Source organism: Rhinoraja longicauda, chromosome 24 (assembly GCF_053455715.1).
Source record: "Rhinoraja longicauda isolate Sanriku21f chromosome 24, sRhiLon1.1, whole genome shotgun sequence".
Classification (NCBI taxonomy): domain Eukaryota; kingdom Metazoa; phylum Chordata; class Chondrichthyes; order Rajiformes; family Arhynchobatidae; genus Rhinoraja; species Rhinoraja longicauda.
Window position 1 is genome coordinate 36,041,263 of NC_135976.1, and position 124,343 is coordinate 36,165,605.

Sequence of the window (124,343 nt, forward strand, 5' to 3'; positions counted from 1 at the left end):
AGGTTGGTTAAGGCGGACTGAGCGAAGGTGTTGAGCGAAACGATCACCGAGCCTGCGCTTGGTTTCGCCGATGTAAAGAAGTTGATATCTAGAGCAGCGGATACAATAGATGAGGTTGGAGGAGGTGCAGGTGAACCTCTGTCTCACCTGGAAAGACTGTTTGGGTCCTTGGATGGAGTTGAGGGGGAGGTAAAGGGACAGATGTTGTTTATGCATCTCCTGCGGTTGCAGGGGAAAGTGCCCGGGGATGGGGTGGTTTGGGTAGGAAAGGACGAGTGGACCAGGGAGTTACGGACGGACCCATCTCTGTGGAACGCAGAAAGGGGAGGATGGGAAGATGTGGCCAGTAGTGGGGTCCCGTTGGAGGTGACGGAAATGTTGGAGGATGATTTGTTGGATACGCTGGCTGATGGGGTGGAAGGTGAGAACGAGGGGGATTCTGTCCTTGTTACGAATGGGGGGAGGGGGAGCAAGAGCGGAGCTGCGGGATATAGAAGAGGCCCTTGTTAGAGCCTCATCTTTAATGGAAGAGGGGAAGTCCCGTTTCCTGAAGAATGAGGAATAGATCGGGTAGATACACAGAGTCTCTTGCCTAGAATAGGGGAACCGAGAACCAGAGGACATAGATTTAAGGTGAAAGGGAAAAGACTTAATAGGAATCTAAGAGGTAAGTTTTTCACACCAAGGCTGGTGGGTGTATGGAACCAGCTGCCAGAGGAGGTAGTTGAAGCAGTGACTATTGCAACGTTTAAGAAACAATTAGACATGTACATGGATAGGACAGTTTTAGAATGATATGGTCCAAATGCAGACCGGTGGGACTGGTGTAGATGGGACATGTTGGTCGGCATGGGCATGTTGGGCTGAAGGGCCTATTACCATGTTGAATGACTCAATGATTCATATAATTTAATTTTACATCAAAGGAAATAAATCAAAGGAGATCAAATTACATATGTAATATTAAAAAAATGGAATTTAATAAATAATGTAAATTAAAATAAACCCTTTTCAGTATGAGGGAAATAGAATCGTAGAGCTGTACATCACTTCGACCTACCTGGCTCATGCTTACCAAGTTCATCCTGGGCTAGTCCGATTTGTCTGCATTTGGCCAATAGCCTTCTCGTCCATATATCTGCCCAAATATCTTTTTGGCATATAGTTGTGAAATACAAAATGGAACTTGAAGGGAGACTGTGATTGCATACTTAAAAGATGATATTTGTTTGTTTCTTCTTTTCTTGAAGGTGACTGTTCCTCCCCTCCAGCATTGCGACATGGGTCCTTATCGGATGCACACATTACAAAGACCAGTTTTTCTCCGAATACAAGAGTACGTTATGTATGTTATCCAGGTTACCTTTTCAAACAAGGAACTCCACCATTTATTCTCTGCAGAGCTGATTCAACCTGGTCAAAACTCCAAGCAATTTGTATACGTGAGTTCTCAGAGTAATTTTATTCCGTTATGATTTGTCCCAAGCAAGTAATGGACTACAATCTGGTTGTTTGGGTAGATGTTTAGTCATCTCTGGATGTTTATTCTTGCATGCCATTTTAAGTGAAGGGTTTTGCAAATGATTCAGCACAAGATTTGATCAGTTTACAAGAGAACTTTCAACATGAGCAGCAGAAGTGTTTATTGTCAGATGCACACGTCTAGTGAGGTACAAGTACAATGAACATTTTGCTTGCAGCAACTCAAAGGCACATGGACTCTGTCACATATAAAAACATAAATTATACATGAATTATAAAACAAGTCCATGCTTGTTCTGTTTTTGACATAGGATTAGAGTTGTGCATGTTAGTTCAAGAGCCTGATGGTTGTCGAAAAGTAACAATTCCTGAATCTGGTGGTGTGTGACTTCAAGTATCTGTACCTCCTACCCAATGGCAGTAGTGAGAAGAGTGCACGGCAGGATGCTGCTTTCTTGAGGCAGTGCCATATGTAGATGCTTTTGATGGAAGCGTTGGGGTAAAGAGGGGAATGTGGCCCTGATGGACCGGGCCGAGTTCATGGGAATCGCTCATAAGATTTAGAATCATAGCATTGTAAATGTGGAAACAAGCCCTTTGGCCAAACTCGTGCATGCTGACCAAGATGTTTGCTAGATATCGTCTCATTTGTCAATTCCATATTTATTTTAAACTTTTCTATCAATGCATCTGTATTGTTAGGATTTGACTGCTAAATTATTCTAGATAAATGCGCTTATAAAGTCAAATGTTAGAATTGTAATTATGTTGGGAAAATATTTACAGTGCATGCTTTTTGGCAGATTTCATTCCATCTGCATTCCTATCATTACAGAAAATTAGTAATCCAGCTAGGATTTTGAACCTCAACTATTAATTTGTCTTTAGAATGCATTCATCTGATTCTGTGTAGAAACAAGGAACTGCAGATGCTAGTTTACAAAAAAGGACACAAAGTGCTCTAGTAACTCTCGGGATAATGTGGCTAGGTGATATTTCAGGTCAGGAGCCTTATTCAGACTTATTGTAGTCAGTCTGAACTCAATCTACGATCAGTCTGAAGAAGGGTCCTGACCAGAAATGTCATCTGTCCATGTTCTCCAGGGATGCTGCCCTAGTTAGGGTTTCCAGATGAAACGGAAATTGGTGGAATTGTGGGTAGTGAGGAAGGTTGTCAAAGGATATAGCAGCATAAAGTTGATTGGAAATTTGGAGTGAGAAATGGAAGATGGAGTTCAATTGGACAAGTGTGAGGTGTTGAATTTTGGGGAGGATCAAATGTAAGAGGGAAGCATACAGTAAATGGCAGGACCCTTGGGAGCATTGATGTACAGAGGGATCTTGGCATGCAGGTCCATAGGTCCCAAACACAACGAGACAGTGGTAAACAAAGCACATCTGCCCTTATTGGTTAAAGCATTGTGGAAAAATTGGAAAGTCACATTGCAACTGTATAAAACTATTGCCGGTTTGGATGTTACTCCTTTATCATTTCTCTCTTATTCTCTCTGTCTAGTGAAGAGTTGTGGTAGTCCTGGAGAGCTTCTAAATGGGTATTACAAGGCAAACTCTATTACTTTTGGAAGTAAAGCTAATTTTTATTGCAACTCAGGGTGAGTAATTAATGTATAAATGGCTGAAATGGTTAATTATTAAAATGAACAAACATCATTTTTATGCCCTGTACTACGCTTAAGGAATCTTAGTATGATTTAATACAGATCCCTTGTTTTTGTATTCCGTACCTATATTAACAGAGCTAAAGACCCCATTTTTTATTAATTTTAAGCTTTGTCCCAGTGTGGAAATGTCAAATACTAGTTGGCATTGCATTAAGGTGAGAGGGGCAAAAGAGTTTTCAAAAGGAATAACTCCAGCATTTTGTGATACCTTCGATTTGTACCAGTATCTGCAATTATTTTCCTACACTTTCAAAAGGAATATATTTTTTCACAGAGGGGTGGGTGCCTGGAATGCGCTCCCAGTGTTCGTGGTGGAGGCAGATACGATAGTGAAATTTAAGAGCTTTTTAGATAGGCACATGGATCAGCAGGGAATGGAGGGATATGCAGCACATGCAGGCAGAAATTAGTTTAACTTTCCATCATGTCCAGCTTCAAGTTTCTGGGCACTCACATTTCGGAGGACCTAACATGGTCCAATAACACTGCTGCGCTGGTCAAGAAGGCACAGCAACGACTGTTCTACCTAAGAACACTAAAAAGTCTGGTCTACCCCAACAGCTGCTGACGACCTTCTACCGCTGCACCATAGAGAGCATCCTAGACACATGGCATCCCTGTGTGGTATCTCAGCTGCACGGAGGCAGAGAGGAAAGCTCTTCAGCGGGTAGTCCATAGAGCTCAGAGGACCATCGGAACACAGCTACCAGCCTTGGAGGGCATTTACAACACATGATGCCTCAGAAAAGCCACCAGCATCCACAAAGACTCCTCACACCCCTACAACAGTCTGTTCGAACTTCTACCATCAGGCAGACGATACAAGGCCTTCTAAGCCCGCACCTCCAGACTCAGGAATAGCTTCATCCCCAGGGCCATAGCTGCTATGAACCGGTCCTGCTGAGCCGGATGGTCACATCGCACAGTCAACCGGCACAGATCTCATTGCACTTTATTCTGTTTTAAAACTGTTCTAATTTGTTTCATTGGGTTGTTTAAATTAATACTGACTAGCTAAATAATTTATTGCATCGTATGGGAGGCGCATACCCAATCTCGTTGAACCTCCGTACAATGTCAATAAAGATATATTGTATTGTATTATATTGTATTGTATGTTTAGCACGGACATTGCTGGCCGAAGGGCCTGTTTTGTGCTGCATTGTTATGTGTTGAATGAGGTGCAGAGAAGAGAAGTCTGGGGATTAGCATGTAACAATCTTTAAAGGGACATTTTATATACTTCTCAGGTCTCTCCTCAGCGTCCAGCGTTTCACAGAAAACAGTCCAAGTCTGTCCAACCTCTCCCTGTAGCTAATAGACTCTAATCCAGGCAGCATTCTGATAAACTCTTCTGCACCCTCTCCAAAGCCCGCACGTCCTTCCTGTAATGGGACCACCACATAGTACTCCAAATACGGCATAACCAAAGTCCAATAAAGCTGCATCGTGACTTCCTGACACTTGTACACAATGCCTCGACTGATGAAGGCAAGCATACCGTACACCTTCTTTACCACTTTGTCAACTTGTGTTGCCACTTTCAAGGAACCTTGGATCTCAAGATCTCTCTGTATATAAACGCTATTAAGGGTTTTGCCATTAACTGTATACTTTTGTGTTAAACCCCTTGCATTTAATGTCCCAAAGTGCAACCTCTTACCCCTGAAGTTGTACAATGCCTTCTTATGTCTTCCTTATGTATTCCTTTCTTTAGTCCTCATTCTATTAGTCCCTATTTTCTCATGAAGTCGCTATCAACTTCCTCAATTTTTACTACATTTCTGGGTTTCATTTAACAAATATTACAAGAATAACGGCAGATGTGTCTGGTGGCAAAATAAATCTGTTGGAGGAATTCAGTGGATCAACTGTGGAGGCAAAGAGACATTTGCCATAGTCTCGTGTTGGCACCCTACATCAGGACTTATGAAATGTCAAGACATGAAATGTGGATCATTCCTTTGCCCCTACAGGTGTTGGTTGACGGGCAGAGTTCATCAAGGAAGTTGTTGCTTTGCTTGAGGTTTGTTGATCTGAAGTTCTTAGTGCCCCAATATCAATGACTGTTCTTGATTAAAGTTTTTTTCCTTCTTCTTTAAGATTGACTAAGTTTTCCATATTCTAATCTGACTGGAGATACATGAACACCACCCGTGCCTTACCATGACAATAAGATATAGGAGCAGAATTAGGCCATTCAGCCAATCGAGTCTACTCCGCCATTCAATCATGGCTGATCTATTTTTTCTTTACAACCTCATTCGCCTGCCTTCTCTTCATAACCCCTGATACCTGTACTAATCAAGAATTTATCAATCTCTGCTTTAGAACTACCCAATGGCTTGGCCTCCACAGCCGTCTGTGACAGTGAATTCCACAGATTCACCACCCTCTGGCTAAAGAAATTCCATCTCAACTCCAGGAGCCTCCTTAAAATCTGAAATACTAGAGAATTAACTGCCCAGAGACCTTTGAGTTTGAATATGCACAGAATAATTCCTCAACTATCTAGCTTCCTTATGTTTATCATATAGCAGTGCGATTAGACTAATCTAGTTAATTTTGATGAACTGTTTCTTAATATCATGGAAACAAGTCAGGAAAGGGATCATGTACATTTTGTATTATGTCAACCAATATCTAAATCACATAACCAACGAACATGCTCAGATAAACCAAACCTTGAAGAATCCGGGGCAAAACTGGACAAAATTTAAAACTTTAATTAATTGTAGAGAAACCGAAATCTTGAATAGTGAAATTAAACCAAATCCTAAACCTGCAAGTCAATACAAAAATCATATAATAAATGTGTGACAGAAATCATATAAAATCACTTGCAGTTATTAGAGGTGCTACCTATATTTATCCAGATTCTTTTGCCATTCAGTTTTATTCTAGTTTTCAACGGTGGATTATTTCCTTTATACAGGTACAAGATGGTTGGTAGGTCATACCGCGTTTGTGGTGTTTCTGGTTGGAACGGCCAGGTGCCAACATGTGATGGTAAGATTACGTTCAGTTTTAGTTTGAGGAATGAATATTTTATGGCAAGTGATTAACTTTGCTGATGAAAAAAGATTATATTTTAGTTGTTCTCTACTGGATTGTCTCTGGTATTACACATCATAAGGCACAGAAGGTGGGCATTAAATCCGTCAGCAGTCTGCAGAAAAATCTATTCAGTCTGGTTCCCAACTCTTTGGCTGTGACACTGCAAGTTATTTTTCTCGTGTGCCTATCTGATTCCTTTATTTTCCATATCCTGAACATTCTTTTCAGCAGTTTGAATCAGCAACAGCATAATGAAAAAATACATTTGCAGTGCTGTCAAATAAAATGAATCAAAATGTGACACCAATGTCTTGTAAACAATATATGTAGGAAAATACTGCAGATGCTTGTTTAAACCGAAGATAGACATAAAATGTTGGAGTAAATCAGCGGGACAGACAACCTCTGGAGAGAAGGAATGGCTCTGAAGAAGGGTCTCGACCCGAAATGTCACCCATTCCTTCTCTCCAGAGATCCTGCCAGTCCCGCTGAGTTACTCCAGCTTTTTGTGTCCATCTTCTTGTAAACAACATTATGTTATATCTTAATGCTTGGTTTAACAAAAAGATAGGTTTCCAAGAGCATCTTGAAGGTGAGAGAGGCTGAGAAAGTGAGGCTGTTCTTTAGGCCCCCCTCGGTCATGGCTGACCATGGGTGATGCATCCTAGTTGGCTGCTTGCTCCACACCTCGGCTAGAGCAGTGTCGCTTGTGGCTGAAGAGACCAAAGCGGGAGTGACAGTCTCTGTCGCAAAGGTCACATTTGTGTGTGGTCTCTGGTCTGTTGAATTTGCTGCGCTCCTTTCTGCAACCCGCTTGTCTGCCGCTGTGTTCATCAGATTCTCTTCCCCTGTTTTGAGCTGTTGGTTCAGGGTACCTCTCCACCTCTTACGGTCAGCTGCAAGGCTCTTCCAGGACTCCACATCGATGTTGAGCGCCTTCAAATCTCTCTTGCAGACATCCTTGTAATGTAGCTGGAGGCGGCCGATGGTTCTCCTCCCAGATGTCAGCTCTCCATAGAGGATGTCTTTTGGAATACGGCCATCCTCCATGCGGTGGACATGGCCCAGCCACCACAGCCTGCGCTGCCTGAGTTGAGTGGGCATACTCGGAAGGCCAGCGCCAGACAGAATCTTGGCGTGGGACACTCTGTCTTGCCAGGAAATACCCAGGATACGGCGGATGCTTCTAAGGTAGAAGGTGTTGAGTCTTCTCTCCAGTCTGGCATATATAGTCCATGTCTCACTGCTGTACAGCAGCGTGCTGTTGACACAGGCGTTGTAGGCTGCTATCTTTGTCTTCACTGTCAGCTTTGGGTTGGTCCACACTCGAGTTGTGAGGCGAGCGGGAGTTGTAGCTGCCTTCCCGATTCTCTTGTCAATCTCTGTGTCCAAGGAGGTTGTCGGTGATGGTGGAGCCAAGGTATGTGAACTGATGGACGGCATCGAGTTCGTAACCGTCGATGGTGATGACAGGCGGTGCCTCTGTAGCCTGCCCCAGGACGTTCGTCTTCTTCAGGCTGATGGTCAGCCAGAAGTCCTTGCAGATAGAAGCGATCCATCAGTGACTGTAGTTCCTGCTGGGTGTGGGACACAACTGCTGCGCCATGGGCGAACAACATGTCCCTGATGAGAGCTTCACGTACGTTTGTCTTGGCTCTGAGGCGGGTGAGGTTGAAGAGCCTGCCGTCTGATCTAGTACGCAGGTAGATCCCTTCTGTTGCGGTGCCGAAGGCATGTTTCAGGAGCAGAGCAAAGAAAATCCTAAAGAGTGTGGGAGCAAGGACGCAGCCTTGTTTGACGCCACTGCGGATGTCGAAGGGCTCCGAGAAGCTGCCATTGAACTGCACTGTCCCCTTCGAGTTGATGTGGAAGGATTCTATCACGCTCTGCAGTTTTGGTGGGCAGCCAATCTTTGGGAGAGCCTTGAATAGGCCATCTCTGTTGACGAAGTTGAACGCCTTGGTAAGGTCAATGAAAGCAATACACAGCTGAGTTTCCCACTTCCCTGTTGCAGAGTCTCCAGGACGCGAGGTGCCGAGTTCTTTCTCAAAAGCCTCTGCAAACTGTTGCACGAGGTGTGGATGGGGCATCTTGCTGACATCGATGCGGGGGTTCACCTGCTTCTTGGTAGAACCTCTTTGTTTGCAGCCTGATCTTGCAACACACCAAGGAGTGGTCTGTGTTGCAGTCCGCACTGTGGTAGGAGCGTGTATGCAGAACGTTCTTGAGGGCGGCACGTCTGACTAGGATCAGATCCAGTTGATGCCAATGCTTTGAGCGCGGGTGTCTCCAGGAAACCTTGTGCTGGGACTTTGTCTGGAAGTACAAGTTGGCGATGCACAGGTCATGGTAAGTGCACAGCTCAAGCAGTCGCTGTCCGTTCTCATTCATTTTGCCCACACCAAACTGCCCAAGGCAGGAAGACTACGACGCCCACTCTGGCGTTGAAGTCGCCCAAGAGAACAAGTTCTTCCTTGCTGGGGATGCTGATGATGATGGATGCGAGGTTCTCGTAGAACTCGTCCTTTGTGTCTGATGTGGAGGACAGTGCCGGGGCATACACGCTGACAAGGATGACTGGGCCTGCAGTGGTGTTGAGGCGGAGAGTCAGGAGTCGCTCTGAGCCATTTCTGCCTGGTTCCACCGTGTTCAGCAGGCTGTTCCTTACTGCGAAGCCTACTCCGTGCTCTCTGGGCTCGTCAGAGTCCTTCCCCTGCCAGTAGAACGTGTAGTCCTTCTCCTTCAGTGAGCCCGAGTCTGCTAGCCTTGTTTCCTGAAGGGTGGCTATGTCTACGTTGAGTCTCTTGAGCTCGTTGTTTATGACAGCTGTTTTCCTGGAATCGCTGATCATTGTCCAGACATTCCAAGTTCCCAATTTTAGAGCTGATCTCTTTTGATGTGTTCTTTTGTTGGCAGGTATGATGGTTGCGATCTGCTGTTTGGATGGTTCCTAATCCCTGTGCACCCAATGAGGATAGCAGACCGTGATGGGACAGCACCTTATTGGTTGGGGGCTGCCCAGCTTGAGGCGGGCGGTAGCTGTCCAGTGAGATCCGAAAATCTCTCCCAGCGTCGGGAGCAACCCCTGGCACTTTGCTTTACGCCAATCTAGCGATGACTTGTAACCGGTAACTCTTGCTCCCCGTGTTGTGTCGACGCCACAGGCGAAGCTGGAGTGTCCACTCCAGGTTGTAGGTGTAGGTTTGCAGTGATGTGTGGGTCGGATGCAAGCCTGGGCGATGTCATATGAAGGACAGGCTGTTACTGATACTGCACGTCCCCCTCTCCACATCGCTGATCGATCCAAAGGAACAGCAGAGCTGTTACAGTTTGGCACCAGCGCCGTCGCAGGAGCTGCCAGAACCAGGTTGTAGACAACGACCAACTGCCTTAGGGACTCCGACTCCTGATTTTTCTTGAGGTTTACTCCTGGAGCCTTTTCCATGACTGGATATGGCCACAAGGCCTGTGGTTCTGGAGCCTGGGATATTGGCATTTATGGTCATAGTCAGAAACATCTTTGTGGATTAAATTCAGATATCAAAGAAACACAGATACATCAGGGATATTGCCTTTCAGTATAACATACTCCTTTTGATAGTGGACTTTTGCAGGTCTTTTGGGATTTGTACAATAATGCCACACTTTATTGTGTTGCACTGTTTTGGATCGGCAGCATTTTGTGTAACTGAATTTAGAGATATTTAGTTTAGAGATATAGTGCAAAAACAAGCCCTTCAGCCTACCGAGTCCACGCCAACCAGTGATCCCTGTACACTAGTACTATCCCACACACTAAGGACCATTTACAATTTTACTAACCAATTAAGCTACAAACATGTACGTCTTTGGAATGTGTGAGTAAACCAGAGAAGCTGGAGAAAGTCCAAGCAGGTCAAGGGGGAATTGTGCAAGCTCTGCAGACTGAACTTGAATGATTTTCTTTTAGTCACGAAGATAAAGTTTTGCTCTGACAATCTATTTAGAGTTTTAAGTGGATTTTGTTTATGCGCAGCTGTCAAATGCCCTGACCTTCCAGTGACTGTGAATGGATTTACTCCAAGTGGCCAAGGAGAGTTCTGGGAGTATGGAATGATTGCAGAATATCGATGTAAAGCTGATTACTCATTGATTGGTTCAAGAGTGCGTGTTTGCCAAGCAAATGGACATTGGGATCACAAAGCACCAACCTGCCAAAGTAAGTAGATATAGCAGGCATGTGAATTTTCTGCATTACTGCGAATTTCCGCGTCTTTTAAATCTATTTTCCGTGCTTTTTGCATGATGTCCGCGTTTTTCACTGAACCAAGAGTGCCAGAAAATCAGTGGTGGAACTGTAATGTGTAAATATTAAATTTAAGTGCAAGATTACATAACTAAATTAATTAAGACAGGGTTAAAATATAAAACACAGTAGAAAAGCCAGTTACCACCTTTTTGCGCTGATTATCAATTAATGTGCAAATTTACTTCAAAATGTTATTAGTGTACAGTGACATATTCACATTATTTTGTAATGTCTGATTTTACTTTGAAATGCACTAAAAGAGGCTTGAAACTGGTAATTTTGTGTACATTTTCAAAATGTTTCCAATTTCTCGACCCCCGTTTGGCTCTTAGTTCTTTTCCTCTTTTTTTTACCTCACTCACATGCCTGATATAGGAGGAATATTAATTTCAGGGTATAAGGTGGAGATTACTAGATGGAAAAAAATGATACAAAATGCTGGAGTAACTCAGCGGGTCAGGCAGCATCCCTGGAGAACATGGATAGGTGACGTTTCACAGAGTGCTGGAGTAACTCAGCGGGTCAGGCAGCATCTCTGGAGAACATGGATAGGTGACGTTTCACGGAGTGCTGGAGTAACAGCGGGGTGAGGCAGCATGTCTGGAGAACATGGATAGGTTACGTTTTGGGTCGAGACTCTTCAGACTAGATGGAATGTCTGATAGACTGGAAGGAAGATTTAGTTAATGGACAAATGAATTTCATAAGGGGACAAAAGTGTATAAAATCATTAGAGGAATAGATCGGGTAGATGCACAGAGTCTCTTGCCCAGAGTAGATGAATCGAGGACCAGAGGACAAAGGTTTAGGTGAAGGAGGGGAAAAGATTTAATAGGAATCTTAGGGGTGACTTTTTCACACAAAGGATGGTGGGTGTGTGGAACAAGCTGCCAGAGGAGGTAGTTGAGGCTGGGGCAATCCCAACATTTAAGAAACAGTTGGACAGGTACATGGATAGGACAGGAAGTGGCGGCGCCTAACGGCTGCGGCTCGCTAGCAGTCTGTTCGTCTTTTTTCCTTTTTTTTTGTTGTGTGTCGGTGTTGGGATGGGTTTTTTTTTTTTTTGGTTGTGTATGTGTGGGGGTTGGTGGTGGTGTGGGTGGGTGGGGGAAACCTTTCTCTTTTAGGTCTCTTCCTCACGGCACGGGGTGCGGCTCGGCCGCGGGGCCTAACATCGCCCGGCGCGGCTCGGCCGCTGGACTTTTCATTGCTGGTGCGGCTCGGCCGCGGGACTTAACAGTGCCCGGTGCGGCTTGGCCGCGGGGCCTTCCATCGCCCGGTGCGGCTCGGCCGCGGGGCCTAACATCGCTGGTGCGGCTCGGCCGCTGGACTTAACAGTGCCCGGACCGCGGGGCCTAACATCGCCCGGCGCGGCTCGGCCGCGGGACTTTTCATCGCTGGTGCGGCTCGGCCGCTGGACTTAACATCGCCCGGTGCGGCTCGGCCGCTGGACTTAACATCGCCCGGTGCGGCTCGGCCGCGGGACTTAGCTGCGCACGGCTCTGTCGCGGGGCCTTCCACCGCCCGGTTCGGCTGCGAGACGTTTCAGCGCCCGGTGCGACTCGGTCGCGGGGACTGTGCGGGTCGGTCGGGGACGAGCTGTCTGTCCGTGGGCATGGGGAAGAGAGTGGAAGTTTTGTTGCCTCCATCACAGTGAGGGGGTGTTTGGAGTCACTGTGATGGACGTTATGTGTTGGGGTCATGTGTCTTGTGTTCTTTTTTGTGTGTGACTGCTATGTAGTTTCGTTCGGTACCTTGGTACCGAATGACAAATAAAGCTCTGTTGAACTGTTGAACTGTTTAGACGGTTATGGACCAAGAGCAGGCAGGTGCGATTAGTGTAGCTGGGGGCAAGTTAGGCCGAAGGGCCTGTTTCCACATTGTATCTTTCTATGAATCTATGATAACAATAGATTAAAAAGAGATGATTTTGGCAGACCTGACATCTTTGCTGTTGCTCAATAAAAAAAAATAAAGAATGAAATTGTTAAATATGCACAAGGTTTTGTGGTGTTGGCCAAAAATTAAGTTTGTTGGTCGTGAAATATAATCTTTCCTTGATTTCCATTTGTGATGATATTGAATGTACCTCTTCTAGAATACCAAGGCTGTCAAGACTTTAACCCCTATCTCCTATAAATATCTGTTAGTACCCCGCTATCAGGAGATCAAACTGTTTAAATACTTACCGCCTTAAAGTCTCTCTTTCTTGATGGGTGTAGCGTCAATAATCACTATTTCCAACAATAGGTCCCCCTTCCCAAAAAGGAAGATATATCTCAAGCTAACAAAACAGTTTAGTGACAAATATATTTTTTAAATGAGGCATGTTTAATTACGAGGAATAATTTCTATAAAGGTTATCATTTACTTGTTTGAAGGTTATAATTTATAACAGATTCCCAAGACCAAGTACTATTCTTACCTGACTAGAAAACAGACATTTAATATTTAATGAAGTCTATGGCCATTATTTTATTATCTTTATAATCTTTCTACGAGTCTTTGTTGTTCTCTCTGTTTTATGAGCACTTACAATGGCTGTAAAATATTTCTTGCTTGTGTTTGCGGTGTCTAATGCAATGCTTATTAGTTGTTAGGTGTGAAAGTCCTGCAATACCCAAATATGCACGGATAATTGGAGGATTTGGACAATTGTTCAAATTCGGCGAACAAATCACCTACAGATGCAATGTAGGATATGTAATGATTGGACAGGCTACAATTCATTGCACTGTAAATGGTTTTAAGCCATCACTACCTTCATGCCAAAGTGGTGAGTAACCATTTACCATAAGTTATTTTAAGAAAAAGACCATTGCTTTGTTCATGTTTGATCACAATGTTTAAATATTGAATGGTTTATGTGTTTTCTTAGTTTAGCATAGAGATACAGCACGGAAACAGGCTCATCCCCACCGAGTCCACACCGTCCAGAGATCCCCACACACTTACACTATCCTACCCTACACACAGACAGCACCCATAGTCTAGATCAAACTCAAATCCACGTCTTTGACGCTGTAAGGCAACTGTGCAGCCCAAGTTAATGTCTGTATATTGACTTTGTTCTTGTCTAGGAAAATAACTGCAGATGCTGGTACAAATCAAAGATATTTATTCACAAAATGCTGGAGTAACTCAGCAGGTCAGGCAGCATCTCAGGAGAGAACGAATGGGTGACGTTTCAGGCCGAGACCCTTCTTCAGACTGATGTCAAAGGGACGAGATATAGGTGGAGACAGGAAGATAGAGGGAGAACTGGGAAGGGGAGGGGAAGAGAGGGACAGAGGAACTATCTAAAGTTGGAGAAGTCAATGTTCATACCACTGGGCTGCAAGCTGCCCAAGCGAAATATGAGGTGCTGTTCCTCCAGTTTCTGGTGGGCCTCACTATGGCACTGGAGGAGGCCCATGACAGAAAGGTCAGACTGGAAGTGGGAGGGGGAGTTGAAGTGCTCAGCCACCGGGAGATGAGGTTGGTTAAGGCAGACTGAGCGAAGGTGTTGAGCGAAACGATTGCCGAGCCTGCGTTTGGTTTCGCCGATTTAAAGAAGTTGACATCTAGAGCAGCGGATGCAATAGATGAGGTTGGAGGAAGTGCAGGTGAACCTCTGTCTCACCTGGAAAGACTGTTTGGGTCAATAGACAATAGGTGCAGGAGTGGGCCATTCAGCCCTTCGAGCCAGCACCGCCATTCAATGCGATCATGGCTGATCACTCTCAATCAGTACCCCGTTCCTGCCTTCTCCCCATACCCACTCACTCCGCTATCCTTAAGAGCTCTATCCAGCTCTCTTGAAAGCATCCAACGAACTGGCCTCCACTGCCTTCTGAGGCAGAGAATTCCACACCTTCACCACTCTCTGACTGAAAAAGTTCTTCCTCATCTCCGTTCTAAATGGCCTACCCCTTATTCTTAAACTGTGGCCCCTTGTTCTGGACTCCCGCAACATTGGGAACATGTTTCCTGCCTCTAATGTGTCCAATCCCCTAATTATCTTATATGGGTGGAGTTGAGGCGGGAGGTAAAAGGACAGGTGTTGCATCTCCTGCGGTTGCAGGGGAAAGTGCCCGGGGATGGGGTGGTTTGGGTAGGAAGGGACGAGTGGACCAGGGAGTTATGGAGGGAACGGTTTCTGCGGAACGCAGAAAGGGGAGGGGATGGGCCAGTGGTGGGGTCCCGTTGGAGGTGATGGAAATGTTGGAGGATGATTTGTTGGGTACGCTGGCTGATGGGATGGAAGGTGAGAACGAGGGGATTCTGTCCTTGTTATGAATGGGGGGAGGGGGAGCAAGAGTAGAGCTGTGGGATATAGAGGATGCCCTGGTGAGAGCCTCATCTATAATGGGAGAGGGGAAGCCCCGTTTCCTGAAGAATTAGGACATCTCTGATGCCCTAGTGTGAAACACCTCATCCCGGGCGCAGATGCGGCGTAGACGGAGGAATTGGGAGTAGGGGATAGACATTTTGCAGGAGACAGGGTGGGAAGAAGTGTAGTCTAGATAGCTGTGCGAATCAGTGGGTTTATAGTAGATGTCAGTCACTAGTCTATCTCCTGTGATGGAGATGGTGAGGTCCAGAAACGGTAGGGAGATGTCGGAGATAGTCCAAGTATATTTAAGAGCAGGATGGAAATTGGTAATGAAGTGTATGAAGTCAGTGAGCTCTGCATGGGTACAAGAGGTAGCACCAATGCAGTCGTCAATGTAGCGGAGGTAAAGTTCCGGAACAGGGATTGTTCGACTTACCCGACAAAGAGGCAGGCGTAGCTAGAGCCCATGCGAGTGCCCATAGCTACGCCTCTGGTTTGGAGGAAGTGGGAGGAGTCAAGGGAGAAGTTGTTAAGGGTAAGAACCAGCTCTGCTAGGCGGAGGAGAGTGTTAGTAGATGGGGATTGGCTGGTTCTACGGTCGAGGAAGAAACGGAGGGCTTCAAGACCATCCTTGTGGGGGATGGAAGTGTAGAGTGACTGGACATCCATGGTAAAGATGAGGGAGTGGGGGCCTGGAAACCGGAAGTTATCGAGGAAATGGAGAGCACATGAGGTGTCTTGGACGTAGGTGGGGAGGGATTTGACCAGGGGGGATAGGATGGAGTCGAAGTAGGTGGAAATAAGTTCGGTGGGATATGAACAGGCAGAAACAATGGGTCTGCCGGGACAGTTCTGTTTATGGATTTTAGGTAGGAGGTAAAATCGGGCCATGCGGGGCTGGGGAATGATACGTTTGGAGGCATTAGAGGGTAGAGCGCCGGAAATGGTGAGGTCAGTGATGGTGCTGATGATTAAGGTCTGGTGTTCGTCGGTGGGGTCATGGTCCAAGGATAAGTAAGAGGAGGTGTCTGAGAGTTGTCGTCAGGCCTCGGTCCAGTGTGGTCATGGGGTTTATGCAGTGATGTAAATATGAGACACAGCTGAAAATCAAGAGATTCAAGAGAGAATTAGATATAGCCCTTAGAGCTAATAAAATCAAGGAATATGGAGAGAAAGCAGGAACAGGGTGCTGATTTTGGATGATCAACCATGATCATATTGAATGGCGGTGCTTGCTCGAAGGGCCGAATGACCTACTCTTGCACCTATTTTCTATGTTTCTATGAACAATTCTTATTTTGACAGGAACATTTAATATATTTTGAAATCGGAAAGTTGATTTCTACAACACCATTCCTACCTTGCATTGCAGATTGTGCCGTTGTTGAAAATTGTCATGAACTGCAGATAGTCCCATACTAGATTATTAGAAGAACTGTTTGGTGTTAATGGTTCCTTTTATGCTTACATTTCCCTTTCAATGTTAAGTAATTTATATTCTCTCTTTTACAGAATCTGAGGTTGTTGTTTCAACTGCAGGTCCCACTCCTGGTAAGTAACTGCATTTATCAAACTATATGAAGAAAACTGCTATGTGTTTGATTGTACTTATGTCAGATATGATTTGCCTGAATAGCACAGAGAGCAAAGTCTATCATTATATGTCGGTAAATGTGGCGATAATATACCAATACCGAATTTTTACATTAACTTCAGGACATCATGAGAAATTCAAGATAATTATTTAGGTAGACCTAAAAAGCTGGAGTAACTCAGCAGTTAAATAGATCAGCCATGATTAAATGGCGGAGTAGACTTTATGGGCTGAATGGCCTAATTCTACTATCCCTTATGATCCTATGGGTCAGACAGCATATCTGGTAAAAAGGAATAGGTGATGTTTCGGGTCGGGACCCTTTTTCAGACAGGTTTTATGAAAAGGATCCCACATTTATTGGACTTTGAGGAAGTAGCGAATGCTGTGCATAAAGAGGAACCAGTCGATGTTCTACGTTTAGATTTCCGGAAGGTCTTTGAAAAGGTGTGTGGCATCCAACACCATTGTGGAAAATAAAAGTTCTTTGTACAGAAGGTAGTATGTAGTATGAAGTTACTCCTGCATTTTGTGTCTATCTTCGGTTTAAACCAGCATCGGCAGTTTCTTCCTACACAGGTAGTATATTGGCATGGGTAGAAGATTGATTGACTAATAGGAAACAGAGATTAGGCATAAAATGATTTTTTTCCTGGTTGGCAAAAATGTGGTTAGTGGTGTGTCACAAGACATAGTACTGGGGCCACAACGTTTTATAGTTTATATAAATGACTAGAACCGAAGCAGAGGCGTCTGGTCCCTGCATGGTAGATGATCGGCTGGATCACGTCGGGGTCACCAATATGGCGAGTCTGGAGGCTTGTACTGTTCACATCGAAGTTCTCTTCCCATTGACTGGTTTTGGGCGCCAAAACCACCACGTGACCTTGCTGGCCAATCCAAGGGTTCGACTCTCAGGACCAATCCCTATGGTCGCTACAATAGGCCATTTTGGACTGAGATGAGGAAAAACTTTTTCACCTGGTCTGCATGTGTCCCTGTGTCGGGGAGACCGCATTGCCATTGTACCTGTGTTGTAGTCCGTGCCCTATGAACAGAATAGTCAGACAACCGAATTCGTATAACCTCTTTATTCTACTCACCCAGGTGGGAGAGAGTCTAGAAACCGGAGCGTTTAGAAACACTCAGGAAGCTAGTGTAGTCTCTCTCCCCGAATGCTAACAATTACACATATTTATACCCAAAATACATTTCCTGTTGCTACCATATATGGCAAGTTTTACAATGTCCTATAAATCTTTATGTCCCCTTTAGGACCCCCCCATGTCCTCCGTGTCCTGTGTGACCTACATGTCCTCGGTATTCCCAGGACCAAAGAACAGTCGATATGACCAAATGTTCCCCTTAACCATCAAAGGATGGTCAACCATCAAAGCCTTAAAGCCAGTTGCCCATATCAAAGGATGCACTTAGCCATAAACCGTGCCTCTGTGCTGTCAACAGGATGTCCTGGCAACATAATCGAGCTGGAGCTTTTACACCTTTTTTACACCCCTGCAATAAAACCCATATGGCCAAATGTTAGAATGTTTAACCCCTTACACCTGTACCTCACCTTGGTCTTGGATGGAGCTGTTCTCAAACCAAGCTGTGATGCAAACCCAAAAAATGCTTTCTATGGCGCATCTATAGAAGTTGTTGGAGGCCTTCTAAGAAAGTAGAATAATTAATTCCATATAATTCAGCTGCAATGTTCAGCAATTGATTTATCAATGATGCTAAGCATTGTGTTAAGAGTTCATGGTGTGAACAATCAACTCAATAGTACTTGTTTAATCCTCAGACAAAGGTGGTTCAGTTGGAACAAGTGTTGGTGAGTATAAAGAACTTGCCTGTACAACTTTTCTTTCCAAGAGTAAAAATTGATTAAACTGGAATACTTACTGAAACATCATCTGATTTTTTTTTAAAGTAATTGGAAAGAATTCTACATTCACTACATTTTTAGATGTGTGAATGACTCACTGAGTTAGAGTTATTTAAAAGTTGCACGTGGCTTTTTTTGTAAACTAGCATCTACAGTTTCATGTGTGCACATCTATCTCCATCATCGCACGAGTATAGAAGTTGGAGTTTTTGTAAGACATTGGTGAAATTGCATTTAGAATATTGTGTTCAGTTCTGGGCACCATGTTATAGGAAAGATGTTGTCAAGCTGGAAAGGGTGCAGAGATGATTTACGAGGATGTTGCCAGGACGAGAGAGTCTAAGTTATAGGGAGAGGTTGATTTGGCTGGGATTCTATTCCTTGGAGCGCAGGAGGATGAGACAATAGACAATAGGTGCAGGAGGAGGCCATTTCGCCCTTCGAGCCAGCACCGCCATTCAATGTGATCATGGCTGATCATTCTCAATCAGTACCCCGTTCCTGCCTTCTCCCCATACCCCCTGACTCCGCTATCCCTAAGAGCTGTATCTAGCTCTCTCTTGAATGCATTCAGAGAATTGGCCTCCAGTGCCCTCTGAGGCAGAGAATTCCACAGATTCACAACTCTCTGACTGAAAAAGTTTTTCCTCATCTCAGTTCTAAATGGCCTACCCCTTATTCTTAAACTGTGGCCCCTTGTTCTGGACTCCCCCAACATTGGGAACATGTTTCCTGCCTCTAACGTGTCCAACAATGACACTATCCTACACACACACTGGGGACAATTTACACCTATATACTAAGTCAATTAACCTACAAACCTGTACCTCTTTGGAATGTGCGAGGAAACCGAAGATCTCGGAGAAAACCCACTCGTTCGGTTCGCGTGGTGAATGTACAAACTCCGTACAGACAGCACCCATAGTCAGGATCAAAGCTGGGTCTCTGGCGCTGTAAGTGCTGTAAAGCAGCAACTCTACCACTGTGCCGCCCCTATTCTATTACTTTGTTAAAACTCTCCATCACATTAGTTAGTTGTACAGTATTTGCCTTTATCAGATCGGCATTCACATTCCCTCAGTAGATAGACCAAAATTGTGGAGTAAATGCGAGTCAAGCAGCATCTCTGGAGAGAAGGAATGGGTGACGTTTCGGGTCGAGACCCTTCCCTCTGTAGTACCCACATTCAAGTGGCTGCTAATTGACCCCTGGGTTATTGTTTCTGAATGTTTTCTCACCACCGAGGTTAACCAAACTGGCCGCTAATTTCACTTCTCCAGTACTCAGTAAGTACAAAAGTTCAGAAACCTATTGCTAGTACCTCTGCAACTTCAACCTCAGCCTGGAGCCTGTGGTACATCCTATCCGGTCAGGGTAATTTATTTAGTCTTTTAAGTAGAGCCATCCTTTCGAATTTATCCCCATTATCAATTTTTAATTAATGTGGCATCTCAACCGAAGGCATCTCCTTTGACAAAATGTGCAAGTAAATTGTTACCTTGTGGAAACTAACATCTTAAAGGTACCCACCTTGGAATTAGTTTGGTATCTTAACATTTAGTTTAGTTTAGAGATACAGCGCAGAAACAGGCTCTTTGGCCCATCGTACATTAACATTATCCTACACACACACTAGGGATCATTTACACATACACCAAGCTAATTAACCTACTTACCTGTATGTCTTTGGTGTGTGGAAGGAAACGAAGATCTCGGAAAAAACCACACGGTCACGGCGAGAACGTACAAAATGCGTAAGGGCATTCACCCGGGTTTACGGTGCTGCAAGCGCTGTAAGGCAACAACTCTACTGCTGTGCCACCGTGCCGTTAAATTATTGTTCATTCTGTATTGCCCTTTAGAAGGTGGTGGTAAGTAATTTTATTTCAATTGTTAAGGTGTATTCGGTAGGAAGTTCCACGATTTAAACCCTAATAGCATGTTGCATGCATTAGAGAGCTGCTAAATGTTACTCAGTTTTCATAAGAAAACTCAGCCTAACCATTTCTTTCTTCTTGTTTCAGCACCAAACAGTGAGGCAGGAAGGAATGTTGGTATGTGGAAAAACAGGCCACATCATCTTCTTTACGCATCAATAAATATTTGTTGCAGTAGTGCAGGACATTAATGAGACCACATCTTGTATGCAGTTTTCGTCTCCTTATCTAAAGAAGGATGTTCTTGCTGTTGAATGAGATCAGAAAAGGTCCAGTGGACTAATTCCCCATAGGAGGACTGACATATGAAGAAGCTTCTATTCACTAGAGGTTGGGGGAATCTCATAGAACACCACAAATTCTATCAGGACAAGACAGATTAGATGCAAGATGGATGGATGGATGTCCTCCAGGATTACAGTCAATGAAATGCCATTTATATGACAGATAAATGCCATATAAGACTGAAATGAGAAATACGATATCAGAGGGTGATTGAAGAGCTTGATATGTTTTTGGAGTTAGGTTCACCAAGGGATATAAGGGAGAAAGTTGGAGCAGGATTCTCCAATTGGAGCTCTTATATTCTGGCACCTGCTCTTGTCACCTCCCTTCCCAGCCAGAACAATGATCCTCATTTCTTTGCCTTCCACCCTACCCTCCGTGTCCGATTGATCGTCCACTAATTTTCACCACCACGATGAGATTCTGCCCTCAACAAAACCTGCATCCTCATCTTTCAGAGATCGGCAGCTCCAGAAACCATCTCAGGGTCAGTTTCCCATGCAACGGAGAGACCATCCATGTGAATGAGTCCTGAGTCCTTCCACCATTTTTTATTTCTGTTTTGGATTTCAAGCATCTGCACTTATTTGCTTTAAATACATTTTTGATATCTGACAAGTTTGGAATCAATGTGTGGGAAGGAACTGCAGATGTCGGTTTTAACATGCTGGAGTAACTCAGAGGGACAGGCAGCATCTCTTGAGGGAAGGAATGGGTGATGTTCGGATCGAGACCCTTCTTCAGACTGGTTCAGACCCGAAACGTCACCCATTCCTTCTCTCCAGAGATGCTGCTTATCCGCTGAGTTACTCCAGCATTTTGTGTCTAACTTTGGAATCAAATTGTAAAACAGAAATATATTTGTCAGTTGTTTCTTTAGTAATTATGTTTCAAATAAGCAAGGTAAGTACACAAGTCTTTATTGTAGATGGTGTTGGGTGTTAGCATTTATTAAGTACTTAGACTCATGGTTTTGTGTTACTAGCACAGGTTTAAATTGTATTCTAGTTAATGTCTGTTAAATAAAGACAACAATTATTGATTCAAAATATTTCCAGTTAAGATGATTCAGTGTAAAGGGTGTAAAATCCCTTCATTGTGAGATAAATCCCCAATGAAAATGCAGATATATTACATCCAATGGTTCCCCTTTATCCTCTCTGGCAATTACATTCTCAAAGAACAGTTGGATTTGTCAAGCACAGTATCACTTCCATAAAAAAAGAACAGAACTCGGCAGGTCCAGCAGTATCTGTGAACGTAGACAACATTGTAAATTGAGACCCCTTCAAGATTGAGAGAGGGCAGGTGAGATTGACAGTGTGATGTAGGGGTTAGGTGAAACCAGGCGAGGGCAGAGGAAACTAGAGTGGAGAAGGGATGGGAGAAATGAACAAAGTGAAGAGATAACTAGATGGACAAGCAAAATGTAATAAACAAAGGACTACAGATGCCGGTTTATACCAAAGATGGACACAAAGTGCTGGAATAACTCAGAAAAACGGGAGAAATCGGGGCCGGCATCAGATAAACTCAGGGAAGATTGAGCCAATTAGTTTAGATTCCCTGGACTTTGAAAAATAAGAGGAAACTTAGTAGGTGGCTATAAAATTCCTCCAGAACCCACAGTCCTCTAGGACGACACAGTGGTGCAGCAGTAGGGTTGCTACCTTACAGCGCCAGAGACCCAGATTCGATCCTGACTGTGGGTGCTGCCTGTATGGGGTTTGTACATTCTCCATGTGACCGTGTGGGTTTTCTCTAGCTGCTTCGGTTTCCTCCTACTCTCCAAATATGTACAGATGTGTAAATTAATTGGCTTCTGTAAATTGTCCCTTGTGTGCAGGGTAGAACTAGTGTATGGGTGATCGCTGCTCAGCGTGAACTCGATGGACCAAAGGGTTGTTTCCCCATTGTATCTCTAAAAACTAAGAAAAAGACCTGATAAATTAGATGCAGAGCATTAGGAATGGCTGGAGATCTGGAACCAGGATACAGCGTATGCCACATCTCTGGAGAGATGGAATAGGTGACTTCGGGTCAAGACCCCTCTTCAGACTGACTCAGTGTAGAAGGGTCTCGACCCGAAGCCTCACCCATTCCTTCTCTCCAGAGATGCTGCCTGTCCCACTGAGTTACTCCAGCATTTTGCATCTATCTTCGGTGTAAACTAGCATCTGTAGTTCCTTCCTGCATGCAGGTTTTGCCATTTGGAACTATCAGGAGAAATGTATTCACCCGAGAGGGCTGATCCTGTGGAAGTCTCTACCCTGCGGCAGTGAAGGCCAAGTCATTAAATATATTGAAGGAGGAGGAGGATACTTTTCTTAATGCTGATGAGATCGGGGATATGGGTGAAGGTGGGAATCAGTGACTGAAATGGATGATCAGATGATCATGATGAATGACAGATCAGTTCTAAATTCCCCTCTCCTGTTCTATTTTATATACGTCCATGCATTTATCATCCTCGTATGTGTTGTCCACCTAAATACTGGCAAAGCTGTTATTATTATGTACTCAGAATTAACTTAACTTTCATGTTTCGCTCCTGTAGGTCAATGGTATGGACTGCTCATCATCTTGGGTAAGAACTTTCAGATAGTAATGTGTTGTATTTTATGGGCGGCACAGTGGCAGAGCGGTATTGCCTTACAGAGACCCGGGTTCGATTCTGACTATGGGTGCTGTCTGTATGGAGTTTGTATATTCTCCCTGTGATGCGTTTGGCTTTCTCCGGGTGCTCTGGTTTCCTCCCACACTCGAAAGATATACAGGTTTTGTAGGTTAATCAGCTTCTGCAATTAGAATTCAAATTTACCACCATCTGAGCTTTGACAGCTGAATAGTTGGTTCTGATTTTATGGACCCTTGTTCAGTAGTCTCAGCAGAGGACCTAGCCTCTCTCAATCTATCTGGTCAAATTTTTAAATCGTTTAAAATCTCTAAATAAAGATAATCTTTTAATCTGTAGACATGAGGAACTGCAGATGGTAGTTTATGGAAAAAAAGCCACCCAGTGCTGGAATAGCTCAGTGGGTCAAACACCATCTTTAGAGAACATGGAGAGGTGGTGTTTTGGGTCGGGACCCTTCTGCAGTCTGAAGAAGGGTCCCAACCTCGAATAGTCTGAAGTGTGGTTCCGAACCGAAACGTCACCTATCCACAAAAAAAGAGACACAGTGCTGGAGTAACTCAGTAGGTCGGGCAACGTCTGAACATGTGTGGGTGACGTTTCGGCATCCTTTCAGGCTATTTTATGTTGGGACCCTTCTTCAGATTGGAAAAGGGGATGGACCGAACTGCCAGCTATCCATGTTCTCCAGAGCTGCTGTCTGACCTGCTGAGTTACTCCAGCACTTTGCGAGGAGGAATGTCTTTAGTTAGAGGGTAGTAAATCTGTAGAACCCATTGCCACAAAAGGCTGTGACAGCCAAGTCAGTGGATATTTTTAAGGCAGAGATAGACAAATTCTTGATTGGAACAGGTCTCAAGGGTTATGGGGAGAAGATAGGAAAATGGGATTAGGAGACATAAAATGTTATTCATCTTTAGTATTACTTTTATATCCCCTGCATTTTTTAATATTCTCTTTTGCTGATCTGTGAGTTCATGAGAGGATGCAGGTGGTATTTGAGTGCAAAGATAAAATAAGAGAGAAAGTCAGTCATACAGCATGGAAACAGGCCATTTGGCCCAACATGCCCATGCCGACCAACTGCCCCATCATCACTAGTCCCACCTGCCTGCTTTTGGCCCATATCCCTCTAAACCTCAGTATTCCTCAGCAGTCATTAAATTTACATGCTGTTGATCTGTAAAATAAATGAACATTGCGTATTTGAGTTCGTTTCTGTATCTTTGATATGTTTTTGGGGAAGAAATGCTTTTTAATTTAGTTTTAATCAACAAAAGTTTAAGTAATATTTTTATGTTCATTTAGTATATTTAAACACATGATGAATTATGAGGCCTGGCACCATCTGATTCTGGACTGCTCTGAAACACGCTGTTCTGTGCTGGAACTCGGCTGATTGTCTCCTGACATTACATTGAAGAAACGGGTACATTTTCAGATGAAGAATATCAAGGTTTTTTTTCCTACAGAAATTAAATATTTTGCCTTGAATTATATGTAGAAGCTAATATATTTTGTTTGAATTTTTCCATTTTTAAGTGTCATTGTGTAGACTGGAAATCACACATGAACATTGCCATAGCCAGTAATTTTCCACTTCACTATTAAGTATGAATCTGGCCCAATCAAGCTCTGTATGCTACTTCCTTCTGTTTCAAATATAAAGGACTTTTTTCTATATGAAAGTTGTGAATAATGTGGAAATATTTACTTATTCTTAATCTTGGACAGGTTGCACATGTTGTTTCCCTTCTCCCATTTTAACTGTAGTTTGCAATGCTATATTACAACGTTGCAGTGAACACCACTATCCTCAGTCAGTGGAATTATTGTCTATTAAACAATCCTCTCATTCTGCTTCTTCATGGGACCACTGTTATACAGCAGCTCATCAGGTGCTTATAAAAAATGAATAGCGTGGAAAACTTTCAAGCCTACTTAAGATGTAACTGATACAAGAATTTCCAGTGCAGCTGGTTTGACAGAAATATTAGTATGATTTCATTGTGTTTCTCAGTGAATGTAACCAGCTTCAAACATCAGATTATAAAGTGGAAATGGAATAATTATAAATGTATGAGGTTTTTTTTCAGTCAAACAGCACTTGTTTCTTTAAACTTTGTTTCTGAACTAATAATCTGAATGGCCCAACATTGCTGCTTTCCTCTGGACACATCTGGGAATATAAACACATTTTGTAAATAGACAATAGACAATAGGTGCAGGAGGAGGCCATTCAGCCCTTCGAGCCAGCACCGCCATTCAATGTGATCATGGCTGATCATTCTCAATCAGTACCCCGTTCCTGCCTTCTCCCCATACCCCCTGACTCCGCTATCCTTAAGAGCTCTATCCAGCTCTCTCTTGACTGCATTGAAATTAATTAGTCAGACCAGTAGCATGTCCTCTTGTGCTTTTGTAGTATTTTTCAGTTTAATATACTGTACTTATTTGCTGATTTCATGACCCAGATCAGCAAACTTGAACATTGATGCAGTTTTATGTTGCAACTAGACCAAGTGGGACCCGTTGGGCCCAAACCTCTCCTGCATTGGTGCAGCACTCTCTCCTCCTCCCTCCCCTCTCCCTCCCCCCTTCCCTCCCCCCCCCTCCTCCCTCCACCCCCTCCCCCCCACTCCATCCCCATCAACCCTCTTATCCTCTGTCCTCTCCCCTCCCTCGGAGATAAATTTAAACATTAAAATGTGAAAAACTTTTAAAATATAATGCCGATTTCAATGAAACTTCTCTCATTAGCACCAAAGGGACGACGGTGAGTCAGGTGGGCCTAAAATTGTTGCGCTATCGTGTACCGTTTTGGCTGTAGTTCAGGAACAAACAAACAAACAATAGTTTTAGTATATAGATAGATGATGACTTTAAAATATAAGCATTATATACTGCTTGTTATGTCTTTTATTCTATAAACCAGCATTCCGTTGATCTCACAATGGAAAATTGTCAACTTTGTAGTTAGGAGATTTATCAATGATTCAATGATACTTTATTGTCACATGTACCTAGGCACAGTGAAATGCTTTGTTTTGCATTCAATCTGATAAAATCACACAGCGGACCTCACCTAAGTAGTACACAAGAGTCGCCACGTTTCTGATGCCGACAAAGTTACAAATAAGTTAATCGAACAGTCTTATCTTCTGCTCGTAGCAGTGAAGCGGGCCTGCCACAGCATGTAGCAGCAGGCCAGCCACAGCATGTAGCAGCAGGCCAGCCACAGCATGTAGCAGCAGGCCAGCCCCCGCTAGGTCCCCTTTCGATATCAAGAGTCAAGAGGGTTTTATTGTCATATCTCCCAGATTGACCAATGAAATTCTTACTTGCAGAGTAATTGATTCCCCCACTGGCAGTCCCCTTCAATCTCGCCCCCCCCCTCCGCCAGGCCCCCCTCGATAAATCAACTTTGTATGTGTGCAAACTATTAAAGTAACAGGATTCATTCTTTTCTAAATGTCACAAAGGTGAAATAAAAATCGCAGAAATCTGAAATAACACAGAAAATAAAAGACTCAGCAGGCCAGATAGCATTGGTGGAGAGAAAAGTAGCGTGAATGTTTCAGGTCAACTTTAATCAGACATTCAAGAGAGAGCTAGATAGAGCTCTTAAGGATAGCGGAGTCATGGGGTATGGGGAGAAGGCAGGAACGGGGTACTGATTGAGAATGATCAGCCATGATCACATTGAATGGTGGTGCTGGCTCAAAGGGCCGAATGGCCTACTCCTGCACCTATTGTCTATTGATGCCCAAAACATTTATGTACCTAAATTAAAAACTCTGAAATATGACTTTTTAAAATATAAAAACTTTAAAAATGTGTCGGAAGGAACTGCAGACGCTGGTTTAAATCGAAGATAGACACAAAATTCTGGAGTAACTCAGCGGGACAGGCAGCATCTCTGGAGAGAAGGAATGGAGTGACGTTTTGGGTCGAGACCCTTCTTCAGACTGAAAGTCACGAGTAAGGGAAATGAGAGATATAAGTTTACATTTATTATTGTCACGTGTACAGAGATCTCCCCCACTCACCTGGATCTACTTGCTAATTAATTCTTTATCCCTTTAGACTGGCTATCTCCCCCTCTACACTCTCATGCCTGACGCAGGGTTTCGAGCTGGAAGGTTGACTGCCCTTTTGCTCCACAGAAGGTAGACACAGAATGCTGGAGTAACTCAGCGGGTCAGGTAGCATCTCAGGAGAGAAGCAATGGGTGACGTTTCGGGTCGAGTCCCTTCTTCAGACTAAAGGGTCTTGACCCGAAATATCACTCATTCCTTCTCTCCTGAGATGCTGCCTGACTCGCTGAGTTACTCCAGAATTTTGTGTCTACCTTCGATTTGAACCAGCATCTGCAGTTATTTTCCTGCACTCTTTGTTCCAGATGCTGGCTGACCCACTGAGTTACTTCAGCACTTTGTGTCTATCTTCACTGCCCCCTGCTGATTTAGTACCATAACCAGTTGAGGCAGCAGGGTGTAGGAAGGAACTGCAGCTGCTGGTTTACAACGAAGATAGACACAAAAATGCTGGAGTAACACAGCGGGACAGGCAGTATCTCTGGATATAAGGAATGGCTTCCTTCCATCCATTCTTTTGCTCCAGAGATGCTGCCTGTCTCGCTGAGTTACTCCAGCATTTTGTGTTTATCTGAGGCAGCAGGGTGGTATACTGCATAATTTAACTTCTCCAATTCTGACTGGGATGTTTCAGGTCGGGACCCTTAGAAACATAGAAAATAGGTGCAGGAGAAGGCCATTCGGCCCTTCGAGCCAGCACCGCCATTCAATATGATCATGGATGAACATCAAAAATCAGTACCCTGTATCAGTATCGCTTCTTCAGGAGGGGAATTAGTAAGGGAATTGTGGACGCAGCCCAGACCATCACACAAACCAACCACCCCTCTATTGACTTCACTTATACCTCACGCTGCCTTGCCAAGGCCAGCAGCATAATCAAGGACGAGTCGCACCCCGGCCACTCCCTCTTCTCCCCTCTCCCGTCGGGCAAGAGGTACAAAATTGTAAAAACGCACTGTAATTATTTTTGTGCACAACCCGCAGGCATTGCCACTTTCATTTCACTGCACATCGAGTATGTGTATGTGACTAATAAATTTGACTTGACTTGACCTCCAGATTCAGGAACAGTTTCTTCCCAGCTGGAGCGCTGGCCCCGCCCACCCTGCAGCGCGCCAGGATCAAACATGGCGGCGCCCAGGTATGGCCCCGTCCAGCAATGCGCACGCGTAGCCGGCGCCCCTTCCGCCCGCCGCGGGTGTATAACTGGCTCCACGCTTGACAGTCATTTCCGGCTGAGGACATGGCGGCGCCGACGCTGCTGCTGATGGCGACGATGGTGGCGGCGGGCTGGGGCCGCGCGGCGGGTGAGGGAGCGCGCGGCGGGGCTTTTGGGAGTGCGCGGCGGGGGGGGGTGGTAGCCGTTATCGGGGGCGCGAGAACGCGAAGCTGGATGTGAGGGGGGTTAAGGGGGCGCGCCTTGGGGCAGGGTGGGGCGAGACGCGGAGGCGCGCTTTGTGGTGGCGGGGGCGCGCCTTGGGGCAGGGTGGGGCGCGGGGGCGCGCTTCCAGGGTTGCGAGTGTGTATCGTGGGGGGTGAATGTTAGTTGTGGGCGCTGCTGTGCTGAGGTACAGTGAACCACTGTGCATGGCCCATGTACCCATGCCATGGGTGCACCAGGGAGTGGCAGTCGTGGGCGCTGCTGTGCTGAGGTACAGTGAACCACTGTGTATGGCCCATGTACCCATGCCATGGGTGCACCAGGGAGTGGCAGTCGTGGGCGCTGCTGTGCTGAGGTACAGTGAACCACTGCATGGCCCATGTACCCATGCCATGGGTGCACCAGGGAGTGGCAGTCGTGGGCGCTGCTGTGCTGAGGTACAGTGAACCACTGTGCATGGCCCATGTACCCATGCCATGAGTGCACCAGGGAGTGGCAGTTGTGGGCGCTGCTTTTCTGCTTTCTCCTGCACAACTATCAACAGCTGGGCAACATCGTGCAGGTTTTGCTCGCGTGGGTACTGGTTGGAGAAGGGTTATTTAGATTTTTATGTGGGCAAGTTTGGTGAGATTATCCATGTTCAAGTTGTCGAGCTGTGACTTGAAGAGTGACAACGTTGATGCACATCTTGCGGTGTTGGGAAGGATGTTCCACTCTGGGATAGTTAGTCCATGGATATAGTAACTAGGTAGCTATTTTTGTTTGTTCTAATTCTGGTATAAATGAAGGCATCACAAAATGCTGCAATAACTCAGCAGGTCAGGCAGCATCTTTGGAGAAAAGGAATGTGTGAACACAAAATGCTGGAGTAACTCAGCAGGACCGTCTTGTACATTTCTGGGTATAGGAATGAATGAAGTGAGATATGTTACTGGGGATGATGCCATGAGTCGCTTTACCGAGGTACAGTAAACCACCCTGTATGAGTACACCAGGGAGTGGCAGTTGGGTGCGCTGCTGTATTGAGGTACAGTAAACCACTGCATGGGTACATCAGGGAGTGCAGAGGAGAACACAGAGCATAGACAGTGTGAATGCACAGAGCCTCTCGCCCAGTGTAAGGGAACAAGTACCAGGGGACTGGGTTGGAGATGGGGGGGGGGGGGGGGGGGGTGAGAGGATTTAACAGGAACCTGAGGGGTAACCTTTTCTGCACATGGTGATGGGTGTATCGAATGAGCTGGCAGAGGAGGTAGTTGAGGCAGGGACTAACATAATTTAAAATACACTTGGACAGATACATGGGTAGGAAGTGTCTATTTCTGCGCTGAGACTCTTGAGAGTGTAGAATATGTTGTGGCTGCATATTGTTAATATAGAATATCTTTGTTACAGTGAAAGTGAAGTGTAGATGGGAGGACAGGGAGATGCTGGTCTGTGTGGACTGGATGTGTGTGTGATCAACACTGCAATTTCTAACAGCCTTGGGCAGAGCTGTTGCCAAACTAATTTGTGATGGATCTCGATAGGTTGCATCTGTAGTAATTGGAGACCTGCTAAATACAGATAAATGGCAGATGGTCTACTGACTGGTTCAGCAACTCGAATGCCCAGGGATAAGGAGATTATAGAGAGTGGTGGACACTGCCCGGTCCATCACAGATGCTGAGCTTCCCACCGATGAAAGCATCTACAGGAGGCATTGCTGCCTACCGACAATCTGTTGTGGTAGACGCCTGCCGGCAGGCCGTGGGGTTACCGGAGTGGAGGTGGAGCCCGCGGAGAACCTGAGGCCAGAGCCTGTGGCTTGGGCCCAGGCTGGAGCCACGGAGGCGTCTGGAGAGAACCTAACGGCGATAGTGGGGAGACTTGTTGCGGCAGTCGGTGATGGTGACAACCGACGGACGAGGACGGACACATGGAATGAGGCTGCCTCTGCCGGGGGAAGGAACGTAGGAAATAGGTGCCGCAGTAGGCCATCCGGCCCTTCGAGCCAGCACTGCCATTCAATATGATGGCCGATCATCCAAAATCAGTATCCCGTTCCTGCTTTTTTCCCATATCAATAGACAATAGACAATAGACAATAGGTGCAGGAGTAGGCCATTCAGCCCTTCGAGCCAGCACCGCCATTCAATGCGATCATGGCTGATCACTATCAATCAGTACCCCGTTCCTGCCTTCTCCCCATACCCCCTCACTCCGCTATCCTTAAGAGCTCTATCCAGCTCTCTCTTGAAAGCATCCAACGAACTGGCCTCCACTGCCTTCTGAGACAGAGAATTCCACACCTTCACCACCCTCTGACTGAAAAAGTTCTTCCTCATTCCGTTAACACAAAGAGCTATATCTAACTCAGTCTGCTAGACTTTTCGGGTCGGGACACTTCTTCAGACTACCTATTGTCTTATTACAACTTATAAAACTTTAAAGGCATTTTCAGTACTTTGTGTAATTCTCATTGCCGTCAGGGTGTGGAGGCTTTGTGGAGCATATAAACAATGGTAATGTTTAAGATGCTTTTAGATAAGTACATAGAATGGAGGGAAATGAATCACATACCGATGGAAGAGAGAGATTTAACTGACACATGTTTGGCACAGGCGTTGTGGGCGGAAGGGCCAGTTCCTGTGCTGTACTGTTCTACGTTCCTGTACTCTCTCTGTTTGAGATCCGTCCCACTACGGTGACGTCATGCTTTGGCAGCACAGATTAAACAGTCTCACCCGTTGCAAAGTTCCAGTGCCTGTTGTGACACAGTCTTCCTGTTCTGGTCTTGCCTTGTGACATTTGGGCTGCCTCTGCCATCTTAGTTTTAGTTCTCACTGAACACGGTGACGAAACTGTCCTGCTCTTTGGTTTTTAAGTTCCTGAATTCTGTAATATGTGTCCCTTTTTGACTGACGTTGTTAAGTCATTTTGATGTTAAACACAAACTGCGAGACGCACTCAGTGAAGCCAGGCACAAAATGCTGGAGTAAGGCAGGTACCATGGTCCCAATGTTGGGGAGTCCAGAACCAGGGGCCACAGTTTAAGAATGAGGGGTAGGCCGTTTAGAATGGAGATGAGGAAAATCTTTTTCAGTCCAAGAGTTGTAAATCTGTGGAATTCTCTGCCTCAGAAGGCAGTGGAGGCCAATTCTCTGGATGCTTTCAAGAGAGAGCTAGATAGAGCTCTTAAAGATAGCAGAGTCAGGGGGTATGGGGAGAAGGAAGGAACGGGGTACTTATTGATTGTGAATGATCAGCCATGATCACATTGAATGGTGGTGCTGGCTCAAAGGGCCGAACGGCCTACTCCTGCACCTATTGTCTATAACTCAGCGGGTCAGGCAGCATCTCTGGAGAACATGGATAGGTGACGTTTCACAGAGTGCTGGAGTAACTCAGCTGGACAGGCAGCATCTCTGGAGAAAAGGAATGGGTGACGTTTTGGGTCAAGACCCTTCTTCAGACCTCGGTCAGGCAGCAACTGTGAAAGCCAAGGGATAAGTATCGGGTCGAGACCCTACCTTGGGACAGGCAGCTTTTGGGCATCTTGTACATGCCCTTGCACCATGACCCTGTCAACAAACCCAAGGCCACTGCCTCCCTGACACATCACAGAACCCATCACAAGGAACTACAGATGCTGTAATCTTGAGTAAAATGCAAAGTGCTGGAGGAACTCTGCAGGTCAGACAGTACCTTTGGTGGGAATGAGCAGGTCATGTTTTGGGTTGGGATCTTGTTTAAGACTGCTGTAATCATTCTTCAGACTTTGTGGTGGAGGCCACCAGGAGATTTCCTCTCCAACCTGCTGGTGCCCCAACCTCTGCACAGTCCATTCCCTCTCGTGCCCAATATCCACCGGCAGTGCTGGGGGGCCCAAAGCGTCTGCTCCCTCTTGCTCCACTGAAGTTATCTCCTTCAGTCCTGATGCAGGGCACCGAACCTGAAATGTTGTCTATTCCTCAGCTCTAGATGCTGCCTTACCTGCTAAGTTCTTCCACTGGTTTGCGTTTTGCTCCAAATTACAGCATCTGCAGTCCCTTGTGTCTCCACTTTGCTGATAACAATTTGATTTGAGTAAATTAGTCTACACTTGTAAATATTTACTTTCTTGCAACTGAAAGGATATCTGTTCAGCCCATGAGTCTAAGGCCACTGGGCCGATTCTCCCCTCAGTTTCATCAAAACTTTGAGGCATTGGAACATTTTCAAGATGTCAATGTTTTTTGCACATTGATCATTTTTTTCTACCTTTCTATTAATCCTTTTTGATTAAGGCAGAGGTAGCTAGATTCTTGATCAGTACAGGTGTCAGGGGTTATGGGGAGAATGGGGTTAGGAGGGAAAGATAGATTAGCCAAGATGGAATGGCAGAGTACACTCGATGGGCTGAATGGCCTAATTCTGCCCCTATCACTTATGAACTTTCCCTGAGCCAGACTTGTTCAGCAGGGTATTAGCTGGCCTTGAAACTTGCACTGCCTCCTGTCTGGACTGATGTGAGGAAGGGTTGTCCTCACCTGTTAAAGCTTGCCCATGCTCTGGAATAAACACCGTCCAACACTGATGCTCATAGTAAAGACACAACTTTATTACGCTAGCAGGAGTGGGAGAGTCACTGCAAGTATGGTCACACACTTGCAGCTCCTCGTGGCCCCCCTCAATTATATTGTGCACAGGCAGTATTTTTATACACAAGTAGTTCAGCACATTTCTTGTTTGACTGTGAGATTTTGCAAAACCACCTGTTATTCATTAGCTAGCAACCCTCTCCAGTCACATACACATTAACACTTTAATCCCCATCCTCCACACACCTATACTGCCTGCTGAATACAACTCACAGTTGATCTGCAGAAGCCTTTCAGTTGCGTGCAATAGACCACCGAACTGCTTGGAGAGAAAGTCTTGATATCTGCTGACAGAAAGTCATAGACAATAGGTGCAGGAGGAGGCCATGCGGCCCTTCGAGCCAGCACCACCATTCAATGTGATCATGGCTGATCATTCTCAATCAGTACCCCGTTCCTGCCTTCTCCCCATACCCCCTGACTCCGCTATCCTTAAGAGCTCTATCTAGCTCTCTCTTGAATGCATTCAGAGAATTGGCCTCCACTGCCTTCTGAGGCAGAGAATTCCACAGATTCGCAACTAAACGGCATACTCCTTATTCTTAAACTGTGGCCCCTGGTTCTGGACTCCCCCAACATTGGGAACATGTTTCCTGCCTCTAACGTGTCCAACCCCTTAATAATCTTATACGTTTCGATAAGATCTCCTCTCATCCTTCTAAATTCCAGTGTATATAAGCCTAGTCGCTCCAGTCTTTCAACATATGACGGTCCCGCCATTCCGGGAATTAACCTAGTAAACCTACGCTGCACGCCCTCAATAGCAAGAATATCCTTCCTCAAATTTGGAGACCAAAACTGCACACAGTACTCCAGGTGCGGTCTCTTGGTGTGTGCTGTGGGCCAGTGTTCAAGTCCTTTGTCCTATGTATGTACAGAGAAGTACATGGGGCAACACAATGATGCCGTGGTAAAATTCCTGCCTCACAGCACCAGAGACCCAGGTTCAATCCTGACTATAGGTGCTGTCTGACAGAATTTGTACATTCTATGCGTGGTTTTCTAAGGGTGCTCTTGTTTCCTCCCACATTCCAAAGACATTCGGTTTGTAGGCAGTGCCTGGTGTGGATGCTCTCCATGGTGGGGAGGGCTGTGGCCCTGATGGACCGGGCTAAGTCCACCACTGTCCGCAGCATATTGCGCTCCTGAGCAATGGAACTGCCACACCAGGCTGCGATACAACCAGGCAGGGTACTTTCTGCAGTACGTCGGTAAAACATGTGCGCAGGTAGGAGCTCCCACTCCAGAGGGTTGAGTGTACAAGTTCAGTCTGACAGTATAGGAGGGATGTGGTAGCTATAGAGAGGGAGCAAAAGAGACACGTTGGAATGTTGCCCGAAATGGAGGACTGTATTTCTTTAGGTTAGATTGGGAAGGCTTGATATTTTTTAACATTGGAATATTGGAGGCTGAGAGGCTGACCTTTCTAGAGGCATATAAAATTACGAGTGGCATGGATAGGGTAGATAGTATTTGCTGGAGTAGGGCTCTGAAATGAGACGGTGTAGAGTGATGGTGATTGGGGGCGTGGCTGCGTTCTGCAGCTGCGGCTCACCGGCAGTCTCTCTGTCTTTTTTTTGTTTTTGTCTTTGTTATCTTTTAAATGTTTCTTTTGATTTATTTTTAACTCTGTATATGTGGGGGGTGGGGGAAACCTTTTTTTCCAATCTCCTCAACGGAGATGCGACCTTTACCGTGTTGTGTCTCCGTTCGTGCTACGGCCTAACACCGTGGAGTCGGCGGCCTCCAGCTGGGATCGACCTTGAAGACTCCGGTCGCAGGGCCTGGACTTACCATCTCGGAGGCTTCGGCCGTGGGCCCTGCAGACCGCAACATCGGGAGCTCGCAGGTCCCTGGCTGGCGACCGGTTTTTGGGAGCTCCAGCCGTAGCAGCTTCGACTGCCCCAGAGTGCGAGGTTTGATTGACCCGCTCGCAGGCCCCTCATCGCCCTGCGTGGCCTGGCCGCGGCACTTTCCATCGCCCGGTGGGGGCTCGGGACCTTCATCGGCCTGCTCGGCTCGGCCCTGGGACTTTCCATCGCCCGGTGGGGGCTTCAAAAGTCGGGAGCCTCGATCGCCTCGTGGCACCACGGGAGAGGAATGAGGAGGAGATAAGACTTTTCTTTGCTTTCCATCACAGTGAGGGTGTGCCTGGAGCAATCACTGTGATGGCTGTTTGTGTTAAAAATTGTAATTGTGTGTCTTATGTTCTTTATTGTCTGCTGCCGGACCCTGACGTGAGAGGACGCTGGCGCTATTTGTTCGCCGCTTTTCCGTCAGGATAGTTTGTCTGTTTGTTTTTATGTCTTGACTGTTTTTGTAAAGCGTCTTTGAGCATTTGGAAAAGCGCTATAAAAAATAAATGTTTATTATTATTATTGGGGAGAGCTCAGATCTGAGCGGCATGTTTTCCATGTGGGAGTTTGTGAAATGAGCTGTCAGGTGAGGTCAGACACAAGGCTGGAGTAACTCAGTGGGTCAGGCAGCATCTCTGGAGAAAAGGAATAGGTGCCGTTTCGTGTTGAGACCCTTCTTCACCCAGATGAGGTGGTGGAGGTAGGTACAATTTCAACATTTAAAAGGCATTTGGTTCGGAAAGGCACCGAGGGATACAGGGCTAATGCCTAGATGGTCATCAGGGATGTCATGGGTGAAGTGGACCGAATGCAGCATTTCTGTTCTGTCTGATTCCGTAACTCATTGAGGACCAGGGTCCCATCTCTCGGAGCATCACAGGGGATGGGGAATATTGCCTGCTACTAGTTTCACAATGAGGATTGGAAGGTCCAGTGATTGCTCATATCCCATTGAAGAGTGAAAAGAGAAACTTGCTCCTGTGTTGCAGTATTTGTTGTTTTTCTGTGAACCTTGGTCTGAGGATCTGGTCATTGATTTTTGTGTTTGTTGAGGTCTGTTGCCTCTTGGCCACTGTGGTTCGGGTAGTCTGTTCTGTTTTGTTTACCTTTCCGCAGTTAGTTTCTACCTGTTGTCTGTCTTAGAATTCCCATCTGAATCAGTAGCCATTGGGGTGCAATGGTGGGCAGGCTTGTGTACCCCAATCCCAAATTAGCCTCCCATTCCCACTTTTGCTCCAGGTTACAGGATCTGTGATCTCTCATGTCATCAACTTAAGTCTTCCAGGCATGAATTTACTGTGACGAATGATTAAATGGACTTGTTTTCTTTTTGTTAAGGTGACTGTAGTGAGCCTCCAGCCTTGGAAAATGGCATGCTGGGGGATAAATATATTTTACTGACTGCGTTTCCAAGTGGAATGACGGTGGTTTACCGGTGCATCCCAGGTTTCCTTTTCGCCCCAGGACACGGGAATTCCATTACTTGTAACGACAACGCCTGGACACCATTGCAGGCCCAGTGTAAGAGTAAGTACTCTGTGATATTGCAGGCTGAGTGTAAGAGTAAGTACTCTGTGATATTGCAGGCTGAGTGTAAGAGTAAGTACTCTGTGATATTGCAGGCTGAGTGTAAGAGTAAGTACTCTGTGATATTGCAGGCTGAGTGTAAGAGTAAGTACTCTGTGATATTGCAGGCTGAGTGTAAGAGTAAGTACTCTGTGATATTGCAGGCCCAGTGTAAGAGTAAGTACTCTGTGATATTTCCCTCTCCTTGCAGCCCCATCACCTCCAGGAATGAGTAGGTAGGAACGGCAGGTGCTGGTTTACGCCGAAGATATACACAAAATGCTGGAGTAACTCAGAGGGACAGGCAGCATCCCTGAAGAGTCGACCCGAAATGTCACCCATACCTTCTCTCCAGAGATACTGCCTGTCTCGCTGAGTTGCTCCACCATCTTATGTATCTCCAGAAATGAAGTTAGTTATATGGGTGTGAGGAACTCCTCTGCACAGATCTCCAATGAGTTCCCAACCCTGACAGAAACGTGAAGACCTGCTGATCTAACTTTAGTTCTGTTTATAAGGGACAGGAGCAGAAATAAGCTATTGGGTCCATCAAGTCTACTCCGCCATTCAATCATGGCTGATCTATCTTTCCCTCTTAACCCCATTCTCCTGCCTTCTCCCCATAACACCTGACGCCTGTGCTAATCAAGAATCTATTCACCTCTGCCTTAAAAAATATTCAATGACTTCCACAGATTCAACACCCTCTGACTAAAAACAATCCTCCTCTTCTCCTTCCTAAAGAAACGCCTTTTTATTCTGAGGCAATAACCTCTGGTCCTAGACTCTCCCATTAGTGGAAACATCCTCTCCACATCCATTCTATCCAGACCTTTCACTATTCGGTAAGTTTCAATGAGGTCCCACCTCATCCTTCTGAACTCCAGCGAGTACAGGTCCAGTGCTGTCAAACGCTCATCATTAGTCAGAAATTGCTGCTCAAGTTCCTCCACACCTAATTCTGGGCCAGGTGCCTGCATTTACAATATCAACAGATTACTGATGCTTAAGGCACCACTCTCATACCTGCTATGTTTAAGTCTTCGGTGCGTTTACTTGCTCAACTTTGAAAATAAACTGTAGTTAGAATAATTTGCCCATTTATTATTTTTCTTGCTTTTCTTTCAATTAATTAGATTGGGAGAGTTTATTTTTTGATTGAAAGATACAGCTTGGAAACGGGGCCTTCAGCCCATCGAGCCCATTGATCACCCGTTCGCACGAGTTCCATGTTATCCCTTTTTTTAAAATTGCAAACTCTCCATGCTAGGGGCGATTTACAGAGGGCCGATTAACCTACAAACCTGCGTGTTTGGGATGTGGGAAGAAACCACGCAAGCTCCGTGCAGACAGCACCTGAGGCCAGGGTTGAACTGCTGTGAGGCAGCGGCTCTATCGGGAGCCTTGAGGAGTTGTAATATTCCTACCCTTTTATTTTATACAGTAAAGACGTGTGGGAGTCCAGGGGAAATTCTGAATGGGAAATTCACGAGCACCGGTAATGATTTTGGAAGTACAGTTACATTTTCTTGTGATAGAGGGTGAGTATTCACGTATTTGTTTAATAGAAAAGTGGTTTTGTTCATTTTAATTTCCAAGTAGTTATAGCAGTGTGCCTTGCCATTATCAGGCACTTGTTAAAGAGATGGTCTTAATGTGTGGCTGGGGTGAAACATAGACAATAGGTGCAGGAGTAGGCCCTTCAGCCCTTCGAGCCAGTACCGACATTCAATATGATCATGGCTGATCATCCACAATCAGTACCCCATTCCTGCTTTCTCCCCATATCCCTTGATTCCGTTAGCCCTAAGAGCTAAATTTAACTCTCTTGATTACATCAAGTCCTGAGGGATATGATGCTGGAGGCTCAAAAAAGATGTGCAATAATCTTCCAGTCATTTCTACATGCAGGAATGTGCCACAGAACTGGAGAACGGGAGCATCTTGGGGGACGTGCTCCCATCAGGAAGCTGGTAGACTAACTTGTCAGCATGCCTGTGGTTATTAATCTCTTGTGTCGGAAGGAACTACAGATGCTCAGCCCCCTGCTCTACTCGCGACTATATAGCCAGACACAGTGCGAACTCCGTCCTCAAGTTTGCCGACGACACCGCCGTTGTTGGACGAATTCCAGATGGCGATGAGTCGGAGTAGAGACGTGAGGTCGATCGACAGAGCAAATGGTGCCAGCACAACAACCCGGCGCTCAATGTCAGTAAGACCAAGGAAGTGATTGTGGACTTTGGATGAGAAAGGATAAGGACCCACAGTGCTGTTTATGGTGGAGAGAGTCCAAAGCCTCAAATTCCTGGCCGTGCACATTTCTGAAGATCTTTCCTGGCCCAGCACACTGATGCAATTATAAAGAAAGCCCATCCACGCTACTACTTCCTGAGAAGATTACGGAGGTTATGTATGTCAGAGAGGATTCTTTTGAACTTCTACAGGTGTACAGGAGAGAGCATATTGACTGGTTGCGTCACGGCCTGGTTTGGCAACTTGAATGCCCAGGAGCGCAGAAGACAGCAAAAAGTTGTGAAAACTGCTCAGTTCATCACAGGTTCTGACCTCCCCACCATCGAAGGGATTTACCGGAGTCGCTGCCTCAAAAAGGCAGCCAGGATCATCGGAGACCCACACCACCGTGGCCACACACTCATTTCTCCCCTGCCATCGGGAAGAAGGTACAGGAGTCTGAAAGCTGTAACGTCCAGGTTCAGGAACAACTTCTTTCCTACAGCCGTTAGGCTATTAAACACTACAACCTCGAATAAACTCTGAACTACATAAGCTATTATTGCACTATTATTGTTTGACTGTTTTTTTGTGTATGCGTGCGTGTGGAAACACTGAACTTTTTTCTCATTTATTATATCATTTACCATTTACATATTCTGTTGTGCGGCTGCAAGTAAGAGTTTCATTTTGTGTCTTTTTTATTAATCTCTTGATGGCTAAACTGGATAGGCCTATCACATGGTCTTTTAAATTTTGAATAATGAGTTAGCATTTAATTGATACCAATATTATCCTTGATCAGACTTTGCTGGCTTTACCTTGCACAAAATGTATTCCCTTATGTATCTATACACTAAATGGCTCGATTGTAATCATGTATTGTCTTTCCGCTGACTGGATAGCACGCAACAAAACCGAGGTATACGCGACTAAAATAAACCTGCTGTTCTGACAAGCTGAATGCTGTGCACTGACTCTTGCCTTTTAAGGCAATAGTGCAGTTCTTGTTTATTCATTTTTCCATCTCCATTTAGACTTTTCTTTAGAGGTTAGATACGCTGCGCGGAAACAAGCCCTTCGGCCGACCGAAATCCGCTGCGACCAGCGATCACCCCGTACACTAGCACCATCCTACACACTAGGGTAAATTTACAATTTACAGAAGCCAATTAACCTACAAACCTGTATGTCTTTGGAGAGAGGGAGGAAACGAGCACCCGGAGAAAACCCAAGTGGTCACAGGGAGACATTCAAACTCCGTACAGACAGCACCCGTCGTCAGGATCAAACCCGGATCTCTGGTGCTGTGAGGCAGAAACTACCGCTGCGCCACCCTTGCATGTTTGCCAATAGAGCGTACTGATGCAGTATTGGATCTTTATGGTACAGAAGCAATACATATTTGAAAATATATGGAAATGGGTAACGCTAGGACTGCTTGTTCCCTGTTAGAAAAATTCTGTAGATTTATGTTGAAATATTAGATCATAGTTGCAAAATCCTGAATACTTGTGTGACTTTAAGCTTGTATGAATGTTTTCTTTGTGTTGCCTTTTTAGATACCAGATTGTGGGTAAGAACACCCGGCGATGTGTGGTTGATGGGTGGAGTGGCCAGGTACCAACCTGTGAAGGTAAGGCTCTTTTTGCTGTCTTTTCCTTATGGCTGCTTTCATTTCTACTTTTGGATTTTCTCTGGAGTGCTCAATATTCTGTTACCAGCTGCCTTAGTTTTTCATGTTCTACTCTGTACGGATTCTCCTTTAGGGTAGACAGTCAGAACCTTTTCCCCTTTGAGAGAGTCTAGGACCAGAAGTCAACCTCCGGATTAAAGGGTACTCTTGTAAAAAGGAGATGAGGAGGAACTTCTTTAGTCAGAGGGCAGTTGGGCTGTGGAGGCCAAGTCAGTTGAAAATTTTAAGACAGAGATAGACAAGTTCTTGATTAGATCGGTGTCGAGGTATACGGGGAGAAGGCAGGAAAATGGGATTAGGAGGCAGAGTTCATTCATGATTGAATGGCGGATTAGACTCCATGGGCCGAATAGCCTAATTCTACTATAACGTGTGAAATGTCAGACTAGAGGGCATAGTTTTAGGGTGAGAGGGGCGAAGTTTAAGGGAGATGTGTGAAACAAGTTTTTGTTTTACTTGGAATGGTGGGGGCCTGGGACATGCTGATGGGATGGTGGTGTTTAAAAAACTTTTGTATAGACCATTGTACACGCAGGGAATAGGGTATGGATCAAATGTGGGCAATCGTCTTAAATGGCCTTTTGCTTTCTGCTGTTTGAGTGTAATTGACTTTGTACATCAGGCTATTGTCTTGAATGTGGGAGGAAACCGGAGCTCCTGGGGAAAACCCACGCCAGTCACTGGGAGAACGTACAAACTTCGTACAGGCAGCACCCGTAGTCAGGATTGAACCCAGCGCTGTGCGCTAGCAACTCTACCTCTGCACCGCTGTGCTGCCCAAATTCCCTTCTGTGTTCTGTTGGACTGTGGTTCCTAGTGCGTCCTTGAAACTCCTTGATAATTGAGTTGGGAAAACAAATTGTTAGGTAATTCTCAATTCCCTTCCTGGTTCCCAAACCATCAGGCACTGGCTCACTGCCAGTGGATCTTTGTAGATTAGGAGTGGGGCACTGGATATTGGTGGGCCCTTTTCACATTTCTATCCAAAGGCGTAGATTCCAACTGAGTTTTTGAGATGAGATCCTGAGCTCCCCACACTCATTGTTTCGTGGAGAATGAGAACATTTCGAGCTGGAGTGGTCACCTGGATTGACTGAGAGGAAGTTACCCAGATTGTTTGTGTTCTCTGCCTGTCTGTCCCTGCATCTTGGTTTTGGTCAGATTGAGTTCCTGGTTGGTGATAGGTGATTGGACTTGGTCAACACTGGTTGCATGTGCAGGGGAGAGGAGGAGATTGTGTAGGAAAGAACTACAGATGCTGGTTTAAATCGAAGATAAACACAAACTGTTGGAGTAACTCAGCGGGAAGGGCAGCATCTCTGGAGAGAAGGAATGGATAACATTTTGGGTCGAAACCCTTCTTCAGACTGAAATTGGCTGGGTTCCATGGAGCTGCTTTGCCATACACTGTCAGTAAGCTGATGCATATTTTAATCATGAAGTTAATGCTGATCAGTTGTGGACATTAATGAAAATGCTTCTCTTGCCAGCTGTAAAGTGCCTTGAAGTTCCAGCCCTTGAGAATGGGAAGTCGTCAAGCCTAAGTGGAGCAGACTTCTGGGAGTATGGAATGTCGGTTGACTTTTTGTGCAATGGTGGCTATTCATTGATTGGTGCAAGCACCATCACTTGTGAAGCAACTGGAGACTGGAGCGGAGCGCCTCCGGTGTGCAAAGGTATGTTTTTCCTAGAGCAAAGTGTGTTTTAACTGGCCCTTATAACACATTTAATATTTCAAGTTCACACTTCTGCACACAGTCGGACTCTATGACTCTATTTCGTTAAAAACAAAAAGTGCTGGAGGAACTCAGTGGGTCAGGCAGCATCTGTGGAGAAGGGACAATATTATGGGCCGTGAAAGTCTGAAAACCATCATACAATTTTATTAACAGAACTGACTGTACCGAAGTGTCAACTTGAAATATTCCATGTGCTATAAGCGCTAGTAAAAACACATGTTTAATGATTTTATAATGTATAAAATTAGTACGTTTGTTTACATCTTATAACAATAGTCCCCTTTTTTTAGTTTCTTGTAAATCTAACATACCTCAAAACACGTCTTTCCCCAAACTGCTATTTGTTTTATTTTTGAATAAATCAGTCAAGTGTCACATGTCTTGAAGCAGAACGATGGAATTCTTATTTGTAGCAGCACAAATAAAATGTAAACATAGTACTTTGTAAAGCCCATAATAAACACCAAAATAAATATCTTAGGAAGGAACTGCAGATGCTGATTTACACTGAAGATAGACACAAAATGCAGGAGTAACTCAGCAGGACAGGCAGCATCTCTGGAGAGAAGGAATGGGTGACGTTTCGGGTCGGGGCCCTTCTTCAGACTGAGAGTCAGGGGAGAGGGAGACACAGATATGGAAGGGTAAGGTGTGAAAATGGGACATCAAAGGGCACGGAGATCAAGGAAAATGTAGAATAGATCATTGTTAGCGAGGGGAAGGTTTCAACTAAACATATCGAGAAAAAAATTAATTAGGAAGACAGACTGGTCGGGGGACTGGGATGGAGAGACAGGGAAAGCAAAGGTTACTTGAAGTTGCAGAAGTCGATATTCACACCACTAGATGTGAGCTTTGTCTCCTTACATGTCTCGTTTTCATAACTTACCCTTCCATTTCTGTCTCCCTCTCCCCTGACTCTCAGCCTGAAGGAGGGTCTCGACCCGAAACGTCACTCATTCCTTCTATTCAAAGGTGCTGCTTGTCCTGCAGTTAATCCTGAATTTTGTGTCTATCTTCAAAATAATAGTATATATTTGTATATGTATATGTACCCACACGCGCGCGTGTAAGATGGACACAAAATGCTGGAGTAACTCAGAGGATATATATATTATATAACACAAAATGCTGGAGTAACTCAGCCGGTCAAGCAGCATCTCAGGAGGGAAGGAATGGGTGACGTTTCGGGTCAAGACCCTTCTTCAGACTGAAGAAAGGTCTCGACCCGAAACGTCACCCATTCCTTCTCTCCTGAGATGCTGCCTGACCTGCTAAGTTACTCCAGCATTTTGTGAAATAAATACCTTCGATTTGTACCAGCATCTGGAGTTATTTTCTTACACTATATATTATATATATATCACACACAAAAAAATAAGCAATAGTGCAATATCAAACATCATGCCTTATCTATATAGTTTTGAGCCTGTTTGGAGGTTGTAGGTTTAATAGCTTGTTGGTTACATCGATACATAGACAATAGGTGCAGGAGTAGCTCATTCAGCCCTTCAAGCCAGCACTGCCATTCAATGTGATCATGGCTGATCATCCACAATCAGTACCCCGTGCCTGCCTTCTCCCCATATCCCTTGATTCTGTTAGCCCAATAAGCTAAATCTAACTCTCTCTTGAAAACATCCAGTGAATTAGCCTCCACTGCCTTCTGAGGCAGAGAATTCCACAGATTCACAAATCTCTGTGTGAAAAAGTTTTTCCTCATCTCTATTCTAAATGGCCTGCCCCTAATTCTTAGGTTGTGGGGGTAGAAATACTGTTAAAGATGGAGATCTCTCTGAGATAAAAACAGAAAATACCCAAATGCCCAGCAAGTCAGGTGGCATCAGAGAGAACACCAGCATTTCAGGTTGATGAATTGGAAAGGATTAGAGATAAACTGGCTACAGAAGGGAGGGTTGGGGGTGAGGGAGATGGTGGAGGAAGGGCAATTGGCAAGGGATTTGGGCTGAATGCAAGGAAGAATAAGTGATTCTAAAGCAAAATAACACACGTTGGATATTGGAAGTGCTAGAGATATTCTTCTGGTCAGACAGCAATAACTGGCTGGCATTCATAGTCTGAGATTGAGGCAGTGGCTCGTGTCGATCCCTTCGATGGTGTGGAGGTCTGTACCTGTGGTGGACTGGCAATGTTCACCGCTTTTTACAATCTTTTGTGTAGTTGTGGCTGGCTTAAGATATGTTGCCCACCAGAAATATGAACAGCAAATGCTGGAAAACTGGGGAAAAAACGCTGGAAACACCCAGCCAATCATGCATCGATGGAAAGAAATCATTTTCAGACGTGTGATGTGTTGTTCTACCGTCTGCTCATGTGGCAACGTGGGGAAAATGAGACTATTCCTCCTCGTCCAATTTTGCGTGGTTGAACTGTGAAAGATGTAGAGAGACAAGACCCACCATAACGCTTCACATTAGCTGGACTGAGTCTGCACTTGCAGTTGGGACTCGGAAAATATCATTTGCTGCTCTTTGAACTGTTTTAGTTTAGTTCAATATTTATGTGTATTGAAGTATTTTGGCTACAAAATTAATTAAAAAAAACGTAACTTTCTATTCTTCTTTTAATACTGTCGTAAATGGGTCTGCCTGCATTTGAATGCTTTAAGATGCTCAGTATAACAAATGTTTGTTTCTTTATCAGTTGTAAAATGTTCGAATCCCAAGGTTCCTGAGAATGGCCGGATGATAGGAGGATTTGCTGATTCATATCCGTACGGTCATGAAATCACCTACCGCTGTAATGATGGTTATGTGATATTCGGCGAGAGTGTCATTAAATGTAACGAGAATAGTGAATTTGTACCCTCACTGCCCACCTGCAAACGAGGTGAGTGGACCATTCCTACACTAGAGGATGGAGTTGGATCTACATTGGTAGGCAATTCCGAATAAACATTGTGTTTACATGCTTTACTCTTCACTCCTAGAAATGCTTTCTATTGTGAGAAATACTGGTCATGTTATCAAATAACATCTGTCATTGCCATGGTTTATGGATGCATTAAAAGGGAGTGTGGGGGAGGGAAATGCAGCGTCAGAAATCCATAATGCATGCATGGAGAAAGAAATGGTCAATGTTTCGGGTTGCTGATCAGGATTCAGAAATGCTTACTGATGGAAGACGGTTCCGTGGAAGGGTGGTATTCAGGCTGGAAGTCTGTGGTGTTCTGCAGGGACCTGTGTTTGATTGTGAAACATATAAATAACTTCTACATAAATGTAGATGAGTTGGTTAGTAAGTTTGCAGATGATACACAAATTGCTGGATGTTGCAGATTGTGAGGAAGGCTGTCAAAGTATACAGCGGGAAGATAAATGGCACATGGTTTTCGGGCTGAGCAGTGTGAGGTGTGGCAGAACAATTAATGGCAAGACCCTTAGACAGTGTCAATGTGCAGAGGGATCTTGGAGTCCAGGTCCAGAACTCCCTGAAAGTGGCAGCACAAGTAGAAACTTGTAAAGAAGGCCTATGGTCTGCTTGCTCTCCGAGTCAGGGCATTGACTGCAAGGAAATCATAATGTAGCTTTATAGGACTTTGGTCAGGCCACATTTGGAGTGTTGCATGCGATTCTGGTTGCCCCATTGCAAGAAGGATGTGGAGGCTTTGGAAAGGGTGCAGAGAGGTTTATAAGAATGATGCCTAATTTATGGAGTGGACAGCCTTGGACTGCTTTCTCTGGAATGCCAGTGGTTGTGGGGAGACCTGATTAATTAAAGTATATAAAATTGAGAGGAATAGATCGGGTAGACAGTCAGACCCTTTATCTCAGGAGGGGAAAATGCTACAGCTTTAAAGAGAGAATAGCAAAGTTTAAAGTGTGGAGCAAGTTTGTTTTACACAGAGAAGGTGTGTGCTGCTGGGGGTGGCGGTGGAGGCAGATGCAATCGTGGTGTTTAAGGGACTCTGATAGGCACATGGATACGTGGAGAATGAAGTGATGACATGGATGACTTGCAGGCAGATAAGAGTTGGTCTTGGCATCATTGCATCATTTAAAGGACATTTGGACAGGTACATGGATAGGAAAGGTTTAGAGGGATATGTGCCAAGAGTGGGCAGGTGGGACGGGCTTAGATGGGGCATCTTGGTAAGCATGTGCGTTAGGTCGAAGGGCCTTTTCCATGTTGTATGACTATTGTGGGCTGAGGGGCGTGTTCCTGAACCGAACTGTTACACGTTATTAAAATGTAAGCAATGCTATGCCACGGGGTCCTGTGTGGCATTCTCAGCTGTTTACATTTTGTATAAATGTTTTGGCTGGAGTAACATAGAAAAATAGGTGCAGGAGTAGGCTGTTCGGCCCTTCGGCCCAGCACCGCCATAGCTGATCATCCAAAATCAGTACCCCGTTCCTGCTTTTCCCCATATCCCTTGATTCCTTTAGCCTGAAGAGCTAAATCTAAACTAAAAGTGAAAGTATAGTTGCAAAATTTGATAGGAAACGTAGTTGTTAAGAGGCAGAGTTCACACATGCGTACCCCCTGTGTGGAGTTCGCACGTGCTTTCACCACACCTTCCCTGTGCTGGATGAAATGATTATACATTAACTACGTTTGTCAGTGGGATCCCATTGAATGGCCAAAAGAGTTGAATGGCAATCTCCTGATCGAATTTTCGATGTTTCCCTACAAAGAGAATTGAAAACGGAGTGGGAAAAGACCTGGCAAATGGGTCCTAACACGGTAAAAGGTGACAATGTCCAATTTAGCAGGAAAATGATTCAGGGGGTGGGAGGCCGCAGGGAATTCTATTTTGGTGTGATCATTGTGCTCCCAGCAAACTTCGCCTTTATAGATAGGATAATGTTGAATAAATAACAATTGTACGAAAGGGGGTTAGGACCTTATTGCAATTCAGAAATGTAATAACTAATTAATTTTTTTCCCCTCAAGATTTTGAAAAATAGTTTTTAATAGCTCTGCGGAGGGAGTTTGTAAGTGCATGGTACTGCTTTTTTGAACTGTTTAAGTTTAACTAAATGTTTTTGTGTGTATTCAAGTGTTTTGAAAATAAAATTAAAAAGCATTTGTTCACGGTATTTTAGTGTTGAAAATGTATCTGCATGCTTTTCATTGCTTTTGGATGTCCGGTAGCAACACACGCTTTGTTCTTCAATTAGATATTAAATGTCAGCTGCCCAAGCTTTCTGAACATGTCAACATCACAGCAGGATTTGGTCCTGTATATAGATACGAGGACACAATCTCCTTCACCTGCAGTGATGGTTATGTGATCGATGGCGAGAGTGTCATTAAATGTGGAGGGAGCGGCGAATTTGTACCCTCACCGCCCACCTGCAAACGTGGTGAGTGAACCATTCCTAAACTAGAGGCTAGAGCTGCATCTGCAGTGAAAGGCAATTCAGAGTAAACATTGCGTTTCGGTGGCTTGCTGCTCTTAACTCCAGCAAACTCGTTAAAAGTTGAGCTTTTGTGATTTGAGTAAAAGAAATACTGCTCATATTTCTAAAGGAGATCCATCGTTGCTATTATTTATGAACACATGGAAAGTAAATATTGCTGATGTTGAAAGTCTGACATACAAACAGCATGTGTGGAGAGAGAAATAGTTCATGTTTCAGGTCGGTGACCAAGATGTAAACAGTGCCGTGCTGCAGAGATCTATGCTGTGATCTCAGCGGTTAACACATTGTACCAGTGTTTTGGGCGTTATGTTTGGAGAAATACATTGAATATATTTGGTAAACAATGAATAGAACACGTACGTCAGTCATTGCCTACAGCCCTGCTTTCATCACCATCATCCCCTCTAAACCTAGAATTAAACGCGTACAACTGAACTTTGAGTGTGCTCAGCTTCTCCCTGTAACTCAGGCCTTCATGTCCTGGAAACAACTTTGTAAATCTTCTCTGCACCCTTTCCAGCTTAATGACATCTTTCCAGTAGCAGGGTGACCAAAACTGAACGAAATACTCCAAATGAGACCTCACCAACATCTTATCCAACTGTAACATAACATCCCAACTTCTAAACTCGAGTCAAGAATGTTTTATTGTCATATGTCCCGAACAGAACAATAAAATTCTTACTTGCAGTATGACAGATATGTTATTATCATCGTATATTCAATACCCTGATTGATGAAGGCAAATGTACCAATTGCCGCCTTGATCACCTCCTCTACCCGTGACGCCACTTTAAATGAATTATATGTGTGTACTCCTAGATCCCTCTGCTCTACAACACTCCCCAGGGCCCGACCATCCACTGTGAATGTCCTACCCTGGTTTGACTTCCCAAAACCCAAACCTTCGCACTTATCTGCATTAAAATCCATTAACTGTTCCTCAGTTACATTTTCTATTTCTTTTCCCCAGTTGCTAATTTTACTGTAAAATGTCTCTGTGTACAGAGTACGTGAGGGAGCTTGATAAATTGATTGGATGGCCCGGAACAACAATCTTGCTCTCAGCGTAGGCTAGATCAAAGAGTTGATTGTTAACTTCAGGAAGGGAAAGCTGAGGATCCATGAACCTGCCTTCATTGACTGGGCACCTGTGGAGAGAGTGGACATGTTGAAGTTCCTTTGTACACGTCTCTGAAGATCTATCCTGGGCCAGCTCACTGATGCAATCACAAAGAATGCTCATCAATACCGAATACATGCTGAGTTTGATAGTATACAGGCGAGGGCATTCTGACTGGTTGCTTCATGGTCTGGTTTAGTAGCTTGAAACCCCCAGGTATAAAGGAGACTACAGAGAGTGGTAGCTATTGCCTGATCCATCTCTGGCATGGACCTCCCCACCAGCAAAGCGATCGACAGGAAGCGCTACCTCAAATAGGCAGCTAATATCAAAGACCCAGAACACCCTGGCCACACTCTCCCATCTCACCACTACCATCGGGAAAAGGGTGTGGGGGACCAAAAACAGTGACTTCCAGATTGGGGAGCTGCTGCTTCCCTGTAATAATAATAATAATGTATTTTATTTATATATCGCTTTTCATATACTCAAAGACGCTTTACAGAGATTTAGAGAACATCAAGCTCTTGAAGACGGCACAGTATGAACCACAAGCTTCCTTCGACAACAATCATCAACCATAGGCTTCAGTCTGTGTGCTTTGGTTCTGTACTACCATGGTCTGGTTAGACCTAGTCTTCAGACTATTCATTTACTATGATTGATTTATATATATATTTATTTACATTAACATGCCTGTAAAGTTGCAGCAAGAACCAATTTAATTGTTCCGTTGCCAGTACATGTGGCAATTAAACACTCCTAACTTTACTGGAATACAAAAACAGGGATGTAATACTGAGGCTTTATAAGGCAATGGTCAGAGCACATTTGGAGTGTTGTGAGCAGATTTGGGCCCCATATCTGAGGAAGGATGTGCTGGGTCTGGAGAGGGTTCAGAGGAGGTTTACAAGAATGATCCCAGGAATGAGTTGGTTAACAATAGACAATAGACAATAGGTGCAGGAGTAGGCCATTCAGCCCTTCGAGCCAGCACCGCCATTCAATGCGATCATGGCTGATCACTCTCAATGATGAAAGTTTGACGGCACAGGGTCTGTACTCGTTGGAGTTTAGAAGGATGAGATTTCATTGAAACCTGAATAGTGAAAGGCCCGGATGGAGTGGAGAGGATGTTTCCACTAGTGGGAGAGTAGGACCACCCATGGTCAGCCATGCCTGAGGGAGCCTAAGAAGAAGAGAGTAGGACCAGGGTCCACAGCCTGAGAATGAAAGGACGTATCTTTAAGAAGGAAATGAAGAGGAATTACTTTCGTCAGAGGGTGATTAATCTGGAATTCATTGCCGCACACGGCTGTGGAGGCTGTTAATGGGTATTTTTAGGGCAGAGGTGGATAGATTCTTAAGTAGTACGAGTGTCGGGGGTTATGGCGAGAAGGCAGGAGAAGGGGGTCCAGAGGGAAAGGAAGATCCGCAATGATAGAATGGTGGAGTAGATCTGTGGGCTGAATGGCCTAATTCTGCTCCTACAACTAATGGACTTCAACGGGAATCAGACGGGCTTTTGTGCCAGACATCAGGAGATCCCTGTAAATTTATCGCATGTCTGAGATTCCTGCACACGGATGACTAATGTGTGACTCAAAGGGTTAATCTTCCTGGGTCCGTTTGTCAGCTTCAGCTTTTGTTTTTTGGTACTTCGATAATGTCATGAATGGATCTGGATGCTTTTCATTGCTTTTGGATGTCCGGTAGAAACACACGCTTTGTTCTTCAATTAGATATTAAATGTCAGCTGCCCAAGCTTTCTGAACATGTCAACATCACAGCAGGATTTGGTCCTATATATAGATACGAGGACACAATCTCCTTCACCTGCAGTGATGGTTATGTGATGGATGGCGAGAGTGTCATTAAATGTGGAGGGAGCGGTGAATTTGTACCCTCACCGCCCACCTGCAAACGTGAGTGAACCATTCCTAAACTAGAGGCTAGAGCTGCATCTGCAGTGAAAGGCAATTCAGAGTAAACATTGCGTTTCGGTGGCTTGCTGCTCTTAACTCCAGCAAACTCATTAAAAGTTGAGCTTTTGTGATTCGAGTAAAAGAAATACTGCTCACATTTCTAAATGCGATCCATCGTTGCTATTGTTTACGGACACATTGGAAAGTAAATATTGCTGATGTTGAAAGTCTGACATACAAACAGCATGTGTGGAGAGAGAAATAGTTCATGTTTCAGGTCGGTGACCAAGATGTAAGCAGTGCCGTGCAGCAGAGATCTATGCTGTGATCTCAGCAGTTAACACATTGTATCAGTGTTTTGGGCGTTATGTTTGGAGAAATGCATTGAATATATTTGGTAAACAATGAATAGAACAAGTACCTCAGTCATCGCCTACAGCCCTGCTTTCATCACCATCATCCCCTCTAAACCTAGAATTAAACGCGTACAACTGAACCTCGAGTGTGCTCAGCTTCTCCGTGTAACTCAGGCCTTCATGTCCTGGAAACAACCTTGTAAATCTTCTCTGCACCCTTTCCAGCTTAATGACATCTTTCCAGTAGCAGGGTGACCAAAACTGAACGAAATACTCCAAATGAGACCTCACCAACGTCTTATCCAACTGTAACATAACATCCCAACTTCTAAACTCGAGTCAAGAATGTTTTATTGTCATATGTCCCGAACAGAACAATAAAATTCTTACTTGCAGTATGACAGATATGTTATTATCATCGTATATTCAATACCCTGATTGATGAAGGCAAATGTACCAATTGCCGCCTTGATCACCTCCTCTACCCGTGACGCCACTTTAAATGAATTATGTGCGTGTACTCCTAGATCCCTCTGCTCTACAACACTCCCCAGGGCCCGACCATCCGCTGTGAATGTCCTGCCCTGGTTTGACTTCCCAAAATCCAAACCTTCGCACTTATCTGCATTAAAATCCATTAACTGTTCCTCAGTTACATTTTCTATTTCTTTTCCCCAGTTGCTAATTTTACTGTAAAATGTCTCTGTGTACAGAGTACGTGAGGGAGCTTGATAAATTGATTGGATGGCCCGGAACAACAATCTTGCTCTCAGCGTAGGCTAGATCAAAGAGTTGATTGTTAACTTCAGGAAGGGAAAGCTGAGGATCCATGAACCTGCCTTCATTGACTGGGCACCTGTGGAGAGAGTGGACATGTTGAAGTTCCTTTGTACACGTCTCTGAAGATCTATCCTGGGCCAGCTCACTGATGCAATCACAAAGAATGCTCATCAATACCGAAATACATGCTGAGTTTGATAGTATACAGGAGAGGGCATTCTGACTGGTTGCTTCATGGTCTGGTTTAGTAGCTTGAAACCCCCAGGTACAAAGGAGACTACAGAGAGTGGTAGCCATTGCCTGATCCATCTCTGGCATGGACCTCCCCACCAGCAAAGCGATCGACAGGAAGCGCTACCTCAAATAGGCAGCTAATATCAAAGACCCAGAACACCCTGGCCACACTCTCCCATCTCACCACTACCATCGGGAAAAGGGTGTGGGGGACCAAAAACAGTGACTTCCAGATTGGGGAGCTGCTGCTTCCCTGTAACCATCAAGCTCTTGAAGACGGCACAGTATGAACCACAAGCTTCCTTCGACAACAATCATCAACCATAGGCTTCAGTCTGTGTGCTTTGGTTCTGTACTACCATGGTCTGGTTAGACCTAGCCTTCAGACTATTCATTTACTATGATTGATTTATATATATATTTATTTACATTATCATGCCTGTAAAGTTGCAGCAAGAACCAATTTAATTGTTCCGTTGCCAGTACATGTGGCAATTAAACACTCCTGACTTTACTGGAATACAAAAACAGGGATGTAATACTGAGGCTTTATAAGACAATGGTCAGAGCACATTTGGAGTGTTGTGAGCAGATTTGGGCCCCATATCTGAGGAAGGATATGCTGGGTCTGGAGAGGGTTCAGAGGAGGTTTACAAGAATGATCCCAGGAATGAGTTGGTTAACATGATGAAAGTTTGACGGCACAGGGTCTGTACTCGTTGGAGTTTAGAAGGATGAGATTTCATTGAAACCTACTGAATAGTGAAAGGCCCGGATGGAGTGGAGAGGATGTTTCCACTAGTGGGAGAGTAGGACCACCCATGGTCAGCCATGCCTGAGGGGGCCTAAGAAGAAGAGAGTAGGACCAGGGCCCACAGCCTGAGAATGAAAGGACGTATCTTTAAGAAGGAAATGAAGAGGAATTACTTTCGTCAGAGGGTGATTAATCTGGAATTCATTGCCGCACACGGCTGTGGAGGCTGTAAATGGGTATTTTTAGGGCAGAGGTGGATAGATTCTTAAGTAGTACGGGTGTCGGGGGTTATGGCGAGAAGGCAGGAGAAGGGGGTCCAGAGGGAATGGAAGATCGGCAATGATAGAATGGTGGAGTAGATCTGTGGGCTGAATGGCCTAATTCTGCTCCTACAACTAATGGACTTCAACGGGAATCAGACGGGCTTTTGTGCCAGACATCAGGAGATCCCTGTAAATTTATCGCATGTCTGAGATTCCTTCACACGGATGACTAATGTGTGACTGTCAAAGGGTTAATCTTCCTGGGTCCGTTTGTCAGCTTCAGCTTTTGTTTTTGGTACTTCGATAATGTCATGAATGGATCTGAATGCTTTTCATTGCTTTTGGTTGTCCGGTAGAAACACACGCTTTGTTCTTCAATTAGATATTAAATGTCAGCTGCCCAAGCTTTCTGAATATGTCAACATCACAGCAGGATTTGGTCCTGTATATAGATACGAGGACACAATCTCCTTCACCTGCAATGATGGTTATGTGATGGATGGCGAGAGTGTCATTAAATGTGGAGGGAGCGGTGAATTTGTACCCTCACCGCCCACCTGCAAACGTGGTGAGTGAACCATTCCTAAACTAGAGGCTAGAGCTGCATCTGCAGTGAAAGGCAATTCAGAGTAAACATTGCGTTTCGGTGGCTTGCTGCTCTTAACTCCTGTAAACTCGTTAAAAGTTGAGCTTTTGTGATTTAATAGTAAAAGAAATACTGCTCACATTCCTAAATGCGATCCATCGTTGCTATTGTTTACGGACACATTGGAAAGTAAATATTGCTGATGTTGAAAGTCTGGCATACAAACAGCATGTGTGGGGAGAGAAATAGTTCATGTTTCAGGTCGGTGACCAAGATGTAAGCAGTGCTGTGCAGCAGAGATCTATGCTGTGATCTCAGCGGTTAACACATTGTATCAGTGTTTTTGGCGTTATGTTTGGAGAAATGCATTGAATATATTTGGTAAACGATGAATAGAACAAGTACGTCAGTCATCGCCTACAGCCCTGCATTCATCACCATCATCCCCTCTAAACCTAGAATCAAACGCGCACAACTGGACCTCTTTCGTTCTGATTTCTTTGGCATCTCGACTCTTTGGTGGACCACAGTGGGACCAAAAGGAGGGACTGGGTCTATGGGTCCAGTACTGGGTCAATGGGTCAGGTGTCATCTGTGGGCAGTTAATGTTTCTGATCCAGATCCTTCGGTCTAGATCAGGGGCATCGGCCCAACCAACCACCCGCCCACTTTCCTCTCCAGATGCTGCCAGACCTACTGATTTTTTCCTGCTTCTGTCTCTTCCTTACGAGAAATTCCAGCATCCTCAAAAGCCGGCCCTGTTCCTCTTCCCACAGATACTGTCTAACCTGCTGAGTATTTCCAGCGCTTTCTGTTTTTAGAATTCCAACATCTGCACCTTGTCCTGTTTCTTCACTTGCTGGGGCTGCATGGTTGCAACTTTAATCCTTTTTTGTTCCTTCACAGGTCCAAGTATCAACACGACAATTGTCATTGGTAAGTTTGGAAAGCCAGATAATTCATGCTGTTCTATTTTTTTATCATTTTTGTTAAACATGCGCAAAGATTGACACAATTTTGGTATTGGTACTTATTGTCATGCGTACTGAGATACAGTGAGAAACTTCACACAGAGGGTGGTGGGTGTATGGAATCAGCTGACAGGAGGTAGTGGAGGCAGGTACTCTAACAACGGTGGACAGGTACATGGATAGGGAAGGTTTAGAGGGACAGATGGGACTAGTGTAGATGGGGCATCTTGGTCAGCAAGGGGAAACTTGTGCTTAATTTGTTTGGCATCTTTACATCAGTTTGAACTGTGGAAGGGCTGTGTGTGTTTGATGTAAATGTACAGCTTGTTATTTGCTACTTTGGGCCCATCAGCAAGGACATGGCAAAGATCAGGTGCAGAGTTAATGAGGACAGCATATACACAAAGCATGGCAAGGCCCTGGGGAGTGATGTAGAGCAGAGAGCTTCAGGGAACAAGTAGAAAGTTCCCTGAAAATAGGGCACCACTTGTCAGGGTGGTGAAGATGGTGTATGGCATGGCTAACTTCATTGGACAGGACATTGAATACAAGAATTAAGACTTGGTGAGACTGCACCTGGAATATTGTGTGCAGATCAGGAACCCGTGCTACAGAAAGGATATGATTAAGCTAGAGAGGATGCATAAAATATAGCGAAGGATGTTGCTGGGACGATAAGGCTCGAGTTATATTAAAGCCTGGATAGGTTGGGACTTTTTCCTTGGAGTGTAGTAAGGTGAGGGGCGAGCCCATGAAGAGATTTATAAAATTGAGGTGAAAGATGGGGTGGGTAGTCAGCATATTTTCCAAGTGGAAAGTCTAAAACTAGGGGGCATTGATTTAACGTGAGAAGGGAAAGATTAAAAGGGACGGGAGAGGCAGGTTTTGTACACGAGGGTTGGAGCTGCCGGAGGAAGTGCTGGCGGTGGGAACAGTTACAATGGTTAAAAGGCCCTGCAGTCAGTCTGAAGCAGAGTCTCGACGCGAAACGTCACCTGTCCATGTTCTCCAGAGATGCTGCCTGACCTGCTGAGTTACTCCAGCACTCTGTGAAACGTCACCTGTCCATGTTCTCCAGAGATGCTGCCTGACCCGCTGAGTTACTCCAGCACTCTGTGAAACATCACCTATCCATGTTCTCCAGAGATGCTGCCTGACCCGCTGAGTTACTCCAGCACTCTGTGAAACGTCACCTGTCCATGTTCTCCACAGATGCTGCCTGACCCGCTGAGTTACTCCAGCACTCTGTGAAACGTCACCTGTCCATGTTCTCCAAGGATGCTGCCTGACCTGTTGACTTACTGCAGCACGCTGTGAAACGTCACCTATCCATGTTCTCCAGAGATGCTGCCTGACCCGCTGAGTTACTCCAGCACTATATCAATGTGAACATTGAATTGTGTGTCCAAGCTGTCACTGAAATTGCCATTCTCACATTTGTATTTCACTTTTTTGTTTTGAAAGTGTGTGTCTTGGTTGCAGTCGTCATTGTGTCGATCCTGATTGCTTTTGCCGTAATCCGCTTTAAGAAGTACAAAAGGTGAGATATGTTTTATATTGATTTATTTTGTATTTGCTGGATGCTGTATAATTTGATGGAGGGAGGTGGGATTAACTTGAAAAGACATCTTGGTCAGCATGGACGAGTTGGGCCAAAGGGCCTCTTTCCCCTCTACATATCTATGCCCTAATTTCCCAGCAATTGGCATATTAAAGTTCTGTATCGTCTCTTCCACAGAGCTGGAGTCCACTCTGGTTTTGACTTTGTATTGTCACGTGTACCGAGGTACACTGAAAAACTTTGTTTGGGATGCTATGCAAACAGATCAAATATACTATACATAAATACAATCAAGTCAAACTAGAGTTCAATAGAGAGCAAAGGGGAAGATACAGAGTGCAGAATATAGTTCTCGATGTTGTAACACAATGGTTTAGGTCGGGACCCTTTGTCGGACTGTGTGACGTTTTGGGTCAGTGTTTTGTTACAATTGAAACTGGGCTGAAACATGCAAATTAAGTGCATGGTGTAGTTGCGTCTTGTGATCTAGATAGCGCGAGCAGTGAGAATGAGAAGCCATTTTAATTGATGGAACTATTAAAAGAAAACTACTACACAAAGTGTGTCTGTAGATAGACGTCAAGGCAACACAAAACATAACAGTCGTTGCCCTTCTGACTCCACGCTGCGTTACCGCAGCACCTTGTGTTGTACATGTAACGGGCAGAGTGGGTTTGAGGAGCTGTAGTTGACCCATGCTCCTGTTTATCTTCATTCCAGGAAGCAAAAGAATTTGAACCGTGACCCTGACAGTGGACAAGTGGCTTTCAGCCAGATGAAGCCTCTTACTGCATAGTGATGGAAACAATTAAAAACACAAATCAAAAGGTGCATCTCATAAACTCTGCCATTCGGTTTTCAGTCTTGATTAGGGCAACTTTAAACGCGACTTGTGATTTTGTAAACCTTGAAGGTCACTCCCCAGGGTAAAAACTCCCATCCTGCTTAGTATATCGTCACGTGTACCAAGGTACAGTGAAAAGCTTTTGTTGTGGGCTATCCAGTCAGCGCAAAAACGATACGATTACAATCAAACTGTCCACGGTGTACAGGTACAGGGTAAAGAGGTTGAGTGCAAGGTAAAGTCCAGTAAAATGGCCAGTGTGGGCAAGTTGGACCGAAGGACCAGTTTCCACGCTGTGTGACTCTAAGTCTGAATAAAGATAATCTGAGGGTCTCCAATAAGGTAGATAGTAGCTCAGGACTGCTCTCTGGTTGGTTGTTGGTGGGATTAAGTGTCTCCTTATGGCTTGCACTCTCCGATCCCAGTAATCTGGTGAATCTTCTCTGCGTCCATTCCAGCTGAATGAAGCCCCTCCTACAGCAAGGTGACCAACAGCACGGCATAGTCCATGCATGGCCAGCGACACTCCCTACAAACCTGTACACTGTACCCCATGCATGGCCAGCGACACTCCCTACAAACCTGTACACTGTACCCCATGCATGGCCAGCACACCGTACGCCATGCATGGCCAGCACACCGTACCCCATGCATGGACAGCACACTGTACCCCATGCATGGACAGCACACTGTACCCCATGCATGGCCAGCACACCTTACCCCATGCATGGACAGCACACCGTACCCCATGCATGGACAGCACACCGTACCCCATGCATGGACAGCACACTGTACCCCATGCATGGACAGCACACCGTACGCCATGCATGGCCAGCACACCGTACCCCATGCATGGACAGCACACCGTACTCCATGCATGGACAGCACACTGTACCCCATGCATGGACAGCGACACTCCCTACAAACCAACACACCTTACCCCATGCATGGACAGCACACCGTACCCCATGCATGGACAGCACACCGTACCCCATGCATGGACAGCACACCGTACTCCATGCATGGACAGCACACCTTACCCCATGCATGGACAGCACACCGTACTCCATGCATGGACAGCACACCTTACCCCATGCATGGACAGCACACCTTACCCCATGCATGGACAGCACACCGTACTCCATGCATGGACAGCACACCGTACCCCATGCATGGACAGCGACACTCCCTACAAACCTGTACACTGTACCCCATGCATGGACAGCACACTGTACCCCATGCATGGACAGCACACTGTACCCCATGCATGGACAGCACACTGTACCCCATGCATGGCCAGCACACCGTACCCCATGCATGGACAGCGACACTTCCTACAAACCAGCACACCGTACCCCATGCATGGACAGCGACACTCCCTACAAACCAACACACCGTACCCCATGCATGGACAGCACACCGTACCCCATGCATGGCCAGCGACACTCCCTACAAACCAACACACTGTACCCCATGCATGGCCAGCAACACCTCCGACATTGTTGCTGTCACTTTCTTAACTAAACTCGTTCCACATGTTAGACTTGGCCCTAATTGTTTGTTTCCCCCCATAGGTCAATAATTTGAACAGATGTGTTGAACTGGATTAATCACGTCTGCAACGATGTTGAACCGAAACTGCTGTGTGCCGCGTTGGATAAGTATATCCCAACGCATGAACCCCGCTGAATTATTCCAAATGTCCTTGATTTTAAAAAGAATGCAATTGTTGTAAATCTATTGAAACTGAGTGCATGGGATGTCAAGTTGCACCAGGCCAGATACCAACCCATTCTTGCAAATGGAGGGCTGTGAAATTTAGATCAACTGCAGAAACTGTGGAAGTGATTTTTTATCTTTATAATTGAGTTTTGTCTGGAAACATATTTTATTTAACAATTGCAAACTAATGCACTGGTTCCACTGAATCTAAACATAGCACAAAAAGTAAGGAAATTTGTGTTTGGTAGATTATTTCTTTGTTGTAACAATGCTTCTTGGCAATAAATCTTATACCGTTGGAAAGCCTGTTTATTTCCCTTTTAAATGGTGCCACATTTGTAAGGAACATGCATTTGTGGGATGAGCAGCAGAGCTGAGTATATGGGTTGCGCCCATGAAAAATTTGCCAAATCTTCTCTGCCAATGCCAAACAGCTTATTCTGCCATTGACTCTTGTTCGGTGTTGTTTGGTGGATTGGATGATTGAAGTCTGAAGAAACAAGACATATTGGCAATTTAACAATTTATTCATTTAATAAACAGGAGCCACAGTAGCGTGTGGAAGAACCATACACAGCCATAACAGCCTGGCACCTCCTCCTCATGCTGGTCACCAGCCTGGTCACACACTGTTGTGGGATGGCATCCCATTCTTGTCAGCACCTGGGGGTACCAGAAGCTCAAAACAAGAGTCAATAGCAACCAGAATAAGCTGTTTGGCATTGGCAGAGAAGATTTGGCAAATTTTTCATGGGCGCAACCCATATACTCAGCTCTGCTGCTCATCCCACAAATGCATGTTCCTTACAAATGTGGCACCATTTAAAAGGGAAATAAACAGGCTTTCCAAAGGTATAAGATTTATTGCCAAGAAGCATTGTTACAACAAAGAAATAATCTACCAAACAAATTTCCTTACTTTTTGTGCTATGTTTATAAGAGCTATTTAAGTTATTTTTGTCAAAGGCTTTTGTTTATTTCTAAATTCATAATATGGAATTTCTCACAAGAAACCAATTACTTTTTGTTAGATTATATTACTCCAGATGGTACAGCTTGTTTTGATTGTGCTGTGTAAGAGTTATTTTGGATCCAGTGCCAGTGTCCCATTGTTCAGATAGTTTGTGATGTGTGAGACACATCTGGGCAGATGTTAGTTGGTCAGTGTGGGGAGTGCATGTATTAATCATGCAGACTGGAGCATCTGCCTATCTTAGAAACCATTCCAATCTCACAGTAAACATACGTTAATAAAACTACAACTCCTTCACAAAATAATGTTAACTTGTACTTTTAAAACTTGAGAACTTTGGGTGAGTGCCATGCTTTGGATGAAGTTTTTTTTTTCTTGGCCAAATTGATGCTGGAAACATTGATCTTTTTTTAATTTCCCAAGTTATCTGGCTTTTTGCGATTTTTCTGGTGAAATGTGTAAATAGCATTACTCATCGTTGAGGTTGTGCAGCGTGGAAACGGACATGAAGTTGTGATTAATTCACGTGCAGAGGTCAATAACGTGGCTGTTACTGGAGTGGGCTAGTTGATCGAGCAAGGGGCAGGTCTGGTAACACCCTGATGTGAACTCTCCGCCCCATCGCTCTCGTGGTTGGTTGACACTTGGGGTGATGCACACATTTGTACCGTCCGACTGCAGAATGAGCTGTAGAGGCTTGAGCTTGGTGTAAGTGCCGGTATGGTCTTGGTGGTGGAGTAACTCAGCACGGACACGCCAATGATCAAAAATAACTTCACACTGTTGTGTTGCCTGCTGAAGCTGCATGTTACCTGTCAGTGGAGTGTGTACCAGGCCACCCAGACCGACACCTTTCAGTTGCTCACCACTTCAACAATGCTGTTTATTTGAGCTAGAGGAGCAGCCCCTTTATTCCGTCTGGGTGGTCTACAACCTGATTGCATGAGCGCTTATTTTTTTTATTTCAGGGTAACCTGTTCCTCCCTTGGACCCTCTGTTCACCAGATCATCCCTTGCATATCCCGCCCTCTCGCACGCAGCTGCCTCCCTGTCTGCCATCTCCCACCCACCCCCCTGCCAACCCCAACCTTCCCCATCTATCCACACGCACGCTCCGGTGTCCCACCCCATTCCCCCACACACACACGGTCCTGTGTCCCACCCGTCCCCACACACACGCGGTCCTGTGTCCCACCCGTCCCCACGCACACACGCTCCTGTGTCGCATCCCATTCCCCACACACGTGCTCCTGTTCCACCCGTCCCCCACACACACGGTCCTGTGTCCCACCTGTCCCCCACACACACACATGCAGCAGTGTCCCATCCCATTCCCCCACACACACGCTCCTGTATCCCACCCATCCCCCCCCTCCCCACACCAAGCTCCTGTGTCCCACCCGCCCCCCTCCCCACACCAACCTCCTCTGTTTGCTCCCACACACCACTTTCCTTTCCCATTGGGCTCTATCACCTGTTGCTCCTGAGCTCCTCCACCAATTGTGTCCCAGTTATCTCTCCCCTCCTGACTCCCCATCGCCCCTCCACACCTGGATCCACATCATGTGCCAGCTCCTGCCCAACCCCTCCCCCTTGCCTCTTTGCACTGGCCCTCTCCCCTCCACTCTTCCACCGCTGAGGAAGTGCCGCCTGTCCATTCCCTCCACGGATGCTGCCCGACCGGCTGAGCCCCTCCAGCTGCTTGCTTTTTAGTTCAAAAGCATAAAGTTTGAACAGCAATGTTTATACAGGTAGGTTGTAGATAGGAGATACCCCAGCACTTTATACTGCTTTATGAAGAAAATTAAATTTTGCAGTGATTGCTCTGAATTTAATTCATTCTTTGCCAATTGACAACATTAACATGATTTGATATGTGTACGTAATCGCCAGCTTTGTCTTCAGTTAAAAGCTGCAGATGTAGAAGACAGTGTATGAAGGAACTGCAGATGCTGGTTTAAACTGAAGATAGATGCAAAAAGCGGGAGTAACTCAGCGGGTCAGGTAGCATCTCTGAAGAGAAGGAATGGGTGGCGTTTCCGGTCGAGACCTTTCATCGGATCCAGAATGTCACCCATTCCTTCTCTCCAGAGATACTGCTTGTCCCACTGAGTTACTCCAGCCATTTGGTCTACGGTGTAAAACGCAAACCTGCCTGATATCAGGTGCAGCGTTACATGCTTCTGTCCAGATAGACGGTGTCATTGACGGCTGAGGTTGGGTGCGTGTGTTAACTCTCAATACCGGCTGCTCTCCATGGGTCCTGTACTGCAGCCGATTGGGGGGGGAGGGTATTGATTCTCGAGAGGAACAGAACTGGAGTTTTGAGGCCAAATGTTATGGTTTCCAGTGAGGGGCAGTGCATGAGAAGGGTTGAGGCCAGGAGAGTTGTGAGGCGGCACTGATGGAATTCCCAACTTAACCAGACCACGGTTGAGAAATCCTTTGGATCCAAGTTGGTGAGAGCGATTGAAGCAAGCAGAGGATTTGTGTTGTTGTCTATTCCTCCTGTCTTACTGCTGTTGATTAAGGGTTAATTTGTCGCCTGGGTTGCAGGCATAATGCACATCATGACCTTAAGAACTTCTTTATAAATTCCAAGCTGCAGTGGGATTGAGCTCTTGGCTTGCAACTTCGTTTTTCATTTTATTATTATGAACCAAATCGTGCAAAAAGAACTACTTTATTTCTACACCTGTAGTATTGGCATCTTAAAAAGAAAATGTTGCATCTGTTTTTCACCCAATGTTGGTTATTATTAAAACTACGGTGGAAATGACAATTTTTGTTTGTGTGGAGATGTGTTGTGTGCATTGTAGTGTGTTGCAGCAAGATTGTGCCTAGCCTGGTGCAAAGGTCCAGGTACATGTTCTGTTCCCCTGAGACAGTTGGGCAATGGGTGGACCGGAGCCCGTGCAGTCTCATGCCTTTACATAGGATGTGACCTGTTTATGATGCATTATGCTTACTAAATCAATTGTACACTATTAAACAGACTTAACGTCAAAGGTCTGTAAAGTTCCGAATGTAATGACGACAGCCAAACTTTCAAAACACAGATGCTCCTCGACTTACGATGGGGTTACGTTCCAATAAACCCAGCGTAAATTGAAAATATCGTAAGTCGAAAATACATTTAATACACCCAACCTACCAAACATCATAGCCACCTAACCTAGCAAACATCATAGCCACCTAACCTAGCAAACATCATAGCCACCTAACCTACCAAACACCATAGCCACCTAACCTACCAAACACCATAGCCACCTAACCTACCAAACACCATAGCCACCTAACCTAGCAAACATCATAGCCGGTCGACTGGCTGGGAGTTGCGGCTCGCTGCCGTTGCCTAGCATCACGAGAGAGTATCGTGCCGCATGTCACTCGCTCGGGAAAAGATCAAAATTTGAAGTACGGTCTCTGCTGAATGTGTCGCTTTTGCACCATCATAAAGTCGAAATATCATAAGTCGAGGAGCTTCTGTAGCGTGAAAGATGATTAGATGATTCAGTTTGCTTCTGAAGTTTTCTGTGCACCTTTGAGATTATGTCCTAATATTAAATGTAGTTTCAAAGCACTTAACTGCGAATGATAATAAAATTGATGCATTTTTTAACTTCTCTCTTTTCCTTCTTTTATCTTGCCCAGTGATTACCTTTGGTTATTGGAGTGTCTGGTCTTGATGAAGGAATGAGTGGGTTAACATATGATGAGCATTTGACAGCACTAGGCCTCCACTCGCTGGAGGTTAGAAGGATGAGGGGCCACCTCATTTAAACTTACCAAATAGTGAAAGGCCTGGATAGAGTGGATGTGGAGAGGATGTTTCCACTAGTGGGAGAGTCCAGGACCGGAGGTCATAGCCTCAAAATTAAAGGACATTCCTTTCGGAGGATGAGGGGGAATTTCTTTAGTCTGAGGGTGGTGAATCTGTGGAATTCATTGCCACAGAAGACCATGGGGGCCGTCAATGGATATTTTAAGGCAGAGATAGATAGATTCTTGATTTAGTGTGGGTGTCGGGGGTTATGGGGAGAACCCCTTGAGTCCGTTAGCCCTAAGAGCTAAATCTAACTCTTGAAAACATCCAGTGAATTGTCCTCCACTGCCTTCTGTGGCAGAGAATTCCACAGATTCACAACTCTGGGTGAAAAGGTTTTTCCTCATCTCGGTCCTAAATGGCCGACCCCTTATTCTTAAACTGTGATCCCTGGTTCTAGGTACCTCCCTTCCAGTTTACTTCCTCTCTCCCCACCCCATCCTCAAATTTCAATCAACCTGAAGAAGAGTTCTGGCCCAAACTGTCACCTATCCATGTTCTTCAGAGATGCTGCCTAACCCGGTGAGTTACTCCAGCACTTTGTCCCATTTTGTAAATCTGCACCTGCAATTCCTTGTTTCCGCAAGGCGAGCTCCCCCCCCCCCCCCGGTTGCAGGTGAGAGGGAAGGAGGGGGAGTAAATGGGCAGATGGATGGCAATAATGATGGAGGTAAAAAGGAGATATTTCCTCCATAGACACTGCCTGACAGAAGAGAGACTTAGATTTGGCTCTTGGGACTAGGAATCGAGAGATATGGGGAGAAAACAAGAAGGGCCAAATGGCTTACTCGTGCACCTATTTTCTATGTTTCAATGACTGGATTATTACAGTCTGAGGGATTTAGCTCATTTGTCAGCAAGGACTGTGGCCTGTTCCTGTCCTGTACTAAGTTCTATGTTCTAAGTTTTATCTGTAGAATCTTGCTTTCAGTCTGTATGAAACCACACCCAAATTTAGTGCATGACTGGCATTTCCTGGCACCCCATTTACATTATAGTTAGACAAACTGTTTACACTTTAATAAAATGATTACAGAATGAAATACTAAATTACAGCATTCTCAAACAACGATCCAAAACTGCAGCTACGGATGAAAGTCTCCTTGTCCAATGCGAAATAAGTGAACACATTAAAAAATGGTCGCCATTTCTCGAATTAGATCAACTTCCTTAAATATAAAACTCTGGGTAAAAGCCAGAACAGGAAAGGTTTGCGTGTGAACTGACGATCAGTGTATTACTGTACTTTCCTTTTGTCACGACCAGAGCAAGAATTTAGACACGATCACTCTTGCAAAGCCTCAGGGAGGAGAAGGCCATGGCAGAGCAGAAACGATGAACTGCAGATGCTGGTTTACACAAGGACACAAAGTGCTGGAGTAACTCAGCGGGACAGGCAGTATCTGGAGAACATGGATGGGTGACGTTTCACAGAGTGATGGAGTAACTCAGCGGGTCAGGCAGTATCTGGAGAACATGGATAGGTGACGTTTCACAGAGTGCTGGAGTAACTCAGCGGGACAGGCAGTATCTGGAGAACATGGATGGGTGACGTTTCACAGAGTGCTGGAGTAACTCAGCGGGACAGGCAGTATCTGGAGAACATGGATGGGTGACGTTTCACAGAGTGCTGGAGTAACTCAGCGGGTCAGGCAGCATCTGGAGAACATGGATGGGTGACGTTTCAAGTTGAGATCCTTTCTCCTGCGCACTGTGAAACGTCATTGTTCCATGTTCTCCAGAGATGCTGCTTCACCCGCTGAGTTACTCTGTCTCATTTTGTAAGCCAGCATCTGCTGTTCACTGTTTTTACAAAAAAAAGTTTAAATCCTGTTTGGAGATAAATGTTGGCAAGACCATGGGGCATTGCCCCACAGTCAGTAGGTATTATGACTCAAAATCCTTGTCTGGAAAACTCATTAAATCATATAATTACACTGAACACTTCCTGCAGAGCCCGGCTAGCAAACTAGCAAGCTGCAGCTTGTTCTGGAACAATGTCCCAGTTTGGTTATACAGTGCGGAAACAGGCCCTTCGGCCCACCGAGTTTGCGTTGGCCAGCGATCCCCATACACTAGCACTAGGGACCATTTACAATTTTACCGAGCCAATTAACCTGTACATCTTTGGAGTGTGGGAGGAAACCTGAGCACCCGGAAAAACCCTGTGCAGGTCACGGGGAGAACGTACAAACTCCATACTTCGGCACACAGGGCTCTACTGCTGTGCCACTGTGTCGCCCATGTTTGAATATGTTTTTTTATTATTGCCAAATGCACCAAGTTCTAGTGAAAAACGTTTTGAATGCTATCCAGTGAAATCATATCCAGTACAATCAAGTCCTACTAGTACAACAGGCAGGGCTAGGGGAATGAATACCAGAGTGCAGAATGTAGTGTTACAGTTTAGTTTAGAGATACAACATGCAAACAGTCCCTTCACCCCACAGAGTCTGTGCTGACCAGCAATCCCTGCACATCAACTCTGTCCACACCAGAGACAATTTACATTTTATACCAAGCCAATTAACCTACAAACCTATACGTCTTTGGAGTGTGGGAGGAAATGGAAGATCTTGGAGAAAACCCATGGGAAGAACGTACAGGCTCCTACAGACAGCACCCATAGTCAGGATTGAACCCAGGTCTCTGGGCCGTTGCGCCCTTGACTATGCTTAGAATGTAAGAAATATCTAGAGGAGCCATTTAGGTCCTTACTCCATTCAGACTGCACCCGTAGTCAGGATCAAACCATGGTCTCTGGTGCTGTAAGGCAACAACTCTACCGCTGCATGTCTGTGCTGCCCCGATAAAATATTTTTTAAATGCAAGAGCTGCAATGGGGTAGGTTGGGAGATAGACAATAGGCAATAGGTGCAGAAGGAGGCCATTCGGCCCTTCGAGCCAGCACCGCCATTCAATGTGATCATGGCTGATCATTCTCAATCAGTACCCCGTTCTTGCCTTCTCCCCATACCCCCTGACTCCGCTATCCCTAAGAGCTCTATCTAGCTCTCTTGAATGGGAGTGAATTGAGATGGGAGCAAAACTCTCGCTTGTGGTTGGACCTGTGCACCACAGCATAGAGAGGTCAGGCCCCAAGTGGTCAGGATGGGGAACACACATCTAACTCCCTCACCCTGAACATAGGATCCCCCCAGGGTTGCGTCCTTAGCCCCCTACTGTACTCCCTGTGCACACATGACTGTGTGGCCATGTTCAGCTCAAACTCCATCATCAAGTTTGCTGATGACACTGTGGTAGTGGGCCGGATCTCCGACAACGATGAGAAGGCCTACCGGGAGGAGGTGGCTGATCTGGCACTCTGGTGTCAGGACAATAGCCTCCTCTTGAATGTCAAAAAAACTTAAGGAGCTGATTGTGGACTTTAGAAGGGCTCAACATCCAAGGACGTACACGCCACTGGAGATAAATGGGTCTACTGTGGATAGGGTGAGCAGTTTTAAATACTTGGGAGTCCACATCAAAGAGGATCTGACATGGGCAATGCACATAGCCGCACTGGTGGGAAAGGCAAAGCAGCGCCTTTACCACTTTAGACAGCTGAGGAAATTCAGAGTGTCTCTGAGGATCCTTCATTGCTTCTACTCGGGCTGTAGAGAGCATCCTGTGCGGCAACATTACAGTCTGGTTTGGGAACAGCTCTGCCCAGGACAGGATGGCCCTGCAGAGAGTAGTGCATTCGGCAGAACGCACCATGGGAACTACACTCGCCCCCCTGCAGGACCTATACATCAGGAGGTGCAGATCGAGAGCAAGCAAGATTATGATGGACCCCTGCCACCCCAGCAACGGCCTGTTCCAGCTGCTACGGTCAGGCAAACGCCTCGGCTGTCACGCTGTGAAAACGGAGAGGATGAGACGGAGTTTCTTCCCACAGGCCATCAGGACTGTTAACTTTTATAGCTCCAGGGACTAAATTTTGTCTTCTCTGTATTAACTGTATTTATATGCTGTAACTGTAATTCTTTTTTGTGCACAATCCGCAGGCATTGCCACTTTCATTTCACTGCCCATCGTGTATGTGCATGTGACAAATAAACTTGACTTGCCTTTCTTTTTACACCTGGACTCGATCCATTGCGAAAAAAACAGAGTTTATTGAACTATTGTTTATTGTACAACTGGACACAGAGAGCTGGAGTAACTCAGCGGATCAGGTGCTATCTCCGGAGAACATGGATAGGTGGCTTTTTACATAATGGATCTATAAAGCTGCAGCAAGAAATAATGTCATTGTTGTGCTCCTGGTGCATGGGACAATTTACATATTGTTGACTTGGTGTAACAAACCCTCACTGCTGCGGGCTGCCGTTTGCACCAAGCAAACAATAACCTGCTGGGTAAAGCGCATAGCTCAAACCACAGAGAATTCAGCGGGTCAGGCAGCATCTGTGGAGGGAACGCACAGACGATACTCAGCTGGATTGCATGCCAGGGTGCAGAATGTAGCGGTGGCCACGGGGCACCGGGGACTGCCTCCTTGATCAAAAATGGCGTCCTGCATTAGGATAACGGCCACAATCAAAGATGGGGACCCAACCAAGACGGCTGCCTGCATCAAAGATGGCAGCGCGGGGGCAACACCTTTATCGAAGATGTCGCCTTGATCAAAGATGGTGGCGAGCATCGTAGCGACCGCCATGATCAAAGATGGCGGGTGTCCATTAGTCACAGCGGCGGGCCGGGCCTGGTCAGGCAGGCGGCGATGGCGCTACGGTTGGCGGCGCTGGTGGTGCTGGCGGCCCGGGCTGCGGGTGAGGGCAGGCCGAGGCCTAGCACCGGTCCCGGAACGGGCAAGGCCCAGGGAGGGAGGGAGGGTGATCCCAGGCTGACGCCCTCTCGTCAACGTCTCTTCAACCTTCACATGGTCCTTCTCCCTCCCTCCATTCCCTCCATTCCCTGACCCTGCAGGTCCATCCGCCTAAACGGCCCAAACCCCACTGCTTCGTCCAAGTTAATGTCCAGAGAAAGTCCACACAAAGGTGTGAAAACGCTTCACCTGCAGATTCAGAACAACACCTCATGTTTACCTGGGCAGCGGTATGAACATCGACTTCTCTAACGTCAAGTAACCCTCTCTCTCCATCATAGAAACATAGGTGCAGGAGGAGGCCATTCAGCCCTTCGAGCCAGCACCGCCATTCAGCCCTTCGAGCCAGCACCGCCATTCAGCCCTTCGAGCCAGCACCGCCATTCAATATGATCATGGCTGATTATCCACAATCAGTGTCCCAGTTTCTCCACATATCCCTTGATTCCTTTAGCCCTAAGAGCAAAATCCAACTCTCTCTTGGACACATCCAGTGAATCGGCCTCCGCTGCCTTCTGTGGCAGAGAATTACACAGATTCACAACTCTGGGTGAAAAAGTTTTTCCTCACCTCAGTCCTAAATGGCCGACCCCTTATTCTTAAACTGTGACCACTGGTTCTGGATTCCTTCCCCATCCTAGTTCTCTGTCTAGTTTCACTGTCCTCCTGACTAGTTTTTCTGTATGTATGCCTTGTCACTTTTCCCCCAGCCAACAATGAACTATTCTACATTTTCCTCGATCACCGCCTGCTTTGATCTGTCGTTTTCACACCTTACCCTTCCATATCTCTATGTCTCCCTCTCCCCTGACTTTCAGTCCGAAGAAGGGTCTCGACCCGAAACGTCACCTGTTCCTTTTCTCCAGAGATTCTGCCTGTCCTGCTGAGTTACTCCAGCATTTTATGTCAATCTCCAGATTCAGGGACAGTTTCCACCCAGCTGGTATCAGGCAACCGAACCATTCCATTACCAACTGGAGAACAGTCCTGAGCTACTATATACCTCATTGGAGATCCTCAGAGTATCTTTGATCGGACTTTACTGGACTTTATCTTGCACTAAACTTTATTCACGTTATTCTCTTCATCCTGTATCTGTACACTGTGGCCGACTTGATTGTAATCATATATTGTCTTTCCACTGACTGCACAGCACAGAACAAAAACTTTTCACTGCACCTTTGTACATGTGACAATAAACTCAACCAACTAACTGTATATGACATATACATAGTTATATTACATATAATATACAATAGACAATAGGTGCAGGAGTAGGCCATTCGGCCCTTCAAGCCAGCACCGCCAGCATACAGTGTATACACCAAAGATGGACACAAACTGCTGGAATAACAGCGGGACAGGCAGCATCTCTGAAGGGTCTCGACCCAAAACGTCACCCATTCCTTCTCTCCAGAGATACTCCCTGTCCCACTGAGTTACTCCAGCACTCTGTGAAACGTCATCTATCCATGTTCTCCACAGATGCTGCCTGACCCGTTGAGTTACTCCAGCACTCTGTGAAACGTCACCTATCCATGTTCTCCACAGATGCTGCCTGACCCGCTGAGTTACTCCAACACTCTGAAACATCACCTATCTATGTTCTCCAGAGATACTGCCTGACCCGCTGAGTTACTCAAGCATTTTGTATGCTTTTCTGTTCTTCTATATCCTGCTGCCTATGGTATAACCCTATCAGAGTGTCAGTGTCATAGAGTGATACAGTGGGGAAACAGGCCCTTTGGCCCAACTTGCTCACACTGGCCAACAAAGTCCCAGCTACACTAGTCCCACTTGCTTGCACTTGGTCTATATCCCTCCAAACTTGTCCTATCCATGTACCTGTCTGTTTCTTAAACGATGGGATAGTCCCAGCCTCAACTACCTCCTCTGGCAGCTTGTTCCATACACCCACCACTATTTGTGTGAAAAAGTTACCCCTCGGATTCCTATTAAATCTTTCCCCCCTCACCTTGAATCTATGTCCTCAGGTCCTCGATACCCTACTCTGGGCAAGAGACTGTGTATCCACCCGATCTATTCCTCTCATGATTTAGTACACCTCTATAAGATCTCCCCTCATCCTGCGCTCCATGGAATAGAGATCCAGCCTGCTCAACCTCTCCCTAGAGTGATTGCACCTTTCCTATTTTGGAGCTCAACCCATATTGTTTTAGGGAACAAACCCTACAGTACCCACTCCTGAGTGCTGCTGTGATATTCTCCCTGATTAGTAATGCAATTCCTCCACCTCTTTTACCTTCCTCTCTATCGCATCTGAAACATCGAAATCTGGAACATTGAGCTGCCAGTCCCGTCCTCTCGTAACCAAGTCTCTGTAATGGCCGCAACATCATAGTTCCATGCACAGATCCAGGCTCAAAGTTCATCTGCCTTACCCAGAATAGTCATTACATTGAAGTAAACTCACTAATCATGGCTGACTTGATTGTAATCTCAACCCTGCATTCTCGTCCACACCGAGTCACCTTTCACCCTCTTGCTTGTCAAGAATCTATCTAACTCTGCCTCAAGAATATTCAAAGATTGTAATTCCACGGCTTTTCAAGGAAGAGAGATCCAAAGATTTAGCAACCCTTAGTGGAAAAACCTTTCAGCCTTCTTTGTGTCTAGGTTCTCACGTGTGCTTCACGTCCCTTCCGTCAAGACCCCTCAGCCTAATACGGCTTCTCTTGTTCCTGAACTGTTGGTGAACAATCCATCTATCACTGCCAGTCTTTGTCCCCCTCCCACCTCTCTCCATCTCCTCCCTACTCCAGTCTAAAGAAGGGTGCTGACCCGCACCATCATCTGTCCATCTCCCTCCACAGATGCTGCCTGACCCGCTGAGTTCCTCCAGCACTTTGTGTTTAACTTAATAATCCTATTTATTTTACAGCTGACTGTGGCAGACCTCCAGAGTTGGAAAATGGCTTTCCAGTTGATGAATTTACTTCTGAGACCTCATTTAAAGAGGGGGCAGAGGTAATTTATGGGTGCAATTTGGGTTATGTGTTCAAGGAAGACTCGTTAAATGGTTCAAGATCTGTTACTTGCAAGGAAGATTCAACATGGACAACATTGCAGCTCAAATGTGAATGTAAGTAACGAGTAGTTTGTATTCTCGTTTCTCCTCACTCATTTATTTCACTTGTTGAAGGTAGTATGTTTCCATGGGCCAAAGGAACTGTTGAGAACTTAGTTACTGACCATTTGGAACGTTGCAATGGTGTGAGAATTAGACAATAGACAATAGACAATAGGTGCAGGAGTAGGCCATTCAGCCCTTCGAGCCAGCACCGCCATTCAATGCGATCATGGCTGATCACTCTCAATCAGTACCCCGTTCCTGCCTTCTCCCCATACCCCCTCACTCCGCTATCCTTAAGAGCTCTATCCAACTCTCTCTTGAAAGCATCCAACGAACTGGCCTCCACTGCCTTCTGAGGCAGATAATTCCACACCTTCACCACTCTCTGACTGAAAAAGTCCTTCCTCATTTCCGTTCTAAATGGCCTACCCCTTATTCTTAAACTGTGGCCCCTTGTTCTGGACTCCCCCAACATTGGGAACATGTTTCCTGCCTCTAATGTGTCCAATCCCCTAATTATCTTATATGTTTCAATAAGATCCCCCCTCATCCTTCTAAATTCCAGTGTATACAAGCCTAATTGCTCCAGCCTTTCAACATATGACAGTCCCGCCATTCCGGGAATCAACCTAGTGAACCTACGCTGCACGCCCTCAATAGCAAGAATATCCTTCCTCAAATTTGGAGACCAAAACTGCACACAGTACTCCAGGTGCGGTCTCACCAGGGCCCGATACAACTGTAGAAGGACCTCTTTGCTCCTATACTCAACTCCTCTTGTTACGAAGACCAACATTCCATTGGCTTTCTTCACTGCCTGCTGTACCTGCATGCTTCCTTTCAGTGACTGATGCACTAGGACACCCAGATCTCGTTGAACATCCCCTCTTCCTAACTTGACACCATTCAGATAATAATCTGCCTTTCTATTCTTACTTCCAAAGTGAATAACCTCACACTTATCTACATTAAACTGCATCTGCCATGTATCCGCCCACTCACACAACCTGTCCAAGTCACCCTGCAGCCTTATTGCATCTTCCTCACAATTCACACTACCCCCCAGCTTAGTATCATCTGCAAATTTGCTAATGGTACTTTTAATCCCTTCATCTAAGTCATTAATGTATATCGTAAATAGCTGGGGTCCCAGCACCGAACCTTGCGGTACCCCACTGGTCACTGCCTGCCATTCCGAAAGGGACCCATTTATCCCCACTCTTTGCTTTCTGTCTGTCAACCAATTTTCTATCCATGTCAGTACCCTACCCCCAATACCATGTGCTCTAATTTTGCCCACTAATCTCCTATGTGGGACCTTGTCGAAGGCTTTCTGAAAGTCAAGGTACACCACATCCACCGACTCTCCCCTGTCAATTTTCCTAGTTACATCCTCAAAAAATTCCAGTAGATTTGTCAAGCGTGATTTCCCCTTCGTAAATCCATGCTGACTCGGAACGATCCCGTTACTGCTATCCAAATGCTCAGCAATTTCGTCTTTTATAATTGACTCCAGCATCTTCCCCACCACTGATGTCAGACTAACTGGTCTATAATTACCCGTTTTCTCTCTCCCTCCTTTCTTAAAAAGTGGGATAACATTTGCTATCCTCCAATCCACAGGAACTGATCCTGAATCTATAGAACATTGAAAAATGATCTCCAATGCTTCCACTATTTCTAGAGCCACCTCCTTAAGTACCCTGGGATGCAGACCATCAGGCCCTGGGGATTTATCAGCCTTCAGTCCCATCAGTCTACCCAAAACCATTTCCTGCCTAATGTGGATTTCCTTCAGTTCCTCCATCACCCTAGGTTCTCCGGCCCCGAGAACATTTGAGAGATTGTGTGTATCCTCCTCAGTAAACACAGATCCAAAGTAACGGTTTAACTCGTCTTCCATTTCTTTGTTCCCCATAATAAATTCCCCTGCTTCTGTCTTCAAGGGACCCACATTTGCCTTGACTATTTTTTTCCTCTTCACGTACCTAAAAAAACTTTTGCTATCCTCTATATTATTAGCTAGTTTACCCTCGTACCTCATCTTTTCTCCCCGTATTGCCTTTTTAGTTAACTTTTGTTGCTCTTTAAAAGAGTCCCAATCCTCTGTCTTCCCACTCTTCTTTGCTATGTTATACTTCCTCTCCTTAATTTTTATGCTGTCCTTGACTTCCCTCGTCAGCCACAGGTGTCTCTTACTCCTCTTAGAGTCTTTCCGCCTCTTTGGGATAAATTGATCCTGCAACCTCTGCATTATTCCCAGGAATACCTGCCATTGCTGTTCTACCGTCTTCCCTGCCAGGGCCTCCTTCCAGTCAATTTTGGCCAGCTCCTGCCTCATGCCTCTGTAATCCCCTTTGCTATACTATAATACCGACACTTCCTATTTTCCCTTCTGCCTTTCCATTTGCAGAGTAAAACTTATCATGTTGTGATCACTGCCTCCTAATGGCTCTTTTACCTCTAGTCCCCTTATCAGATCAGGATCATTACACAACACTAAATCCAGAATTGCCTTCTCCCTGGTAGGCTCCAGTACAAGCTGTTCTAAGAATCCATCTCGAAGGCACTCTACAAACTCTCTTTCCTGGGATCCATTTCCAACCTGATTTTCCCAGTCTACCTGCATGTTGAAATCTCCCATAACCACCGTAGCATTACATTTATGACACGCCAATTTTATCTCCTGATTCAACTTGCACCCTATGTCGAGGCTATTGTTTGGGGGCCTGTAGATAACTCCCATTAGGGTCTTTTTACCCTTACAATTCCTAATTTCTATCCATACTGACTTGTGGTGAAACTGACCTGCAAATAGTGAGTTCTTTGAATTAACTTAAAACTCTTTGAGGCATAATCTGTCAATTGAGTTCGGTATAAAGAAGCCAGGATTTGCTTCTTCAGTTATGGAACATCATATCACCAGTTCCAGGTGTGTTTTATATCACAGTTGTACAAGACATTGGTGAGGCCATTTGATGTATTGTGTTCAGTTTTGGTCACCCTGTTATGCGAAAGATGTTGTTAAGCTGGGAAGTGTGGAGAGAAGATTTATGAGGATGTTGCCAGGACTCGAGGGCCTGAGCTACAGGGAGAGGTTGAGCAGGCTAGGAGTTTATTTATTTTAGCACAGGAGGATGAGGAGTGATCGTATGGAGTTGTATAAGATCATGAGAGGAATAGATAGAGCAAATGCACAGTCTTTTATCAGAGGGCGGGAATCTAGTAGCAGGGGACATATGTTTAAGGTGAGGGGGGGGGAGATTTAATAGGAACCTGAGGGGAAGGTTTTTCACACAAAGAGTGTTGGGTGTATGGAACAAGCTGTCAGAGGAAGTAGTTGAGGCAGGGACTATAACAACATTTAAAAGACACTTGGACAGATGCATGGATAGGAAAGGTTTAGAGGGATACGGCATTAGTATAGATAGAAACATAGAAACATAGAAAATAGGTGCAGGAGTAGGCCGTTCGGCCCTTCGAGCCTGCACCGCCATTCAATATGATCATGGCTGATCATCCAGCTCAGTAACCTGTACCTGCCTTCTCTCCATACCCCCTGATCCCTCTAGCCATAAGGGCCACATCTAACTCCCTCTTAAATATAGTCAATGAACTGGCCTCAACTACCTTCTGTGGCAGAGAATTCCACAGACTCACCACTCTCTGTGTAAAGAAATGTTTTCTCATCTCGGTCCTAAAAGACTTCCCCCTTATCCTTAAGCTGTGACCCCTGGTTCTGGACTTCCCCAACATCGGGAACAATCTTCCCGCATCTAGCCTCTCCAACCCCTTAAGAATTTTATATGTTTCAATAAGATCCCCCCTCAGTCTTCTAAATTCCAGCGAGTATAAGGCATCTTGGTTGGCATGGGCATGTTGGGCTGAAGGGCCTGTTTCCTTCTACAACTGAAGAAATGCTCATTTGTAAACAGTAAAAATTCTAGAGTTCACCGACATGGCAATGTGAAGATGCAAAACTGCAAATTGTTTTGCCAGTTCTGAGAACAAGCATTTGGAGAGTTTTGCAAGTATTTTTCTATCCTTTATCATCTCCCATTTTCATTTGCACAGTGAGGAACTGTGGAAATCCAGGAGAGATAATGAATGGATATTCTCAGGCACCAAATACTACTTTAGGAAGTAAAGTTACTTTTCACTGTGAGACAGGGTGAGTACAAAGAACTGAAATTATCTTTAAGATACGTTCTTAAAAAATATTCTGAAGATGGGTCCCGACTCGAAACACTGCCTATCCATGTTCTCCAGAGATGCTGCCTGACCCGCTGAGTTACTCCAGCACTCTGTGAAACGTCACCTATCCATGTTCTCCAGAGATGCTGCCTGACCCACTGAGTTACTCCAGCACTCTGGGAAACGTCACCTCTCCATATTTTTCAGAGAAGCTGCCCGACCCGCAGAGTTAGTTTAGTTTAGTTTAGTGTAGTTTAGTTTATCATCAGGTATTTATTCACAAAATGCTGGAGTAACTCAGCAGGTCAGGCAGCATCTCGGGAGGGAAGGAATGGGTGACGTTTCGGGTCGAGACCCTTCTTCAGTCTGAAGAAGGTCGAGACCCGAAACGTCACCCATTCCTTCTCTCCCGAGATGCTGCCTGACCTGCTGAGTTACTCCAGCATTTTGTGAATAAATACCTTCAATTTGTACCAGCATCTGCAGTTATTTTCTTATACTATTAGTTTATCATCACGTGTACCGAAGTACAGTGAAAAGCTTTATTGTTGCATTCTATCCAGTCAGCAGAAAGACTCTACATGATTACAATCGAACCATCCACAATGCACAGATACATGCGAAAGGGAATAATGTTTAGTGCAGGATAAAGCCCGTAAAGACCGATTAAAGATGGTCTGTGGGTCTCCAACGAGGTAGATGGGAGGTCAGCACCGCTCTCTAGTTGGTGAGAGGACGGTTCAGTTGCCTGATAACAGCCGGGAAGAAACTGTCCCTGAATCTGGAGGTGTGCGTTTTCACACTTCTGTACCTCTTGCCCGATGGTAGAGGGGAGAAGAGGGATTGGCCGGGGTGAGACTGGTCCTTGATTATGCTTATAATGGGAGAGGGGAGAAGAGGGTGTGTTTTTGATGGTACTTGGTGCTTTTTGCTTGTGTTTCCTACAGTCACCTGTTTTCCTGTTGTTTAGATACCAGGTGGTGGGTCGGAGTTACCAGTTGTGCACTGCTGATGGTTGGGACGGGCAGATCCCAACGTGTCAAGGTGGGCTTCCACATTCATCACTAGTTCAACGCAAGAAAGTTAAAAAAGACTGGCAGGGAACTGATGGGCCGAACATTGGCCACTGTCTGTCTGTCTGGCTGTCTATCTAGCTCCCTGTGTACCTATCAATCTATCTACCCATCTATCCATGTAGATCAATAGATATCATCGGACACACCCTCAGAATTAAAGTATGTTCCTTTAGGAAGGAGATAAGGAGGAATTTATTTAGCTCGAGGGTGGCGAATCTGTAGAATTCATTGCCGCAGAAGGCAGTGGAGGCCAAGTCAATGCATATCTTTAAGGCAGAGATAGATAGATTGTTGATTAGTATGGGCGTCAGGAGAGAAGGCAGGAGAATATGAATATATATCTGGACCAGGTGTAAAGCTGCCAGGGGGAATCTCTCTGAGCTGTCATTACATGGTGTGCCATGTTGGGAGTTGTAATCCCGGGGAAGTGCTACCCAAGCCTGACCCCTTATTCCCCCCCCTCTCTTTCCTGTGCCCACCACCCATTTCTCCCACCATCCCCCCTTTCTCTCTCCCATCACCCCCCCCCCTTTCTCCCCCTCAGGCATCCAGGTAGATCAGTTTAACTCAGCATCATGTTTTGCACAAACATTGTGGGCTGAAGGAGCCGTCCCTGTGCTGTGCTGTTCTATGTTAAATGTTGAGATGATGGGTTGAGGCAGGGTTGTTCAATGTTGTGTCTCTGAACCAAGAGGTTTGAATCGCAGAAACTACAGCGTCCATCCAGCCAGGTCAGGCTCGGCACGGTGGCGCAGCGGTGAAGTTACTGCCTTACAGCGCTTGCAGTGCCCGAGACCCGGGTTCCATCCCGACTACGGGCGCTGTCTGTACGGAGTTTGTACGTTCTCCCTGTGACCGCATGGGTTTTCTCCGAGATCTTCAGTTTCCTCCCACACTCCAAAGACGTACAAGTTTGTAGGTTAATTGGCCTGGTATAAGTGTAAATTGTCCCTGGTGTGCGTAGGATAGTGTTAGTGTGCGGGGATCGCTGGTCGGCGCGGACCCTGTGTGTAGGATAGTGTTAGTGTGCGGGGATCGCTGGTTGGCGTGGACCCTGTGCGTAGGATAGTGTTAGTGTGCGGGGATCGCTGGTTGGCGCGGACCCTGTGCGTAGGATAGTGTTAGTGTGCGGGGATCGCTGGTCGGCGCGGACCCTGTGTGTAGGATAGTGTTAGTGTGCGGGGATCGCTGGTTGGAGCGGACCCTGTGTGTAGGATAGTGTTAGTGTGCGGGGATCGCTGGTCGGCGCGGACCCTGTGCGTAGGATAGTGTTGGTGTGCGGGGATCGCTGGTCGGCGCGGACCCTGTTTCGGCACTGTATCTCTAAACTAAACTAAAGTATTCGAAGCACTAATTCAATGTCATTTCTTCAAGCGGTCACTTGCGATGAACTTCCACCAATTATGAATGGGGTCGCTCTGTCACCACCCAATAGAGAGAACTGGAAATACGGAATGGTCACAAGGTACTCCTGTGCTGAGAACTATTCACTGATCGGTGCAAACGAGCTTGTTTGTACAGAGACCGGGGAATGGAACAATGAGCCACCAACATGTAGAGGTACACGACTGTAGTTTGCCAGTTGTCCGTAGCAGATTGTTTGTAGCAAAGCTTTAGGAGCACAAAAAATGCCCCGTCCACTGATTCCATAAATCCTGCCACTTTAATCCTGCTTACAGTGCGGTGCAGCGGGTAGAGCTGCTGCCTCTCGGCACCAGAGACCCGGGTTCGATCCTGACCTCCGATGCCGTCTGCATTGAGAGTTTGCACATTCTCCTTGTGACCGCGTGGGGTTTCTCCAGGTGCATCAGTTTCCTCCCACATCCCAAAGACATGCGGGTTTGTAGGTTAATTGGCCTCTAGTGTGTAGGGACTGGATGAGAAAGTGGGATAACAGAACTAATATGAATGGGTGATCGATGGTAAGCGTGAACTCAATGGGCTTGTTTCCATGCTGTATCTTTCAATCTTCCAATAAAATAATCCTGCACATGATAATGGTTCTGGATACATTTTAGGAAATTCAAGATTAAATGTAATTAAAGACAAATAATTTGCAATCAGCATGGGTTTGGCTTAATGCAGTTGGGTTGGATATGTTCTAGATAACCTTTTAAGCATTTGTTTATATTCAGTAAACAAATTAACCTTGTTCATAAATAAAGTCTTGCAAAGCTAGAGTTGTAGATCTGTAATGAACTGGAATGTGTGTGTGTGTACGTATTAAGGATGGTGAATTCACACCAAGGGTGGTGGGTGCTCCCAGAGAGGGCAGTTGAGGCTGGGACTATCCTAACATTTAAGAAAAAGCAGTTAGACAGGTACATGGATAGGACCGGTTTGGAGGGATATGGACCAAGCGCAGGCAGGAGGAGCTAGTGTAGCTGGGACATGTTGGCTGGTGTGGGCAAGTTGGGCCGAAGGGCCTGTTTCAACTCTGTATCACTCTATGACTAAAGATGATCAAAGCTTAGTTGACTGATGCAGATTCTTGCTTGGATTTATTTTGCTAACAGTTCAGTGCCACCCTCCTGATGTGCCATTGAATGGACGGATCGAGGCAGGATTTGGCCCGATGTACATGTACAGAGACACCATCAGCTACAGCTGCACTGAAGGCTTTGAAATAGTCGGCCAGAGTGTAATAGAATGTGCAGAAAACAGCACGTTTGTACCTGGACCCCCCTCCTGTAAACGTGAGTTGCAAACAATGAGCCTGGAGCTTCACATCCTTGCTCAAGCCCGCAAATATCTTCTTATTTTCTGTCACGAGACGTGTGTCCACCTACAGTACTGCCCAAACCCGTGAATCTGTCCAATCACATTGTTAATACGCAGTGTTGCAATAGTTTCAGTTTAGCTAAGATGCAAAGAAATGGACTTGCATATGCCACAACTTGGAACTTTGCTTTAATTGGTAACGTGCTCCTTCGATTCCAGATGCGGTGCGGGCTCGAAGGGCCGAATGGCCTACTCCTGCACCTATTTTCTATGTTTACATAACCAGGCCAGAGAGGTTTATTTGAGCTGAGTTTATAGTCAGGTGCACCGAGGTACAGTGTTAAGCTTTTGTTGCATGCTAGCCAGTCAGCGGAAAGACTATATGTGATTACAATCGAGCCATTCACAGTGTACAGATACATGTCTAGGGAATAACGTTTAGTGCAAGGTAAAGCCAGTCAAGTCTGATCAAGGATAGTCCGAGGGTCACCAATGAGGTAGATAGTAGTTAAGAGCTTTTGAAAAGTAGTGAGAATCCATGGGTTTGTGAGAGAGATTGTTCCAGGGCGACAGATGAATAAGGATGGGGCAGGGGACAAGAACCAGGGGTCACAGTTTAAGAATAAGGGGGAGGCCATTTAGGACTGAGATGAGGAAAAACCTTTTCACCTAGAATTGTGAATCTGCCACAGAAGGCAGTGGAGACAAATTCGCTGGATGTTTTCAAGAGCGAGTTACATTTTGCTCTTAGGGCTAACGGAATCAAAGGATATGGGGAGAAAACAGGAACGGGGTACTGATTTTGGGTGATCAGCCATGATCATATTGAATGGCGGTGCTGGCTCGAAGGGCTAAATGGCCTACTCCTGCACCTATTTTCTATGTTTCTTGGTAGACTGTGAGGCAACACTTCTTGTGTGTCGTGTATTTTGTTTAACGATGCAAAATATATTCTTTTGTGTGGTGGTGTGTTGGCAAGCTGGGAGAGAGACCTTTGTCCAGTGGCAAGCTTTAGAAAGCATGCAAGAGCATCCAGCTACCTACTCTCTTGCCTTTCTGCAGAGACCACTGTGATTCTGACTGACTGAGGGTGGTTTAATCCGCCAAGCTCACGTTTCCATCTGATGTTTCGTTGTGTTTCATTTGTCCACAGCTGTCTCATGCTCCGCTCCTCCACCAATTAGTAACGGGACTGCTCCCTCAGCAGCCAGCGGAGAGGTGTGGGAATATGGGATGGTGGCAGAATACTCCTGCAGTGCGGGCCATTCACTAATCGGTGCGGCCAGACTGGTTTGTACAGAGACCGGGGAATGGGACAACACACCACCAACATGCAGAGGTACAGTGCAGTGGTGTTACAGCTTACTGACTGTAGATTAGCCTGTAGCAAGGTTGTCGGGTTACTGAAACCGCCCCCAAGTGGCAGTTCCACAAAAGTTCCCGCTTAACCCTGTGTTTAGTTTAGTTTAGTTTAGAGATCCAGCGCGGAAACAGGCCCTTCGGCCCACCGAGTCTGCACCGACCAGCGATTCCCGCACACTAACACTATCCTACACACACTAGGGACAATTTACACTAAGAACAAGCTAATTAACCTACAAACCTGTATGTTTTGGAGTGTGGGAGGAAACCGAAGATCTCGGAGAAAACCCACACAGGTCACGGGGAGAACGTACAAACTCCGTACAGACAGCGCCCGTAGTCGGGATGGAACCTGGGTCTCTGGCGCTGCAAGCGCTGTAAGGCAGCAACTCTACCGCTGCGCCATCGTGCCGCCCCTGTGTTTGAGTGTATTCCTGAAGATGAGGAAAAGGTTATATTAAGTCATCTATATTTATTATTGCAACAAGAATGGAGTTCGGTCAACTAATCAGACTGGTCAACACTGTTGGTTCATAAGGTCATAAGTGGTCATAAGGTCATATGTGATAGGAGAAGAATTAGGCCATTCGGCCCATCAAGCCTACTCCGCCATTCAACCATGGCTGATCCATCTCTCCCTCCTAACCCCATTCTCCTGCCTTCTCCCCATAACCCCTGACACCCGCATTAATCAACAATCTATCTCTGCCTTCAAAATATCCACTGACTTGGCCTCCACAGCCATCACAAAATCCCACAGATTCACCACCCTCTGACTAAAGAAATTTCTCCTCATCTCCTTCCTAAAAGAACGTCCTTTAATTCTGAGGCTGGGACCTCTCCTAATGAACTAGACTCTCGCATTAATGAAAACATCCTCCCCACATCCACTCTATCCAAGCCTTTAACTATTCTGTAAGTTTCAATGAGGTCCCCCCTCATTCTTCTAAACTCCAGCGAGTGCAGGCCCAGTGCCGACAAACGCTCAAAATGTTCCCGAGCAGGGCAGGCCTAGCGTGGCCATTTCCTCGTTACTAGTTGAGGTGGTTGAGACTAGAGATGGCAAAACATAGTTTGATTATCTTGTAAACTGCAGTCTGACACTGGAGCAACTTTTCTGAAAATAAAAGTATTTTGATTTGCCCAAGTGTCAAACTTCACAGACAAACATGCTTGGTGGTTTGAACTCATGGAGTCATGCAGCTGGGAAACAAGGCCTTCGGGCCACCGCCAACTAGAACTAGAACTTGATATTTGACAGAACCTAATTAGATATTATTAAGGCGGAGATAGATAGATTCTTAATTAGTAAAGATGTCAGGGGTTATGGAGAGAAGGCAAGAGATTGGGGTTGAGAGGGAACGGTAGATCAGCCATGATTGAATACAGTTAGTCATGCGATGGAATAGTAAAACATATAATATATACAGTAATTCAGTAGCGGTAGTGGACATTCCGGTGAGTGAGATCAGTCACTGATGGGAGGAGTGCCCGAGGGGGGGGGTTGGGGGGGTGGGGTGGCAGCAATCACCGAAGCGCAGAGTTAAGTAAGGGAACGACTGCATGAAAGAAGCTGTTCTGGAACCTGCAGGTCCGGGAACGGAGAGACCTGTAGCGCCTCCCAGATGGGAGGAGGGTAAACAATCTGTGGTTGGGGTGAGAGCTGTCCTTGACGATGCAGCGCGCCCTTCGCAGACATCGCCTACTCTGGATAGACTCAATGGAGGGGAGTGAGGAACCGGTGATGCGTTGGGCAGTTTTCACCACCCTCTGCTTTCCGGTCGGAGACAGAGCAGTTGCCATACCATACTGTGATACAGTTAGTAAGGATGCTCTCGATAGTGCAGCGGTAGAAGTTCACCAGAATCTGAGGAGACAGATGGACCTACTTTAGTCTCCTCAGGAAGAAGAGACGCTGGTGAGCCTTCTTGATCAGTGTTGAGGTATTGTGGGTCCAAGAGAGGTCATCAGAAATGTTGACACCCAAGAACCTGAAACTGGAAACACGCTCCACCTCCGTCCCGTTAATATGGATGGGGGTGTGCGTACCACCCCTAGTCCTTCTGTAGTCCACAATGAGCTCCTTGGTCTTCTTGGTGTTAAGGACCAGGTTGTTGTCTGCGCACCACGTTGCAAGTAGCTGGACCTCCTCCCTATAGGCCGACTCATCGTTGTCGCTGATGAGGCCAATCACCGTTGTATCATCTGCAAACTTAATAATGGTGTTAGAACCATGTACAGGTGTGCAGTTGTAGGTGAAAAGGGTATCCTACTTTGGAGCGTAGAAGGTTGAGGGGGGACTTGATAGAGGTTTTTAAAATTTTAAGAGGGACGGACAGAGTTGACGTGGGTAGGCTTTTCCCTTTGAGAGTGGGGAAGATTCCAACAAGGGGACATAACTTCAGAATTAAGGGACAAATGTTTAGGGGTAACATGAGGGGTAACTTCTTTACTCAGAGGGTGGTGGCTGTGTGGAATGAGCTTCCGGTGGAAGTGGTGGAGCAGGCTCGATTTTATTATTTAAGAGTAAATTGGATAGGTATATGGATGGGAGGGGATTGGAGGGTTATGGTCTGAGAGCAGGTAGATGAGACTAAGTCAGAGAAAGTGGTCGGCGTGGACTGGTAGGGCCGAACGGGCCTGTTTGCGTGCTGTAATTGTTATATGGTTATATGGACCTGCGTGGGTTTTCTCCGAGTGCTCCGGTTTCCTCCCACACTCCAAAGACGTGCGGGTTTGTAGGTTAATTGGGTTGGTGGATGTGTAAATTGTCCCTAGTGTGTGTAGGATAGTGTTAGTGTGCGGGGATCGCTGGTCGGTGCGGACTCGGTGGGCCGAAGGGCCTGTTTCCTTGCTGTATCTCTAAACTAAACTAAAAAAAAAGAAACTGATGCTTTGATTGTATTTATGGTAGCCGTTGAATGTGATCGGCCTGCACCGATAGCAAATGGCCAGATGGAGGCAGCGTGTACCCTGATGTACAGATATGGAGAGACCATCAACTACAGCTGTGCTGAAGGGTTTATAATGGTTGGCAGGAGTGTAATACAACATGAAGAAAACACCACCGTTGTTCCCGGACCCCTCTCCTGCCAACATGAGGAGCCATTCCCAGTGTAAAGGATAGAAAGGGACAGCAGTTAGGGGCTGAGAAACCGGAGATCTCAGAGAAAACCCACGCCGTCACGGCGAGAACGTACAAACTCCATACAGACAGCACGCACAGTCGGGATCAAACCCGGGTGTCTGGCGCTGTGAGCGCTGTTAGGCAGGAACTACCGCTGCGCCACCGTGCCGCTCTTTAGTTTTTGTTATGAAGTGAATGAGGATACCTGCAAACGCAGTGTTCCACAAATACCACTACAATGCACCACAGTACATTCATTTCACTTTGTACCTGTAAGATAGTGCTCCCCTCTGCACTGAGTGCTTTTAATTCCCGATGCTGAGGTTTTTACCCCACGTTCTATTGAGAGTACGAGTTGTGTTTCATCTGTCCACAGCTGTCTCATGCTCCGCTCCTCCACCAATTAGTAACGGGACTGCTCCCTCAGCAGCCAGCGGAGAGGTGTGGGAATATGGGATGGTGGCAGAATACTCCTGCAGTGCGGGCCATTCACTAATCGGTGCGGCCAGACTGGTTTGTACAGAGACCGGGGAATGGGACAACACACCACCAACATGCAGAGGTACAGTGCAGTGGTCTTACAGCTTGCTGACTGTAGATTAGCCTGTAGCAAGGTTGTAGGGTTACTGAAACTCCAGAAATGTCCCCGCTTAGTCCTGTGCTTGATTGTGATCCTGCCTTTGAGTAAATAGTTATTAAAAATGAATAAGTATATGAAGTCATCTATATTTGGTACTGCACCAGGAATGGCTAGGACTGGTTTCGAGGGAATATGGGCGGGTGGGACTTGTGTAGATGGGACGTGTGGGCAGGAGGTGTAGGGAAAAAACTGCAGATGCTGGTTTATATCGAAGGTAGACACAAAATGGTGGAGTAACTCAGCAGGTCAGGCAGCATCTCACGTGTGGGCAAGTTGGGCTGAAGGGCATGTGTGATGGGTTTATCCCCTCTCACTTCCTCGCACGGCCATTCTCATGTGTGATGGGTTTATCCCCTCGGGATTGGGGTTGAGAGGGAAAGGTAGATCAGCCATGATTGAATGGCGGAGCAGACTTGATGGGCCAATTGGCCTAATTCTGCTCCTATCGGTTATGACCTTATGGACCGCTGTGTGTGTGTTTTCAGAGAAGAGGCTATATCACGTCATCTAACTCAAATAGATAAATCAGTAGGATGCGAGGAGGCAGTGATGCACTGACTTGCCACGATAGATTTACTATCATTGTGCAACAAGGATCTGAAAAACAAAGATCTAAGATGATGAAAGCTTCGTTACCTGATGCAGATGCATGCTTGGATTTATGTTGCTAGCTGTTCTGTGCCACGCTCCTGACGTGCCATTGAATGGGCGGATGGAGGGGGATTCTGGCCCGGTGTTTGTGGTCGGAGACACCATCATCTACAGCTGCTTTGAAGGCTTTGAAATGGTCGGCCAGAGCAAAATAGAATGTGGAGAAAACAAGACGTTTGCACCTGGACCCCCCTCCTGTAAACGTGAGTTACCATTCCTACAGCAGAACCTAACGACCAAAACAATTGCTGACGTTATAAACCTCCACGGTCAATCTTTCTTGGACTTTAATCTGCTTTTAAAAAAATTCTTCTTCGATCTTTAATTTTCCGAATGGAATTTCTGCCCTTTTAGCTCAGTGATAGGACTGGAAGGTTGGAAAGGATTCTTCCGAATGTTCTCAACACAAAAGATGTCAGAGCAATGTGCAGATATCTCATTTCACTTACTGCTCTGGGTTAGTGTTTGGTGATTAAGTTGTGCAGTCTTGATGCCCTGTACCTCAGGCTGTGGGTCGGGACGGTGCAAGGGGTAGTCACCAACAGTGCTGAGGGCTGAGGTCAATGGATGTTTTGGCTTTGATGGGGGTCAAGGGATCTGGGGAAGGATCGATGAGATTGTGTAAGAGAGCGCTGATGTTCTATGTTATCCCACTTTCTCATCCACTCCCGACACACTAGGGTCAATTTACAGACGGGCCGATTAACCTACAAACCAGCAAGTCTTTGGGATGTGGGAGGAAGCCGGAGCAGCCGGAGAAAACCCACACGGTCACAGGGAGAACTTGCAAAGTCCACACAGACAGACAGTACCCCGAGGTTACGATTAAACCTGGGTCTCTGGCGCTGTGAAACAGCGGTCCTACCCACTGCAACACTGCGTTGCCCCTGTTGAGCGGTGGAGCAGGCTGAAGGAACTAAATGGCTCCTCTAGATATTTTTAAATTTCTAAGCTTAATCAACGGTGGCCACTGTGGTGCAGCGGGTAGAGCTGCTGCCTCACAGCGCCAGGGACCCGGGTTCGATCCTGACTACGGGTGCTGTCTGTATGGAGTTTGTACGTTCTCCACGTGACCTGCGTGGGTTTTCTCCGGGTGCTCCGGTTTCCTCCCACAATCCAAAGACGTGCGGGTTTGTAGGTTAATTGGGTTGGTGTGTGTGTAAATTGTCCCTAGTGTGTGTAGGATAGTGTTAGTGTGCGGGGATCGTTGGTCGGTGCGGACTCGGTGGGCCGAAGGGCCTGTTTCCGTGCTGTATCTCTAAACTAAACTAACTAAAAAAAAAACTGATGCTTTGATTGTATTTACGGTAGCTGTTGAATGTGATCGGCCTGCACCGATAGCAAGTGGCCAGATGGAGGCAGTGTGTACCCTGATGTACAGTATGGAGAGACCATCAACTACAGCTGTGCTGAAGGGTTTATAATGGTTGGCAGGAGTGTAATACAACGTGAAGAAAACACCACCTTTGTTCCCGGACCCCTCTCCTGCCAACATGAGGAGCCATTCCCAGTGTAAAGGATAGAAAGGGACAGCAGTTAGGGGCTGAGAAACCGGAGATCTCAGAGAAAACCCACGCCGTCACGGCGAGAACGTACAAACTCCATACAGACAGCACGCACAGTCGGGATCAAACCCGGGTGTCTGGCGCTGTGAGCGCTGTTAGGCAGGAACTACCGCTGCGCCACCGTGCCGCCCTTTAGTTTTTGTTATGAAGTGAATGAGGATACCTGCAAACGCAGTGTTCCACAAATACCACTACAATGCACCACAGTACATTCATTTCACTTTGTACCTGTAAGATAGTGCTCCCCTCTGCACTGAGTGCTTTTAATTCCCGATGCTGAGGTTTTTACCCCACATTCTATTGAGAGTACGAGTTGTGTTTCATCTGTCCATAGCTGTCTCATGCTCCACTCCTCCACCAATTAGTAACGGGACTGCTCCCTCAGCAGCCAGCGGAGAGGTGTGGGAATATGGGATGGTGGCAGAATACTCCTGCAGTGCGGGCCATTCACTAATCGGTGCGGCCAGACTGGTTTGTACAGAGACCGGGGAATGGGACAACACACCACCTACATGCAGAGGTACAGTGCAGTGGTCTTACAGCTTGCTGACTGTAGATTAGCCTGTAGCAAGGTTGTAGGGTTACTGAAACTCCAGAAATGTCGCCCCTTAGTCCTGTGCTTGATTGTGATCCTGCCTTTGAGAAAATAGTTATTAAAAATGAATAAGTATATGAAGTCATCTATATTTGGTACTGCACCAAGAATGACTAGGACAGGTTTCGAGGGAATATGGGCGGGTGGAGCTCGTGTAGATGGGACGTTTGGGCAGGAAGTGTAGGAAAAAAACTGCAGATGCTGGTTTATATCGAAGGTAGACACAAAATGGTGAAGTAACTCAGCAGGTCAGGCAGCATCTCACGTGTGGGCAAGTTGGGCTGAAGGGTATGTGTGATGGGTTTATCCCCTCTCACCTCCTCGCACGGCCATTCTCATGTGTGATGGGTTTATCCCCTCACACCTCCTCGCACGGCCATTCTCATGTGTGATGGGTTTATCCCCTCACACCTCCTCGCACGGCCATTCTCATGTGTGATGGGTTTATCCCCTCACACCTCCTCGCACGGCCATTCTCATGTGTGATGGGTTTATCCCCTCACACTTCCTTCATGGTTTTGCAGCTTACCTACTCTTGCACCAAGGGCTACTCATTACCTGGTTCAGAGAGCACTGTTGTACACATTGTCAGCCCCTGACCCACTGAGTACTGCAGGGAACAGTGCCTGCACCACTACTATCCACTTACTAATGGCTTGAACAGGGGCAAAGTTTGCAGATGACACCAAAATAGTGGGAAAGCAATTTACAAAGAAGATAGGTCAGAGGGTGGTGAATCTGTGGAATTCGTTGCCACAGACAGCTGTGGTGGCCAAGTCAGTGGATATATTTAAGGCAGAGATAGATAGATTCCTGATTAGTACTGGTGTCAGGGATTATGGGGTGGAGGCAGGAGAATGGGGTTAGGAGGGAAAGATAGATCAGCCATGATTGAATGGTGGAGTAGACGATGGGCCGAATGGCCTAATGCTACTCTTATTCCTTATGACCTTCTGACTTCAGACAAAGCTGGTTGACATGTCAAGTGAGTGGGAAAATGGTTTTAATGGAATTTGTAGGAGGAAAATGCAAAGTTATTCACTTTGGAAGAAAGAACAAAAATGTCTGTAGACTTTTCTGGTGATAAATCCTGGACTAATGTGCCATTCCCACTCTCCAAATCCAATTTTCTGGAGTTCAGTTTAGCTTATTGTCACGTGTACCGAGGTACAGTGAAAAGCTTTTGTTGCGTGCTATCCAATCAGCGGAAAGACAACACATGATTACAATCGCACCATTTACAGTGTACAGATACATGATAAGGGAATAACGTTTAGTGCATGGTAAACCCAGAAAAGTCCGATCAAGGATAGTCTGAGGGTCACCAATGAGGTAGATAGTAGTTCAGCACTGCTCTCTGGTTGTGGTGGGATGATTCAGTTGCCTGATAACAGCCGGGAAGAAACTGTCCCTGAATCTGGAGGTGTGCGTTCTCACACTTCTGTACCTCTTGCCCGATGGGAGAGGGGAGAAAAGGGAGTGGCCGGGGTGAGACTGGTCCTTGATTATGCTGCTGGCAGCGTGAGGTGTAGATGGAGTCAATGGAGGGGAGGTTGGTTTGTGTGACGGTCTGGGCTGCTGGCCTTGCCGAGGCAGCGTGAGGTGTAGATGGAGTCGGTGGGAGGGAGGTTGGTTTGTGTGATGATCTGGGCTGTGTCCACAATTTGTTGAGCGAGACTGATTCTAGGTGAATAAACTATGAATGGCCAGCATTCTGGCGGAGACTAATATGTGTGATTTTTCTGGGTAGTTGTCCAGTGTGATCAGCCAGCCCGGCCTGCCTTTAGCCAGATGGAGACAGGAATCGCCCTCACCTACAGCTACGGGGAAACCATCCGCTATAGCTGTGTCCAAGGCTCTCAGATGGTCGGCAGGAGTACAATTGAATGTAGAGAGAACAATACCTTTGTGCCTGGACCCCCCATCTGCAAACGTGAGTAGCCTTTGCACGAGTTGAGTGTTGGAGGGGAGGAATGGGTTAAACTTTTCCTCTTTCATGAAGTTCTGGACATCAGGTGGAATCTTTACTTTTCGGTTTAATGTCCGTATATTTTGCTGTGAAGAAGTGATCAGCTCGTGGTCAGCTCGTGGCTGGGGGAGTCTGGGGTTTGCCTCAACTGTGTCCGCGGTTCTGGGTGGTGCCAAGCTGCTTGTTTGGCGAAGATGCACCCCTCCATGTGACACACCACTGCCGTGCCTCGTAGAGGTGAGAGAGAACTTGTGGAGCGAGATGGCACCCACAAGTTACCCCGTTTCCAACCTGCTCTGACAGAGCAACTCAGTGGGTCAGGCAGAATCTGTGGAGAACATGGATAGGTGACGTTTCAGAGTGCTGGAGTAACTCAGCGGGTCAGGCAGCATCTGTGGAGAACATGGATAGGTGACGTCACCAGTCGGGACCCTTCTTCGGACTGATTGTTGGTGGGGGGAGGAAAGCTGGAGGGGAGGAGGAGAGAGGGGAGGCAGGACCAAGCCTGGTTGGTGATAGGTTGATATGGGTGAGGGGGGGTGAGGGGGTGAGGGGGGGTGGAGGTGGTTGGACAAAGGCTGTAGTTGAAAAGACAGACGTTGTGAGGCAAACGGATTGGGGAGTTGCAAATTGTGAAGCGAGAATGTAGGTGGACGGGGAGGGTGAGGGGAGAAACCGGTGCAAGACCAGGTGGGCACCAAGGAGAGGGGGGGTTGGGGAAAAGGAAGGAGGGGGGGAGTGTAAACAGTGAGGTGGAACTGTGGCCCTTACTTACTGCTGTGTGGCATTTATAACTGAATGTTTAATATTTGAGGGTGGCACGGTGGTGCAGCGGGTAGAGCTGCTGCCTCACAGTGCCAGGGACCCGGGTTCCATCCCGACCACGGGTCTGTCTGCACGGAGTTTGCGCGTTCTCCCCGTGACCAATGGGGTTTCTCCGGGTGCTCCGGTTTCCTCCCACACTCCAAAGACGTGCAGGTTTGTAGGTTAATTGGCTTCTGTAAATGTTTTCCAAGTGTGTGTGATAGAACTAGTGAATGGGTGGTCGGTGCAAACTCGATGGGCCGAAGGGCCTGTTTCCACCCTGTATCTCTAAACTAAACTAAATAATCATTTCATTCTCTAAACCTGGACTGTAAATAGGTGGGAGATCAAGATTGTTGGGGTTCTTCAGTGAAATTCAATATTCCTTGAAGCACTTCCCTCTGGAAGGCCACTCCGGACTGTCAAAGCAGCCACAGCCAGACATCAAAACAACTTTTTTCCGCGAGTGATAGCTCTACTCATTAACCAAAAGTCTGTCGTTTCTTTTTGCTCTGGTTTATTTCACTCACAAGTTTAAACTAATGTATTCCTAATGTTTTATGCGTATTCTTAATTGTTTACTGCATGTTCGTGTTGTTACTTGAGAGTGGAGCACCAAGGCACATTCCTTGTATGTGTACATACTTGGCCAATAAATGTATCCATTCATTCGATTCCGTCACTAGCATAAAGAACGTATTGGCAGGTAGTGTTTGCAACATCTTTAACTGCTTCCTTTCCTCCCTGTGTAGCGAGAAACTGTGGCAGCCCAGGAATGATACTGAATGGATATTCTCAGGCACCAGATACTACTTTTGGAAATCGAGCTTCTTTCCAATGTAAAACAGGGTGAGAGCATTTCAACAGTGAAAATCGCTAAAGTTTGTAGTCACTGGAAATCTGAAATAAACAACAGAAAACGTTGAGAAGAGTCAGCAGGTCAGTCAGGAGCTGCGGAGAGAGTGACAGTTGTTTTTCAGGCCCAAAAGGTAATTTTAAATTGCAGAGAAGATGGCAGGAACAAATGGTTAAAATTTAGTTTGTCCCCTTTGGCCCCCCGAGTCCGCACCTGGAGGAAACCCACGCGGTCCCCACAGGGGGAATGTACAAACTCCGTACAGACAGCACCCATGTCTGGAAAACATGGATAGGTGACGTTTCACAGAGTGCTGGAGTAACTCAGCGGGTTAGGCAGCATCTCTGGGGAACATGGATAGGTGACGTTTCACAGAGTGCTGGAGTAACTCAGCGGGTCAGGCAGCATCTGTGGAGAACATGGATGAGTTACTCCAGCACTCTGTGAAACGTCACCTATCCATGTTCGCCAGAGTTGCTGCCTGACCCGCTGAGTTACTCCAGCACTTTGTGTCTATCTTTGGTATAAACCAGCACCTGCAGTTCCTTTTTATTATATTGCTTGATATCTTGTTTATCGTTGATCTAGATTCCTGATGGTGGGAAAGAACTACCGATTGTGCACGGCTCGAGGCTGGGATGGTAAACCCCCAGGGTGTGAAGGTGAGTTATTCCCTGTAATCTTGGCATGTCGTGCAGTGCCCTGTAGTTGAGGCCATGAATGGGCACATTTACAGCCAGAGATTGGGCCGGTCACACCCCTGTATGTGAAGGTAGGTTAGGATTCCATATTCCTTCATGTTCACAAGTGATAGAAGCAGAAGTAGGCCATTCGGCCCATCAAGTTGATTTCATGATGAAAGAATGGATCGACTGGGCTTATATTCACTGGAATTCAGAAGGATGAGAGGGGATGTTATAGAAACATAAACATTTCTTAAGTGATTGGACAGGCTAGTTGCATGAAAAAGGTTCCACGTGTGGAGGGAGTCCAGAACCAGGGGTCACAGTTTAAGAATAAGGGGTAGGGCATTTAGGACTGAGATGAGGTAAAACTTTTTCAGCCAGAGAGTTGTGAATCTGAGGAATCCTCTGCCACAGAAGGCAGTGGAGGCCAATTCATTAAATGTTTTCAAGAGAGAGTTGGATATAGCTCTTAGGGCTAACGGAATCAAGAGATATGGGGAGAAAGCAGGAACGGGGTACTGATTGTGGATGATCAGCCATGATCATATTGAATGGCGGTGCTGGCTCAAAGGGCCGAATGGCCTCCTCCTGCACTTATTTTCTATGTTCCTAAGTCTACTCCTCCATTCAATCACGGCTGACCTATCTCTCCTTAACCCCCATTCTCCTGCCTTCTCCCCATAACCCCTGACACCTGTTGCATGGCAGTGCTCCGTGGTTGTTGCCATGGTTACATTCACAGTGCCAGCATCGTGGACATCATTGCTTCTGAGGGGTTGAGGTTTTTGTGTGGCAGCAAAGTCTTGTTCAATTTGGAGTTTATGTGAATTGTCTCAATTGTGCCACCTAATCCCATTTAGAAACATAGAAAGTCGGTGCAGGACGAGGCCATTCGGCCCTTCGAGCCAGCACCGCCATTCATTGTGATCGTGCCTGATCGTTCATAATCAGTAACCCGTGCCTGCCTTCTCCCCATATCCCTTGATTCCACTAGTCCCTAGAGCTTTATCTAACTCTCTTTTAAATTCATCCAGTGAATTGGCCTCCACTGCCCTCTGTGGCAGAGAATTCCACAAATTCACAACTCTCTGGGTGAAAAAGTTTCTTCTCACCTCAGTTTTAAATGGCCTCCCCTTTATTCTTAGACTGTGCCTCCTGGTTCTGAACTCCCCCAACATTGGGAACATTTTCCCTGCATCTAGTTTGTCCAGTCCTTTAATAATTTTTAAAACCCCTCTCATCCTTCTAAACTCCAGTGAATACAAGCTCAGTCTTTCCAATCTTTCCTCATATGACAGTCCCGCCATCCCAGGGATTAATATCGTCAACCTACGCTGCACTGCCTCAAAACCAAAGACGTCCTTCCTCAAATTAGGAGACCAAAACTGCACACAATACTCCAGAAGTGGTCTCACAAGGGCCATATACAACTGCAGAAGGACTCCTTGCTCCTGTACTCAAATCCTCTCGTTATGAAGGCCAACATGCCATTAGCTTTCTTCACTGGCCTGTCCCGGAAACAAATGAACAGTTATTCAAGATTAACTAATGGCTGAAGTAAACTTCTTGTCTTCTACAAATACCCCAACACAAGAAACAAACTCAAGGATCAAAAATGTCCAGATATTCTGATAACCCTTCTTCAATTTTATTTGACAGAACTAAAAGTCTTGCACCAAGAGTTTAGTTTGGAGATGCAGCAGGGACACAGGCCCTTCGGCCCGCTGAGTCTACGCCGATCAACGACCACCCATACACTAGCACTACCCCACACACATTGGGGACAATCTACACAGAAACCAAGCCTATTAACCTACAAACCTGCACGTCTTTGGAGCGTGGGAGGAAACCGGAGCACCCGGCGAAAACCCACGCAGTCACAGGGAGAGAATGTACAAACTCCGTACAGACAGCCCCCGTCAGGATGGAACCCGGGTGTCTGGCGCTGTGAGGCAGCAGCTCTACCCGCTGCGCTGTGAGGCAGCAGCTCTACCCGCTGCGCTGTGAGGCAGCAGCTCTACCCGCTGCGCTGTGGGGCAGCAGTTCTACCCGCTGCGCTGTGAGGCAGCAGTTCTACCCGCTGCGTTGTGAGGCAGCAGTTCTACCCGCTGCGCTGTGGGGCAGCAGTTCTACCCGCTGCGCTGTGAGGCAGCAGTTCTACCCGCTGCGCTGTGAGGCAGCAGCTCTACCCGCTGCGCCACTGAAACTAAAGATATTTAGTTGCTTAGCATTTTTTTTCACATATTCAGTTGAAGATTGACTCAAAACAAATTTAAGGGAGGAGGAACAGCTGGTGCCAGAGAATAAATGTGAACTCCAAATTTAAAATAAAAACGTTCCTGATAAAAGCTTGAAGAAGATTTTCTAAGTTTATAAATTACAATATAAAATGTCACTATGCATTAGTATGCATTACTATACGTTACTCTGCATGTTACTATGCACGGCATGTACATATAACATGTGGGGACCTGAGTATTTGCTTGTCACGTTTGTCTTTGCCTTTCTGTATCTAGAAATGAAGCCCTCCTTGCCCGTGGGAAATGCTGAGTCTGGAGAGTTTATCAAGGGACCTCTGCAGTCTGGCGGTACTGTACAACAGCTATCTACTTCCTTTTGATAAAGTTACACTAAGCTTAGTTCACATTTATGATCAGCGAAAATAGATTCATAAAATATGTGGTTGAAATTTTGAGTTTAGAGATATAGCGTGGAAACAGGCCCACTGGGTCCACACCGACCAGCTTGTTTACACTGGAATTTAGAAGAATGAGAGGAGATCTTATCGAAACGTATAAGATTATTAAGGGGTTGGACACGTTAGAGGCAGGAAACATGTTCCCAATGTTGGGGGAGTCCAGAACAAGGGGCCACAGTTTAAGAATAAGGGGTAGGCCATTTTGAACTGAGATGAGGAAAAACTTTTTCAGTCAGAGAGTTGTGAATCTGTGGAATTCTCTGCCTCAGAAGGCAGTGGAGGCCAATTCTCTGAATGCATTCAAGAGAGAGCTAGATAGAGCTCTTAAGGATAGCAGAGTCAGGGGGTATGGGGAGAAGGCAGGAACGGGGTACTGATTGTGAATGATCAGCCATGATTACATTGAATGGCGGTGCTGGCTCGAAGGGCCAAATGGCCTCCTCCTGCATCTATTGTCTATAGTCTATAATTCTCTTGATGGTCAGTAGGGCGAGATTTGCCCTATTCACCTGTTCACAATGTCGTTTCTCTCTCGAGCAACACTGTTACTCACAGAGTGATACAGCGGGGAAACAGGCCCTTCGGCCCAACTTGCCCACACCAGCCAACATGTCCCAGCTACACTAGTCCCACCTGCCCGCCTTTGACCCATATTCCTCTAAACCTATCCATGCACCTGTCTAACTGTTCCTTAAACATTGCGATACTACCTGCCTCAACTACGTCTTCCGGCAGCTCATTTCATGCACCCACCACCTTTGTGTAAAAAGGTTACTCTTCAAGTTCCTATTACATTTCTCCAACCTCACCTTAAACCTATAACTTCTGATTATCAATTCCAGGGAAAAGACTGTGCGTTTACCAAATCTATTCCCCTCATGATTTTGTACACCTCTATAAGATCACCCCTCATCCTCCTGCGCTCCAAGGAATAGAGTTCCAGCCTACTCAACCCCTCCCTGTAGCTCAGGCCCTCGAGTCCTGGCAACATCCTGGGTAAATTTTCTCTGAACCCTTCCAAGCTTGACAACATCTTTCCGATAACTGTTGAAAATGTCAGTATTCTATGACAAACTCAAGCAAAAACAAACTCATAAACTTGGGAAGTGGATTCCCCCTTGCTGTGTGGACAGAAAAACTCCGGCAAACTTTGCAGTGAGTGGTGAGACTATGTTTAGTTTAGTTTAGTGATATAGCGTGGAAACAGGCCCTTCGGCCCACCGGGTCCACACCGACCAGCGATCCCCGCACTTTAACACTATTCTACACTCACTTGCGACAATTTATAATTTACAGAAACCTATTAACTTACAAACCTGTACGTCTTTGGAGTGTGGGAGGAAACCAAAAATCTCGGAGAAAACCCATTCGGTTGTGGGGAGAACGTGCAAACTCCGTACAGATAGCACCCGTAGTCTAGTCAAGTCAATTTTATTTGCATAGCACATTTAAAAACAACCCACGTTGACCCACGTTAAAAAGAGCGCCAAAAGGAAGTAGTAGTCAATTTGAAAAGTCCGGGAGCAGAGCAAGGACGCCCGTTGGCTGAGCAGTAAAGTAAATGCTAATCACAGTTCAACAGGCAGTTTAAGTGAGAAGTCAGGTAAATTGGACAATCAGGCAATTTAAATTGGTGATATAAGCAAGGCTCACAAAAGGGTGCAGCCCTGTTCAGGTGCAGCCCAGTGAGAAAAGTGCGAGTCTTTGGCTGCGAGTCTTCGGCGAGGAGGCTGAGGTGAGGAGGATACCATTGTTTTAAGCCAGAGCTGGTTATAGGCACAAGGTGATGGCGGAAAAGTTGGTGCGGTGTGTTTCCTGCAGGATGTGGGAAGACAGGGACGTCACGGGAGCTTCTGGGAGCTACACCTGCAAGAACTGTGTCCAGGTGCAGCTCCTGAAGGGACGTGTGGTGGAGTTGGAGAGGCAGTTGGATGACCTCAGGGCCATCCGGGAATGCGAGAGTTTCCTCGACAGGACCTATTGTGAGGCTGTCACGCCAAGGGTCCAGGTCGAGCGAAGGTGGGAGACTGTTTCCGGGGGGAGTGGACGTGGACTACAGGAGACCCCAGTGGCTGTGCCTATTGCAAATAGGTATACCCTCTTGGGAACTGTCGGGGCAGAAGACGTTTCCAGTCCGAGTGGCGGACCTGTTGGCAAGGATACACGACAGGGGAGACCGAAGGCTGGAAGAGCCGTAGTGGTCGGTGACTCCATAGTCCGAGGGACGGATAGAAGATTCTGTGGCAGCAGGAGGGACTTGAGGATGGTCTGTTGCCTCCCTGGTGCCAGGGTTCAACACATCACAGACCGGCTTCAGAAAATCCTAGCGAGGGAAGGCGATCAACCTGAAGTCGTTGTGCACGTGGGCACGAATGACGTCGGGCGGAAGAGGAAGGAGGTGCTATAGCGGGAGTTTAGAGAGTTGGGAAAAACGCTGAGAAGTAGGACGTCGAAGGTGGTTATCTCTGGACTGCTACCGGTACCTCGTGCTGGTGAGGCCAGGAACAGAGAGATAGAGGGTATGAATTTATGGCTGAGGGACTGGTGCAGAGAGCAGGGATTTAGATTTCTGGACCACTGGGATCTCTTCTGGGCTAGGGGTGACTTGTACAAAAGGGACGGGTTGCATCTTAACAGCAGGGGGACAAACATTCTGGCAGGCAGGTTTGCTAGTGTGACACCTGTGGCTTTAAACTAAGTAGTGGGGGGGAGGGGTTAACAAATTGTGAATATGAAGATGAGGTAAAAGGGAATACAGGAGATATTGCAAAAGACTCTCGGAAGAATGGGAACAGAAGTTCTAGAGCGGAAAAGAAATTAAGGGCAGGGCCAATTGTGAACGATGTGAGAGGGGAGGTAAATACAGAAGTTAAAGTGTTGTACTTAAATGCGCGTAGTATAAAAAATAAAGTGGATGAGCTTGAGGCTCAGTTAGTCATGGGCAAGTATGATGTTGTAGGGATCACTGAGACATGGCTACAAGAGGACCAGGGCTGGGAACTGAATATTCAGGGGTACACAACGTATAGAAAAGACAGACAGGTGGGCAGAGGGGGTGGGGTTGCTCTGATGGTAAGGAATGATATTCATTCCCTTGCAAGGGGTGACATAGAATCAGGAGATGTTGAATCAGTATGGATAGAAATGAGAAATTGTAAGGGTAAAAAGACCCTAATGGGAGTTATCTATAGGCCCCCAAACAGTAGCCTCGACTTAGGGTGCAAGTTAAATCAGGAGATAAAATTGGCGTGTCAAAAATGTAATGCTACGGTGGTTATGGGAGATTTCAACATGCAGGTAGACTGGGAAAATCAGGTTGGAAATGGACCCCAGGAAAGAGAGTTTGTAGAGTGCCTTCGAGATGGATTCTTAGAACAGCTTGTACTGGAGCCTACCAGGGAGAAGGCAATTCTGGATTTAGTGTTGTGTAATGATCCTGATCTGATAAGGGGACTAGAGGTAAAAGAGCCATTAGGAGGCAGTGATCACAACATGATAAGTTTTACTCTGCAAATGGAAAGGCAGAAGGGAAAATCGGAAGTGTCGGTATTACAGTATAGCAAAGGGGATTACAGAGGCATGAGGCGGGAGCTGGCCAAAATTGATTGGAAGGAGGCCCTAGCAGGGAAGACGGTAGAACAGCAATGGCAGGTATTCCTGGGAATAATGCAGAGGTTGCAGGATCAATTTATTCCAAAGAGGTGGAAAGACTCTAAGGGGAGTAAGAGACACCTGTGGCTGACAAGGGAAGTCAGGGACAGCATAAAAATTAAGGAGAGGAAGTATAACATAGCAAAGAAGAGTGGGAAGACAGAGGATTGGGACTCTTTTAAAGAGCAACAAAAGTTAACTAAAAAGGCAATACGAGGAGAAAAGATGAGGTACGAGGGTAAACTAGCCAATAATATAAAGGAGGATAGCAAAAGTTTTTTTAGGTACGTGAAGAGGAAAAAAATAGTCAAGGCAAATGTGGGTCCCTTGAAGACAGAAGCAGGGGAATTTATTATGGGGAACAAAGAAATGGCAGACGAGTTAAACCGTTACTTTGGATCTGTCTTCACTGAGGAAGATACACACAATCTCCCAAATGTTCTAGGGGCTGGAGAACCTAGGGTGATGGAGGAACTGAAGGAAATCCACATTAGGCAGGAAATGGTTTTGGGTAGACTGATGGGACTGAAGGCTGATAAATCCCCAGGGCCTGATGGTCTGCATCCCAGAGTACTTAAGGAGGTGGCTCTAGAAATAGTGGAAGCATTGGAGATCATTTTTCAATGTTCTATAGATTCAGGATCAGTTCCTGTGGATTGGAGGATAGCAAATGTTATCCCACTTTTTAAGAAAGGAGGGAGAGAGAAAACGGGTAATTATAGACCAGTTAGTCTGACATCAGTGGTGGGGAAAATGCTGGAGTCAATTATAAAAGACGAAATTGCTGAGCATTTGGATAGCAGTAACGGGATCGTTCCGAGTCAGCATGGATTTACGAAGGGGAAATCATGCTTGACAAATCTACTGGAATTTTTTGAGGATGTAACTAGGAAAATTGACAAGGGAGAGTCAGTGGATGTGGTGTACCTCGACTTTCAGAAAGCCTTCGACAAGGTCCCACATAGGAGATTAGTGGGCAAAATTAGGGCACATGGTATTGGGGGTAGGGTACTGACATGGATAGAAAATTGGTTAACAGACAGAAAGCAAAGAGTGGGGATAAATGGGTCCCTTTCGGAATGGCAGGTAGTGACCAGTGGGGTACCACAAGGTTCGGTGCTGGGACCCCAGCTATTTACGATATACATTAATGACTTAGACGGAGGGATTAAAAGTACCATTAGCAAATTTGCAGATGATACTAAGTTGGGGGGTAGTGTGAATTGTGAGGAAGATGCAATAAGGCTGCAGGGTGACCTGGACAGGTTATGTGAGTGGGCGGATACATGGCAGATGCAGTTTAATGTAGATAAGTGTGAGGTTATTCACTTTGGAAGTAAGAATAGAAAGGCAGATTATTATCTGAATGGTGTCAAGTTAGGAGGAGGGGGAGTTCAACGAGATCTGGGTGTCCTAGTGCATCAGTCAATGAAAGGAAGCATGCAGGTTCAGCAGGCAGTGAAGAAAGCCAATGGAATGTTGGCCTTCGTAACAAGAGGAGTTGAGTATAGGAGCAAAGAGGTCCTTCTACAGTTGTACCGGGCCCTGGTGAGACCGCACCTGGAGTACTGTGTGCAGTTTTGGTCTCCAAATTTGAGGAAGGATATTCTTGCTATGGAGGGCGTGCAGCGTAGGTTCACTAGATTAATTCCCGGAATGGCGGGACTGTCGTATGTTGAAAGGCTGGAGCGATTGGGCTTGTATACACTGGAATTTAGAAGGATGAGGGGGGATCTTATTGAAACATATAAGATAATTAGGGGATTGGACACATTAGAGGCAGATAACATGTTCCCAATGTTGGGGGAGTCCAGAACAAGGGGCCACAGTTTGAGAATAAGGGGTAGGCCATTTAGAACGGAGATGAGGAAGAACTTTTTCAGTCAGAGGGTGGTGAAGGTGTGGAATTCTCTGCCTCAGAAGGCAGTGGAGGCCAGTTCGTTGGATGCTTTCAAGAGAGAGCTGGATAGAGCTCTTAAGGATAGCGGAGTGAGGGGGTATGGGGAGAAGGCAGGAACGGGGTACTGATTGATAGTGATCAGCCATGATCGCATTGAATGGCGGTGCTGGCTCGAAGGGCTGAATGGCCTACTCCTGCACCTATTGTCTATTGTCTATTGTCTATTGTCAAAGTGCTGTACATCAGTTCAGGTACTAAGAATGAACACACAATGGCACACAAACATAACAGCACATACATAAACAGTTCACAGCGCCCCCTCAGAGGGCCTCAAACGTTAGGGAGTAGAAATAGGTTTTGAGCCTGGACTTAAAGGAGTCGATGGACGGGGCAGTTCTGATGGGGAGAGGGATTCTGTTCCACAGTCTAGGAGCTGCAACCGCAAAAGCGCGGTCACCCCTGAGCTTAAGCCTAGACCGCGGGATAGTCAGTAGCCCCAAGTCGGGTCTCTGGCGCTACAAACGATGTAAGGCAGCAACTCTACTGCCGCCCACAGTTGGATGTGCCTTTGGCTTTCGGTGTTCGTAAACACTGGTTCGTGCCAAACCTCTTTTGTAATGACCCGTTATAAAATCAGCCTGGAATTCCCCAGTCCTTGTCTATCGCCACAGACATCCTTTGTACAGTTAAATTGATTGCACAATCATGTTCCTGGGAAAGAGACCAATTTGTTCCCCATTAAACTAGTATTAACGTCTGAGTTTGCTTTATCAGTTACACACATTGTGGGGAAATGGTGCGTGGTCATTTGTTTTCACACCTGACCCTTCCATGTCTCTGTGTCTCTCCCTCCCCTGACTCTCAGCTGAAGAAGGGTCATGACCTGCAACATCAATCATTCCTTCTCTCCAGAGATGCTGCCTGTCCCGCCAAGTTACTCCAGCACTTTGTGTCTATCTTTATGCAGGATGAACTTTGAGCAGATAAACCGTTTCCACCCTTGCCTTACCTCACCACCTCTGAAAGTGGAAATCAATGTTCTTTATCTTTTTTAAAATTTCATTACAAAGTTGCAGGAAAAATGTTCCCGATGTTGGAGGAGTCCAGAACCAGGGGTCACAGTTTAAGAATAAGCGGTCGGCCATTTAGGACTGAGATGAGGAAAAACTTCTTCACCCAGAGAGTTGTGAATCTGTGGAATTCTCTGCCACAGAAGGCAGTGGAGGCCGCCAATTCATTGGATGTTTTCAAGAGAGAGTTAGATTTAGCTTTTTGGGCTGACAGAATCAAGGGATATGGGGAGAAAGCAGGAATGGGGTACTGATTTTGGATGATCAGCCATGATGATATTGAATGGCAGTGCTGGCTTGAAGGGCCGAATGGCCTCCTCCTGCACCTATTTTCTATGTTTACTTGCACAGATTCTTTTCCTTTTGTTCCTTTTGTTCATTCACAAGACGTGGACACTGCCAGTAAGACGACTATTTATGGTTCATCCCAAAATATCTTAGAACTGAGCAACAGTTTTGTCCTACAGAGCAGTACAGCACAGGAACAAGATCAGGCTCTTCGGCCCACAATGTCCGTGCCGAACGTGATGCCAAGACCAACTCTTATCTACCTGCACACAATCCATATCCCTCCATTCCCTGCATATCCATGTACCTATCCTACACACCACTATCGTATCTGCCTCCACCCTTGGCAGCGCCTTCCAGGCACCCACCACCCTCTGTGTAATAAACCTGCCCCATATGTCTCCTTTAAACTTTGCCCCTCTCGTGTTAAACCCATGCCCTCTCATGTTTGGTTTTCCATCCTGGAGAAAAGGTTCTGACCATTTAGGTTCCAGTTCTGTTCATGGTTGGGTTGTTTCTCCTTTTGTGTTTTTTTGCCAGAAAAGCACCTCTAACTAATGTGCAAAATTGTGGTCATTTCTGTTATTAGTTTAGTTTCATCGTTAATATTTCCTCACTCCGTCTGACAATGGTCTATTTTAGTAGTAACCTAAGACGTCCATAAATTAAACATTACCTATATTGTTCAGCTGAGAACTGGTACACGGCCAATTTAATCTTTGTTTTGTTCAATCCTACAGCAAAAAGGAAGCAAGTGCTTGGTGAGGACACTTAGATAATGCAAGTTTTCCATTATATTTATAAACATTGTTTAATTTATTTTACGGTTGCATCCTTTGCAAGTGTGTATGAGTGTATGTAATGTAAGAGAGCTGTGATGTGGGTAATTGTACAAATAAACACACTAGAATTTCACTTGGGCATCTTACAACCCAGCAGTATGAATATTGACTTCTCTAACTTCAAGTAACCCTTGCCTTCCCTCTCACTCCATTAACAGGTTCACAAGTTATAGGAGTAGAAGTAGGCCATTCGGCCCATCGAGTCGAGTCCACCATGCAATCACGGCTGATCTCTGCCTCCTAATCCCATGTTCCTGCCCTCTCCCCATAACCCTCGACACCCGTTCTAATGGAGAATTTGTCTGTCTCTGCCTTAAAATTATCCACTGACTTGGGCTCCACATCCTTCCTGTAATGGTCACCTGGCCAGGTGTGTTTCACAATACAAAGTCCGGGTCAGTCCCTCCCCCAGTCAATCCATCCACATTCTGTTTCAAGAGACCATCTTGGATCGTGCCAACAGATTCTGCCCCTTCAGCCTCTTGCACAAAGGGAACACCATCAATAATGGGGCCATTAAAGTCTATGGCTTTCACCCTGTTGCTATCTGCATATCTGTTTTAATACCTTACCATGCATGCGGTAACATACATCAGCTATCACTGATTTTTTAATTTCATTATGTATATGTTAATTTCATTATGTATATGTTAATTTCATTATGTTTATATGAATTTCATTGTGTACAAAATCATGAGAGGAATAGATCGGGAAAAGGCACAGAGTCTCTTGCCTGGAGTGTGGGAATCGAGGTCCAGAGGACATAGGTTTAAGGTGAAGGGGAAAAGATTTAATAGGAATCTGAAGGGTAACTTTTTCACGCAAAGGGTGGTGGGTGTAAGTGTACATTAATACTTCACAAACTCTTAAAGCGTACAACATCTTTTAATGATAGCACAGCGTATTACAATACATCTTCAAGCACTGGCTACGTTCCTCTACTGAACTGTACCCAGGAAGGGAAGGCGTTATGATTGATGTTAACTAGGCGGGGTTAATGGTACTGAGGTAACTATGTTATTGGTTGCATATAAACCATCTACATCCTTCCCCCTAGAAAATTAAACAGATTGTTGTCACAACAACAGAATTAATAACAGAATTAAGCAAAATCGCCATAGCGCACAGGTGGCTTACTAATCCGGCCCGAGCGCGTACGAATGTCTCCCCCTCCCCCCGAAAGAGCAGAAGAAACCGGAGGACACGAGGCAGCAGGGGAACCAGGGAAGGGAGGTGCGGTGGTAGAACCGGGAGAGCGGGAACCGGCAACAGGGGACCCGCGCAGAGGGGAACCGGGCGCGCGATATGGGGACCGAGGCATACAAGGAACGCTGGCCGGGACGGCAGCCGGCTGCTGGTATGAGAGCGGCGGGGCATAGGGTCCCGGGGGCTGCGGCTTTGGCTCATTAACCGCAAGCAGGTGTTGTCGGCTTCTTCGGTAGATGGTGCCCTCATGGTCCACCAGGTACGAACGAGGTGAGTCGGCCACCCCAACCACGGTGGCCAGACGGGAGTGACCGCCGGCGGTCTGCAACCGAACAACCTGTCCAGGCAAAAGAGGATCGAGTGGTCTGCACGACCGATCGTGGGAACGCCGCTGGCTGTCATGCTTCTCTTGAATACGCCTCTGCACGGAGGCAGGCTCCAGCACCCGAGGTTGCAGCTGGCGCTGGGCAATCGGGATAGTAGATCTGGTATTCCTTGACATCAGACGCTGAGCAGGTGACCCCATGGCCGGATCCCTGGAAACATTCCTGAGGTTTAGGAGATCCAAGTACAAATCAGTGTTGGAAAGTCTCGCCTGTTCCATCAGATGCTTGGCGCTGCGGACGGCCCGTTCTGCAAGTCCGTTGCTCTGTGGGTACTCAGGGCTGCTGGTGAAATGCACAAAATTCCACTTGTCCGCAAAACCATCTACAGTAAGGAACAAGCTGCCAGAGGAGGTAGTTGAGGCTGGGACTATCACTACGTTTAAGAAACAGTTAGACAGGTACATGGATACGACAAGTTTGGAGGGATATGGACCAAGCGCAGGCAGATGGGACTAGTGTAGCTGGGACATTGTTGGCCGGTGTGGGCAAGATGGGCCGAAGGGCCTGTTTCCTCACTGTCTCACTCTATGACTCGATGATTATGATAAACCACATTTTACATGGAAATTTCAGAATAGCAGCAGCTAGAGTTTAGACAAATATTATTACCGGCTCAGTCCGTGGTAACATTACAGATATATTCACTTATTTCTCCAGATAACACCCCTTTGTTGCAGTCACTCATTGTGTAATCATGTGCATCCTTTCAGGAACGATTGGCATAGTTGCCGTTTGCATTACATCGTTCTGTACTGGGATCGCTGTTACTGCGGGAGTGTCACATATTAAGAAGAAAAGGTGAGAAGCTATCGTATTGTAATCTCTTTGCAACTTCTGGAAACAATTAAAACCATTCGGACCAGCCTGAAGAAGGGATTCGACCCGACACAGGGATGTATTGCAGAGTCTCTATAAGCCGCTGGTCAGACCACGTTTGGAGTATTGTGAGCAGTTTTGGGCCCCATATCTGACAAAGGATGCTGGTGGAAAACAAATGTAACGGAACTGACACTGCATGCTTGAAATAATAAGATAAGGGTTTCTGTAGAAACTGCTGTTGTTGGTTTACCTCAGAATCGCCGGTAACATAAACAGTGACAAAGTGGAATAGTTCAGCGGGTCAGTCAGCAATGATGTGGATAGATGACTTTTTGGGTGGAGACCCTTGCTCACACTCATCTTGCATCAACATGATTCACTTTTGGTGGCTTATCTCAGGCAAAACTTGCATGTTCCACCCACTGAGTTTGCAGTGACCCAGCCCATATCCTAACACCGACCTCACCCAAAAACAAGATCACTAGCTGGGTTGTGCAACACAACTTCCCTTTTATAAATTGATGTTGGCTGTTTCAAACATAGAGTCATAGAGTGATACTGCGTGGAAACAGGCCCTTCGGCCCAACTTGCCCACACCGGCCAACATGCCCCTTCTACACTGGTCCCATCTGCCTGCGTTTGGCTCAGATCCCTCTAAACCTGTCCTATCCATGTACCTGTCTAAATGTCACTTAAACATTGCAATTGTACTAGCCTCAACTACCTCCTCCAGCAGCTCGTTCCATACACCCACCACCCTTTGTGTGAAAAAGTTCCTATTATATTTTTCACCACTCACCTTAAACCTATGTCCTCTAGTTCTTGATCCCCCTACTCTGGGCAAGAGACTCACTTTCATGATTTTGTACATGAAGCTTGTTAACGTTCTCTAATTTATCGTATCAGTGATAATAGATTCAAAAGTTAAGCTAATTAGACATTTATTCCCACTCTTCTCTCTCTCCTGTTTAAATCATCGTGTTATTGGAGGATTGGAGGATAGCAAATGTTATCCCACTTTTTAAGAAAGGAGGGAGAGAGAAAACGGGTAATTATAGACCAGTTAGTCTGACATCAGTGGTGGGGAAGATGCTGGAGTCAATTATAAAAGACGAAATTGCTGAGCATTTGGATAGCAGTAACGGGATCATTCCGAGTCAGCATGGATTTACGAAGGGGAAATCATGCTTGACAAATCTACTGGAATTTTTTGAGGATATAACTAGGAAAATTGACAGGGGAGAGTCAGTGGATGTGGTGTACCTCGACTTTCAGAAAGCCTTCGACAAGGTCCCACATAGGAGATTAGTGGGCAAAATTAGAGCACATGGTATTGGGGGTAGGGTACTGACATGGATAGAAAATTGGTTGACAGACAGAAAGCAAAGAGTGGGGATAAATGGGTCCAACCCACACCCTGTTTCCATGGCTCTCTCTGTTCATACTCTGGGATAAGGATCATTAGGCTATTAATTTCTCCTGCACTATTTTCTTTTACCAATTTTTATCTCGTTCGGTGAGAATCCTGGTACCCTTGCACCGCTGGGAAGTTCTTTTTATCCAAAAAGACAGAAGCCAAAGTATTTAGGAAGGAACTGCAGATGCTGGTTTAAACCGAAGATAGACACAAAATGCTAGAGTAACACAGCGTATCAGGCAGCATCTCTGGAGAGAAGGAATGGGTGACGTTTCGGGTCGAGACCCTTCTTCAGACTTCACCCATTTCTTCTCTCCAGAGATGCTACCTGTCCCGCTGAGTTACTCCAGCATTTCGGTCTATCTTCGAGTCAAAGTATTTGTTCCATTGTTCTGCTATTTCATGGCTCCTCACTATAAATTCTCGTACCTCTGATGGTAAAGGACCTAGATTTGTCTTCACTAATTTTTCTCTTTTCATTTGTTAGTAGTTCTTGTCATCTACCTTTACATTCGTTACACATTTGCACCCACGCTGTATTTTTGCTGTTAACAAATTCCAGGCATTTTTAGTTAAAATCCAAACTGCTTCCAATTTCACAGGGTTGCTACTTTTGCTGGTAAATTATTATGTCTCCTTTTTAGATCGAATATTGTCCCCAATTTCCTATGTTGTCTGTGGTAGGGTTACTTTTTCATTTAGACTTTTTGCAAGAAAAGTAAGTTTAGCTGTTTGATTTCCTGCAGCTGTTCCTGAAATGTTAACCATTGCCAACCACTGATATCTGAATCTTGATATTATTTTAAATGAACAGCAAACATCTTCTCAGCATCTCTGGAGAACATGGATAGGTGATGTTTTGGGTCAGGACCCTTCTTCACATTGATACGGTCCTGACCCGAGACATCACCTATCCATGTTCTCCACAGATGCTGCCTGACCCGCTGAGTTACTCCAGCACTCTGTGAAACGTCACCTATCCATGCTCTCCACAGATGCTGCCTGACCCGCTGAGTTACTCCAGCACTTTGAGTCTTTTTTTGGTAAACCAGCATCTGCAGTTCCTTGTGACAATCCGAGTTCTTTACCTTCAGCTTGAATAATATGCGTATACTGAATGAGTACAACAGATTTATTCCATAGTGGGGTTCTTCCCATGAGGATCTCCAGATACAACGCTAGTGTCTGTAAAGATCTCAACTGGGGAGAGGGAAAGAACCACTTTTCCACGATTGTTTACTTTTTATACAGAAAGGAAAAAGGGAAGTAACAGATAAAATCAAGGAACTATTACAATTCTAATACAATTCCCATGGTTACAGAGAAAACAATACCATTAATACAAGTCACATGCTCTCGGGGAAACACATCAATTTATCTAGAGTGGATTCAAAACATTTCCTACTTTCACAAGCTCCCATATAAGGAGTTGTTATTGAGAAAGAAACTTTTAATCTACTATATGCAAGCAATCTCGCAGCTGCACGGCCTTGCTCTAACTGTTTTAATACACAATATCCCACTACTGGCCACATCATCCCATCCCCTCCCCTTTCTTCGTTCCGCAGAGACCGTTCCCTCCGTAACTCCCTGGTCCACTCGTCCCTTCCTACCCAAACCACCCCAACCCCGGGCACTTTCCCCTGCAACCGCACGTGATGCAACACCTGTTCCTTTACCTCCCCCCTCAACTCCATCCAAGGACCCAAACAGTCTTTCCAGGTGAGACAGAGGTTCACCTGCACATCCTCCAACCTCATCTATTGCATCCGCTGCTCCAGATGTCAACTTATTTACATCGGTGAAACCAAGCGCAGGCTCGGTGATCGCTTCGCTGAACACCTGCGCTCGGTCTGCATTAACCAACCTGATCTCCCGGTGGCCAAGCACTTCAACTTCCCCCTCCCACTGCCAGTCTGACCTTTCTGTCATGGGCCTCCTCCAGTGCCATAGTGAGGCCCACTGAAAATTGGAGGAACAGCACCTCATATTTCGCCTGGGCAGCTTGCAGCCCAGTGGTATGAACATCGACTTCTCCAACTTTAGATAGTTCCTCTGTCCCTCTCTTCCCCTCCCCCTTCCCAGTTCTCCCTCTATCTTCCTGTCTCCACCTATATCCTTCCTTTGTCCCGCCCCCCTGACATCAGTCTGAAGAAGGGTCGCGACCCGAAACGTCACCCATTCCTTCTCTCCTGAGATGCTGCCTGACCTGCTGAGTTACTCCAACATTTTGTGAAATAAATACCTTTGATTTGTACCAGCATCTGCAGTTATTTTCTTACACTCTCAGACAAGGGAGTAATTTAAGAACAAAGAACCCCTAGATGTCTCTGTCTACTCCCTATCACTCCTAGAGGGACAAACACATTCCATTCCCAATGATAACATTTCTGCCACAAGCATCCATCTTACTGCTTTCCACTGAAAATAAGCATTCATTTTATATTAGCTAAGACAACAACAAAAGTAACCATCTTCAACCATCTACAACAAAATATCAATATCTCTAATTAACTAAATCAGCTAATAGCATAGATTCTCACTCGTGTCAGCAGAAGTCTTCTAATTGTTTAGATGCTTACCCAGGTTTTGTAAGGAGATGTGGGAAGTTCTGAAGTTGCATTCAGTTCACTGGTGTGTTGTTAACTACTCTCTGGGTTTCTCTGGGGAGTGGCGACGTGGACATTTGTGGAACAAAGCGAGAGACACAAGGGAATGCTGGAATCCTGAGCAAAAAGCCAAGGGGTGGAGTAGCTCAGCGGGACAGGCAACATCGGTGGCAGGCAACAGCATGTTTTTATACTTTCACTGATGAGATGCTGAGCTGGTGTTAAATTGTAATTTGTTCTCAGGTGGTGTAGGACCAGGCAATGTAAATCTTGTAAGAGAGTTCACATCAACCCTCAACCCAATACAGGCCAAGCAGGAAGTCCACACCGATCACCTGACATGAGCTTCACCAAGTAAAAACCTACAATGAGAAAAGGTAAGCATTGAGTATAAACGATGACACAGAGTGCTGGAGTAACTCAGCGGGTCAGGCAGCATCTGTGGAGAACATGGATAGGTGATGTTTCACAGAGTGCTGGAGTAACTCAGCGGGTCAGGCAGCATCTGTGGAGAACATGGATAGGTGACGTTTCACAGAGTGCTGGAGTAACTCAGCGGGTCAGGCAGCATCTGTGGAGAACATGGATGGGTGATGTTTCAGGTTGCCAAAGGCCCGTGTTTGATCCTGACTATGGGTGCTGTCTGTGTGGTGTTTGCATGTTCTCCCTGTGACCGCAGTGGTTTCCTCCGGGTGCTCCGGTTTCCTCTCTCATCCCAAATACGTGTAGGTTTGTGGGTTAATCGGCTTACATTGTCACCCGATCCTGCCGTCCGATCCACAGTAAGGCTGAAGATGAAAGTTGAAAAAGACCTCACCTTATCTTACCGTTGTTCTTCTCAGCCTCCTCACTGAAGCTTCTCGAGGCAAAGCCTCAGCGCTCACATTTCAAACACAGGCTCTCTGACAATCCCCACTCCAGCATCTGTTGAATACACACGTTGCGTGTGATTGCTATGCCTGTCAGGATCTGCCATACCCAGCTCAACACTCCTCACATCTCACTATCCACCTCATCGGCGACCCTCGCACTATCTTTGATCGGCTTTGCTGGCTTTACCTTGCACTAAACGTTATTCCCTTATCATGTATCTGTACACTGTAAGTGGCTCGATTGTAATCATGTATTGTGTTTTGGTTGGCTGGTTAGCGCGCAACAAAAGCTTTTCAATGCATTTTCACTGTATCTTGGTACACGTGACAATAAACTGAACTGAACTAAACCCCTTAGCCTCCATCACGCCAGGGAATGTCAAGCCAAGCCTGTTCAATCCCTCCCCAGAAACTAAAGTCCTTCAATGCAGGCAACATTCTGGTGAAGAAGTGCCCCGACCCTAAACGTCACCTATCCATGTTTCCCACAGATGCTGCCTGACCCGCTGAGTTACTCCAGCACTCTGTGAAACGTCACCTATCCATGTTCCCCACAGATGCTGCCTGACCCGCTGAGTTACTCCAGCACTCTGTGAAACGTCACCTATCCATGTTCTCCACAGATGCTGCCTGACCCGCAGAGTTACTCCAGCACTCTGTGAAACGTCACCTATCCATGTTCTCCACAGATGCTGCCTGACCCGCAGAGTTACTCCAGCACTCTGTGGTATAAGCCAGCGTCTGCAGTTCCTATTTATAACATTCTGGTGAATCTGTTTCTATTTCAGATTCCTAGTGTTTGCTTGTAACTGCTGAAGCTGTTTTATTTTGTAATTAAATACCAGCCACACAACAAATGAGTTGTTGACCATATTTCAAGCGTTTACTGGCCATTCTCTTGAGAATGCATTTATCCTAGTTCTGACCATTTTCAGTACCTTTACGTATCGATGATTTAGATTAAGATTTTTTCAAATGTTCTTTTTTTTTGTCCCACAGTTCAAAATTCTACCGTTGCAAATGTCTGGCAACATTCTAATTCAACTCATCTCATCTCCACAAAGACCAACCGTAGCATGGGTGGGTTGTGAAGCACTCATTGAGTTGAGACTTCGAGTTGTTAATACGTGACTTAATATGTTTACAACAGCGCAACGAAGACGTGTTTATTTAAATGTGTTTCATTCTAAATGCATTTGGTTACAGTTGTGTTGAGAAGGTTGTTGATTGTTCTCCAAGTGAGGTTTAGTTCCTGCAGGGAGTTCCAATGAGGTTTATTACCAGGAACTTCCATAACCAGTGGAGATTTAACACGTTTAATTTTTCTTTCAATTTCCAATGGATATGATGTCTGCAGAGGCTTTGTAGGTTTCATTACCAAATGTTGAAATGGTAAAACAGACCAACTCACTCGTGTATGTTCCATTATCTTGCCATGCGTGGCCAGCCTAAAGTGAGCCTGCTTGATCAGCTCCAATGGGGACGGGTCAGTGCCTGATCTTGCTCATGTTGTTGCTCAATCTCGTGTGGCTGTACGCCACTTGTCCCTCTAGGAAGTTGGAGGTCATGTAATTAGCTCGCATGGCTGATCTCCTCTCCTGGAATGAGAACTTTGGGTCTGATGGTCACCTGGACAATCAGCTTACTGATGGCACCGACAGTTGTCCCACGGAGAGGTGACTTGGGTCGGGCTACCTGACGCTAAGTTGCATCCTCACCCTTTGATCTGGCACCACTGTTCTGATCTCACCTCCATCTGATTTCATTTTGTATGTCATTTTGTTGTTTTTGAAAATCTGAAAATGTTCTGTTTATTTAAAATATCTTGCCTTTGTATCTGAACTGTTTCTGGCAGTAAATGTGATAAAAGAAATTTGCCTCTTGTGCACTTTGAATCAGGTAAATATCAACCTGACCTTATATTCCATTCACAAATGTTCAAATCACAGACAGCAAAGGTTGGTCACATTCAACGATGCCCTTTAAAAGCTGCTTTTATAAAGCAGCTGTTCAGTGTAGGCCTGATAGAATAATTGAAGCACATAGAAACATAAACACATGGAAAAATAGGTGCAGGAGTAGGCCGCTCGGCCCTTCGAGCCAGCACCGCCATTCAATATGATCGATTGATCACCCACAATCCACCCCGTTCCTGCTTTTTCCCCATATCCCTTGATTCTGTGAGCCCAACGAGCTAAATCTAACTCTCTCTTGCAAACAGAGCACAGTACAAGCACACAGAATGGAGGAGCCATTCGGCCCATTGTCTCTGCTGGCTCTTTGGAAGAGCAGCTGATCTGTAGTCCAATGTCCTGCGCTGCTTCTCAGGAATACACTCATTCTCCTGAATCTGCGCAAACCTCTTTTAAAAGTTATTGATAGAATTGACTATCCTGATTACTAGTGCTGTCTGCACAGAGTCTGCACGTTCTCCCCGTGACCTGCGTGAGTTTTCTCAGAGATCTTCGGTTTCCGCCCACACTCCAAAGACGCACAGGTTTGTACGTTAATTGGCTTGGTATAAATGTAAATTGTCCCTAGTGTGTGTAGGATAGTGTTAGTGTGTGGGGATCGCTGGTCAGTGTGTGTAGGATAGTGTTAGTGTGTGGGGATCGCTGGTCAGTGTGTGTAGGATAGTGTTAGTGTGTGGGGATCGCTGGTCAGTGTGTGTAGGATAGTGTTAGTGTGTGGGGATCGCTGGTCAGTGTGTGTGGGATAGTGTTAGTGTGTGGGGATCGCTGGTCAGTGTGTGTAGGATAGTGTTAGTGTGTGGGGATCGCTGGTCAGTGTGTGTAGGATAGTGTTAGTGTGTGGGGATCGCTGGTCAGTGTGTGTAGGATAGTGTTAGTGTGTGGGGATCGCTGGTCAGTGTGTGTAGGATAGTGTTAGTGTGTGGGGATCGCTGGTCAGTGTGTGTAGGATAGTGTTAGTGTGTGGGGATCGCTGGTCAGTGTGTGTAGGATAGTGTTAGTGTGTGGGGATCGCTGGTCAGTGTGTGTAGGATAGTGTTAGTGTGTGGGGATCGCTGGTCAGTGTGTGTAGGATAGTGTTAGTGTGTGGGGATCGCTGGTCAGTGTGTGTGGGATAGTGTTAGTGTGTGGGGATCGCTGGTCAGTGTGTGTAGGATAGTGTTAGTGTGTGGGGATCGCTGGTCAGTGTGTGTAGGATAGTGTTAGTGTGTGGGGATCGCTGGTCAGTGTGTGTAGGATAGTGTTAGTGTGTGGGGATCGCTGGTCAGTGTGTGTAGGATAGTGTTAGTGTGTGGGGATCGCTGGTCAGTGTGTGTGGGATAGTGTTAGTGTGTGGGGATCGCTGGTCAGTGTGTGTAGGATAGTGTTAGTGTGTGGGGATCGCTGGTCAGTGTGTGTAGGATAGTGTTAGTGTGGGGATCGCTGGTCAGTGTGTGTAGGATAGTGTTAGTGTGTGGGGATCGCTGGTCAGTGAAGACACGGTGCAGTCTCCCTTCTTCAGACTTCTCCAGTCTGTATGACACTGTCTCTGTGTCTCTGTGTCCCTGTGACCCTGTGTCTCTGTGTCTCTGTGTCCCTGTGTCTCTGTGTCTCTGTGTCTCTGTGACTCTGTGTCTCTGTGACTCTGTGACGCTGTCTCTCTGTGTCTCTGTGACTCTGTGTCTCTGTGTCTCTGTTACTCTGTGACTCTGTGTCTCTGTTACTCTGTGTCTCTGTGTCTCTGTTACTCTGTTACTCTGTTACTCTGTGCCTCTGTTACTCTGTGACTCTGTTACTCTGTGTCTCTGTTACTCTGTGACTGTGTTAGTGACTGTGACTCTGTCTCTCTGTGTCTCTGTGTCTCTGTTAGTGACTCTGTGTCTCTGTGACTCTGTTACTCTGTGTCTCTGTTACTCTGTGTCTCTGTGACTCTGTGTCTCTGTGTCTCTGTTACTCTGTGTCTCTGTGACTGTGTCTCTGTTACTCTGTATCTCCGTGACTCTGTTCTGTATGACTCTGACTCTATGATGCCAAGTCCCTGGCTGCCATGTTGGGACTTGAACTTGTTTGTGGATCACAGGGCGAGAGTCTTGGCCAGGGCCCAGTAATCCGTCCACAGCAGTGCGAAAAGCTCGAGTCAGCAATTTGCAGCCTGATGCGATGTGGCAACTGGTAGCAGCTCGCTGCCACAGCGCCAACACATTCCTGTCCACCAGTGGTTCAGTCACACAGAGACCCTTAGGAGATCCACACACCTCTGCCAATTCACAAGATGTAGAACATTACAACTCATTCTTAAATCCTTCCAAGGGGACCTGTTGGCAGAGCAGTCTGTGCCTGGGGCACTCTGTGTTACACGCACGATTACTAGAGTCAGAGGGTGGAAGATGATTGTGGATTATTTTGGTGCGTGGGATTGCTGATGTCTCACTTTCCCGCTGTGGGGCTGGAAGTCGTGTGGAGAGCGGGCCGGGTGTCAGCTGGCCACGGATTGCATGCTTGGTATTAACATGAGCCTGGTGTGAGGCATGGGATATGCCTGCCTGCCTGTGGCCTGCCTGCCTGCCTGCCTGCCTGTGGCCTGCCTGTGGCCTGTGGGCTGTGGTCAGGGGTCTCCTGCAAGGAGCCCACACCTTTTTATAACCAAATCAATTATTTACAAAAATGATATATGCCCGACAAAACAATACAAACAAACCCGCCACCATAATACAAAGTGTAACAGATATTCTTAAATGAGGGTGGTGGGTGTGACGTGCAGCCAGGAGACAAGGAGCAGCCCCTCTAGATACTGGAGCAGGGCAAAGGAACCCACACCTGGGGGGGGGGGGGTGCCTGGAACATGCTGCCAGCAGTGGTGGTGGTGGAAGCAGTGAGGTCTAAGAGGCTTTTAGACACATGGAATATGCAGGGAATGGAGTGATATGGATCAAATGCAGGCAGCGGAGATTAGGTGAACTTGGCGTGGTGCTTGGCACAGACAGTGTGGGCCGAAGGGCCTGTTCCCTTACTGGACTGTTCTATCTGATCCAGGCACCTGCCAGACACACTTCTAATGATGCCAGGCGTGGGTAGATCATTACCATCTGAACCGTGCATGTGAAGGCTCAATTTTACCTCCAGATTTTTAAAGTGCCTTTTGTTTTGGTTTCTGTTTTAATTTGTTCCTGTTGTTTTCCTATCCAGAAGAAACAGGTGTTTCAAATTGGACATGAAACTAAATGGCCTGACTGCCCTGTAGGTCGGGCAGCACCTGCAGAGGGAGAAGCAGACTGAATGTCACAGCTCCGCTAAACATTCACTCCCCCAGCAGTCTCTCTGCCAGAAGGGCTTGTACACACAAACAGGGGGGTAATGCTGAGGCTGTACAAGGCGCTGGTCACAGGGGGGTGATGTTGAGGCTGTACAAGGCGCTGGTCAGGCCGCGTTTGGAATATTGTGAGCAATTTTGGGCCCCATATCTGAGGAAGGATGTGCTGGCTCTGGAGAGGGTCCAGAGTTTCACGAGAATGATGCCAGGAATGAGTAGGTTAACCTATGATGAGCGTTTAGACAATAGGTGCAGGAGGAGGCTAAGTGAAGTGAAGAAAGTGAATGGTATGTTGGCATTCATAGCAAGAGGATTTGAGTATAGGAGCATAGGAGCAGGGAGGTTCTGCTGCAGTTGTACAGGGCCTTGGTGAGACCGCACCTGGAGTATTGTGTGCAGTTTTGGTCTCCTAATCTGAGGAAAGACGTTCTTGCCTTAGAGGGAGTACAGAGAAGGTTCACCAGATTGATCCCTGGGATGGCGGGACTTTCATATGAAGAAAGACTGGATAGGCTAGGCTTGTACTTGCTGGAATTTAGAAGACTGAGGGGGGATCTTATAGAAACATATAAAATTCTTAAGGGGTTGGAGAGGCTAGATGCGGGAAGATTGTTCCCGATGTTGGGGGAGTCCAGAACCAGTATACACAGCTTAAGGATAAGGGGGAAGTCTTTTAGGACCGAGATGAGAAAACATTTCTACACACAGAGTGGTGAGTCTGTGGAATTCTCTGCCACAGAAGGTAGTTGAGGCCAGTTCATTGGCTATATTTAAGAGGGAGTTAGATGTGGCCCTTGTGGCTAAAGGGATCAGGGGATATGGAGAGAAGGCAGGTACAGGTTACTGAGCTGGATGATCAGCCATGATCATATTGAATGACGGTGCAGGCTCGAAGGGCCGAATGGCCTACTCCTGCACCTATTTTCTATGTTTCTATGAGGCCATTTGGCCCTTCAAGCCAGCACCACCATTCAATGTGATCATGGCTGATCATTCTCAATCAGTACCCCGTTCCTGCCTTCTCCCCATACCCCCTGACTCCGCTATCCTTAAGAGCTCTATCTAGCTCTCTCTTGAATGCATTCAGAGAATTGGCCTCCACTGCCTTCTGAGGCAGAGAATTCCACAGATTCACAGTTCTCTGACTGAAAAAGTTTTTCCTCATCTCCGTTCTAAATGGCCGACCCCTTATTCTTAAACTGTGGCCCCTTGTTCTGGACTCCCCCAACATTGGGAACATGTTTCCTGCCTCTAATGTGTCCAACCCCTTAATAATCTTATACGTTTCGATAAGATTATTATCTGATACGTTTGTCGGCACTGGGCCTGTACTCGCTGGAGTTTAGAAGAATGAGTGGGGACCTCATTGAAATGCACAGAATAGTGAAAGGCCTGGATAGAGTGGATGTGGAGAGGATGTTTCCAATAGTGGGAGAGTCTAGGACCAGAGGGCACAGCCTCTGAATTGAAGGATGTTCTTTTAGGAAGGAAAACCTGAAATCTCACGAGTGCTGTCTGTACGGAGTTTGTACGTTCTCCCTATGACCTCGTCGGTTTTCTCCCACCCTCTAAAGACGTATGGGTTAATTGGCTTGGTATAATTGTAAATTGTCCCTCGTGTGTGTAGGATCATGTTAGGGAGCAAGGATCGCTGGTCAGCACGGACTCAGTGGGCCGAAGGGCCTGTTTCCGCGCTGTGTCTTCAAACTAAACTACAAAATCGCTGTTGAATATGAAGCTTTGTTGCTACTGCCAAGTGTGATTCCAGTGTTTGGAATTCCGTTCTTTGTCCATGACTGCTTGCAGAGGCTGCTGATGTTCGCAGGTATAAACAATTCCATTATTGAGCGCAGCCAGGATTGAGATCATTCTCATGTTATAGCCACAATTCCCATTACGTTTTAGATTCTGTGAGTGTTCACAGCTTGCTTATACGGTGGAAATGTCTGTTAAATCTGTATGATATCTGGACTTTAATTATTGCCAGATGTGAGGCAATAATTAAACAGTCATACGTCTGGGAAACGGCTCCTTCATCCAGCTAGTCCACGCCGACCAGTGATCCTCACACCCAAACAATATCCCACACACACTAGAGACAATTTACAATTATACCAAGCCAATTAACCTACACATCTTCAGAGTGTGGGAGGAAACTGAAGCACCCGGTGATTTACGAGGATGTTGCCAGGACTAGAGGGTGTGAGCTACAGGGAGAGGTTGGGAAGGCTGTGTCTCTATTCCCTGCAGCGCAGGAGGATGAGGGGTGATCTTATAGAGGAACAGATCGGGTAGATGCACACAGTCTCTTGCCCAGAGTAGGGGAAACGAGGACCAGAGAACACAGGTTCAAGGTGAAGGGGAAAAGATTTAATAGGAATCCAAGGGGTAACGTTTTCACACAGAGGGTGGTGGTTGTATGGAACGAGCTGCCAGAGGAGGTAGTTGAGGCTGGGACTATCCCATCGTTTAAGAAACAGTTAGACAGGTACATGGATAGGACAGGTTTGGAGGGATATGGACCAAGCGCAGGCAGGTGGGACTAGTGTAGCTGGGACATTGTTGGCCGGTGTGGGCGAGTTGGGTCGGAGGGCCTGTTTCCACACTGGATAGGAACGGCTCAGCCTGCATAAAGGTCCTGACTTGAAACGTCACCTATCCATGTTCTCCACAAATGCTGCCTGACCCACTGAGTTACTCCAGCACTCTGTGAAACGTCACCTATCCATGTTCTCCACAGATGCTGCCTGACCCACTGAGTTACTCCAGCACTCTGTGTTCCAGAACCTAAATTGTGTGCCAATTGGAAGGTGCTAATTATAGTTTACGCAGAGAAAAGAGTAAATGAGATTAACGCTTTGACACCAAACTCAAGATAATTTTATTGGATTCTTCGCACCCATGCTACGAGGGAAACTCAGGTGCCACAAATTGGCATGCAACCGATTTGACCAATGTGACAATTTCTCAGGTTTGGACAGAACACGTCTACAATGCAACCGACGATTCCATTTTGAGAAATAATATGAAAAGTCGGAAAGCTTTAAAGGAGATTTTCGTTGGCGTACTTCTCTATGTTTCCGAGCAACTTCTCCTTCATCCTCAGGACCTCCCGTTCGTTCTCCAGGAGGTGGTAGTATGACTTGATCACACTCTCCTCCTTAGTGATCAGCTGGTGGCCCTGCCTCATCATCTCGTTGATAATTCTGGCTGCAGTAGACACTACGACAAAGAATGAAAGGTGATGGTTTCCAGTTGATGGTCAGGTACATCCTCATTGACTTTGCCTCCTGAATGGGTCAAATCGGTCGTCAAGAAAGCAAACGCAATGCTAGCATTTATTTCGAGTGGGTTTGTATACAAAACCAGGGGTGTAATGCTGAGCCTCTATAAGGCGCCAGGTCAGGCCGCATTTGGAGTATTGTGAGCAATTTTGGGCACCATAGTTAGATAGAGTTCTGGGGGCTAGTGGAATCAAGGGATATGGGGAGAAGTTGGGCAAAGGTTACTGATTGTGGATGATCAGCCATGATCACAATGAATGGCGGTGCTGGCTCGAAGGGCCGAATGGCTTCCTCCTGCACCTATTTTCTATGTTTCTATATCAAGGAAGGATGTGCTGGCTCTGGAGAGGGTCTGGAGGAGGTTTACAAGAATGATCCCAGGAATGAGAGGGTTAACCTATGATGTGTGTTTGTCGGCACTGGGCCTGTACTCGCTGGAGTTTAGACGGTTGAGGGGGGACCTCATTGAAACAAATAGTGAGCGGCCTGGATAGAGTGGATGTGGAGAGGATGTTTCCACTGGTGGGAGAGTCTGAGGACCAGAGGGCACAGCCTCAGAATAAAAGGACATATCTTTAGAATGGAGATGATGAGGAGGAATATCTTTAGTCAGAGGGTGTTGAATCTGTGGAATTCATTGCCATAGACAGCTGTGGAGGCCGTCGGTGGATATTTTTAAGGCGGAGATTGGCAGATTCTTCATTAGTGCGGGCGTCAGCAATCTACGATCGCTCCGTACATCCGCGTGAGAATGTTTAGGAAGGAACTGCAGATGCTGCTTTACACCCAACATAGACACAAAATGCTGGAGTAACTCAGCGGGACAGGCAACATCTCTGGATAAGAGGAATGGGTGACGTTTAGGGTCGAGACCCTTTTTCAGACTTCAGAAAAGCAGTCTGAAGAAGAGTCTCGACCACAAACATCACCCAGTTCCTTCTCTCCAGAGATGCTGCCTGTCCCACTGAGTTACTCCAGCACTCTGTGAAACGTCACCTATCCATGTTCTCCAGAGATACTGCCTGACCCGCTGAGTTACTCCAGCACTCTGTGAAACGTCACCTATCCATGTTCCTCACAGATACTGCCTGTCCCACTGAGTTACTCCAGCACTCTGTGAAACGTCACCTATCCATGTTCTCCAGAGATACTGCCTGTCCCACTGAGTTACTCCAGCACTCTGTGAAACGTCACCTATCCATGTTCTCCTCAGATGCTGCCTGACCCGCTGAGTTACTCCAGCATTTTGTGTCTACCTTCTGCGTGAAAATGTTGACCCCCGGGTTCTTATGAAATCTTTCCCCTCTCACCTTGAACCTATGCCCTCTAGTTCTTGATCTCCTACTCTGGGTAGAAGCCTGTGCATTCTGCTGCCCTCATGATTGTATACAAGATCACCCCTCAGCCTCCTGCACTCCAACGACTAAAAATGAAATTAAAATGATTTAATAGTGAGTCAGGTGAACAGAAATCAGTAAGAGGATTTACAAACTCATCAGGAAGGCCGGCTCTGTCCAGGGGGTGGAGTTGGAGGGGAGGGGATGCTCCTGAAACTGCGGAGCATCCTGGACTATACAGCTCACCCCCTCCATGACACACACTGGCCAACCTGAGGAGCACCTTCAGCAACAGACTGGTCCCACCGAGACACAGCACACAACGCCACAGGAGATCCTTCTTCCCTGTGGCTATCAAACTGTACAACCCCCCCTCCCCTCCTGTCGTGGGGTAGACTGACTCCCCCCCCCCCGCCCACCCTCCCCGATCTTTGCCCATCCCCAATCCTTTCCACTCGTCACTTTAGTTTCATGTTTCGTGTATTTCGTGTTTTATGACCGATGGCAGATCAATTTCCCTCCTGGGATAAATAAAGTTCTATCGTATCGTCTTGTAAAATGAGAAGGAAGAGTGTAATTGGAGCTTACAGTTTGTAGTTTCATACAGCCTGATCTCGGGTGCAAATGCAGGCATGGGTGTCGTTGTAATCCTGCATTGGTACCTCACTGAAACGCTCATGTAATCAAATACCATGTAGCCAACAGTGCTGCAGGCAGGTCCCTTAAGGGGTGTGTGTGTCAGAAGGAACTGCAGGTGCTGGTTTAAACCGAAGATAGACACAAAATGCTGGAGTAACTCAGCGGGACAGGCGTGATTTGTGTCTATGTTGGGTGTAAAGCAGCATCTGCAGTTCCTTCCTAAACATTCTCGAGAGAAGGAACGGGTGACGTTTTGCTGTCGAGACCCTTCTTCAGACTGTAGAAACATAGAAAATAGGTGCAGGAGTAGGCCATTCGGCCCTTCGAGCCTGCACCGCCATTCAATATGATCATGGCTGATCATCCAGCTCAGTATCCTGTACCTGCCTTCTCTCCATACCCCCTGATCCCTTTAGCAAAAAGGGCCACATCTAACTCCCTCTTAAATATAGCCAATGAACTGGCCTCAACTACCTTCTGTGGCAGAGAATTCCACAGACTCACCACTCTCTGTGTGAAGAAATGTTTTCTCATCTCGGTCCTAAAAGACTTCCCCCTTATCCTTAAGCTGTGACCCCTGGTTCTGGACTCCCCCAACATCAGGAACAATCTTCCCGCATCTAGCCTCTCCAACCCCTTAAGAATTTTATATGTTTCTATAAGATCCCCCCTCAGTCTTCTAAATTCCAGCGAGTACAAGCCCAGTCTATCCAGTCTTTCCTCATATGCAAGTCCCACCATCCCAGGGATCAATCTGGTGAACCTTCTCTGTACTCCCTCTAAGGCAAGAACGTCTTTCCTCTTTCCTGTAACGTCACCCATTCCTTCTCTCCAGAGATGCTGCCTGTCTGTGCTTTAAGGTCAGGCTGTGACTGCGGGGGGGGTGTTGCGGGCGGACTGACCTCGGCAGGTTGGGACCTGACCCGTCCACCCTCTGGGACCGCACAAACGCAAACCGCTGCCGATCATCTTGTATCTGCAAAAACAAAACCAAACACCGCGTCAAAAGCTGCAGGAAATTTGAGTGAGACTTCACTGTGAATGTCCGCTCCCCCCTGTGTTCTCACTGGATCCCTCACTGCCAGAGCACAGTGAGAGGCAGCTCTGGCTTCAGAACCAGTGACACAGAACAGGGCCGGCACAGTGGCGCAGCGGGTAGAGCTGCTGCCTCACAGCGCCAGAGACCCGGGTTCCATCCCGACCACGGGCTCTGTCTGTAGGGAGTTTGCACGTTCTCCCCGTGACCTGCGCGGGTTTTCTCCGGGTGCTCCGGTCCCAAACTCCAAAGACGTGCAGGCTTGAAAGTTAATTGGCTTCGGTAAAATTGTAAATTGTCCCTAGTTAATCTGTGCCTGCACGTGATCCTGCATGTCCATGAACCTGCATAAAAGCATCTTAAACACCAACATCGTATCTCCCTCCACCGCCACCAGGGCAGCAACATGTTTGTCAGGGTGTGTAAGAAAATAACTGCAGATGCTGGTACAAATCGAAGGTATTTATTTCACAAAATGCTGGAGTAACTCAGCAGGTCAGGCAGCATCTCAGGAGAGAAGGAATGGGTGACGTTTCGGGTCGAGACCCTTCTTCAGACTGATGTCAGGGGGGCGGGGACAAAGGAAGGATATAGGTGGAGACAGGAAGATAGAGGGAGATCTGGGAAGGAGGAGGGGAAGGGAGGGACAGAGGAGCTATCTGAAGTTGGAGAAGTCGACGTTCATACCACCGGGCTGTAAACTGCCCAGGCGAAATATGAGGTGCTGTTCCTCCAGTTTCCAGTGGGACTCACTATGGCACTGGAGGAGGCCCATGACAGAAAGGGCAGACTGGGAGTGGGAGGGAGAGTTGAAGTGCTCAGCCACCGGGAGATCAGATTGGTTAAGGCGGACTGAGCGAAGGTGTTGAGCGAAGCGATCGCCGAGCCTGCGCTTGGTTTCGCCGATGTAAATAAGTTGACATCTAGAGCAATGAAGGTTGAGGTAGATGAGGTTGGAGGAGGTGCAGGTGAACCTTTGTCTCACCTGGAAAGACTGTTTGGGTCCTTGGATGGAGTTGAGGGGGGAGGTAAAGGGACAGGTATTGTTTATGCATCTCGTGCGGTTGCAGGGAAAGTGCTCGGGGATAGGGTGGTTTGGGTAGGAAGGGACGAGTGGACCAGGGAGTTACGGAGGGGAACGGTCTCTGCGGAACGCAGAGAGGGGAGGGAAGGGGAAGATGTGGCCAGTGGTGGGGTCCCGTTGTAGGTGACGGAAATGTTGGTGGATGATTTGTTGGATACGCTGGCTGGGGGGGTGGAAGGTGAGAACGAGGGGGATTCTGTCCTTGTTACGAATGGGGGGAGGGGGAGCAAGAGCGGAGCTGCGGGATGTAGAAGATACCCTAGTGAGAGCCTCATCTATAATGGAGGAGGGGAAGCCCCGTTTCCTGAAGAATGAGGACATCTCTGAAGCCCTAGTGTGAAACACCTCATCCCGGGCGCAGATGCGGCGTAGGCGGAGGAATTGGGAGTAGGGGATAGACTTTTTGCAGGGGACCGGGTGGGAAGAAGTGTAGTCCAGATAGCTGTGCGAGTCAGTGGGTTTATAGTAGATGTCAGTCACTAGTCTGTCCCCTGTGATGTTTGTCAGGGTGGGTCGGGAGGGGAGGCTGCAGGAGGTGGTGTGGGCGGTGGGTTTGTCAGGGTGGGTCGGGAGGGGAGGCTGCAGGAGGTGGTGTGGGGGGGTGGGTTTGTCAGGGTGGGTCGGGAGGGGAGGCTGCAGGAGGTGGTGTGGGCGGTGGGCTTGGGGAAGTGCGGTCGGAGTAGACTGGGTGGGTAACTGCAGTGCATCGTGTAGACAGGTCACACTGGAGCCTTTGGTTCACAAATCCCCTGACTCAGGTGGCAGATAGGCAGGGGGGAACAACAGTAAAGTTGCTGTCTTACAGCACTTGCAGCACCGGAGACCCGGGTTCCATCCTGACCACGGTGCTGTCTGTATGGAGTTTGTACGTTCTCCCCGGGACCTGCGTGGGTTTTCTCCGGGTGCTCCGGTTTCCTCCCACACTCCAAAGACGTGCAGGTTTGTAGGATCATTGGCTTGGTGCAAAGGTAACTTGTCCCTAGTGTGTGTAGGATAGTGTTAGTGTGCGGGGATCGCTGGTTGGCACGGACTTGGTGGGACGAAGGGCCTGTTTCCGTGCTGTATCTCTAAACTAAACTAATGATATGCTCTGGGACCCCAGGCGTAAGTTTCTGGCTTCTTCATCGGTATACAGTGTCAGGGGTTGCAGGGGGGCAGGAGAATGCGGTTGAGAGGGAGAGATAGATCAGCCATGATTCTAGGACTAGAGGTTATAGCCTCAGAATTAAAGGACGTTCCTTTTGGAAGGACACAAGGAGGAATTTCTTCAGTCAGAGGGTCGTGAATCTGTGGAATTCATTGCCACAGAAGGCAGTGGAGGCCAAGTCAATGGATATTTTTGTGGCAGAGATAGATAGATTCTTGATTAGTGCGGGTGTCAGAGGTTATGGAGAGAAGGCAGGAGAATGGGGTGAGGAGGGAGAGATAGATCAGCCGTGATTGGATGGCGGAGTAGACTTGATGGGCCGAATGGCCTAATTCTCTTCCTATCACTTCTGACCTTCTGTCCCCTGTGCTCCACTCTCTGACTTCACATTCCACTCCTCCTCTCCAGATCTGACAACTATTGTCTCCTTTCCACTTCCAGCCTTTGCCACAAACTCCACACATCTGCCAATCACCCCCCTTCACATGTATCCACTTATCACTTAAGATAGACACAAAGTGCTGGAGCAACCCAGTGGGTTAGGGAGAGGGTCAGTATATGGCCCAACAAGTCCATGCTGGCTAGTGCCCACCCCGTACACTGGTTCTATCCTACAGGCGAGGAAAACATTTACCAAAGCCAATTAACCTACAAACAATGCTGGAGTAACTCAGCGGGACAGGCAGCATCTCTGGAGAGAAGGAATGGGTGACGTCTCGGGTCGAGACCCATAGCTTTCTGCGTCTACCTTCGATGTAGACCGGCATCTGCAGTCCCTCCTACACAACCTACACGTCTTTGGAATGTGGGAGGAAACTGGAACACTCAGAGTCAGGGAGAGCGTGCAAACTCCGTACAGACAGCACCCCGTGGTCAGGATGGAACCCGGGTCTCTGATGCTACGAGGCAGCAGCTCTACCCGCTGCGCCACCGTGCTGCCCTGTAACTAGCGGAAACAT

General features: G+C 46.4%; 2 protein-coding genes across 5 annotated transcripts; both read left to right on the top strand.

The window, feature by feature from the left end:
- Window positions 1-28,455: 28,455 nt before the first annotated feature.
- On the top strand, window positions 28,456-59,168 carry LOC144605184 (membrane cofactor protein-like). Of its 3 annotated transcripts, XM_078420275.1 has the most exons (13): window positions 28,456-28,570; window positions 36,461-36,649; window positions 38,133-38,229; window positions 40,486-40,559; window positions 42,110-42,295; window positions 45,023-45,208; window positions 47,503-47,688; window positions 50,614-50,796; window positions 53,566-53,751; window positions 54,676-54,705; window positions 56,205-56,280; window positions 57,022-57,129; window positions 58,720-59,168. In XM_078420275.1, the coding sequence occupies exons 1-12, from the start codon at window positions 28,507-28,509 to the stop codon at window positions 57,095-57,097; spliced, it is 1,533 nt and encodes a 510-aa protein (XP_078276401.1). In that variant the 5' UTR covers window positions 28,456-28,506; the 3' UTR covers window positions 57,098-57,129; window positions 58,720-59,168. The 3 variants fall into 3 exon arrangements, with proteins under 3 accessions (XP_078276401.1, XP_078276403.1, XP_078276404.1); XM_078420277.1 differs by lacking the exon at window positions 57,022-57,129; XM_078420278.1 differs by lacking the exons at window positions 50,614-50,796; window positions 53,566-53,751.
- Window positions 59,169-68,274: 9,106 nt separating this feature from the next.
- LOC144605180 (zona pellucida sperm-binding protein 3 receptor-like) lies at window positions 68,275-111,446 on the top strand. Of its 2 annotated transcripts, XM_078420268.1 has the most exons (18): window positions 68,275-68,444; window positions 71,403-71,603; window positions 75,669-75,765; window positions 76,759-76,832; window positions 78,239-78,424; window positions 79,381-79,560; window positions 80,739-80,924; window positions 84,451-84,636; window positions 85,386-85,568; window positions 87,265-87,450; window positions 89,276-89,458; window positions 91,051-91,147; window positions 91,743-91,816; window positions 94,357-94,428; window positions 102,188-102,208; window positions 104,592-104,679; window positions 108,970-109,103; window positions 110,598-111,446. In XM_078420268.1, the coding sequence occupies exons 1-17, from the start codon at window positions 68,396-68,398 to the stop codon at window positions 109,082-109,084; spliced, it is 2,178 nt and encodes a 725-aa protein (XP_078276394.1). In that variant the 5' UTR covers window positions 68,275-68,395; the 3' UTR covers window positions 109,085-109,103; window positions 110,598-111,446. The 2 variants fall into 2 exon arrangements, with proteins under 2 accessions (XP_078276394.1, XP_078276395.1); XM_078420269.1 differs by lacking the exon at window positions 87,265-87,450.
- Window positions 111,447-124,343: the final 12,897 nt, after the last annotated feature.

Coding starts and splice junctions, on each gene's coding strand:
- LOC144605184 (XM_078420275.1), top strand. CDS start 28,507: ATGGCGGCGCCGACGCTGCTGCTGATGGCGACGATGGTGGCGGCGGGC. Junction 28,571..36,460: donor GGGCTGGGGCCGCGCGGCGG/GTGAGGGAGCGC, acceptor CTTTTTGTTAAG/GTGACTGTAGTGAGCCTCCA. Junction 45,209..47,502: donor ACTGCCCACCTGCAAACGAG/GTGAGTGGACCA, acceptor TTCTTCAATTAG/ATATTAAATGTCAGCTGCCC.
- LOC144605180 (XM_078420268.1), top strand. CDS start 68,396: ATGGCGCTACGGTTGGCGGCGCTGGTGGTGCTGGCGGCCCGGGCTGCG. Junction 78,425..79,380: donor TGAGCCACCAACATGTAGAG/GTACACGACTGT, acceptor TTTTGCTAACAG/TTCAGTGCCACCCTCCTGAT. Junction 89,459..91,050: donor TGGACCCCCCATCTGCAAAC/GTGAGTAGCCTT, acceptor CTCCCTGTGTAG/CGAGAAACTGTGGCAGCCCA.